Raw genomic sequence first — 144,179 nt, 5'->3', positions numbered from 1 at the left:
ATTAGATTTTTTTTAAAATGCTAACATAAGCCAAAGGTAGTTCGTTGGTTCCAGCTGTTTCTAGACCTTTTTAATCTTATTACACACCTGTTGCATTAGACAGCAGCAGCTGGTAATATCAATAATTACTGATTTATCCCTGCAGAAATGGTCAGTCTGCATCTAACAACCAATATGTACCGCACTTCAGACAAGTGAGCTATGAAAGTTATAGATTAGATGCTATAGTTTTATAAGCCCAGTTAGGTTGTGAATTTTCTAAAGAAACTATGAAACCATTGTTCTACGTTACTGAAAGGTTACTGTGAAATGTTGCGCTTAGTACTGTACAAGAACTGAGGCAAACACTCTGAATGAATAAATCTAACATATTTAGCAAAGTACTTGTTGGAAGTTGCTGAAGTACTTTTCTAATTACTAAATCATCATATTATATTATCACAGAGGGAATGAAATGGCGTCTTTGTTCACAGGAAAGTAACAGCAGCTGCAGAGCAGCAGCTGAAGAAACTGTGGCATACAACTAGCATCTATGTTTATCCAACGCTTCATGAGTATTGTGAAAAACTAGCCTCCCACTTCCCAGATCCGCTAAAGGTAAGATATTGAGTTTTTCATTGAATTAGCTGTCATCATGGGCTGAGGCTGTCATTAAACAGTGTGCTGGTCTGTTCCTTGTCCAGGTGATATATCTGACAAACAGCGGCTCGGAATCCAATGACCTGGCAATTTTGATGGCTCGTCTCCACACAGGCAACAACGATATAATTACTTTAAGGTCTAAATTTTTCCTTTTTTCTATGACTAACAAAGGCATCCTACTCGCCTCCTGATGAAAGAAAAATGTAAATTCTGTAGAAATGTTTGATTTTTGGCAGCTTTGGTAACTAAACTTCATAGGCATTGTTTACTACGAAGCAGGGTCAACATACCCAGAATAATCAGCCTAATCAGTCTCATGAAGGTGGTTATTGACCCAGGGTTTCGCATGAAGGGGGTGGTGTTGCAGCAAATGACCAATCACAAACAGGGATGGGTCTACTGACAGTGTAGCAGCTCATTTTACAAAGGAAGATAAAACTGACATGATTGGAAATATTAAAGAGGTTAAACATGTAATACAAACTAAAGTCAACACAACAGCTGCAGAAAGTGAGCAGAAGTGTGATTGGCTATACTAGAAAGTAGTGTAGTATTATAAATGCTGTATGAATGTGTTTTATGCTCTTCTGCATATCTTGATTGCAATAAGTGTTTATCTGAGTTACTGACCTCTGGCATCAACGATGCATTTTCACCCAGAGAACTGCCGCTCACTGCTTATTTTCTTTTTTCTTCTGCAGAGTTGATCAGCAGTTTCTGAAATATTTAAACCAGCCCATCTGGCACCAACAACCACGCCATGTTAAAAGTGACGTTTCCTTATGATTCTGATGCTCAGATATAACTTAAACAAGTCAGGCTGTCTGCATGCTTATCAAACTGACCAGGGAGGTGCCCTGTTTCAAGGATCTTTAAGACTTAAAAAATAATTTTAAATTGTTTGCAACCAACAGAAAATTGCAGGAATAAGACTGCATCGGAGCTGCCATATTTCTCACAGGTGCTCACAAGGAAACAACAAAGGCTTAAGACAATTATAAAAACCTTTTTGTAGCCATACAGAGCGGTCGAAGGCAACCTTCAGCAATGCTGCCGCTATTTTCCAGAGAACTGTCAGTAGGCAGTACTTGTTACTTTATACTTGTTGATCTAGTTAGACGTGCAATATAAATTGTCATGATGCCACACCTTTGTAACATTGAAATTGCTCATGTTGAAGCGGCTTTGCTAATCCTATAATCTTGTTTCGTACTACCGGCCTCAGGTTTTTGTTTGTTTTATTGTTTTACAGTTTTTACTATTCTCCTTTTTTATGCTATTAATTCATGTTATTTTATCTGTTTGGAGGCACTGAAAAGACAAGCACAGAGTTAAAGTAAATCATAAAAAACAACGTTGAGGATTGCGGTATTGTTGCTAGTAATGTGTATTTTTGCCTTCTAGAGGGTCATATCATGGTGGCAGTCCACAGACCATTGGCCTCACTTCCAATGCAGCATATAAATACCCTGTTGCCAGTGGTTTTGACTCCACAAATGTAGGTACTGCAAGAAGACAGCAAAAAAAAACAAAAAAAAACTTTGTTGTATCTGAAAACTGGAAGATTTCCCATTCAGTGCATAAAGACACATATAAACAAGTTAAATTAAACAAATTAAAGAAAAAACTGCAATAAAACACTGGCATTAATTTGTTGAAAATCTTTTCAACTTTTAATCGAACATTACTCACAAAAAGATATTACCTCATATGCAAATCTCCTTGTTGTTCAGTTGGGTTGAGTAGTCAGTGAGTCAAAAAATTTTAATTTTTAACTCTAAGCAAACTTTTCAGTGATCCCTGGTGCCCTATGATAGTTAATAATTGGCTTAAAGTGACACATTTAAGGTCAAAATGTATTGAAGGTGTGTGTCACTGAATATGTTTGCATTATTTAAACTAATTCATTTGCACATTTTATATCTACTTAATTAAATATAATTCTGAAATGGGCTGAAGGTGGCCGATGCTTTCGCAGCAGTAAAGTTTGGTGATGCTTTATTTGTGCTGTTAAACTGAAATAAGCAGACCTGATTTCTGTCCAATGAACAGACCATGTGTCCCGATGTGTTCAGAGGGCCTTGGGGAGGAAGCCACTGTAGAGACTCCCCCGTTCAGACCATCAGAGAGTGCACTTGTGCCCAAGGTACACACACATGTGCACTTGTGGCTCAGCGCTAATTCACCCGTTCTGTTCTAATAAACAGAATAAAAGAGGGAGATGTTTTTAATTTTTTATAATAGTCTGTCTGTATCCAGGTGACAAAAAAGGAGATCTCTTTGTTTGGGGGGGGCGGGGGGGGGGGGGGGGTCCTTTGTTTTGCATAGATCATTATTGATTGACACATGCATCTAAACAAAATTATATACTTTCATTTTTGTAATTTTCTGTTTCCCTTTTGAGTTGTGATTCAAAAACATGCACTTCTTTCAAAATACAGAGTAGGGCAGATTACTTATAACCCCGAAAACAAGGCAGCTGTTCAGTATTTACTTCTTTTAATGTTTTACCACTTTCAGGAATGTTAATAATAACCTGTCTCTACTAGACCACTTGAAAATGGTACCATTGTCAGCACAATTTCATGGATTTCTGCACAAACCAAACATCTGTCGCTGCAAAATAATATCTGAATCAGCCAACCATCTAAACTGACAAGAAAGTTTTTTTTGTGTTGTTCCCCCTCCACAGGTCACTGCATGGCAAATGAACAGTACATTGCACAACTCAAAGAGACATTTGCTACAAGTGTCCCAAACAGAATAGCTGCTTTCTTTGGAGAGCCGATTCAGGTACTTTATTCAATTGTAGGGTTAGGGTTTCTTTAAATATTTCCTTTTTTCTTTTGGGGTTAAACACGTTGTTACGCTGAATGGATTGTGATTTAATTTAGAATAGGCCTTTGTTAATATACTGTCTATGTTTGTTGTTTTACCTTGTTCAGAGTGGTCGCTGTGTTTGTGTTAATTAAGATGTGACAGTGGGATGTGCACGTGTGTGTTTATACAGGGAGTGGGAGGAGCTGTGCAGTATCCTAAAAACTACCTTAAGGACGCTTACAAACTTGTTAGAGAGCGAGGAGGAATCTGCGTTGCTGACGAGGTTAAGTGCAAATGTTAAATAGGTTTTCTAATTAAATTTTTTTTAGCTACATTGTTTTGTTTGGGTCAGTTTTTTGTTTGTTTTTTAAATTCTTAAAAAAAATCTTTAAGCCTGCCACAGCATATTAGAAAGTGGAGATTAAGCACATCAGTACATGTGCTGCTACACGTGTTGAATCTGCTGTGTTATTTCCATTTAAATAAAGTGCTTTATGGTAAAGCATTGTTATAAAATATTCCTAAATGCATTAAAAAATAAGAAAGTAACTGCCAATCACTCATAAGCTACCAAGTCAGTGGGCATAAACACTATGTTTGCACATCTGTGCCTTAACCACACATACTAGTTTTACACACAAATGCAGGAGTAGGTGGATTTATTCTAATAAACTTTGTTTAGAAAAACCTGTTCTCATAGGAAAACTTTTCAGTATTCTTGTTTCAATACAACAACCACACAAAACAGAAAAGCCCAAAAATCCCCCAAATTTTATACACGATATTGAGCCCTGGATTTTTTTTCTTCAGTCTTGAAGAAATTCAGTGAAGAGGTGGGCGTTATTGTTTCAGTTTCTTCAGTTGTAAAATTCTCCTGCTTTTTCACTATTGCGGTGCATTTCTGTCTCCAAAAACAACAAATTATTTTGTGTGTGCACTTAGTTTGTACGTACTCTAAGACCATTTCTATGCACATCTTACGATAATGTAGCATGTGTATGTACATATGTCAGTATGTACCTTATCTCCTCCCTGACAGGTGAGCCAGTCTGACTGAAACTGTGTAAGAACATTGCCACACTTGCATCAATTATTAACATCCAGATGTTTTAAAAAAAAGATTTATCATAAATTCCAATTCTTCACCCCCCTGTGACTGTAATGTTTCACAGGTCATGTTCAGAGTATGTCACTCGTCTATAATTTAACAGTCACCAAAATGTATGTCTGTGGCAGTATTTTGTTCGAGTCACCACTGAATATGGAAGGAAGACAAAAGTGCTGCAGGCTAGGATTAGTGAATGAGACTCAGCGTTTGAAGGGAAATGTTTTATTATCTTGATTAAATTACAGATTCCTACAACACCCCCAATAGGTATTAAATTCTTATGGACAATTAAGGTTTTTTGGTTGTTTTTTTTTTTTTGCTTCCTTTACTGTAGTACTCCAAAAAGGGGGGAAATAAATAAATAAATAAATCACTTAATCATCAGTTTTTCACCTGGCAGGTCCAGACTGGATTTGGACGAACAGGAAGCCACTTTTGGGGTTTCCAAGGCCACGATGTTATTCCTGATATGGTTACAATGGCAAAGGGCATTGGCAATGGATTCCCAATGGGAGCTGTTGTTACCACACCAGGTGAGAATATACTCTAGTGTTTGTAGATCTGCTTCTATACTCAAGAAACATAAACAAATACATTTAATTACATTATACATTATTTTCACTGGCAAAATGTAACTGGCCGTGGTGAGACAGCATCTGTCTCTTTCTGCCAGGTGGTGATGGAGCTTTTTGAATGTGAAGACTCAACAATTTAACATGTATTTATAGTTTATCAAAAAAAACCAAAAAAACAAGGACACCATGAAAACGTATTTTTTTATTTATTAATTATTTTATACTTTTCAAGCAACAAGCAGACCATATTTTCTTTTTTCTTTTTTTACTGAAATTGTGAGTGAATGAAATAATCGGCTCTCCAGTTGTGACTCACCACTTCAGCCAAGCTCTCAGCAAGAAATTGGGAAAGGAGACAAGGAGGAAAAAGTAGTTCCACATTGAATACCTAAGACATAGATTGATTTGAAGAAAAGCTTCTAGTACTTGTTCCATTAGAACAACGCTGCTGAAGCCCTGAGAGACTTGTAACGTTGTATTAATAATGCTGTGAGCCTCAATGTGAGCCTCTCTTTGTTTATCATATAGTAGCTGTATGACTGATGTGCTACCTTGAAAAGTACCATCAGACTCCCATTTTTATCCATTTTGGATTGTTAGTGTTAAACAATACTAAAAGACCTAGCATCAAGTTGATAAAGAGTTCAACATGAATTCATTTTTATATAAAATACTTTTGATAACACAAAAGTATTTTATATATCTTATATTTTGAGATGTAATTTGAACGGAGCAGTCGCTGGAGGTTTGAATTTGTTTTTTCATTTTTTGTTGTTTTGGTTTGTTTTTTTTTTTGGTTTGTTTTTTTTAGAAATTGCAGCCTCCTTTGCCAAGGGGCTTCACTTCAACACCTTTGGGGGAAATCCTTTGGCTTGTGCTGTGGCTTCATCGGTGCTTGATGTAGGAATTCTTTAACCTTTTCTAAATGAAGCCTGTTCAAGATAACAGTGACAGCAGCGACACTGAAATACAGAAAAAAACCCCTGCATTTTTCCTTAACAGACAATCAGAGAGGACGACACCCAGCAGAACAGCCTTCGTGTGGGCACCTATCTGATGACAGAGCTCGCGAAACTCAGAGACAAGTATGAGATCATCGGTGATGTCCGTGGAAAAGGCCTGCAGATCGGTGTGGAAATGGTCCGAGACAAGGTGCTGTGATCCTTGTGCTCATATGTTTATACAATACATATTTGCATTGTGCCTCCCTGGGGGCGTTGGCCAGCATTGCCCCAGTTAACTGTTTTCTGCAGCATGTGTGCCATTTTTAAATTCCGAAACATGTATACAGACATTCGTATACACACCTGGCGTAAGGTTTGGTCTTGTGATCGCAGAGTCTGAATGTTATTTTGGTCATTTTATTAATCCTGATTGCAAATCGGAGAAAAAGCCCAGTTAATACATAATTTCAAAACAAAACAAAAAACATGTATTTAAACAGCCATAATTCTGTACACACCTTGTGCTTGTTAGAGGACTCCTTTGACCTATAAAATCGTGTGTTTCTGAAGAAACATATCCTGCGCCGTTCTCACGTGCTCCTAAAAATCAGGCTTTTGTTTTAGAAAAGAAAATAGATTGAATATCCTATCCACAGGTTTCTGTAAGAGCGTACGTAGGCTGCCATGACAGACCACTTCTTCCGTTGTCCGGTTTTATACTTCCGGTTTCTCAAAGCGAGACCCCGTGTTCAGTCGTTGCTAACAACAAAATCAGTTACTTTGTGCGGTAATAAGTGGCTTTACCTGTTCGAAGATGAGCTCGGGTTCAACGTGTGCTGTCGTCGGCTGCCACAATAATTCAAGAAAACTGAAAAACGCATTAGAAACATTTTGCCTTGAGCATCAACAACTTAGAAAGGCCTGTCCGTGCCCACCGCCCTACGCACTGCACTCTATGCCACGGAAGGAGGATCGGAAACTAACGTGGCTGGCAGCTTTAAAACTCAAACACCCTCCAAAGAGAGTTTATGTTTGCTCCTTTCATTTTATCGATAAAAAGCCCACAGAGCTACACTCCGACCCGGAGCTTTATCTGGGCTATGACCGACCCCCACCGAAGAAAAGAAGAAAGCTCACTCGGACCACTTTGAGTGTGACAGCTTCCAGTAATACGAACAAAAACACAGTAGCCTTTGACCAGTCCAGTGTTTCTGTTTCAGTGATTTAAACATTGTGATATCCAGATAAGTGATATACCTTCCACAGAATAGCAGCCGCATGACTACATGATCTCCCTAATCCGGCGATACAGGAACAGCCGACTGTCTCCACTACTCCACTTTCTCTTAGCATTGCCCATGCTAAGTGTTTCGCTTGATTAATACTCTGGCTCGGCTCTACAGCTGCTTTAAGAAAAATAAAGTCGCCTTGTTTGTTGAGCAGTACTTTATCAATTTTGTTGCTGTGCAGGTAATTATACGCCTCGCTGCTCTTGTAATTACGTAATTCCTCGCCATCAACTCCTTCGGAAAATACAAGGTAATTAATAATAATTAATAATTAATTAATTAATAATGTCGATGCCATAGTTTCATGTCATCTACCCACTCCGTGAGAAGTGACGGGTGAGGCACTGCAACTGAACTGTCCTCGCTGCTTTTTAAAACAGCTCTACTGTGTATCCACCTTCGATGTGTTGCCATTTAATCCAGGTAAAAGAAACTGCAGTGAGAGAAATCTTTATCAACAGTGAAGGTGTAACCCCGCAACTGTCAACAACAGCGCAAGCGGAAGTAAAAAACCGACTTCCGCTATGAATCGGGGTAATGGCGCGAAATCAGAAATACTGTGGATAATATCCTATGATACACATTTATAAAATACAGTAATAGTATTGTTTTACTTACCATTTATGAAGGCCATGTTAAAAAGCTCATACATATTACTACTGACATTCCCACCTGTTTTACTCAGATGTCATTCTAAATCACACTCTTGCAAATCTCTGAACACAAAGTGCATCATTTAGCACACTTTCTTTCACCTGTAGGAACACTGGCCTTCAAAATGCAACACACTGATTTAGAAATTGGTCCAACTCTTTCTGCACGTTTGCAAACTCAACTGGAAGAACAATTTAATCATGTGTCAGAGTATAAAAGAGGCTTTGAGTCATTTCTTCAAGTGTTAGGCAAGAAGCTGAAACAGGAAGAACAAAGAGGAAGAGTGAAAGGGAGTCTATGAGGAAGTTTTTTTGGTCAGTTCAGCTAAACACGTATTGCAGTAATACACATATATTTCTTACCCTTTGGGATCTGTGTAGGGTTTCTCATTGTACTTGCAATACATGGTGAAATTAGTAAATTTGCTCAACATATACATTAAATAGGTCCTTTTTTTTATTATTCTTTTTTTTTTTTGGATATAGGTGCTCAAAATCATTTGAATACGTAGCATGACCTCACCAAACCAAAACATACATGAGCACTTTTGATGATACTGTTTTATATTTATCACATCAGTGTTTGGATGATGGTCTGTGAGAAGACATCAGGTAATATCTGTGTGTATTGTTTTTGTGGAAGGAACCCGTCCTGAGAAGAGAGGACATGTTTTGTTTTTTTGAGTGCTGTTTTTATTTCGCAAGAGATGTGTGGGGTTTTGACAAAAGCAGCAAACTCTTTGTTTGCGTTTGGAGTTTTGAGAAACCGAGTCACAGTTTCTGGAATGAACCACACAAATAAACATTAGGAGAAAAAGTGTAATGAGAAATGAAGTGGGTGAACTTTTCATTCTGAATCAGAAGATCCCAAATATAAAAACATAGTCAGTGAAATTTTTATTTATTTAATTATTTTTTGCTGCCATCTTTATTCATTTATTTACTTTTTATCTGTGTACCAACCATCTAGTTAAATGTTTTTTCTTTTGCAACATGGCTGCAGGTTGTGAACCATATTTAGTCACTCAGAGTGTGTGTCTTCTCAACATACATAATTCAAGGTTAAACAAATGAATTCAAATCCATTCACTCACTCCATTTGAAAGCTGAAAAGAATTCCTGTCTGTATGCTCTTTCAGAAGGTTTGTCATAGACATTTGTGTCCTTACTTTGGTACATGTTGTCATGAGCTGTTGTGTGAAGCAGGCCGGGTTAGGACCCAGATGTAGGACTCAGAAACTGGACTAAACTTAAAGGCAGCTTTATTTTTAGACTTACGAGAAACAGAATACAGGAAACTTAATTATTCAGAGACTAGGACCCTGAATAGGAAATACTGGACATGTAGAGGGGAGATTGCCATCAGAAACTAAAGAAAACTGAAGACTTAATTACACACATGAGGTAAGGGCAGAGTGGAAACGTGGTGAACAGAATCCACTAACAATCCAAGGGAAGCAATGCGGAACATCACACACACAAGATGAAGGACTATTAAAGAAAAACAGGAAACAACATGAGACAGAGACCCAAACTTAAGACATACAAACTTGACACAGGGAAACGGTAAAGAAATGCAGAGACAAGACTGAATGGGGATACAAGACTCCCTTGACACAACAGGTAGACCATACAACCACAGAGACAGACAGACACATGTTAAATTTATTTCAACATTCTTGTCTTATACCATATACTGTGATTATTAGACCACCCTACACTGTTCCAAAAAATAGTACTGTCTTTCTAGAATATCATGAAATTTACATAAGTAGACTGTGATTTTACATGTCAAAGGTAAAATAACATAACATCACTGTAAATATAGTAAAACACAATTTACTTGTTTTTTAAATATATTTTTTGTACATATGCATATATAGATTGTAAAAATACATTCACAAATGTATCATGATCTCACAAATATCTGTCCGTTATTTGAAAGATCGAACTGTTGAATTCAAATGTAATGCTATGGAAAAGTATATAACATGATTCCTATAAGCTTGTGTTACATCACATAAGTATTATTATCGTTGCTATTTAGGGCGATCGTGGCTCAAGAGTTGGCAGTTCGCCTTGTGATCAGAAGGTTGCCGGTTCGAGCCCCGGCTCGGACACTCTCGCTATTGTGTCCGTGGTCCAGACTCTTCACCTGGTGCGATATGGCAGCCTCGCCTCTGTCAGTCTGTCCCAGGGCATGCAATCCATTATTATTTAAACCAACTGCTAACTGTATATTTATACATTTACGTATTATGATTCATATTGCCACATTCATTGACCTTGTTTATAGGTAATTTCATTGTTACGTTAAAATGTTCCTAATTTAATGTCTAAAAGCACTTGGAAAAGGCAGAATCCCATGTGAAATTAGCGCAACAAACTCTATTTTCATTACTGAAAATGACTGTATTTTCATGAGAAAGTTATTTTCTGTTATTTTACGCTAGTATTTTGGCGCCCCAGCTGCCGGAATATTAACGTTTTTTTAACATTAGTATTTTTCCTATTTATAGATGATTTCATTGTTTAATCACATTAACATGTTCCTAATTTAATGTCTAAAAGCATTTGGAAAAGGCAAAATCCCATGTAAAATTAGCACAACAAACTGTATTGTCATTACTGGAAAAAACGTATTTTTATGAGGAAGTTATTTTCTGTTATTTTACGGTAGTATTTTGGCGCCCCAGCTGCCGGAATATTACCGTTTATTTAAGATGTTTTTTGTAACAGTGTAGAAACAAGGAAATACAAATATTTTACAAATCTGTCACACAAAACTTGCTTAAAACTAAAAATTATATTAGTTATTCAACAAACAACTACATAGTCCTTACTTACGTATAATAACCAAAAGACTTAATGCCCCCTTAGGCATTGAACAGCTTGCATTCTTGCTAGCTTGGTGCACTTTGACAGGCTCTTTTGATATTGACTTTCAGATCATTTCTAACTAGCCCGAGAGACCTGCTGTAAATGAAACTTTTGTAGAGTCTATCTTTGAGTCCATTGTAGGCCTTGATTTGGCCACTCCATCAGTTCGAGTACTTCCTTTTTCTTGTTTCTTGGTCAAAGAGTCTTTGCACAGCTTTGAAGGATGTTTGGGATCATTTTTTGTTGGTATATAAACCCACAACCAGTCGGTTTCAGTCCAGAAGGGATTCTGGGATGTTGAGATAGACCTTGTTTATGATTCACTAATGTCAGTGTTCCTGGGTGGTTCACCCAGTGTTCTCAGTTTGTTCATGTTCAGTTTATTTTGTCACACGTTCTCATTTCCTGTTTTGCTGTTCCAGTTACTTCCATGTGTCATTAGTCAGATTAAGCTCAGCTGTTCACTCACCGGTCCCTAATCACTAATCATTCAGCCTGTGTATTTAAGTTCAGTGTCTTGTGATGTTGTGGTTGCTGTGTGTGCTTTCAGCTCAGTCAGCCATTCAGTCATTCAGCCAGTCTGTTCACGAATCACCAGTCCTCACCTACCTGCAACTTTTTGGTGTTGACCAAAAAGTCCAAACTTGGATTTCTGTGTCTAGACTTCCTTCGTCCAGTCATTTGCAGTACAGTGTTCATGCTTCCTGGCAATTCTGAGGTGTTCTGAGATGTTTGCAAGTCTGAATAAGGTCTTCTAAACAGCTATTCTTCCCTTTAAGCCTTATTCATTGAGTCCTTTGCTTGTGGTCACACTGGAGTGCCTCTCAGACTCTGATTTAGAAGCTCATCTCTGTCTGAAGATCAGCAGTGGTCTTCTTTCTATCTCTAGTAATTCAAACCTTGAGGTGTCTGACATCTGCTTCAGTCAGCTTTTGTTTTCTGATTTTGTTTTCTGCCTCCAAAGCACACTTGACCGCTCTGTGAGAACACTTTATGTCTTGCCCTACTTGTCTCAAAGACCATGCAGCATCACGGAGTGATTTCATACAGACGCTTTCCTTTTCAGCGAGTTCTCAGCAGTTTACCATTTTGGCACACTGGCAGTCAGAAATTAATCAAGCATAACATCCGACCACTAAAAACTACTTTTTTGCTCAGGAATCCAAGTAAATAACTGTAATTTGGCATCTTAATCAAAAAATAATTATTTTCTTGATTATTTTTTCTCTTTTTTTTAATAAAGCTGTAAAATTGAAAATTGGTGGATTAAAAACATTTATTATATGTTAACATTAAAAATATCATTTTGGTTAAAGCGCTTGCACATACTGGTGGATTAACTTTTACAGAAATGTTAAAAAAAAGATTTTTGGTAAGTACTAATGCTCTTAATATAGGACAGATGTGACATAAACTTTACACTGGGTGGTACACATACATATACTATTTTTTTACGTGTAATGTTTATTGTTTAAGATTACGGATTAGGGATATAAAGAATAAAGAACAATTTGTCCTTATTTTAAAGAATAAATAATGTTACGTATGACGTATACTGTCACACACCACATCTCATAGAATTTATCAGTGATGCACCATGTGCATCAGGCAAATATTTATTTCTCCTTCTATGTTTAAAGTGACTCAGGACTAGCCATTTGGTAAAATTATCCTGGTAATTAAGCTGGATAAATTACTGTGCTTACCAAAACATCCACCCACATCCGTTTTGTCTATTATGTGTAGGCCAGCCGAGATCCGCTACCCCCTGAGGCAATGGCTGAGATTTTTGAGGATGTCAAGGACATGGGAGTCCTGATTGGGAAAGGAGCAATATATGGACAGGTAATTTCACCCACTCTCTAACCTTCTGTATACTCATGTATGTGCTAGACTGCAGTGTGGCACCAATACATGCTGTGTCTGCAGCACAAACCTAATCGTTTTCTAAAATTCAAGCACACTTGTCATTTTGCTTACTTTCCTTTTTCTTTTTTACCTTGGATCTAAAACAGACATCTGAGCAGTAGCTCACTTTGATAATACATTAAATTACAGAAAATGTTGGTTTTGGAATTCTTCATTTCTCTGTCTGTAATTGTGCCTCCAGCTCTCCTCATCATGCTTTACTGAGACATTGTGATGTCAACACTGCTATTTAGTTCTTCTATTTATGGCTTTAGAAAACAACATGCTGCAGGTATTTTTGTGGTAGCAGAAAACTGATTATTTTCGTAAAGGAGAAAAAATCATGATGTTTTAATAGTCCAGAATCCTACAGGACTCACTTCTTAACTTGATGTTAACTGAAAAAGAGAAATTGCTGTGTATAAGCCGTTTGGTTCACCTAAAATGTATTTTTATATCTAAGTATTTTTTTCTTTTCTGTATGCCCCCCACCCCCCAAATGATGGATAATTCAATACAACGGTGTCTACTGTTCCAAACCTATAACATTATTATGGATGAGTGATAAAGTCTTGTGTTTTCCTGTTAACAGTCTAAATCACTGATGCTACATAATCTCTGTTGTTCTGCTTTTATCACTCTTTAAGACCTTCCGCATCAAACCCCCCATGTGCATCACAAAGGAAGATGTTGATTTCTTCATGGCAGTCTTTGACAAGTCTGTCCACAACTACATGGAAAGAAGATGAAAGCCTGGAAAAGGTCAGACGGATTGCTCCGTGTTAAAGAGACCCTGGTCAGCCAGAGGTGACCTTTTTTCAATATGAGTAGTAAAAGTCTCAGTATTAATCTTAATAACCTCATTATCTCTGTTTTTACCTTTGTATAGTGATTAAGAAGATGACATTTTCTAATTATGTTTAATGATTTTGTTATAACAAAGACTTAAACGGCCTCACTGATAAAATTGATAACTAACTTTTAGTTCATTTTGCTCTTTTAGATCTGATAACTGTGTATGATCATTTATAAAGCGATGCTTTGCTTATTACTTATGATACCACAATAATAATGAAAGCTAGAAACCAAAACCAAATCTGGTTATTCAGCAAGTTATACTTAATCATCTTACTAGGCATGTAGATGTTTACTTCTGACAGTGGATTTATTATCTTGTTATCAGTGTAAATAAATGGATAAAATCCTATTTCCACAGACCAATAAAACGTGATTTTCTGGAAACACTGACATAGTGTCCAGCTGTTTTCATTGCAAGCATACAAGTGAAATAACTGTTACTGTTCACTGAATCACTGTGAGGAGCATTACGATTCCATGTAACCCTGCTGCACTCTGCAAACTGGAATACTGCTGTACTTTCAAAATCTTATTCTACTGTGACGCACTCATGTTTACATAACACTGTTTCAGTCTTACTGACCACTCAAAGTGCTTTAGACCATACATTCATATAGTGCTTTCAAGGAATTTATACATTTCATACTTAAAACACTTTATCTACCTCACATCCTGAGCCAATTTAGAGTCACCAATTAAACCAACATGCATGTCCTTGGACTGTGAGAGGAAGCTAGAGTATGCAAAGGAACCTCACACAGGAGGCCAGGGACCGGCAAGACAACAGTGCTTATTAATATATATAGCGTCCTCTCTGCAGTCAGTTGTGGCTTAAAACTGTTGTGTTACAGAGGAGACAATATGCTGCAACTTCATGCCGTAACAGAAAGTGATCACAGTCCCTAAAGCCATGCTTCTGTGTGCACCAAAGCTGATATGAAAATGACTGAGGCATCTAATGCTTGGAAATATACAGAAAAAGAAAAGGAACATTAAAAAGCAAGGCAAATGTTACCGTGATTACCGAGCAATGACATCCAGGGAAACAAAAAGAAACATGAGACTGTGAGGTTCATGGACTGAGTGCCTGCAGTTTATCGGTTTATGTGTGTGTTTTTATTACATGAGTGGCAAGTTATTGTTAAGTGTAATTCTCTCTTCTATTGTTTTAATACTGGCCTGGGGAACAAATTTTGTTCTTCTTTTTAACATGTTAAATGTCTGTCTGTCTGGATTGTACACCGTACTGCAGGAGATAAAAAAGCAACTACAACCGAATTTTTGAATGTTTTAAAAAACATTTCTGTCCATCCTGGCCTAAATGCTTTGAATAGACAACCTACAGGGTACTAATGCTGCAATAAGTCCAACTGAGTCTTCTGAAATCTCACCTCCACATACTGTGATCAACCTTTACACACGGCTATAATTTATCCTTGAATGCAATGTGGGGTGAGAACCTCTTAGCTGAGTATTAGGGTTCACATATGGAAGAGCTGTGACTTTCAAAATGTAAAATAAAAACTTATTAATTAGGAGAATATTAAAGTAGAGGAAAATAATAATAATGGATTGGATTTATATAGCGCTTTTCAAGGCACCCAAAGCGCTTTACAATTCCACTATTCATTCACTCTCACATTCACACACTGGTGAAGGCAAGCTACAGTTGTAGCCACAGCTGCCCCGGGGCAGACTGACAGAAGCGAGGCTGCCATATTGCGCCATCGGCCCCTCTGGCCAACACCAGTAGGCGGTAGGGTAAAGTGTCTTGCCCAAGGACACAACGACCAGGACAGAGACACAATGACCAGGACAGAGAGCCCAGGGATCGAACCGGCGACCTTCCGGTTATGCGCTTCCCAACCCCCTGAGCCACGGTTGCCCCTCGACCTGAACAGAAAGTGATCCTGAACAGCAGGATTTAGAAAAAATAAAAGCAAAACAAACCCTTACAGTCCCAGTTGCCTAAGAGCATCTTCTGTACTGGCAAGAACCAGTACCAACCTACTATCTCAAATGGTTAACAGTGGTTATCCATTTGAGACGCTGCGGGACACTACATCTTAGAAAAAGCTCAAAGCTGCAGGTTGGCGTAAAACGGTGAAGGGAGAAGAGCTGCTGTGTGTGTGTTTGCTCAACATGTATAAAGTGGTCTCATGCATAAGTGGCCAGTGTGCAGCTTTAACAGGACAGTCCAGCTGTTTAACCAGTTTGGCCAGATTTCGCCTGGGAAGTGGTAAGTTACCATGGAGATGAGCCAAGGACAAAAGAAATGTTTGTCATGATGATCCATTAGATAGCCTTTATGTAACCAGGAGCACACTTGACTTTTTCCTACTTAAACTTCTCTGCTTGTTGGTTCATGATTTATTAAAAGTACTTTCAGGGCTACGTGATCTGTGTAAAATTGCTGTTAATGCAAGCTGCAGGACAAACACAATATATGTGTATTACTCCTAAAACAGATATAAAATCAAGACTACTGTGTTGGGAAGGTTACTTTTAAAATGTATTGCACTACAGATTACAGAATACATGCCCCCAAAATGTATTTTGTAACGTATTTCGTTACGTTACTCAATGAGAGTAATGTATTCTGAATACTTTGGATTACCTATTATATTATCATGCTTTTTACAACTACATGAATGTACTATTGCTGTGTGAATTATTACTTTTACTGAAGCTTACTTGCCATACCAACACCAACTAGATTTTTAAATCTGAATATATTTGCAGCGATCTCGTATAGGAAACTGTTTCACGCGTATATAAAACAGGTCCGCGGCTCCGAACCATAGTAAAGGGACCTCTGGCTAACACGTCAGGCTCCGTGTCGGGCTCGTAGCTTTACTTTGTTGTCTGGGTCAACTTTGCTAGCGAGAGACAGACAGAGGCGTTGAAAGGCTGCTCCAACGAAACTTATTGTTTGGGAGGAAAACAGGAACATGGTGTACAGTCGAGTCTTAATAGCTTACTTACAACTGGGCTCGTCAGGCACTCTTCTTGGCTGCAGTGGTTATTATTATATTTACATGCTTCCAGCTCCCGTTTCTGCTCGGTGACAACTCGTACTTTTCCTTTTTCTCCCTCCCTCGCTCACAGACACATAACGGGTATGGCAGTCCATTCTCGCTGCAGCACGGACTACACTGCCCATGAGGCTACATTCTTTAGGGCGATGCCTGTAACACTCTGCCTATTGCCTTCATATTAAATCATTTTTGTGAATAATTTTTTAAAATATTTCTTCACATCATTATGCGGGCCGCAAGTAGGGGTGACATGGGCCGCGAGATTGACACCCAGGCATTAGAGCCTCTTAATGCGCGTTTTGTTTGGGGCGTGGAAACCAAAAATAGAGAGGACATAGCCAAACATATGAAACAGGAAAAGACCCTTTATTTCAACAAAGTAACTGTATTCTGAATACCACCTTTTTAAACGGTAACTGTAACGGAATACAGTTACTCATATTTTGTATTTTAAATACATAACGGCGGTACATGTATTCCGTTACTCCCCAACACTGCAGGTGGGAAAAAGTTCCAAATGTATAGCACAGATCATCCGAGGTGTTAAAGTGTTTGTTTTTTTATCTGTACATAAACTCTGCTGGTCTTTGCTCAAATAAGATTTTTTACAGTGAAATCTGCCAAATGTGTCAGGCACATTTCACATTTCATTTCATTTGGATTCAAGAGTGAGCTGCTAAGTATTTGGTGGTCAAGGGCAGAGGTCACTGTGATCTCACAAACCATGATTTCATTAGAATCTCATTAATCTCATTAGAAGCTACTTTCAGCTGCTCCGTCATTCATACTTGCTTTGTTCAGATTTGTTTTAGACTAGAACTACAACTCCCAGAGGGATTTGTGTCTGCAAATCAATCAAAGTTGTGATCTTTTGCTTGTTAGTGGAAATATGTGAAACGCTTCACTACGGACCCGCCACAAAAACAGCTTATAAGATAAGAAGGGATAAACTGATGGCATTTTTATTTCCAAAATGATCAAATGTAGGAAAAGAATAGGAGGGTGTGACCATATCTTATATTTGCTCTGTTACTGAATTGATGGCACTAATCATTGGTCCCCATCTTCAGTCTGTATATACAGTAGATATCCTGCTAGCATCAGCTTCAATATGCCTTTAAATGAGTCTGAGTAAAAGCAGGAATTCTAGTTAGCTCGTATAACGTGTGCCAGTCCAGTTATTAAATGTTCTTGTCTTTGAAAAACAGAAAGGATATGCTTCCTCTGTTACACAATGTGAAGTTAATGTGGTAAAGCACTAACCAGGTTTTAACCTGATTAACTATTAACTAAAACATACAGAAAATCAGGAAAACAACAAAGGTCACGGAGCACATTTTAGACCTGCATTATTCTGAAGATCTTAAGGGCACTGTTTTCCGTTTTCTGAATTGCTTTTTCAGAAATCGAATGACAATTCACCATAAAATGAAGATCTGAAAGGATTGCCAGACTACAATGAAGGGGCCAAGAATACAATTGCTATAAGACACTCAAAAAGGCTTTCCTCAATTGTCACAGAAATGCCACGGTAAAAGTTTGATTGGTTCACAGAGTGCTTCAGAAACCCAAAAGCTTATGCTCTTCACTTTTCTTCATGCATTTTGATGTTTCTTTTTTCTTTTTTAACAGGAGCAGCACGTCAGAAATCAGCCATCAAATATTGTACGGTAGACATCCCAGAGATGCCCCCGTGCAGTTTCAAACCAGAGGAATACAAGGTAGGAAGTGATGGCACATTCATGTTCTTCTGCAAGCCCTCTCACAAATAAAAGAAAGTCATCAAATATAAAAAGAAACATACGAATCCCCAAAGACCAGGGCCAGAGCCAATCTCAGGTTTTCCTGAAATTCAGATACATTTTTCTATGAGGTAAGCTGATCTTTCCCAGATGATCTCTGAGATGGTTCACAGTGGAGCAGCAGATTAGAAATTTACTTTGGGCCTAACAAATTTAGTGCTTTGTTAGCCAAACAAAGAAAGTTGGTGTAATAATGTAAGAACTGCACTGATTTGGTCTTTCCTCGTCTCAGTGAAGATTCTACTTATGGCTTTCTCATTCAGCAGCAGCTGTCTAAACAAGTGTTCAGAGAAGTCTGTACATACCGTACTAAATCATGCCATGGCAAGTCCTAAAATTCCTTATCGTTTCTTAGGGTGAAAGTGGGAGGATTTGCCTCACTGGAAGCTATTTAAGGTTTGGCCCAAGTCCATGACCTAGTAAGACCTAAATATATGGTCTTCATCTTTCCCTCCTGCCTGGCAGCTTCAGCTTCATGACCAGTATTTCCCCTATTCCTTTTTTGCACATGTCCAAACCATCTCAGCCTTTCCTCTCTAACTTTAAACTTTAAACTGCCCTCTGATGTACTCATTTCCCATCCATCCTGGTCGCTCTCAATAAAAATCTTAGCATCTTCAACTCTGTCATCTCCACCTGTTATTGCTGTGTTTCTGCTGGTGCCACAGACTTTAACCCACACATCAGAACAGGTCTTACTACCATCTGGTGAATCTTACTGATATTAAATTATTATTGCTAGAGCGCCTAGGAGCTGACGATACAGTCCCTTGAGAAATCAGCACTGCTTCCTGCCTGGTGTCTTGAACAGGAAAAAATATATATTACATCAATTCAATTCAGTTTTATTCATTTATTTTTAAAGGTGCTTTCTATTGTAAGGTAGACCCTACAATAATACATACAGAGACAAACCCAACAAACATATGACCCCCTATGAGCAAGCACTTTACGACTTTTTGTTTTGTTTTGTTTTGTTGTTTTTCCATAACTTGTGTATCTGCAAATATACACATTCTGTATTTTTCATATGAAAGAAACTATACTGTGGTGGGGCTTGCTAATTTCTTGTTTTGATTTATGTATGTTATGTTTTGTTTTACTTCATATGTTTCATATGTTTCATATGTTGTTTGTTTAATTTAAGACAAAAAAAAATTAAATGAATGAGAGGTAAAACTTGAGGGGGTAGGGACAAATAAGTAAATACTTCAGCCTACTCCTTTTCAAACAAATAATGGAATGATATTTTGTAATGATTGTGAAGGCACATGTTTGAAATGTTTGAAATAAAAATGAACTGAACTGAACTGAACATTGAGAAGGAAAAACTCAGGAAGAAACTTCCGGGAGAACCAGGCTCAGGGAGGGGCGGCCATCTGCCGCGACCGGTTGGGGTGAGAGAAGAAAGACAGGATAGTAGCATAGTCGCATACACCTTTTACAATGTAAGAAAGAGAGGATTCAGGGTCACCTGGTCCAGCCCTAACTATATACTTTACCAAAAAGGAAAATTTTAAGCCTAATCTTAAAAATAGAGATAGTGTCTGTCTCCCAAATCCAAACTGGAAGCTGGTTCCACAGAAGAGGGGGCTGAAAACTAAAGGCTCTCCCTCCCATTCTACTTTTAAGTACTCTAGGAACAACAAGGAAGCCTATAATGTGAGAGCGAAGTGCTCTAATAGGGTGATATGGTACTATAAGGTCATTAAGATAAGATGGGGCCTGATTATTTAAGACCTTGTATGTGAGGAGCAGGATTTTGAATTCAATTCTGGGTTTAACAGGAAGCCAATGAAGGGAAGAGTTACATTAAATCACTTTACATTTTATATGTATAGTATTCTTGTGATACAAGACACAGAGGATGCTTTTCTATTTGGTTCAACTGAATCTCACTGCTGACAGTGTCCGACTGGCCTTGTTCTTTTATACGTATCTGAAATAAGTCTGAAGTGGTTTTACTGAAAATACCAATGCTGTGCTGGACATTATTTAGATAAGCAAGAGATCTGTACTTCTGACTGACACAAGTATCAACTCTTTTGATCAGTTGTGAGATTTACCTGAGAGACACATCAACAGTAGTGAAGTAGCCATAGGAACAATAGCACTCCTCTGGGGCTGGTGGTGTTGAATCCATGCCACAGAGAATGAAGACTTTTCTGAAGACAAAAGATAATTTTATGCCAGCAACAATACTTGAAAAAAGTTGCATTGCTTCTGTTTTCAACAACTCTGTGTGCATTTTGGAATCAACGACACTAATTGTGATTTTCTGATTCTTACCTGACATAGGGTTTTGGATCCTCATAGTTCAGCAATAATGGTTCCTTCGCAAATGTGCAAGTCACCAGTGGGACTCCAATTCCAATCACTGATACTGCTTCTTGTATGGTGCGATGAATGATGGTCCGACACTGTTTTGGCCTTTGTGTCCTTGAGTTGCAAACAGAATTAAAAATTCTGGCCATGCGATAGTTTTCCACTTTGTCTGACTCCATCCATAATGTACCTTTCTGGATATTATAGAGGATTTTGTCAATAACCCAAATCTAATTGTAATGTTACATACGAGTACTTACTAAACAGTTAAAGTATCTGCCCCAAGCCGGCTGATTATTAGTGCACCAAAGTCAATGTTTAAATCTTTGAATGATTCTTTGGCTTCACTAGTTTTGGGATCAAGTTCACCCCCGAGCTGCTGCCATTGTCTAGGATATTACATGTTACATACAAGGATAGTAAAGTGTCAAGGCACCCTGGACCTTATTGCACCCTTACTCAGAATCATAAGGCAGACCACACCCATCTTTGAATTTTCCATTTTTACTACACACATGTAAAGTTTTGCAACTGTTATCTCACATGGTCGTGACGCTTTTGCGTTAATAAACTCTGTCCAATGTCTTCCAATAACAACCGCCAAAGTATGTAAAACCAGCTTTATAGACAAAGAAATCAGGAAGTCCTTCTTTTATGCTTTAAATGTACTACTGTGCTAACACTAATAAAAAAGTTACGACCTTCCCACTCTGTAACATCTCTTCTGCGTATTTTTAGGGTATGTCCAAAGAGCAGATGATGGAGATCCGCAAGCAGAACTGCAACCCCATGACCACGAAGATAACTTACTTAAAGAAGCCCGTGTTCATCCACCAGGGCTACATGCAGTGGCTGTGGGATGTGGATGGGAAGCAATATTTGGATTTATTTACCGGTGTGGCGACCGTCAGTGTGGGCCACTGCCACCCGTAAGGCCGTTCTTCTTCACCGTGTATGGTTTTTGTTCTGATTTCAGTTGTTTATACAAAATTGGCTCATTCAGTTCTTTCCACTTTGACCTTTGTTTGCATAGAAAAGTGACAACTGCGATACAGAAGCAGCTGAAGAAACTGTGGCATACTACTAACATCTACATCCATCCTGAACTGCATGAGTATTGTGACAAACTGGCCCCCTACTTACCTGATCCTCTTAAGGTGCTCTGCTACAGTCCATGAATCTAATTAGTATGAAGGCTGTTGTTAAAATGTGTCCTCTCTGGTTTCTCATCCAGGTGATTTATCTGACCAACAGCGGCTCGGAAGCCAATGAGCTTGCGATGCTGATGGCTCGCCTCCACACTGGCAACTTTGATATAATCACCTTCAGGTAAACGTCTCATTGTAACCAAGCTTAATTTGTCTATAATCATGATGGATCTTATATATATATATGTATATATATATATATATATATATATATATATATATATATATATATATATACATATATATATATATATATATATATATATATATATATATACACATATATATATATTAGGGGTGCAACGATACACAAAATTCACGGTTCGGTTCGGTTCGATACTTTGGTGTCACGGTTCGATATTTTTTCGATACAAAAAAAATGTTCATGCCTTTTTAATTTGTCATTTATTAAAATTATAAATATATATTTTAACTCAAAAGTACAGTTTTTAAATTTAACCCTAACCCTTGTGCGTGTTTTTTATTTTGACAGCGAATGCGCACCTGCGGACCACTTATGTGCACCCCTGGTTATTTAGCTCGTCATATTGCAGCCACAGAAATTCTTTTGTCCATGAAACCATAAAGCTGCACTTTCTTTTTGCCTTATAGTCTGATTTGTCATAACTTTTCCGTTTTGTGGTAAGCTTTTCTTTGGCTGTCACTTCTTCACCCTGACCTGTCTTATTTGGCTCAGCAGAACTAAAATATAAATCCTGCTGCTTTTACACGCGCACTCACATAAGCTCAGCGATTCTCTGCGCGATCAACCTCTCACATGTTTAAGCTTGCTGCGGGAGATTTCACTTGTCATGTTTGCATATAAGCTAACGATTAATAAGACGATGTCAGAGGAATTGGTGCGCAAATTATCATCACTCACAGATCAGTGCTGTCGCTCTCTATACACAGTTCGCACAATTGCAAAGTAAAAGCAAAAAAACAAGCACAAATTCAAACGCGATTTCAATATGTCACATATTGACAGTGGCTCACCGATGCCAATGACATAATTACCCAGCTACATTTCTGAAAGAATGCAAAAGCATTGACATATATTTTTCCTTCCTACAATAGCCCAACGGGCAGGGAAGAGATAGATTTTGGTAGCCCGACTGAAAAAATCGCTAGCTCCGGGACGTCGGGCTAGCGATATTGCAAGCCCTGTATCTGATTGAGGAATCATGCATCTTTGGAAAAGAGAGTTTATTACAGAGAAATGTCTCTTTCCAAAATAAAAGCTATACTATCCGCTTCTTCTGGGCTATATTCTCAGCAGCATAAGGAGAATCATGTGCTAACAGCTGTCTAAATGACTCGGCTAAAGTTAGTAGCATGCTTGTTGTTTTTGTCTTTGCACTAGGATGATGTCGGCGTAAATGTGCAGTCATATTCGTTGTGTTCCCACTAGTGCTTTCAGGTTAATCTCGTTGAAATGACCTTAACACCACAACACGGTAAATCTCCGTTAACGAGCTACCGCCGATCGCCCCGTGCATGGGGCTAGACGGCCAACACGTTAACGAGCTAACTGCGCTAACACACTAGTTCCCACCCATGTAATTGAGCATTGCATGGCACATCCAACATACTGTTTTACTTTAGTCCATGACTCGCTTACCTTCAGGGTCATACGTCACATGAAAACCAAAATAATTCCAAACGCCAGATCTGAATGAGGGTGGGGGAGGTGCCCTGCGCTCTTCCTTCTGACGATGCTGTCTGTGTGGAGCGCTCAGTGGATCTGCGCTCGACAGTGCAGCCTAGGCGGAGTAGTCGAACGCAGATTCACTGAGCGCTCAACACAGACAGCATCGTCAGAAGGAAAGTTGATAAAATAAATTACAAATGTTGTATTGTTCGATACATATGCGTACCGAACTGATAGCACTGTATCGAACGGTTCAATATCGATACGAATATCGTTGCACCCCTAATATATATATATATATATATATATATATATATATATATATATATATATATATATATATATATATATATATATATAGATAGATCTATATATATCTATATCTATATATATATCTCTCTCTATATATCTATATCTATATATATCTATATCTATCTCTATATATCTATAGATATATAGAGATATATATATAGAGATATATATATAGATATAGATATAGATATCTATCTATCTATATATATATATATATATATATATATATATATATATATATATATATATATATATATATAGATATATATATATATATAGATATATCTATATCTATATCTATATAGATATAGATATATATAGATATATATAGATATATAGATAGATAGATAGAAGGCAGGAGAATAAACCAGCTGTTCTCCACAGAACCAGCAAAGGTGTACTCTCAGTGGCAAGGGAACAATAAGAGAACAGCACCACCAAGGCTGGAGACGGAGCAATACTGGAAGAGCATATGGGAGAAGGATGCAACCCATAACGGCAATGCTCAGTGGCTAGAGGATCTGAGGGCAGACCACAGCGACCTCCCTGAACAGGGTCCAGTAACCATCACAGTGGCAGATATCCAAGAAAGGGTCTCCAGTATGAAGAGTTGGACAGCACCAGGGCCCGACATGGTTCACGCCTACTGGCTGAAGAAGCTGACTGCACTCCACGAGCGTCTGGCAGCACAAATGAACCAGCTGCTAGTTAACGAAAGACACCCGGAATGGCTAACTGAAGGCCGGACGGTCCTGATCCCCAAGGACCCCAAGAAGGGACCGGTCCCCTACAACTACCGACCAATAACCTGCCTCAGTACTACATGGAAGCTCCTGTCAGGCATCATATCGGCTAAGATGAACAGGCACATGGGTCAATACATGAGCGGGACACAGAAAGGAATTGGCAAGAATACCAGAGGTGCAAAACACCAGCTACTGGTAGACAGAACAATCAGCCGAGACTGCAAGACCAGACTGACCAACCTGTGCACTGCCTGGATTGATTACAAGAAGGCCTATGACTCAATGCCCCACAGCTGGATACTGGAATGCCTAGAATTGTACAAGATCAATGGGACCCTAAGAGCCTTCATCAGGAACTCAATGGGGATGTGGCGTACAACACTAGAGGCCAACTCCAAGCCCATAGCACAAGTTACCATCAAGTGCGGGATCTACCAAGGAGATGCTCTGTCCCCACTGCTGTTCTGCATAGGCCTGAACCCCCTCAGTGAGATCATTAACAAGACTGGCTACAGATACCGACTACGGAACGGAGCAGTTGTCAGCCACCTCCTGTACATGGATGACATCAAGCTGTATGCCAAGAGTGAACGAGACATCGATTCACTGATCCACACTACCAGGCTATACAGCAATGACATTGGAATGTCGTTCGGACTGGAGAAGTGTAGTCGGATGGTAACAAAGAGAGGGAAGGTAGTCAGAACTGAGGGGATTGAACTACCAGAAGGCAACATTGCAGACATAGAGGACAGTTACAAGTACCTGGGGATCCCGCAGGCAAATGGGAACCATGAAGAGGCCGCTAGAAAGGCTGCAACCACCAAGTACCTGCAGAGGGTCAGGCAAGTCCTGAGGAGTCAGCTGAATGGTAAGAACAAGATCCGGGCCATCAACACATACGCCCTGCCCGTGATCAGGTACCCTGCTGGGGTAATAAGCTGGCCAAAGGAGGAGATAGAAGCCACTGACATAAAGACAAGAAAGCTCCTGACCATGCATGGAGGGTTTCACCCCAAGTCCAGCACCCTGAGGCTGTACGCTAAGCGGAAGGAAGGGGGCCGGGGACTGGTGAGTGTCAGCACCACAGTCCAGGATGAGACAAGGAACATCCAAGAATACATTGGGAAGATGGCCCCAACTGACCGAGTGCTCAGTGAATACCTCAGGCAGCAGAAACCCAAGAAAGAGGAGGGAGACGAGGAACCATCATGGAAGGACAGGCCCCTGCACGGTATGTACCACCGGCAGATAGAGGAGGTGGCTGATATCCAGAAATCCTACCAGTGGCTGGACAAAGCTGGACTGAAAGACAGCACAGAGGCACTAATCATGGCAGCACAAGAACAAGCTCTGAGCACAAGATCCATAGAGGCTGGGGTCTATCACACCAGGCAAGACCCCAGGTGCAGGCTGTGTAAAGATGCCCCAGAGACAATCCAGCACATAACAGCAGGGTGCAAGATGCTAGCAGGCAAGGCATACATGGAACGCCATAACCAAGTGGCCGGCATAGTGTACAGGAACATCTGTGCCGAGTATAACCTGGAAGTCCCGAGGTCAAAATGGGAGATGCCCCCAAGGGTGGTGGAGAATGACCGAGCTAAGATCCTGTGGGACTTCCAGATACAGACGGACAAAATGGTGGTGGCTAACCAACCGGACATAGTGGTGGTAGACAAACAGAAGAAGACGGCCGTAGTGATCGATGTAGCGGTTCCCAATGACAGCAATATCAGGAAGAAGGAACACGAGAAGCTGGAGAAATACCAAGGGCTCAGAGAAGAGCTCGAGAGGATGTGGAGGGTGAAGGTAACGGTGGTCCCCGTGGTAATCGGAGCACTAGGTGCGGTGACTCCCAAGATAGGCGAGTGGCTCCAGCAGATCCCGGGAATAACATCGGAGATCTCTGTCCAGAAGAGCGCAGTCCTGGGAACAGCTAAGATACTGCGCAGGACCCTCAAGCTCCCAGGCCTCTGGTAGAGGACCCGAGCTTGAAGGATAAACCGCCCGCAGGGGCGTGCTGGGTGTTTTTTAGAGATATAGATATAGATATCTATCTATCTATATATATATATATATATATATATATATATATATATATATAGAGATATATATATATATATAGATATATCTATATCTATATCTATATATCTATATATATATAGATATAGATATATATAGATATATATAGATATATAGATAGATATAGATATAGATAGATAGAAATCTGTCCCGCCTTTCTAGTTTTACATTTAGCTGCACAGCATAAACATACTAGAGGCTGTGCCATTGGCCATTCATCCATATCCTCCTGAGAACCAGCCTATTCATTTATGTCATCTGTAATGGTCTATATCTTTTGACTTATTTGAGCTGTCCTACCCCTAAGTCCTTGTCTGGGTGGCCTCTTTTAGCTCCAGAGAGAAAGGAAATCACAAAAAAAGTTCAATGGGGAGATTCTTTTTTGCTTGGTTCTCAGGAGGATATAAGCAGGAGAAGCAATATTATGCTAATGTTTAATGTTGAGTGGATGGGCCTCAGTTGATGAACATTGGTTGACTGTTGGAATTTGCATTATATTATGTTCATGAGACAAGACAATATTTTTCTTTGTCCTTCATCACGGAGTTGGCTTTGCTTTTTATCACATTACCCTTTTTCAAGGTTAGCATTGATATACTCTAATATGAAGCCACACAAAGATGTAGATGTGCATTCAAATTCATCCCCTTTGCCACAGGAAATATAACTGATTAATTGTCATTATGTTCATTCATTACGTCCCCTTTTAATTTTATTTGAATACATTACGGGAAAATTCACATTTTTAATCTTGTCGTGACTTTATTAGAAAAGCAGATTATTCAAGTGTAGCTTTTTAAATGTAATAAACTGTGGAACTGTGGATAGTATTATACTGCTAGCAGCCCCCTGTGAAACTGGAGGAGAAAAATAGTTAGTAAGAAGCAGCATTAAAGGAAAGGGTGCAAAAGAGCAGCATTAACCACAGTCTTGGTAATTATAGACAAAATGTAGAACTAGGTGATGAACTTGTTGTATGTCAAGCCTCTGTATATAACCACTCACACTAGGATGGATAGGATGAAGACAAGTGTAGTAAAAGAGACCGAATCCTAGTGTAGCACCATTTTGATCATCACTGTGTATGAAGGGTACAGGAACACAGAGTAATAAATAACGGGAAAAGTAGGCGCTGAATGAGCAACTTTGAAAAAGTATATATGTAAGAGATCGAGAGACTGCCCTTCAAATCTGCAGGAGGCTTTTGCGCTGTACTTATTCCACCTTGTAAATCGGATAATAAAGAAGCTGTTGAAATGAAAAAGTCTGTCTTAAGTTGCGTATTTTCACCAGGTCAGAATCAAAGGATCAGGAGCGGCAACTGATCCTCGACAAAACCCATTAACAGTCGAAAAGAAGAACAAAAAGAGAGGATGGAAGGAAGGATGGATCGATGGATCCAGTCTAAATGGGAGGGGGTGGGGGGTGCTCACTAGTCGCAGACATCTCAAACACAGCTCCCAAAGCCCCACCCAACACTGAGCTAGCTTTTTTTAACCCTCTTATACAGCTTCTTACAGTTTTTATAAGTGATGTTGTTACCCCAACAAAAACCGGCAAAGCTGCCAACACTGCCAAACAACTGCATGATAAAACAAGTGCAGCATTTTATTACACTCAATAAAGAATTAGTGTTTGCAGAGAAAGAGTCCATGCTGCCCTTTTTTATTGAGGGCATCAGAGTTGATAGATCAATCCAGTTTGTCATCAAGTTGCACACCAAGATATTTGTATGACCACGCCACTTTGATGTCCGGCCGGCCGGCCGTCCATGTCCTACCGCTTATTCGATTTTGTGTCACAATGGCAGCAGTCTAACCATATACACCCAGACTTCTCTAACAGCTCATCCAAGAGATGTAATCTCTCCAGCGAGTCCTAGGTCTCCCCCCAGGGCCTTGTCCCGGTAGGACATATCCGAAACACCTCAACTGGCTTCTTATGATGTGGAGCTCTACTCCAATGACCAAACAATGACCAAGAGGGCGAGGAAGCCGGTTCCATCCGTTTAAAGAAATATTAGTTTCTTTAAATTTTCCATGGCCATTGCGTACCTATGACCTCATTACTTCACTTCCCAGAGCTTGTAACCATAGGTGACGGTAGGACTATAAACTGACCAGTAAATTGACTGCTCCGCTTTTACGCTCAATTCTCTCGTCAAGTTTTGATTGTATTCATGATGCGGCAGTTCTCCTTAATCCAGTTACAGAAGGCACTGACCAGGTTCCTGTATTCTTCCACCTGTACGTTCCTAATACATCCCACAATTGCTGTGTCCTCGGAATATTTTTGCATGTGGCTTATGTTAGACTTATAGTTCATGTCCACAGTGTATACTGTGAAGAAGAACAAATAAATGCTGGTGCGTGGCACCCTCAGGAAAAGCTGTGTTTACATGTATGCCACCATAGTGGTTCATTACAACCTTTCTCAGTATGTTTCCTGAATTCTCAAAAACCGATGCGGATGTGCCGTCTAGCGGTAAGGGTTTGTTGTTGGTGCGGGTACTACTTGAGCAGGCATTGCAAATAATCTTATGGGCAGCATTCCAGGTTTTATGATGTTATCTTTGTTCTGTGTTAACCATTAACTGTCAGACTGACCCAGCTGACTTGGTTTCTGCCCAATAAACAGACCATGTGCCCTGATGTGTTTAGAGGTCCTTGGGGAGGAAGCTACTGCAGGGACTCCCCTGTGCAGTCCATCAGACAGTGTAGCTGTGCTCAAGGTACACACACACACCCCTGGCTTATCACACATCAATTATCTTTATTGTCGCTCTCATAAACAGGAACATTCATCTCCATGGTCTGCACTAATAATAGCTTGCATGTGCGTGAATTGTGTGCTTACAATCGTGATGTTTATAACACTAAAAGGATGTAAAGGATGAATGGTTGTGGTCAAAAGTTAACATCTGCTGACTTAAAAAAAACAAAAGAATTGGGTGCATAAGTCAGAATGTATTTATATATTTAACTTCTGGTGCAAACCCAGTTACTTTGTTCTCTAAGCAGGCCTGAAATATGACAGAAACCACTCAGTTGAGAAAAGAGCTTCAAGCATTACTCCTAGTAGGATTTCAAATGGGGAAGAGTTAAAGTTCCCTTGAAGTTGCACCTCAGTTTGGAAGCCATCATTGAGCATTTAATCTAAATTTTAATCTAAATTTGTTGGTAACGTTGATGTTAGGGCTTTGGAAAGGCCATTCCAGAAAATTCAATTGTGTCGAAGCTTCGACATGAAGTTGAAGAATTTGGGAGTAGTCCTCCTTCATCATTATTCCAACCACTTTATGTAATTTACCTGTACCTCTAACACCAAAACAACCCCAGAGCATGATGCTACCACCACCATGCTTGACAGCTGGTATACAGTTCTTAGGTTTGAGAGCCTCCCCTTTACTCTTCAAATATTACCTTATTGTTGCCAAATAGTTTTTGGCAACAATAAGGCATTTGGCTTGCCAAGTTCAACTGCAAATTTCAGGTGTTGATATATTCAGGTGAAGGTGTTGATTGTGGAGCAGGGGATTGTTTTCTCCTCCGTCCATAGTGATGCACAACTCACGTCATTGTGGACAGTGATGCTGGTGTTCCAGCTGTTTCCAGTTCATAGCAGGCTTTCTGGTTCCTGTGTTGGTCTTGAACATCCTAACCGATTTCCTCAAATCTGGGGATTTTTCCAGACCTCGTTAAAGGGGACGCACTTTCAAATTGCATCTACTTGCTTAAAATCTGCAGATGTTTAGAAATAGCTCCACAATACCTCCCCAAATTGTGTAAAGCTCTTAGATCTTGACTGAGTTCCTTGGACTTTCCTATTGTTCTGAGTACTGGTCAATCCAGTAAGTGCTGTCAAACAAATCCTTTTTACTACCAGCTGTAGTCAATCATGATCCCTAACAGGACCTTAACAGACCTTGGCCTTGTCAAGTTGAAAGACGTTTTTTAAACCCATTATTTATTATGCATTCTGTGCAATCATTCCACCCTGGAAAAGAAGAATTACCCAAAATCACCATGTCATTTATGGCCTTGATAAGTGTGAATTTTGGTTAAATTGTTTGTTTTGCCAGGTAAATTTAGACCTTTAATAAGAGTGGTCAGAGAAAGAAAGGTCAGCGAAAGAAGTGTTTATGCCCCTGCAGTTCAAACTGCTAATCATTCACTTGTTGTAATGGTTAATCATTCTGAGGAAATTTGTAAGCCTGAGTTTCACCTAGAGTGTACCCGCAAATTCAGCGTGCTAACACACCTGCATGAGAAATGATTCTGTCTGAAACATGAAGAAAAGGCAAGTTCTTGTGGTGCAATAAACACTTTTTGAAAACATATAGACATTTGTATACTGTTACTTTTAGAAAACTGTTGTCTCTGGTCCCACAGGTGCTTGCATAGCAAATAAACATTACATTGAACAGTTAGAAGAGACATTTGCTACCAGCGTTCCAAGTCAAATTGCAGCTTTCTTTGGAGAGCCTATTCAGGTACTATATTCTTTTTATCCATGGCTATGGCTGGATTTATTTTTGACTCCGTGTGATAGTAACGGACAAACAACATTCATTTTACTAAATATATTTGTTATGCTACCACTCAGGGTTTTTTCTGCATGACTGCTTCTATTTTTGTTATTTTTTTGAATATGTTAGCAAAGGAATATAAGCGTGTTTGGTGTGTACAGGGCATGGGAGGAGCTGTACAGTACCCGAAAAACTATCTCAAGGAAGCTTACAAACTTGTAAGACAGAGAGGAGGAATCTGCATTGCTGATGAGGTCAGACACCACGAAGGTGTTATGTTTTTCTCAAAGACGAAATAAAGCAAAAACCAAACAGTATTGCAAGGCTAAGCCAATGCAGTAATTATAAAAGCGAGCTAAACGCAATTCAATGGAATTTATTTTAGAAACTCTTGGTTTCTTTGAGTAAACTGTGGATAACTAATGTATTATGTAATTATATAATCCAATTGTGTATTATAATAATCTAATTATTAGTGAGCGATATATAGAATTTTAATATAAAAGGCATTTGCACATTACAGGTCTAGACTGGATTTGGCCGAACGGGAAGCCACTTTTGGGGTTTCCAAGGTCATGATGTCATTCCTGACATGGTTACAATGGCAAAGGGTATTGGCAATGGATTCCCAGTGGGAGCTGTTGTTACCACACCAGGTGAGATTACCCCAAAGTGCTTCACACTACATTCAGTCATCCACCCAGTCACACACAAATTCACACACAGGTGATGGCAAGCTACATTATAGGCACAGCCACCCTGGGGCGCACTGACAGAGGCGAGGCTGCCGGACACTGGCACCACCGGGCCCTCTGACCACCACCTGTAGGCAACGGGTGAAGTGTCTTGCCCAAGGACACAATGACCAAGACTGTCCAAGCCGGGGCTCGAACCGGCAACCTTCCGATTACAAGACGAACTGCCAACTCTTGAGCCACGATCGCTCTTAACCTCTTTTTTATGTATTTTTTTCGCTGCCCTAATTAAATTTATGTGATCCCAGCAATTTTCAATTTCAAATGCAAACACAGACTTTTTTTCCTCAGAACGTCATGCAAAATCCATTGACATAAAGCATAAACGATATAAGAGCAAACACTGACTCACGTGGTAATTACCAATACAGCGCTAGCCTTGAAAATGTATGTTTATTTCTGTGAGTGGGTGTGTAATAATAGGCTGCTGTGCGTTCATGGTAGAAACAGCTTTCACGTACTGGTCAACTTTTAGATGCACGATTTATGCTCTTAAAGACCCCACTGTCCAAAAATTAACATGAAACCCCTTGATACTTACACAAATCATTTGCAATGCATGTATTCTGAGACATTTGTATTCTGAGGCTGAAGTTTTGATTACAAGCAGCAGAGCGGAGGTGTGAGCTTGTTTATTCATGTGTGTGCGTGTGTGTTTTTTTCCAGAAATTGCTGCTTCCTTTGTGAAAGCCTCCCACTTCAACACATTCGGAGGAAATCCCTTGGCGTGTGCCGTTGCTTCATCAGTTCTCGATGTAAGAACCGATCTTCTTATTTCCATAGACGTGTTTGAGAAGTTCTTAATAAAACAGTCAGGCAAGTTTATAACTTGTCCTTTTGCCCAGTGAATGAAGATAGATTACATGTTTAGTTTTTTTTCCCTGCTACTACGCACACCTCTGTAAATCACGCACGAGTGGGGAAGTATAGTGATTTATACATCTTTTTTTATTTGTTTCTACCTTTGCTAACAAAGCAGATAAAGCTTATCACACAACACAGTGAACCAGATAAAAGCTGCAGCACATTATACATCATAAAATATACTGCTGAGTACCATTTTATATGCGGTGCCATTTTTACTTTTAAGAAACACAATGTTTGCTTCGGCAGTGGAGAGTTGACGAGGGGACTAACAACTAAAGAAAATATTAATCTGGTAGTACAAATATATTTTTGAGCAACTTGGAAGTAGCTTAAAAACATTTATGTTTGCAAACTGATTTGAGTGGTTAACATTTTTCTTTGTACAAATCTACCAATCATATATTTTCCAGATGGGACTGCATAGTGGATCAAAATTTGATCCACTTTTCTGTGTTTACAATTCCATCAGTTTTGACAACACCACTGATTCAAATGCAGCCCCAAACCATTACAGAGCCTCCACCGTGCTTTACAGATGACTGTAGACTCTCTGTTACGCACTGTTTTATCTCCTTCATACATAGTGACAATAATTAGACCCAAAAATTTCCCATTTGGATTCATCGCAGACAGCTACCCGTCCACTGGGACCATTTCTGATGATGCTTTGGTAAACAGCAGATGATGAACTGAAAGGCCATATCCATCTCCCAGGTTTTGTCAGATACTGTTCATCATATTTTTTAGGCCAGCCACTTTTTCTTTTGTCCTTCACTTCTTCAGGTTCCTCATTTTTGGTGAATACACTGCACACCTTACTGAGATATGCCAAGGTTTAACCTAATAGCTATTTAGAACCGTACAGTTTCTGCAGATTTGTCGTGATGCAAATCTGCTTCAGCACATCCCAAAGGTTCTTTAATGAGCTGAGGACTGTGGAGGCCATTTGAGTACAGTGAACTCATTGTCATGTTAAAGAAACCAGCTTTAGGGGATCTGAGCTTTACGACACAGAGTGTTGTCCAATCCAACAGACGATGGGCAAGCTGTGGTCCTACTGTCAGTAAAAATTGTGGGGCTTGTTGCTTTTCTGAAGTGGTTTAATAGCTGGTCATTTCCCCTCCTTATTAAAAGTATTTGACTATATGATTAAAGATGCCAAAGACTCCAGATCACATTTCTCCAGGTGTAAGCTGATTAAAAAGCAAAAAAGGGGCAATTTTTCCAAACCTTGAGAAGGAATCCTTTCACATTTTCCACCACGTAGCTGTAGCATGATGTAGAGCGTGGCATGGCCACAGATTTGGGTTTTTTTCAGTGTATTTGTTTTTGAAAATAAACAACAAGCACTGACTGAAATTTTTTTTTCCTAACATGCAAAACTGAACTGAATGTTGTTACCTTGTTAAGTTCAAATGATTGTACTGCATTATTTTCCTTTTTAGCAACTCGAATGGGGAAAAAATGAAGTAGAACAAAATGCTGCACATTTTATGTGGAATTCATTTCTTTTCAGACTATTAGCAGAGAAGATTAGCCAAACTATTCCTTCCCAAAACCCACACTGAATAAAAATCAGTCTGACTCTTCAGTTTACATATTTGGTTATGTCCAAAGGCTGATTTAACATTTCTGTCATGTTGCCTGTAAGTAAAAACTCTAAAGTCCAAAAACGTTGGGATACTGTGTAAAAACAGAAAGACTGAAAGACAGAAAAGATGCACATTTTATTCAAAATGAAACGCATCAAATGCTTAAACATTTTACTACTACCTCAAATAAATCTTATCTTACTTTGATTTTGATGGCAGCAGCGGTTCTCAGAAAGTTGGTATGTGGTGGTTGTGGGAACGAAAGGCTGGAAAAGTAACTGTTTCTGTGAACTACTGGGAATAAAATAATAACAATACTGTTTTTAACTTACATTTTTCATTTTCTGAATGAGGTTTGTGCACGCTGATCCTATTCATATGCACCACTTTTCGTGATGTATTGTTAAACAGGAGGAAATGTGGAAGTCAAAAATGCCATTTAATACTTTAACTAAGCTTTCTGACTGAGGAAACATTAACATATTAGACCACAGAAGACATGGCGCTTGCTTTAAGGTGCTATAGAAGTAGATGAGTAATATTAGTAATACAAGATAGCACATCCTTGTGTCCTTTCATATCTTCTTTTTGAACCACAGGGCAGCAGAGAGCCGCTGCCTCCTGAAGCAATGAGTGAGATCCTTGAGGACATCAAGGACATGGGAGTCCTGATAGGCAAAGGAGGAGTGTACGGACAGGTAGGCGGAGTCACCATGAGCTGACCTATCCTTGTGTCAGTTTAGTCATGTGGTGGAAAAAGAAAAAAAGTTTACATGACTCCATGCGAAAAACAAAATCACCCTTACCGCTACTAATCAGATTCACTTTATTTACTGATCAGTGTTAAGTGTAAACTTGTCTATAAAAGCAGAGGATTCGTCAGGCTGGCGTGGAACATTCAGCCACAATGCCACAATCTTCCCAAGAGCAATACTCGACGACACTACAAAGAAACCAAAGTTACAGACGGTGCAGGCTTCAGTCAGCATGTTGAAGTTCATGGCAGTACAATTACAAAAAGCCTGTAGGGTTGCCAGGAGAAAGAACATGACAGCACCGATTAGGTTTGCAGCAATGCATCTAAAAATCACAAGGCATCTCCTTGGGAGATTTCGCCAAAGTGGAGGCGTTTGGCCACAATACACAGCATACAAGTACAAACCAATCTAACCAACTGTCCAGCACAGTGGTGGAGGGGTGATGATTTGAGCTCGTTTTCCAGCCACAGGACCGTCTCGCAGTCACCAAGTCGCCCTTGAACTCATCTCTATACCAGACCAGAGCATTTCAGAGTCAAATGTGAGGTCATCTGTCTGGAAGCTAAAGCCTGGCCCAAATTGGCTTATGATACTCAAGGTGCTGAAAACACACAGTCAAAGTCCAGGTCACAACCTCACTAAAACACTGATGAGAACTTGAGCTGTACAAACCACAATGAACTGAAAAAGGTAAAGACGAGTGGGTCAAAATCCCTCCACAACTATGTGAGAGTCATCAGAGAGTTATTGCTGAAAAGATTGTTTTACAAGAAACAGAATCATGGGGTGTTCTTAGTTTAAGAACCCAATACAGAGTTAGGAAATATGAGTGTAAAAATCAGCTATAAAACTATAAATATGGGACAAAAAATAACTAAATCATGATGGAGAATCTCTGTTTTGCCCTTGAGGAAGTTCACTCATCTAAACTCGTCAAACCAGCACAAGTCTTTGTTCTTCAAGAAGTGATTTGACTTACTAGACTTCACAAAAGAATGGTGGTGCACCAGCTTCTGCTTTTCTGTGCCCCGCCCTTCAGAATGTGCTTTAAAGCAGTTATTAGCAAGGATTTTTCGGTCAAACTTAGGTTTGTTTTCTTTAAAAAATTCAACAAGCGAAAGATTCAAGGCTAAAACTTTGAACAGTCTGTGCGACGACACACTCAGTCTTGAACAGGACTATCAAAAAACATGGTGTTACAATCTCCCTGCCTGCAAACTCTGAGACATACATTACAACAAAAAGTCTCTGCGGTGCAAACCACAGACTGAGCTTCCAAAAACTTTGCTGTGCATCAAAGGAAATTATTTAACTTTTTGTAATTAACCATTTACAATGACCCTACACATTTTAAAATGAATAGGAGGGAAAAAATTGCATCAGCGTCTCCAAGGCTAAAAAACCAAATGCACTACACTAATCTCCGGGTTGAAGCCAAAAAGATAACGTCTAAGCTAACGGCTGGCCTCAAAACAGCAATAACAGAGAAACCCAATAAGCTTCCACTAATGAACAAAACACTTTACAAAACAAGTCCCACAAGTTTGCCACTCCTAACCTCCAAGAGCACTCAAAAAACAAAAAAAACAAAACGGCACTAACTCAGCATGCACACCCTTCTCAGAATCCAGTGGCTGAACAGCATTTAGCTCTTGCTGCTGGAGGTAAATCTGAAGTTCCACAAATGATCTGAATGCCTTCATCTGTGGCAATCAGGTGTGAGAAACCTGAGAGAGAAAGGGAGGGAGAGCACAGCTGTCTTCCAGAAAGAGGCCAAAAGATCAGTGAATGTAGATTGTAAGTCATTGTATTCTGTTATTTATTCATTTATTTGACAGCACCCCAACCTTTTTGGAAGTTTTTTGGTGGTCTAACCTAATTACTGTGCTTGACAGCAAGTCTCTTATTCACTTTCTTATAAATTGAAGCTTTTAAAAAAATAATAAAAATGTTAATAGTAATATTAATAGCAGAAAAAGAGTACCCAGTTCATCAAAAACTTTATTTCACCTCCATCTCTGATCAAATGTCATTGTTGAAGAGAAAGTTTTATTTCATACAGCACGTCCCCGGCAGAGTGCTTTGACTGGCTGCGGAAAATACTGTAGGCGTTTTATGTTACTCATTATGAAAAACACTGGATGAAAAACATTATATGGTGCACATTTTTTGAAAACTCCATTCAGTCGGGAATCAAAATGTCACTGCCACAATTGCTAACCTTGTATTGTTCTAGGGGAAAAAGCCAGAGCGTAACTTTTTAGATTTATTCGCAGATCAACAATGAATCAATGTGAAAGCCTCTTTACAATTTGTTTCGATGCTTAAAGCTTTTCAACTGCCTTGTCCTTGAGTTTAAAAGGCATCCTTTTGTGTAAAAGTAATTTTTTCTTTTCAATTAATGCACAGCTATTCATGCGTGATACAGTGAAGATAACAGGGACCTCATTTTAAACTTTTTCACCTATTACAAGCGATTGTTCAACAGAAAGAGGGGGGGTCTCGATTTAAAAGCAAATGCCTTTCCCGGCTTAGATATTAATTTATGCGCCCGCTCTGCCTTCAGGATAAGAAAAGAAAAATAGATTATTTCGCTCCATGAGCTCCACTCTCACCTTCTTTTTTCCTTTCTCTCACCACTTTAGACCTTCCGCATACAACCCCCCATGTGCATCACGAGGGAGGATGTAGATTTCTTCCTGGCGGTGTTTAATAAAGCAATCTCGGGCTACACGGACAGAAAATGAGCAGGTCAATGCCGAGGAGTGAACTGGAATGGAAAACCATTCAGCAAGGGACTTCTCCTTTAAAAAAAAAAACAATTAAAAATGTATTGTCTGAATGTTTCAAATTATATAAAAATGGCTCCACTGAAATCAGTCTTTTATAGTCACTGATTTTTACTGTTTCTCTAACTTCGATGTCATTTTGCTCACTTCAGATTGAATGAATAAACATTTTTGTGATCAGCCTGTAAAAATATTTGAGATGAACCGACCACAGAATTACAGTTTCATTTTGTTTTTGTCTTCCCGATAAAACTGCAAACATACGATGAAATGAATGCATGATTTTTATTCTTTTTTTTAGACACATCCAACAAGCTGTTCGCTGTTACACACGATTCCCAGAGGCATTAATGGAAGCAAGAAGCACTCCGAGAGTGCAAACTCCACCATGAGCAGTATTTACTTATAAGAGAATAGTGTTGTATTTCATGTATATACTCATTTCATTATCTAAAACATACTGTAAGAAGTTTATATGGCAGTAAAAATCAGATACGGGCAACATGACAGATGTTTACATTGATTACAGAGACATTATGTAGCAGTAGGTCATGGATAATAGGTATTACCTCATTCCTTTTTCTCTTTCTGATGCTTTCTTTAAAGATCTAACACCTTTTAGGGTCAGCTTGAACGAAAGGCAGATGTGGGATTGTGAAATGTTAAAGTGAGGTCAGAGGTCAAATGTGACATGTTTGGTTGGAGCCTATAATGTGATATTTATGATCCCCATGTGCCAGAATCATTTCTGAAATGGTGCCGATAGAAACAGAAGCAGTTTCATTTGTAGCATAGTTTTAATGGTTAAAACAAAAATATTTTTAAACGTTTGACCCTGAAGAAGAGGTAAGAGGTCCAATGTAACATATTTAGAATCCCCATATATCATTGCCTGATCACTGATCAGGCCTAAGATTCTGACCGCTGAGACGTGAAGTCGATAACACCGATTATCTCCTCATTGTGGCACCTGTTTGCAGATGAGCTATACCAGGGAGCAGATGAACATTTTGTCCTCAAAGATGAAGCATGAACAATGGGCAAGTATCAAGATTTGAGCAGGTTTGACAGGGGCCAAATTGTGATGGCGACTGGGTCAGACCATTTCTGCACTGATCAGTATTGATCAAAAGTGGTCCAAGGTAGAAACAGTGATGAACCAATGACAGGGTCACAGGTGGCCCAGCTCACTGATGCATGCAGGGAACAAAGATTCCACAGATGGGTTAACATAGCACAAACTGCCAAAAAAGTTCATGTTGGTTCTGACAGATACAAGTGCATCATAGTTTGCTGTGTATGGGACTGCATATGTGCAGACTGGTCATGTGCCCATCTGACCTCTGTCCATCATCAAAAGCACCAACAATGGACACAGAAACATAAGAACTGGACCATGGAGTGATGGAGGTAGTGGCCTGAACTGATGATCTTCTACATCATGGATCATGGGCGATCGTGGCTCAAGAGTTTGGAGTTTGCCTTGTAATCGGAAGGTTGCCAGTTCGAGCCCTAGTCGTTGTGTCCTTGGGCAAGACACTTCACCCGTTGCCTACTGGGGGTGGTCAGAGGGCCTGGTGGCGCCAGTGTCCGGCAGCCTCGCCTCTGTCAGTGCGCCCCAGGGTGGCTGTGGCTACAATGTAGCTTGCCATCACCAGTGTGTGACTGTGTGTGTGAATGGGTGCATGACTGGATGTGTAAAGCGCTTTGGGGTCCTTAGGGACTAGTAAAAGCGCTATACAAATACAGGCCATTTACCATCACATGTATGACCAGGGCCCTATTTCAGAAAGCCGGTTTAGTGCAAACTCTGAGTAAGTATACCCTGAGTTAACGAAAACTCTGGGTTTTCGGTTTCACAAAGCGAGTTTAGATTAATTCTGAGTGAGTTACTATGACGACACACTCCGTGAAGCTAACCTGCCCCCTAGCAGGTTTACTTCAACTAACCCTGACCTTCTCCGCCTCTTTGTCGGAAACCTGACTGTAGGAAGTGTCAGACATGGCGTGCTCCTTCCTTGAAGAGCCAGTAGATGTTGAAGCCCAAATTCTCCGCAGAGCTCTCCGCCGGGAGAGAGTGATTAGAGCGCGTTTGGACATTTTATCATTTCCTGATGATTTCCTGTGTGAACGTTACCGTTTTTCAGCACAATCTATAATTCATTTGAATAACATCCTCAGGCCTAATATTGCTCATGTGACACATCGCGGACATCCTCTCAGTTCTGTACATATTATTTGTATTGCACTTCGGTTTTTTGCAAACGGGAGCTTTCTGTATAATATTGGTGACGCTGAGCACGTTTCCAAGGCTACCGTCTGTCGGGCAGTCAGGAATGTTACAGTTGCACTGAAACGTCTCCTGTACTCGTTTGTGGTGTTCCCCGGTCATAGACCCACAAGATTTATCAAAGAGGGATGCCACAAAATTGCAGGTAGCAGGATGAACAAAACTTAATTCATGATGTGGTGATATTTGAACTACTACTTACATTTTACATTTATTTTCAGGGTTCCCAGGCGTGATTGGCTGTATAGATGGCACTCACATTCCAATCATTGCTCCTTCAGTAAATGAAGGAGACTATGTGAACAGGAAGTCTTTCCACAGCATTAATGTACAGGTACATGGTTCCCTGTAGCATTTCAAACTAACAAATTATTTCATTATAGTAATGGATGCTAATTTGTGTTCTCTGCACTGTGAAGATCATATGTGATGCTGCCAACATTATCACAAATGTGGAAGCCAACTGCTCAGCCTCTGTGAGTGGTGGTGGTGGAGGACCCCCACCTGTTTTTCGGGCCTCCGCTTTTTTTCTGTTGGCTATAACGGGTCACATTTGATCATACAGAGTAAGCAAATATGTACTTGTAATGTGCTCAGATAATTTCAATAAGTGCTTACAGAGGGGAAATTAATGTAGCCTCTAACTGCAATTGATTTACATGGGACAAACAGACCAAGCACTATGGCTCATAATACAATTACACCTTACCTGTTTGGACTATATTTTTATATTTCATTTTTACTTGCTGCCAGGAACGTTTGGGGCCTGTTGGGTTGCACCTGCGCTCACATCACATCACAAAATAAAATGTATGAAATAAAAAATAAAATAAAATATAATAAAATAACGTGATAAATGGGTGGAAATCCCTAGATCAGTGTTTAAATTAACACTCATGCATTGACTCTGTCGGCTTTGTTTTGCCATGCATGCTCCCTGTCTTTTGCAGCTGAGGCTGTGTTACTTTTTTTCCGCGGAATTTGCATGTTATCGGCATATACTGCCATCAGAATTTCGGCCTCAAGCGCTGTAAAATACATTGACCGCGCCTTCTTTCCCTCCGTCTCCATGGTGACTCGCTTGATCTGTGCTCCACTAATCAGGGCTTTATGTATCCTCGTGCGCGCGCTTAACTTGGGGTTAAAGCAACTCCGCGTTGACTGAACTAATTGTTATCAGCCTTTCTGAAACCGAATATTCCGAGTTGGACAGTTCGGGGTTACTCAACCCTGAGTATCGTTTTTCACTCTGAGTTTTCTAAACCGGCTTCCTGAAATAGGGCCCAGGTATGTGCATTAGCATCATCATCATCATCATTTTGCCCTTGAAGGAGGATTTAGAGGTCAAATGCACCATGATATTTTAAATGGTGTATATGGTATTTTCTGTGTTTAACATTTATAAGACTCATTATTTTTGAGTTAGAAGGCTTTTTGTCAAAAGTTAGCCTTGAAGACCTTGGTGGATGTAAGACCAATTTTAACAGACACACTAACAAAAACATAACCACCTTGGTCGAGGTAATGATTTCAGGGTGGTATACCAATCTGAAGCATCATCTTTATTAGTAATACCACTATAGACAAACAAGGACAGAGGTTTCCTGGAGATGTACAGATTTAATATGGGAGATAGAAGTATCACATACACATCAAAAACTCTTTCTCTCAACTGGTTTCAGTATGAAGACTGTCATAAGTTATGAAAGGCTGCTCGGAAAGTTTTATTCATTCCATTCTGGACGATTCACTTTTTGACACAACTGTATTACTGAACATTATAGTGTAATTAAAAAAACAAAAAACAAAGCTACGAGTCAGCCAGTGCTGTCCACTTTAGACCCCTTTAGAGGTTTGTTTGTTTTGTTTTTTAAGCCTTTAAGTGTCCCTGCTGAGTGAAGCTCTTTCAAGTTCAAAAGTCCAGGTCAGGATGTGTTATCTGTTTTTCTTCTTGTCTTTCTTGCTCTTGCTCATGGAGCTCTGAGGAGTATTTCCGGAGAGGGCTGTAGCGTGGCCGCTGGACTTCAGATGGTCAAACAGCTTGTTTCTTGTGGAGAACTCGTTATTGCAAGTGACACAACGGAGGTTCACTTCCTTCTGGAGGTGGAAATGGAGATAAGTGATGAAAGTGACGATTGTTTTCTAACAACAAGTGCTGCATTTGAACTAATGAGACAGGGTGAAGCATGTCTCGCCACAGTTCTCACATAATAATTAGGATTTAATTAACAATATTGTACAAAAGTCTTGAGCCACATTTTATTTCTTTAAATTAGGAAATAATGCAAACATACAAGGAAATAAAGCATATAAGTAAAAAAAGTCTTCAGTGAAGAGTAGCTGAATCAACTCAAGGTTCAGATGCATCAGATCATCTCTTTGCTGAATTTTTAAGATAGGCGATACGGTGCTACTACTTTGATCTTCCACTAGCCCTGTTTCCTAAAAAGCTTTTAAGAACATAGTCCAATCCATGCTGAGATATGAGATATTTCCAGCTCTTTGGGGAATCACTTTGTTTCCAAAAATCCAGGGGTCTTTTTGCCTGTCAAGCTGTCATCTGTTTTTTGTAGATTGCAACATCTTTAGACACTGTTGCAAAAGTGCCTAAGGACGCCGTTTAAAATAGATTCTTTGCCAATTTATCTCTGCAGTGTCAATCCAACACTGCTTTATTGCGTGAGTTAGGGCTGAACGATATATCGCATTTGCGATAATATCGCGACATGATCAAGTGCAATTTTCTAACCGCAAAGGCTGCGATTATACTGCGATTATAAGGCTGTCCAAATTACTACCATATCCCAGAATTCATAGCGCGGCCCAGCCAAACTCCAGTTTCCAGCAATGGCGGCCGCTACTAAGTTTTAAAATTACTCATACTAATCTTTCTGGGTCACAAAATAAACTTTTAACATATTTTCAGGCGAGAAAGTAGTTGTGTAAACATCAAATATCTGCTCGGTTTATCAAGATATCCCATATTTGCAAAAGTGCTTCGACGTTTTCAGAGGCGTCTGCTACCCACCAGCTCGACAGCTAGCCGGGAGCTCGAGGATTACTGATGCGGCCGAGAACGGCACAACTCCCGGCACATCATTTTCAGATCACCGCGGAGTTTCGCTGCTCGGGTTAAACGTAATATATAAGTCACTTAGACAACCTAAAAATGTTATTGTTGGGCTTTTTTCAGTGTTTTGTTTGTTCGTGAGTAAATCGGTTTGGCTGAGATTAAAGTTATTAGATTAGATAAAATAAAACTTTATTAATCCCCCGGGTGGGTTCCTCCTTGGTTTTCACACAGCTGACTAAACGTCAAACAGAAAACTTATTAAACAGAAGTATGAGACAGTCGAGAATTTACACCAGTGTCTGGTTATATTTTAGATAGCAAGAAGCAGACGGCCGAGTTTATTAAACTCCACCGAGACAGCGGTGACGCTAATCAGAAGGCTAGACCGTCCAATTTCACGCCTTTAAACTTTAAAGGCGTGTTTGTGTGTGTGTTTATACAATTGCTATTATGTTTGCACTTTATGTGTAATGTTACTGACTGCAGAGATCAGTAAGATGTGTGTATTTTTTATTTATTAGTTTTATTTATTTAATATTATTTTTTAATTGAATGACTGTCTAGTAGTTCACAGATGTCGAAAAACTGAGTGTGGTAAAGCCACTGATTTTTTTTTATGTATATTTCTGCAATCTGCACATTGTACTGACTTTCATTTTAATGTTTACACCAGGGTTCCTTGTCAGCACTTTATGCTCAGATGTTTGTAAGCTAAAAATAAACTATTGTGTATGTTCAAATATACTGTTGTGATTGAAGAAGTTAAATAAAAATGTCAGTCATCAATTCATGCATCACCTCATGTCATCATAACAGAGGTCTGTCTTCCAGGAAAGAACAGTTTAAAATTAATGTAATATAGTATTGGCCATACTATATGATGTATTGCTTGTCTTTGTTTAATAATACAGAAGACAAAGACCTTAAAAAATAATCGCATATCGCATCGCAATCGCAATATTGGGGCAAAAAAATCGCAATTAGATTATTTTCCATAATCGTTCAGCCCTAGCGTGAGTTAGGTGCATACTTTCTTTTTTTGTTGGAATGGTTCATATTTTTCTAGAACATTAACAAACAAAAAAAATGTCTGAAGGTTCAGGTTCAAGGACTGGACTGAAAATGAGTGAAAAAATGTCTAAAGAAAAACTCTGAAAGACCTTCAGAAAATCTGTCTCCTTGAAAGCAAAGTATAAAGAAATGTGGGGCGGCTCAAGACTTTTACACAGTACAAGAAATATTTTTAAATAATCATCTGAATTCTGGATTTTACAAACCTCAGGAAACTGTTCTCCTGTGTGCTGCTTGACGTTCTTTGGTTTGTCTTTTCCTCCTCCCTTCTTTCCCTTCGTCTTCCCAGTGCTGCAGAGGTAACATTCACATCAAGGATACATTTAAAAAAATAATAAAAAATGTTATTACGCTGCACAATTTCACCTAGGAATTGGTTGGTTCCCTCCTCTATCGCACCAAGTTGAGCCCCACACATCCTCAATACAAATGACAGAGATTATTATTATATTATTTTTTTCTCTCCATTTCTTTTCACCCATTTCTTTAACCCAGAATGAAAGAACAAACACTAACTGTCACATTGCTACAACATGCACATTATTGTAAAGGAAAGTACTCTTGAAGGAACACAACTCAATTCATTGTTCTGTTCATTTTGTCCATCATTCGGAAAGATTTTGGGCCATGGTGACATGCTGTCCGGGCTGGGCTATATCATACCGTTCACGGTAATACCGGTAATGTTGGGCAATGATAGGAAAATGAAACCTATCGTGCCTTTGTTTACATACGCGCATGGCGGAAAAAGTATGACGGCGGCGACGCAGAATGAGAACAGCGAAAGTGGATCGTTGAATGAAACGGATGAACCAGAAGTGGTTTGTAAAAATGCTGCAACTTCAGTGTGGAACTGGTTTAGCTTTCGTCCGTCAGATACACAACAAAACACTATTTTTGGTAGCGCATGCTAGCGGGCCGTCGTTATTACCGTGTTTTTTGGAAAATACGGCACACTTAAAATCAATCCTTTGATTTTCTGACAATCGACAGTGCCCCTTATAATCCCGTGTGTCTTATGTATGAATTCTGGTTGTGTTTACTGACCTCGAAACGATTTTATGTACACGGCGCTCGAAAATCTGTCAAATGTTTCAGTACGACTTTGCTAAGCTACGAAGCCGCACCGCTTGATGGATTGTCGGAGCATTACTGCAGGCACCTCGCGGAGTGATACGTACTGTGCTTCAACATAATATTACCGTATTGTGTGTGTATAACCCCTTTTTAAGTTTTGTGGATATTATACATGGTTATGCTGAGGATATGTCGGCCAATTTCCACTGGAAATGCCTTTTTGGTTAAACTGTCAGCAAGGAATTTGCATTTGCACTGTTACATTTGTTATATAACTTTAATGCACATAAAAAACAGCTGCTTGTATAAGTGAAAATACATTGATGGGGTTTTTTTGCACTAATAAAGTTGAGGAGTTGTAAAGTATTTTGTCTAGTGTAAATTATACCGTCAGTTATATCATTATCGCAAATTTTCAAATGTATATCGTGATAAATATTTTGGGTCATGCTGTCCCCTCACTTTTAATAGACTTAACAGGTACTCGTGGCAGCTTTCAAACTAACTCAGAGTTCCTTGCTTCGTTAACTATTACACCACCTATCTCACTCACTCAAACACACACATATCAAATAAAGTGCTCAGGATAAAGTTTAAGGACAGTCTTGTAAGTATAAAAGCACTATAGGAATCTGACTCAAGAACCTCGGGAACAGGAACAACACCGCAGAGTTAACGAGCCATTTAGAAACAATCTGCAGCTAATCAAAAATTTGACATAAACATTAACAAGAGATTGTGCATGTAAGACTGAGAGCTCATATATTCAGGCATGTAGATATATATATGTGTTAAACGGGTATTAATTTTACACCCTGCCAGGCCAAAAAAGTGAGAGCCTTACTCTGGGTGATTACTGCAGTGATTAATGTTTCGGCTGGTAGCAGGTCATTTAACAGCTTTAGCAGCTTCTTAATTCTTGCTGGACCAAGTTGTTCAAGATCCCCATGTTTTATGATCTGGCCGTTGCTGTGGCGATGGCTTGGGGAAATAAGGGAGCGGCCAAGAAGTAAAAACAACTCAGAAGATTGTTGAAACAACTCAAATTGAATTAAGAGCTGCCTGTGCGATATCAAAACCTGGAAGGGTAGTGCTAAAAGTGAGAGCATTTTCACTCCTACAATATGAAGTTTACTCAAGGGACAGGGACTGAACAGCTGTGTAACCTTAAGAAAACCATTTATCAGTGAGGCTAAAGGACACAAAAGGCTTCAGTTTGCCAGGGAGGATTAACACTGGACTCAATGGAAAAAAGTCATGTGGTCCAAGTCTAGATTTACCCTTTGTCAGATTGATTGGTGCATTAGAGTAAGGGGGCTACATAAGTAACTGACATAAGAGGGCTGACGCTGTTGCTGACATTCACGCTTATATTTGTTCTTATGCATTATGTGTTAATTAGCGTGTGGTTTTGCCAGCAGATCAAAAAAAATAAAATTCTGAGAATTTTTTTCCACTCTTTGTTGTCGTCAGTTGTTTTTCTGGGACAAAAACAAAACAAGTAGCCGGACATGCACAGGAGGAATGAGTAGTTGTTGGCTGTGTTGACTCAACGTGTAGTTCCAAGGTCACATCATCTAACTACGTCAGGTTAAGGGTGCAGATTTCCCACTGGAGCATAAACCCCCAGAGGCGGATGAAGTGATGCACCCATCATGCCTAGCGTCTTGCTTCAGTTGGTCGGGTCTAGCTTCAGCAGTGAGGTCAGCTGACTACCTTAATAAACTGAATGACCACATTTTTTCCCACCATTACATTTTTCCTTTCCCTGATGGCACAGCTATACTACAAGATGGGAACGCCAGGATTAATCTGGCACATGAAACATGTCCAGATCTCACAGAGAATCTTTGGGATGTGCTAGAACCGACTTTACGCAGCAATCCGAATTTCCCGTTAATACAAGCTTTTGGTGAAAAAAATACACAAACAACAAAAATGAACAGCCATGCAGTGTATACCATCTTAGCTCAGGTTCTCAGCATGCTTCAACTTCAGCAAGACAGAAAAAAGAGAGAGACAGAGAGAGAGACAGAGAGAGAGACAGAGAGAGAGACAGAGAGAGAGAGAAAACAACAAAACAAAAGCAACACTTGACCAGAAGACAGACCTAGAGACAGATAAGAAACCGAACTGACCTCTTGACCTCTGTGGGAGGTAGATCATCCTGCTTCTCAGGCTCCGTGGGGTCGTCTGCTGACTTCTTGGAGGCATCTTCCTCACAGGTGGTCAGTGCTGGTTCTTCCTCGTCTTCCTCCCCTGGAGCACTTTGCTATGGCATTGGAAAGAGAGGGCAGAAGTCTTCAGAAAGATTCAATTCACAAAACCAGGCAAGAACAACACAAGCGATGATGGTGATGATGGTACGCACTGGGGCCGCTTTCTGCTGTTTTCTTTTCCGCTTCTGTTTTTTGGACAGCCTACAGGAGTAGAAAGAGAGCTCAATAAAAACAACTCAACCTTTTTAATACGATGCATCACCAAGAAGTTAAACAATTAGTATGCTATTAAATGGACTAAATGGGAGCCAAGCGCCACTAAATGGATTGTTTTCACTTATTTGTGCATTCATATTTGTATTACCTCTCCTTTGCATTTTCTCCACACTGCCTGATTTTTACATTTCCTAATGGATTTCTGATTACATTATGCTTGCCAATCAGGGTAGCAGAACAGTAAAAATCAAGTTTTGAGAAGGAAAAAAGACATAAAAAAATACAAAATTAAATATATACTTTTGCCTTGGCTTTTCCTCTTCCTCCTCTTCCCCCTCATTTTCATTCTCACTTCCCTCCAGATGCAAACCAAGTGCATCGTCTTCCTCCTCCAGCTGTTGCCTTAGCAAAGCCACCATCTCCCGATGCTTTTTAGACTTCTCGTGGTTTTTCATGCTGTGAAGAGGTGGTGAAGAAAGGGGGAGAAAAAATATAAAAAGCGTGATGCACACAGATAACAGTGATGACGCTGTTCAAACTCACCTGAGATATATATAAAACAAAGAAAAGTTGCAACCTTTTTGAGTGCAGTGCTGAAAAGGTAACGTTTCACACTCACGCTTTATCTGACTTGAAGGATTTGTCGCACGCTGGGCAGTACAGATCATCGTAATCGTCAATCGTCAGCTCGTCTCCATCCGGCTGCTCGGCCTCTGTGATTGAACATTTACATGCATTTAGTGTAGAGAGACAGCCAGCAAACAGGAGGCTTTACTGTACACAAGCTTTAAATCCTTAAAGTTGGATTAATGCTGCATTCCTTTTACCCTGAAAGTCGAGGAACCAGAGCTGACCATGTTCCAGTTATAGCCCTAGTCATAGCCAGAAAAACAGGCAGAGTTTTTTCTGTTTGATTTTTTTTTTTTTTTAAACCATTCTCCTATCAAAGTAGACCCTCTCAGTCATCACTGACAGCAGCTTTCTTCATCTTGGATTATAAAAGTCAGGGATTTTTGAGTGGGAACTTGGGATTTCGGACTTCCCATTTAATATGAACCACAGCATTAATGTTGATATAATATCAGCACCAATTGTATTTATTAGCACATTTATTTAAACTCAATATGCTTAAGACAAAAATCTAAAAACATACAAACCTGCAAGAGTTTAAGATGAAAACACAAAAAGTAAAATACAAAAAACACACACACATAATGTGTGTAAGTTATTAACAGCAAGCCTGTGATAATAAAAGTGGTTCCGTCTGTTTCTGAGTGTATGCACAGATTTGATTGACCTCAGGTTTGCAGGCAGCTTATTCCAAAGAACAGGACAAGACTCAGACAGTGTTCAGTTCCTGCTGTTCATGCCAGAAAACTGAGGAAAGTTGTGACTGGATATGCTTATTATCAGAGATTTTATAAAAGGAGGAGATCTAGCACACAAAGGCTCCTGAACTTGATCCTACATGGGATGGTGGTTGTCCCACTTTGCTCACAGACAGCCAATCGGCCACTGAATCAGCTGCCTGTGGTGGCAAAAAGTATTCAATGCATCAACAGTTTTCTAAGTAAATACATTTCTAAAGGTGCTATTGACATGAAATTTTCACCATATGTTAGTAACAACCCATCCAATTCACACATGCAAATAATTGGAGGTTTGATTCAAGTTTTTTGTAATAATGAGAAAAGACACAGGGAAGAAAGGAAGGAGCAATAAGGTGTGGAAAGTCATAACAGAAGCTGAAATCTATCAGCAATTACAAAGCAATCTTGCCACTTAGTGCAAATTATTATCAGCTGTTCAGTCCCAACTGATGGCTTATAAAAAAGATGTCTCATTACCAAGGTAATGAAACAAGAAACATCTCATGATGCGTAAAACCAGTGAGCTCTCACAAAACATACTGATAGCAGTATGTTTTGAAGGTTCCAGTGGGCACTGTTGGGGTTATAATCCAGAGGTGGAAAGAACACAATTTCATCATGAACCGACCATGGACAGATGTTCCCCGCAAGATGGACCAGGCTTAGAAGAGTTGTCCAAGAGCCAAGCACCACAAATACTGGGAGAGTACAGTCTGGTCAGATGAGACCAACATTGAACCCTTTGGATGCCATAACACACCATGTTTGGAAGTCAAAAGGCCCTGCATATCACCCCAAAAACACCATACCAACAGTGTAGTTTGGAGGTGGGAACATCACAGTGTGGGGCTGTTTTTCAGCATGTGGCACTGGAACGCTTCATCTAATTGAAGAACGGATGAATGAAAAAAATGTACCGGGACATTCTTGATAATAATCTGCTGCCATCTAGCAGGATGATGAAGATGAAACGAGGGTCGACGTTTCAGCGAGACAATAATCCCAAACACACAGCCAAGGAGACTCAACTGGTTTCAGAGAAAGAAAATAAAGCGGCTAGAATGGCCCAGCCAACCACCTGACCTGAATCCAATTTAAAAATCTATGGAAAGAGCTAAAGCTCAGAATTTATAGACGGGGCTCACGGAGCCTTCAGGATTTTAAAGATGTTTGTGTGGAAGAATGGGCCAAAGTCAATGCATGCGACTAGTTTCTCCATGCAGGAGGCATCTTGAAGGCTGCTAATATTCAGATGCTTGTCATATGCTCAACTATTGGAATATCTGTTCAGGACTCGACAGTAAACGATCAAAGCCAGCAATGAGCACAACCGAAAAACTCACAATTGGCAATTTAAAAATCTGATATTCTGATATAACAGTCGATTTTTTTTCCCTGTCAGCCACACCAAACATCTGTAATTATTTATTTACTCTTTTATGCTCTACTGGGCTCGGGTCAACTGATTCTTGTGTTTGTGGCATTCCAATTGCGTGCCTAAAAACAGGGAAGTTTCAGAGTGGCCTCTAGTGGACAAACTGTGCAATATCAACACAATCATAACATGGTTAATATCTAATATCAGCTGATAATATCGGCCTGCCAATAAATTGGTTGGGCTCAACTGAACATGCAACAGCTGCATGCAGACAGTGTCACACCAATAAAAATGAACACATCACAGCCATTAATCATAAATCAGAAACAAACAAGACACAGTTTAAGGCTACGGCCGCTGCGACTGAGTGACCCCGGCACTCATGATCACAGATGATCAGCCTCGCCGGCATTCGGTGAACTCTCTACTTCCGTTTTATGCAGCCGCAGCGGAAGGTGCACCGACTCCCGCTGAATTCACCACCAGCTGCGCCGCTGTTTCAATGCACGATTAGCCTTCAGGGTCGGCCGTAATACAAACATTATTCCAAGCGATACAATGTCGTCAGATAATGCAAAGGTCCTCATAAAAAATTCGCTCTATGACCTTTCGAGGCCATGCGCTGATCTACAGCCCAGCCTTGGATTTCTCTAACTCATAAAAAAAAAAAAAAAAAGATGTATTGCATGTCACTGAACTGCACTAACTTTAATGACATTGGCTACAGTAACTGTTTACATTCCTACAATTATTTACTTTTTGATACAAGCAGCTTTGAGAAGACCATTCATTATTGTACTACTTGCCATATATCATTTAAAATATAAAAAACATAAAGCAAACAAGGAAATGCTTCCAGTATGTTGCAAAATCCGTGACTGTTTTCTCAGACATGGACTCGATATATGCTCGTGTCTCAGATGTAAAAAAAAACCAACAAGAACAATAATAAAAAACTTCTTTTTTTCAGTATCTGCATCCAGCATCAGTTCATCCAACACTGCATTTACTGAAAACTTTACGCCCACACGACCAACACAGCTTTTTCCCTGCAGACTGCGCCTCAACCTTCATAGTTAAGGTAGCTGTGTTACATCACTTAGAACTCCTAGTCAAGTGCAGTTATGGGAGTAGCATGTCCAGTTCATCTGTATATGGATGTGTCCGTCTCTGATGTGCTGTTGAAGGTTGGAAAGTTAGAAAGCCTATAAACAGATGGGATAAATCCAGGTTTTAATTGGTCTACTGTTTACCAGTAAATGTGTCATCACTGTTTACATATTTGAGGGACCGCATGTTGTGTAGCTATGGAGCTGACCTTCTGAGGGCCCCTTTATAGCTGCCGTTCAGCACGACAAAGTTGATGTCAAATTGACGTCATGTCTGCTGTCGCAAGCCGCAGTTTCTGCCGGTCGTGAACCTCTCGATTTTTGAAACCTAGCGTGTTGCGCCCTTGCCGCTGAGTTGCAGGCATGAGTGCGTGATTGTGTCGGTTTGTAATGATTTATCAGTGCAGAAGGTCAGAGACTGACACATTATACAGAAGTTGCTATAGTTCTAAAAGATCAGACTTAACTGCTCCCACACCAGAGCTGACACGAAGGTGTTGTCTGAGTAACGACACCTATCGTTCAGCAGAATACTGCAGCGATGAGCATTAATACTTGTTGCTGTGTGGTGACGTTACCGACGGCGTATGACATATAATGGGGACACAAGTGTGACATGAGAGAAGGTAACCCTTACCTCCGCCTTCTTCGCTGTTCTTCTCCAGCTCCTCTTCCTCACTTTCAGATGCATCTCCAAACTCTTTTCCGTACTGAGCTTCTATCTGCTGCAGCTCCTTCTCGAGTTCAGACATGGCCGCCCAGCTCTGCTCCTTATACTCCTCTGCCAGTCTTGGATGGACATACAGAGCAGTGTCAGGAAGAAATTTTAAAAACAAAAACTCAAATCTGTCCCCAGCTACTCATCTTTTACTCACTTGGCCTGTTTGAGCTTCTGCTGCCGTCTCAGCTCCTCCACTTTCTTAATCTTCTCGGCATTCTGCTCCTCCACCAGTTTCCTGTGGGCCTGCACGCGGCGGTCGCGCTTACGCACAAAGGCCACCAGCTGTCGCACCAGATCGTTGCGCTCCTTTCGAGCTTTTTCTCGAGTCTTTTTGTTCTCCTTCTCCATGGCCCTCTTCTCCCAGCGGTTGGAGGCCTGCCTCGTATCGTACTCCTCCTTCCAAGCAAAGTTTTTGCGAGTGCAGAAGCTTTGCCAGTAGCCATAAAACACATGCACTACCTGCGATGCAAACACAGAGAAAGCAAGACTTGAAGAGCAGAACACAGATCTTTGTTTGTTTTACGCACGGGAAGTAGAAGCTAAAGGAAAACAAAAAAAAAAACTGCTTTCTGTTTGAAACAGCTGCTGACGTGTGTTTTAAAGCCTTACGGTATCGTAATCACTCTGCGAGTCCCCGAAGGGAGGAAACTCCTCTTCCTCTTCCTCATCTTCCACCTTGCTGTGTTCCATCTCCTCCTTAACAATGGACTCAAAAAGATTCCTGTAAACGGTGTAAAAGCCCTAGGGAGAAAGGAAACAGTAAAAGAAAAAATCTGAGAGACACAAAGAATTTTCTTTCCCACAGTCCCTCAGGGCAGCGCTGCCAGAACGATCAGCGAATGCTGATGCAGTAGCTGGGTTCAGGGTCAAGGCAGGGGCATGCTGTGTAGGCTGAGATGGTACAGCAATATACTTCAGAGTCTACCCTGACCCTCTAGTTCATTGTCATAGCACAAATATTCCACTAGGGGTCAGTCTCGCTCATCAGACACCTTCAACAGCCATTAATGAGCGGTCCACTGAAGCACATTGAAGATGGGAAGATAAAGGATCTCAGATAAATCTCCATCATTAAAATTTACAGCTGTGATCTTTGATTCTAACAAACGACAATCAGCTGATACCACGATCGACCAAAAAACGAATTTGTAGTCTTCAAGTAGGATCTACTTTGATAGTGAACCCCAACTTGATTTGGACCAAGCACACATCAGTTTCATTTTAGACAACAGCGTAACCTCCAAGACTGCACATACAGCTGCATTCAGCTCCAGTGGTTCTTTGTCAAATATATATTTTGGAAATTGAGACAAAAAATATATAAATAAAAAGCCTTGGTAGAAATTTTAATGCTTGCTTTACCTTGGTTTCTTTTATTAATTCACTTTACTACTCTCTCCACACTTTGGCTACGTCCACGCTAGCCTGGATGAATTTGAAAACTGTGTTTTTGTCTGAAAACGCTGCGCGACCACACATCGTTTTCGGTCGTTTTCACAGAGTTGTGCGTCCACATTGAAACGGCCGAAAACGCTTACGTTCCAGTACTGCATATACGTGAAACGCAAGACGATTCAACCTACCTCATTCCTGTCTACCGTTTATTTACTTGCCGGCTCTTTGAAACGTCGCAGCAAAATGCTGAGGAAAAGCCCCGAGTTTTTTCAATGGACTAACAATGAGGTGGAGTTGTTGCTGTGAGTAACACAAAAGTACAAAGTTGCAAAAACGAAGACAATTAAAGAATTTGAAGAAAAGCTGTTATCTCAGGTGTGAGTGGTGCCACAGCTCCAGAGTTGAGTTTCTCTTCCAAATGGCCCCAAACAACTTATGTGGGATTTGTTTTGAGTTCCAGGGCATTTTTATTACAGCCATGGTTATCGCACATCCTATCGAGTTTATCTCACATGGTTTACGCTCCTGGTAAGCCTCACAAACTTAAGCCTTGAATATACTTTCAATATCCACGAGTCTGCAACGGTCTGCTTGGGTAAGAGTGACGTGATGTTTGTTGAGCGGTAAACACTAGGGTCCACATGGACTCCAGTAGACGCCATGTCTGCGGTAGAGTATAATGACAGCTTTAAAACAATTTCTTTTCACGCCCACCAACAGATGCAGCACAGAGAAAAAAAATTACATCATGTTGGCCGGTAGTGTTTTTTGCCTTATTGAATTTCCTACTTTTTTCAATACGCATTTTTATATTTCTGGTCAAAAAAACTAAATTGTGTTAAATAATCTGATGGCTTGAGGCAACACCACCCTTTGCACACGCGATCAAACCCACATATACCTTCTCGTCATCTCCGTAGCCTGAGTAACATGTGACCGTGAAGTACTGCAGCAGGTCAATGCTGTCGTCTTCATAATCCCCACTGAGCCCTCCTTTCAGCAAAGCCTCCCTGTGATTGTCATACCTGTAACACAGGAACAGCCAGAAGCACCAATACAATTTATCAAGTCTGCACAAACCAGTACAGCTCAGACTATGAGCAAGGCTCTGGAATCTGAGGGTCGCATTATTCGGACTGCCGTGTTTGTACGAACCAAGCTCTCTCCTGTGGGTCACTCAGGACGTCATAAGCTGCCTGAATCAACTTGAACTGCTCTGCTGCTTCCTCTGCATTGTCCAAGTTTTTATCTGAAAGTTTCAGAAGGAAAAAAAACAAAACACTTTGTATTAGAGGGACTCCCTTGCCTAAAAGACTTATTGATAACCCCATGAAGCAGCAAATCATGATGGTTACATGTTGGTGCAAGAAACAAATAAAGAGATGAGAAATCCGACAAACACAACACAGTCTATAGCAGTGAATTCCTGCAGTGATGTCAGAAAAACACTCACAGCGATGTCACAGTTCTGAACTGACATCTTTTCCTGTTGTAAATGTTGTGATAACTATTTAAATGCTGTCCCTGACCCAACAGCCTAACTAAACAGGACTACAAATAAACTGAAAAGGGCAAACCCTTTAAGTATTCAAAAATTAGATTCTACGATAACTCAACATTAAATCCACTCCCACAATGCTAAATGTTATACACGTATATCTTAGAAGATGCTAACGTCTCAGTACCATTATTATACTGACAGGTTACTACCACTCACCAGGATGCCACTTCAAGGCCAATTTACGATAAGCTTTCTTCAAATCATCGTCTCCCGCGTCACGTTTCACACCCAACACTTCATAGTGACACTTCATTTTTAAGAGCAATCAAATAAACAGAATCAATGATCACGTTGTCCCAGGTGAGGTTAACGGTAGCATTCGACTAGCGACCGGCTAGCACACCCGCTGTATCTCTGAAAAAGTCAGACTTATTTAGCGGTAGCGACAGTAGTGTGATGTTAGCCCTTACATGTTTACTGTTTCTGTCACTTACAAACACCTTCTATATCTGAAGTTACTTTTAAACGCGTCTTGACACCGTAATACACACCACTGTGTGCGGGACTGTCTGAGCTGAAGCCGCTAAATCTCGCGAGATTTCTTCTTTGCTTCTTTCAAATACCAGTAAATTCAAAGGTGTGGCTGATCTTTGTTGCCCTCTATAGTTCAAACTTGATCTGTGATTTTTTTTTTTCCAGACTCAGAAGTTGTTAATTAATGTTAAAAATAAATACAATAAATAAAATTAAAATTAAAATCCGACTTCTGGTGAAAAATACGTGAAGCATTCAAATCAAGTCCTTTCCGTTCATCACATTAGCAAATGCTGCAGGTTAGATTAGCCTTTCAGCATATGTTTTAATCCCCCCCCCCCCCCAATTTTCCCTTGGGGGTTGCCAGTTTTGCTGCTCTCTCTTCACAAACTGGAAGCACATCACTTTAACTTTCCGTGGTTACAGATCAGAAGGTATCACTACACTTCCTCTCATGCATTTATCCATCAGTTAACTAATTTCCTTTTAATCAGTCTGTATCAAAAACTTCATTTGAAACAAAGTGTCTTTTTTGTGTGTGCATCCTTACATTTGGTTTCAATTTCCTTAATATCCTGTGCATGCGCCCTGATTTTCTGTCTTTTAACAAAACCCCAAACTTAAAATCTGTGGTAGTTTCAAGTTCCATTTTCAAAGTTTGACTCTTTAACTTTACATTTACATTCTAGTTCAATTATTAGTGTCAAATCATAACAAATGCTATCTCACAGTGCTTTGCATTGCAGGTTCAAGACATTTAAACTTCCCTTCAGTAGAAAGAAGCCATCTGGAAGACAAAAAGCAGTGTTAATGGCGTGTACCAGTGACACACAAATGCCTGGAGAGTAAAAGAAAAGAGAGGCGATGTCTACCCACCTTTGTACTTTTAACACTTGTACTTCTTAACCCTGAGGAACCAATGGGGTCAGATCCGACCCCATTGGTTTACTAGGGAAACGATGGGGTCAAATTTGACCCCATGGGTTCTCCAGGGTTAAATTATCTCCTGGATTTTACAAAAAGGCAATAAAGGGAAGCTAATACGAGAGAAATACATGTGTTTTACTGTCACAGTCAATCTTTCACTACTCGTTCCTCCACATCCCTGTCTTCACGAGCTCATGGCGCCCTCTAGTGCTAACAAGAAAGCTTGATGCTTGTTGAAATAACTACTAAAGACCTAAATTTAGTATGTACCTCGCTGAAAACAAAGGTAATTTACAAGACACCCAAACTGCCACACCTCTGTGTTTTATTCTTTTATAATCAATCATTCACTCACCCACCGTGCTCCACCTTAGTCATTGTGAGCACATGAAAACCTACTTAGAACTAAACTTGAGTCATGTTACAATAAAAAATTAAAGAGGACCTTACGTATTTTAAATCTGCCTTCATCTCGTGTTTATGGAGGTCAAAGATGAAAAATAAAACCTATATATAATGTTCAAAAACAAGTAAAACAGCGGCTTGTGTCAGCGGGTTTTGGATTTAGTCCATGGTTACATAAATCTCTGTTTGGGACAATGCAGTAATAATTGCAGAGGTCTTTTTATTTTTATTTTTTTTCCTAATCTACTTTGTTCTGATTAATGCCTTTTGTGTATGTTTCTCCACACGCAACCCTTTGCGTGTCTGCAGTATTGTTTCCACCAACAGGAAGGAGCAGGTAATTATAAGCAGATTAGGAAGTGGTAACAATGACTTGAATGCTATTCTTCTTCATATAGGAAAACATCCCACTGGGTATTGTCATCATCAGTGCCCAGAAAAGAAAAGACATCAGGGCTCATGATGACATTAATAAGGGAATAATAAAAGGAAAGAAAAAAGACCTATGGGTGCATGGCTGCAAGGGTTAGGATATATGTTGTGTGACAGCAGAGATGAAGATGAGGACTTTGTGTGGTGCAGGCAGCCTGGAAACCGTGGCAGCAACATAAGCGTCTTGTCATACTGTATTTCAAAAATAACCAGCCGTTATCAGCATCCTGTACCCTAACATTGGTGATCAGGATAAGCGGTCACACATAGCTGGTTACCAACTCACTTGGTCAACTGAGCAAGTTCTGGGGGAAATGATTATTCAATCCCTTGCAGAATTAGTTTGCTCGTTTACAAAGAAATGTCTCTAAAGAAACAGTCTCTAATCTTCACGGTAGTTTTAATGGAGAGACACAAAAGATAAAACCAGAAAATATAAAACACACACACACACACACACATTACATAAAAGGTATGTACCTGTACTTTTACAGTATTTGGTGAGGAAGAAACACTTTTTGGCTAGTAAAGCGGTAAGACGTTTCTTATAGTTGGTCACCAGGTTGGCAACCAGATCAGGAGGAATTTTGGCCCTTCTCTCTAAATCCTTGTGGTTTCTTGGCTGCCACTTGGCAACTGGAAGCTTCAGCTCCTTCCACAGATGTTCAATAGGAAAATTGGACCTTTGGTGTGGTGAAGCTGTCTTGTACTTAGCAGAAAAGGAGTCCGAAAGCATGACGTTTTCACCTCCATGCTTGACTGTGGGAATAGTGTTCGGGTTGGGTTGATGCCATGCATGATTTTTAGTTTCTTTTGACCACAGTACTTTCTCCCAAGTCTTCTCTGCTTCATTTAGATGTTCACTGGCAACTAGATGGGCTTTAACATTTGCCTTATCGAGCACGGGGACCTTGGTGGTGCTGCAAGACGTCAATGCACTGCAGCATAGTGTGTTATCAAAGGTCTTCTTAGTGATGGTGGTCCCAACTGCCTTCAGAGCCTCCTGTATAGTTTTAGACTGATCTACTACTTTCCTCATGATTATCTTCATCCTATGAGGGAAGAACTTTCATGGAGTACTAGACCGAGGGTGACCAATGATTATTTTATATTTCTTCCATTTCCAAATATTTGCAACAATTTTCCCTTTCTCTCTAAGCTTCTTGCTGATGGTTTAGAGCTCAGTCAAGCCTTGTGCAGGCCTCCAATCTGTCCCTTACATCCTTTGGCAGCTCTTTGGTTTTGCCCATGGTGGTGGAGAGATGCTTTTTTCTGGATTATAAATTGATATTATCCCTCTTTCATTTAAAAATGAAACTAGCAAAACATGAGAAAAATGAGAGAATCTTCATTTCTTTGGCAATGAGCAAACTTACAATTTCAGCAGGGGATCACATTTCCCCACTGTAGGTGTGAGCACGTTCACATGCAAGGGGTGATTTGGCAATCACACTGATTATTACATTAACAGAGAATCAAAATAACACAGCTACTAAATCGGCGACATGAGAGAAAAAAAACTGTACTGTTTTGTGTTAAAAGTGCTAGTAAGTAAGTAAAATTTATTTATATAGCGCTTTTCACAGATAAAAATCACAAAGTGCTTTACAACACAGGAAATGGGAACATAAAAACAATATAACAGTAAATAAAGTGTATTGCTGTATGAATTTGTGAGTGCTTTCAGTGTTTTGGACAGTAAGACGGGAAAAGAGCTACATATTGGTAAAGTGTAGCTGACTTCAAGGCAGGAAGAAAAGCTGGGAAAAATGCCAATTGTGCGAGTTAACAAATTTATCATTATCACAACTTTATCATTTAGGAATTGTGACATTGATCAAGAGTTCAGTCGGTGGAGAGTTCATACCTGTTCATCTCTAATCTGGCGTTGTGCCAGAAAGTGTTTTTTACATGTAAGATGTTTGCTTGTATTGGTAATGCATAATGGACCTTCCATGTGTACGGACATGTGCAGGTATATATGTCTGTATATGTATACATATGTATATTTAGTGTGTACATGTGTGTGTGTACATGTCTATAAATAGGAATAGTAGTGGTACAATAGCTATATCAAGCTATATAGTTTATGTCTTCCATATTTCCAATTATATCCATAATCACATACTGTGTATGCTACCACTGTATATAGTGCATTATCTTACTTTTTTTCATTGATTGTACTTATTTGTATTTTTGTATTTCCTTCTGATATCTGTACCTGAGCTGAGGTGATGCAAAAATTTCCCCGTTGTGGGATCAATAAAGTCTTATCTTATCTTATCTTATCTTATCTTATCTTAAACAGACAGAAGGACTCTGGCCAAAATAACATCTCTGATGAACAGAGTCTCCCATCCCATGCATGTAAATGTTGCTGAACTGCAGAGCTCCGTCAGAGACAGACTGCTGCATCCTAGATGCATGAAGGAGCGTTTCCGCAGGTCCTTCCTCCCTGCAGCTGTCAGACTGTACAATCAAAACGTTCCCAACAAACACAGATGTTTACATCAGTGCTGTAACTTGCACTATTTTATCAACCGATTCACACTACAACCTGGGTTTGCCTCTTATCTTTATTTAATTTTATTTAATTTAATAACGGTACAGTACTCTGTTTTTGGTAACCATTGCCTCTCATGTAAATATGTAAAAATTGTGTATGTTTCTGTTCTGTGTCTTGGGCACTGTTTGTTTGTATATGTGTCTTTCTTGCTGCTGTTACATCCAAATTTCCCCTTGTGGGACAATTAAAGGATTATTCTCTTCTATTCTAGTCTATTTAAAAACATGACTTATTATTGTACCTACATTATAACCAATCAAGTCCTTTTTGGGCACCTGAAATATCTTTATAGAACTATAACGCTAATTTGTTGCCATTTCTGATACAGCCCCCTCAAAGACATTTTGAATGTCAACAAGACTCTTTAATGGTCATATAAAATTAACCTTACCAAAAACTAATTTCATTTTCTACCTTGTAGCAAGAATGTTGTTTGTGGCTCAAGATGACCTAATAGCGATCATAAGGGAAACATTTGGCACATGCTTCACATGTTATAGGCCAACAAGTCAATTACAGCAATTAAAATACGAGTTATCACTTTTTTGGCGAATACCAGAAAGAACTTTTTGGCAGACGATCACTTAAGGTTCAGAATGAGTTACCATGGCGATGTAACCCGGTAACTGATTGACCTTTTTAGTACAGGGAACCCAGGGTTCATCCTGGAGCTACTTAACAAATAGGCTGTGTCCAAATTCAAGGTCTGCACGCCAGTGTTGCCAACTCCTCAGTAAGGAAAATCACTATTGGTTGTCCTAAAAGTCGCTAGAAGTCGCCAAATGACGCCATCACCTAATTTGCATAATTGATCATGCTAATGTAATTGTAACCTACGTTGTTGGAGAGAGAAATAACATCGTGGAAGAGACATAAAGTGAGTAAAAACGTTCTAAATGCAGTTAGAATTTATTTGGAACTACAAATTAAATTTCTTTTAGCAATTATTGTTTTTTAATGTCACAATTCCAACCCTGCTCCTTTATCCGGGCCTGGACCGGCAAAAGTGACCCGAAATTGGCACTCTGGTGGAGTTACTTTGTGTGTGAGAGTGTGTGTTTATAAGTAGTTTTAAACCTTGTGATCCACAAAACAGCATAACAGTAAAAGAAGAATTGACTGCGTTACAGTCAGTGCGGGAGCAGCGACTTCGCTCATGCGCGATTCATTTGCCGTTTGGACGCACAGGTGTGAACGTCTCCTGCCCTGATAGCAGTTGGGGGAGGACTATCCTCCGCCTGGGAGCGCTTTGGCATATATATATATGTGTGTGTGTGTGTGTGTGTGTGTGTGTGTGTGTGTGTGTGTGTGTGTGTGTGTATCATAATAATCTGACAATACTATTATATAGGCCATATTATATTTACATTACCACAGTGAGATGATTTTAGTCTCATGAACAACATTAACTAATTGTTATTTACTAACTAATCTTACATGACTGTTCAGCACAGAAATGACGCCCAACAATCATGTTTTACAGTCCTGTGGTCTCAGCCTCAGATACTCAACTAATCAAAGTGATGTCATGACAAAAATGAATGACCAACAAAACATTTTTCTCCTTCATTTCTGTCAAACAATGCTGTATGTAACGTGTCTCGCGGTTAGTATCGTGGTTGCTAGGCAACCTGTACAGCGCGACGAAGCGTATACCGTCCCATTTCACAAGCCTCTCACTTCCGCACTTCTCGTACTTCTAGTACTTACCGTACGTAGTATGCGTAGTGCGCGTACTTCAAGCGTGCAGACCCTGAATTGGGACACAGCCATAGAATGGGTTAGGCAGGCAGGTGGAGGCAGGAATTGGCATCATGCCACTCCTGTCTCTATGGCAGGCAGGAGTTACATAAATGAACGAATAAATGAATAATTTTTTTCCAATGCCAGGGTTGAAAAAGGGGATCTTTCTTTCTTTCTTCTAGAGCTTCCATCCAAAAAAGACGTTGGGGTACCATCTCCAGGACACTAGAGGTCACTCTAACTTTTGTTTTATGTTATATATTTTTCTTCGGATAAGTTTTAGGAGACTTGCGTGTGCGTGCAAACATGTCGCCGTTCAAGAGAAAACGTGCCGGCCAGGATTCCGTTGATTTCAAGCCGAAAAAAGGAAAACTGGTACCAGATGAAGGCAAAGGCCTAGAGGAAGTGGGAAGAGAGAAGGAACATGAGATCACGGTGCCAGCACCGATCTCTCAGGTCAGAGTTATAGCGTGTTATTGTCCACTGAACTATTTTAGCTGGTGCGCCAACTTCAGTTTACCAACTACGCGCTACTTCACTTACTTATCTATAACCTACTCAGTGTGTAGCATCAGATAGAGGAATTCGTTATATCCTAACATTCCCAATCTGATATCGACACAGATATGAACCAAACTGCCTTCTTAAACGTACAGTCGGTATTTAAGGCTAATTAATAGTAAAAAGAAAGAATGTTGTGCTCAAAAATATGATAGTGTGTTATTACGTTCCTTTCAACAAATTGATGCGTTTTAATAAACGCATCGTTAACCCATTAAAAATACATAAATGGCTCGTGATTTTTTTTTGGCGGCGGCCATGTTCCCCCAGCTTATTTAAATACAGTGGCCGGGAAGGACATTTCCACCTACTCGCATTTTACATGTGAGGCTGAAGCTTGGCTACATGTGTAAAACACCAAAGGAAGAGAACTCGTAGAACTCGAACTATGAGGCTAATTTAAATTCGTGCCTTCGTCTTCAGACTCAAGACTTGAAGGATTATGCTTGTGTTTTATAGTTGTGGAGAAGGGGTCCCCTTCATCAAAGAAACAAAAATGCAAAGGAAAAGAGAGAAGCTCACCAGCATTTTAAGAAAACGTCATCCTCGTTATCCTCACCTCAAACCAGTGCTTTTGTACATGGAAACAACATGCTAATTTGTTCCTGATGTTGTTGCTGTTACTCATAGTCACTGGCTAAACAACAACAGCACTTGGCTATAAAGTAGACTCAGTGTCCCAAAAAGGTTTTGCTGTAATAAGCAGTTTGCTTACATCGGAGGGTTTATTCACAAAGCATCAAAACAGCAGCTTTTACCAACAGAAAGGTTCAGCATATCCTCAATAACTCACCTCAGTATGGAGGTCAAAGGTCACTGACCTGTACTACTTCCACAAAGTTTGACGGTCTCTTCCAGATTGAATAAATGTGGATCCCTCTTACCTAGAATTGACAGCTGAGGTAAACAATGGACCAACAGCCTTCCGCAGACAGGGAAAAACTCCCGGGCAGACCCATATCTGTTCTGAACCGTAGTAGAAGAACGCTGTTTCTTTGTTTTGTTGCATTTTAAGACTGAAATTGCAAACTGGTATTTGTTTTAGTTCAATGTTCTGAGCTAAACTGTTTTTAACAGGGCAAATGGACCAACAAGGAAAGAGTTCTGATTTTCTCCTCCAGAGGGATCAACTTCAGAACCAGACACCTGATGCAGGACCTGAGGACCATGATGCCTCATGCAAAGGCAGGTTAGTGTCATGTAGCACTGACCTACAGCATTGCTTCACATAAACACCTGTGTTATCTGTCTTACCTTACTAACCCACAAATCTTGTGCCTAGACACAAAAATGGACAGAAAGGATAAGCTGTTTGTCATAAATGAGGTAAGTTTGCTGTTTAACATCTTAGTTTACTCTTACATAACATATATAAAGCATCCAGGAGAATAAAGTCATTTGTTTGGCAGGTTTGTGAGATCAAAAACTGCAACAAGTGCCTCTATTTTGAGGCCAAGAAGAAGCAGGACCTCTACATGTGGTGAGAATTTCATTGGTATTACATCTCATGTACATCAGACTCATAGGAGAGCCAATCTGAACTAAGTTCAGTCATGTTCTTGTCCTGTAGGATTTCAAACAGCCCCCATGGCCCTTCTGCAAAGTTCCTAGTCCAGAACAGTAAGTTATTTCACCACTAAAGCCCTCAAATGCAGCAATCATTTGTTATACTTTGGGAAAAATAATTGCATTGCCCCTCCTCTTTGACAGTTCACACACTGGCCGAACTCAAACTGACAGGAAACTGCCTCAAAGGATCCAGGCCGCTGCTCTCGTTTGATCCTGTGAGTAGAACTGGGTCATAAAGCCGGGAGTAATAAATTAGACTTGCTGTTAGTTTATAATCAGTATGTCTTTATTCCGAATTTGTTGCACTATGAGTCTCATCAACACCACATCAGATATTTATGGTTTAGTGTAGTCAAGGAAATAGGGATGGGAATTGGTAAGAATTTAGCGATTCCAAGATCAATATCATTTATCGATTTGATTACTTATCGATTGTCATTGGGTCCGTTTTGAAAGTCACCACAGTTGCTAAGAAGCAATATAGAAATTACCTTCATGCAAATTAACTGCATGCTGTGGGTTAAATGTTTGAGCAGGTTACACAGAACATGTTAGACATATTACACAGAACACGTTACTTAATTACTCCCTGGAAAAATAATTCCTTACAGTACTCGTTACATTACTTTCATGTTCCTCTATAACTTAGCTGAAACACACTATTTAACAATATAAACCTGAGGCTACAACCCCACACACTAACACAAGTCCCTAATGAGAACACTAAGATCTTTCTCTTGGAGAATACAAAGCAGACCACACAAGTGCCGAAGTTGTGTTAGCAGCATAATGCAGTTTTTTCTGTCCAGTTTTCCACTTAACCATTTATCTCAGTCTTTTGTGCAATAAAAGTAAGTGTCCATATCCACGCTCCAGACTGCGTCGCCACTTTCCTCCTCGGACAGGTGAACCGTGCAGGAACCAATAAGAGCGATCGATAGAAAGGCAGAATAACAATTCCAAGGAATTGGACTTCTGGGAATCGGTTTTCTACATAAACTGGTTCTCAATTCCCATCCCTACAAATAGCGTCACAAAACTCTGCACAATGTCTTCGCTCTGATATAAAATTCTCGGCCTGTGATCTGAATAGTGAAAGTTTTTTTTGTGTTTAAGTTGAATTTAAGAAAAAACGCCTGAGCAAGAGCTGAAGTTTTTATTTTTACTCTTTATTTTCTTCAACAGAAATTCGATAAGGAGCCTCACTATGCTTTACTGAAAGAGCTCTTCATCCAGGTGCGTTTCCAGGACAGCGTGAATGTAAACTGATTGCAGTTTTTGACACTTTCAGTCTAAAGTCCGATTACATATCATGTTTTTACTGTAAGAACGGAGCAGATGTGATTTTTTTTTTTAAACATTTTTTTCTTGAAGAGTTGAACAAATTGTATTTTCTGACTGAACTCATTCATTTTTTCTGTTGTAGACCTTTTCCACCCCACGCTACCATCCTAAGAGTCAGCCTTTTGTGGACCATGTTTTCACCTTCACCATTGCAGACAACAGGATTTGGTTTCGAAACTACCAGGTACTCTTCTGCCATACTTTTCTAAATTTCATTTGATATTTTATCCCTGGCTTGAGCAGATTCCGAATGAAATATTTCTTATTTTCCTCTGGCTGTGTTCAGATCATTGAGGAAGATGGCTCTCTAGTGGAGATTGGGCCTCGCTTTGTTCTTAACCTCATGAAGATCTTTCAGGGGAGCTTTGGGGGGCCTACGCTCTATGAAAACCCAGACTTCCGTTCTCCTAACATGGTAAAAATCCATTGCACGATAGCTGAAGTTACAATTAATGTTCCTGATATACTAATGTTCTTACATCGAACATCTCTCTGTATGCTCCTGCAGCACCGGAGAGAGATGCGACTGGCAGCGGCAGCCAAAGTGCGAGAGAAGCAGATGGTAAAGGAGATGCAGAAAGGAAAGAAGACGTCTGCGAAGGAGGACCTGGAAAGTGACGTTACAGCGGATGTCTTCCTGACACCGGCTGAGGAAAAGCCCGCTGACATTCAGACGGAAGCGCCTGAGACGAAAGTGGTGAAGAAAAAACAAAAAGCTTTCAAAAGACAAAGGATGCAGATGGCACGCAGGTAACTGGATGGACTGCAATAAGCTGAGTGAATGCTGCTGCCATTATTCAGTAAAAATATGGGAATGTCACCACACAGTCAGGACTCAAGTACAGTATTAGAAACAGTCCTTGGGAAAATATGCATCATGTTTTGTTGCCCCAGTTTATGAACTCCTTTCTTCTTTTTCTAATAAACAAGTTTTTCTTGATGTAATGTTTATTGAGTTGGAGTAAAAACTCTTTTCTATGTCATAGAAATAAAATACCAACTTGATCTCTGTATCCTGTGATGTATACTCCATAAAAGGCTTTTGGAATAGTGTCAGCATAGACTTGGAGGAAGTGTGTCCACAGCTTAAGAGAAATCACACCTATTCAAAATAGGTAGAATAGGTGTTGTTTTAGATCACTGTCTAGTTGTTTTAGATCAGTGAGCTGGGTCTAATGTGTCCTGTTTTACAGGCTGTCAGCCATCTGGAAGCATATGTCAAAAGACGAGCTCTGATATGCAAATATAAAGAGAGCTGCATTTAACAAGTAGACTCAAATTCAGGAGTAACATTCACAAATTGTGAGACTTATGACTGAAAACAGCTGAGTCACCATAGTAATCAATAGAGTACTTGAACACACATCGAACATGCCTCTGTATACTCCTGCAGCACATCGAGCTCTGATTATGACGTGTGGCGTAATCATAGAGAGCATAAGAACATCTCTCAAATCTGGCAAATGATGAATCAGTTCATTTTCTGTTTACTCCACTGTGCCCATTACAAGTCCGGCATTTTCTCCATACCTGCCTCCTCTGGCAAACTGGACTCCGGTGTGTAGTTAAGGTGCTTATTACAAGTCAGATTTGAATCTGGTGTTCTCAGTTCTCTTCCACCTCCTCATCGGGACAGCAGTAATATTCTACGAAGCAGATCTGTCCGTCGTCGTTCCTGACCAGGTACTGCAGAGAGAGGAAGCCCCGGTTGTCTGTCCTGACGGAGACTTTACAGGACAAAGCCAAGGCTTTGGTGGACGGCTTCAGGAGGGACATCTTGTATCTGTTTGCAGACAGAATACAAACAAAGCATTACACGGGGATACGCTGAAACTATGCCTAAACTATTTCTCTTGCAGAGATTTTTAACATGATACGATAGAAAGACCAAGAAAACACTTAACACTGGATCCAGGAGTGCTGACTCATTAGTGTCAGCATATCCAGTTGCAGTTGTAAATGTCATTATTTTTCTGTGCTTTTTATTCAGTTACAAGTCAAATGTATCCAGTTAACAAGCTCTATTACATAAGTTATAACAAGTCTGCTTTTAAGGAGATGTAAAGGGGACGAAGAGTCACCGGGGAAATGATTATAATCCTAAACACCTGCATGCAGGTGCTGCAACGTCCTGTGGCCAGACCTCTGGTTAGGAGCCATGCTGGCAATTACAGTTTGCACACAAGTATACAACACAAGGTCAAACCATGGGAGTCTACTTGAGTGAAGTATTTCCAATTCCAGGAATTTCTAGAGCGCCTACAAGGTGAGTGTATACCTATCCGAGTTCATACTTAGGTTAAGGACATTGGCACTAGTTATTAGTGTGTGCACACAAGTGAGTGTCAATATTTTCAAAGCTTAGTTTGTTAATAATAAAAAATATTATCACTGCCCTTTGGTTATTATTATTTTCCCAAAACATAAGCCACAAAATGCTCAGAATTACAATCAAATAAAACAAACTAGATTTAAAGAAAATAAAATGCTAAACAACAGTTTAATACAAATATATTCCAGCATTTCTTATGTTTCATTAAAAATGACTTCTACCATTGCTGGAGGTCATCATTTACAGTCTAGTTTGTTGGCATTACCCGACTGATGCTGGAGAATCTGATCAACTTTGTTGTCCAAGGGTATATTTGACACAGTGACTGAACAGATATACTAATTTTATGACTCTCAAAGGAAAGATGTGTATATTTGGTTATAACTTTTTAATATTTGGATTTATTCATGTCAACATCTTCAACTTTTTCACATTATGATCAGAGTTACCTGCCTGGCAACCATGCGTGAACAGGCATGTAAAAGGGTCAAGACTGAAAATGAGAGTAAAGTCAGTCACAGACAGTCGTGACTGACTTTACAGCGAGATAAAGATCACACATTTTCTGCTATGTCATTCTCTACTGTGTATGACATTTGGTTTTAGTCGCTGTGTTGGTGCTTCCTGTCCTCCCAGTCCACCTATGGCTAGTTTGTGTTCTCTACAGTCTAAATAATCTGCGCATGTGTTCGTGTGCTAACCTGTTCGTTTGTGTCTCGGTGCACTTAAACAGCTCCATCATGTCCGAGTCTTTGGAGTAATCATAATGAGCATTTCCAGCATTCCCAAACGTTGACAACCTTAGAAAATCAACAAATCAAATAATAATAATATAAATGAAAGGTAAAAAGAGCAGCACTTTCAAAAATAATGCAGAGGGGGCAAAGTTAGACTGCAAACTACCTCAGCACGCTGATAATGAATGACAGGAAAAAGATCTATTTTGTTACAACAAATCCTTGAAGAAAGTCACTGTGCCTACCTTTAGCTTAGCTATACATTATATTTAGTGTTAGCTTCAATCAGATCGATACAATCCAGCATAAAACATGCCTCAACTTTACCGTTAAGAAGACTTAGTTTCCCAGAAGTGGATTATGTCTAATCCCAAATACTTTTCCCAGTGGATATCGTCAGTGATTTTTCTTTTAAGAGCTTTACACACCAGACTTATAAAAAGAATTAATTTGAAGATTTTGTGCGTTGAAAATGTTTTTCGGACTCCGATATTTTTCAATTTTCAGAACGAGAATAAAGAGATCTGCCAATCAAACCACTGCATTTGGTAGCAAAAGTCTACTTGTAGCTTAAAACACACACCGGTACTGAAAACTGGTGATGCAGCAAAAGTAAACAACACAATTTCAATACAGAAACACAATCAGTTCTACAAAATGACTTCTCTGCCCCCTCAGATGTGATCCTAACTCTGCCCACAAGAATTCAAACTACCCTAATGACATCTGGAAAGATGTACATACATAAGCGGTCGTGATTCAGCTTCAACTTCTGAATGAAACTGCAAAATTCTCCCTGTTGCTCTGAACCTAGAGTCTCTGTTTCTACCATTTCAGTGTTTACATATGTTGTATACTAAATTCTGAATTTCATCTGTCCCCCCCCCCCCCCCCCAATGCTCTTGGTGTGTAAAGGACTTTACAGTCATTTTAAACACAGTGATTTTTTTTTTAAGGTCAGCAACGTAATCATAAACCAGCACGACACTGTAGAAAAAGTACAGTAAGGACAGCACACCTGAAGTATGGTTGGCTGGGGGACATGGTAATCTGTAGCACTTCACTAGTCATGTCCAGTTCAGAGAAGGCTTCCTTCAAACTCTCTGACTGCAAGATCACCTACAAAAGAGCCAGGGATACATCAGTTGTTACTGAGTTGTGTTTCCTGTTTTTCTAACACCTGCAAATAGTGTTATGCCCGTTGGATTTGTAAAGTAAGGAAACCAGAGAAACTGTAATTTCTGAACTGATTCGTTTGCATTGGTTTATTGTTTCCCATCTGATTTTTTTGTATATTTAATATTCCAGTTTTAATAACAGAAAAAGTGAAATTAACCTTGTTCGTGACATTAGTGCTGCAGAACTCAAAGTCAATCGGTTCTTCTGGTTCTTGCGTGTTAATCTTGCACACGGTCACTACACCACCTTCCTCCAGGAACAACGTCAGAGGGTACCCATACCCCCTGTAGCACATCCGCAAGGCTGTTGATACACCTGCAGCATCACAAGAAACAGATAAAAAGCATGTTGAGTCCCATCTCAGGTGGGGTTTTTTTTTAAATTCGTTTATTTTTATGAATTTTACCTGGTGTTGTGGTTCCACCAAATATATTGAGGCAATCAAGGAGAACAGTGAGGTTGATCTGAAAAGCCACCAGATCTTCTCTTATGGTGAACTCTTGGAAGATCTCAGCCTGGGAGACATGAGTACAACTTCACTAAGGTATCAGTATTATAGGATTAAACACAAAGTAAACATACCTGCTCATTTAAGTATGTTCACTGACAAAATACAAGAGAAACACACCTGGATGAAGGCATTGGCCTGCAGACATTTCGAGTCCTCCACTGTGACCTTAAGGCCGTTGGTTGTAGCTGTGAAGATGGCGTGATCTTTGAAGGTGATTGCTTTCAGGATGTTGGAGAGATTGCGAGCATTGTCCAAATTCGCCACTAAAACGTACTGTTCGTCATCGCCTTGCGACTGAGTGGAGAGAGGCATTTTAGCGCTGAAAAAAGGCGCACAGATACCCGCTGTGAGGTCCCTGTAAAGGTAAACACATCGAATTAGCCGCTCCAATCATACATCACATGCGCATGAAGGTAAAACTTTGTTGAATGGCGTATCTTTTATATTCTAAATCGGACAGAATGTAAATGCGCCAAAGTGATTTGTGTCGATTCTACAACACACACACACACACACACACACACACACACACACACACACACACACACACACACACACACACACACACACACACACACAGAACTGTCACTTTGCTTTTACTGAAGTACTAAGCTTGTAAGCTTTTTTTTTTTTTACTGTGGCTCGCTTGGAGTTTAAAACGACGTAAAACACGAATTAACGGTAATATAATTTACATTTGTACTATCTAGATTCTCCTATACATTAATGTATTTAAAATATTCTCCCCAGAAAAACTGTAACTACCTTCGTGTCTCTTATAAAGCTGTTACGCAGCAGTTCTTGTGATTGTTTTTGAAGAAAGGCGCCCGGTGATGAACAACTTCCGCCTGTCGCTCTTCTTCTACGGAAGTTGGATTAAAGTACGTCTTACGTCAGCAACATTCCAGATATTTCGCCATAAAACATACTCTGCCCATCGGTAGTGCGTGACAACATCATTTTGTGATTGGGAGAGGTGAGAGTCTTTATTCTTTTTTCCTCGTGTAACAGTTCAAATCTTTTTATTTTCCTGTCTGAACTTTGGTGACAGTTTTTCATAACAAGCTACCGGGTGTGATATGACGCTAGCTTTAGCTCACTGTTTTATTTGAGCTTAGAGAGCATGAAACCAATAGTGTGTCAACTGTGTCAAGTTAAAAAATGATCGAAAAACAATTTACAGCACACAACAACAGAAATCACGAACAGAGTAATTTGTGTAGTCGTGTGAAAGAAAGCTTCCTTCCACCGTTAACTAAGGTAGCTCAGGTTAGCTTTGAAAACGTCAGTATGGCTGACAGGTCGCTCGGTGTGGAAGACCCAAGCTGCCAGAATAAATAAAACAAACAAAATAATAAACGTCTCAGTACCGTCATTTTTAACGTATATAGACCAGAAGAGTTTAAAATTAACGTAGGCAGTAATTGTTGTAAATATGCCATAAATTTCTTTTTTAAATTTGTGTAACCTATTTATAAAGCAAGATTCTGTTACTTTTCAAATTATGTACACATTTCTGTCATTTCAACCAATATGTTTTTTGCTTTATTTTCGTGTTTTAAAGTGCATGTTGGATTGTTTGATGTGGGGTTTTTGTTTTTGTTTTTGTCGTTTTTGTTTGTTTGTTTTTTAATTATTGTATAAATGTTAATAAATTCATGAAATGTTAGTAAATCATTCTACAGGAACCTTGTAGCAATATCTCAACAACCAACCATAAACTTACTATGTATTTTTTTTTTTTACAACTCACAATATTTTTTCTCTGTTGTAGGTTTTTCCATTTTTACCAGCTATGGTGTGCATTCCCTGTATTGTGATTCCTGTCCTCTTGTGGGTCTACAAGAGGTTCCTGGAGCCTTATCTCTATCCTTTTATTTCACCCATTATTAATATATTCTGGAGCAAAAAGGCAGTGCAGGAGACCAGTGCTAATGACCAAAAAGTTAGTGAAAAGAGTAATGGGACTTGCAAGGTAAGTAAATGGAAAATTTTTGTGATGTTTTCATTAAGAAACTTAAAAATAATTATGGAAATATTTCCCAGCTCTGGTATATAGAGCGAATATATCTAAAAATGATAGTAAAACTAATAGGAGCCACTCAAAGGGTCTCTGTGTTGTGTCATTTTTAACGTATAAGTTTCATAGTTATTTGATTTGAAGTTTTAAAAAAAAATTTCACTCATGTTTTTCAGCCTGAAAGCAACGGCGAGGCCACTGCTAATGGATCTACAATAGCAACGGATAAGAAGACAGACTGACGCCTCAAAATATATTCAATGCTTCAGAAACAATGTAAATATTTAATTCTTCTAGAGAAACTATAAATTAACTTATAAATCACCTTAGAATTAATTGGATTTTATAACCTTCCAATTGTTATTTGGAGCTTGTTTTTATTTTTGTCATCCATCTTGTTGATATATTTTCTGTTAATCATTAATTGATACAGCTGTTTATTGTATTGAAGGACATAGATTTTGTAAGTTAAACTTTAAGCATAAATAATGAATAAAATAAACAAGACCTCTTAAGTGCTTCTGCTGCTTTTTCTTCATTTTGAATAATGTGTTCTCTTCATATTTGAGTTGTTAAGAAAGCTGTTTTGTTCATATAACTTTGAAATAATTAAAATAAATATGAAAGAATGTTAGCAACTTGACACGAAAGTAGGTATAAACTAAAAATTTAGACCTGACATTTATGTGTACTGCCAGTAGTAACAGTGTTGCATGTACAGTGCAAGAATTACTCCAGACATAGAAGCAGCTGGGAAACGTTTGTCTTTGTCACACATTGCTCAAAAAGGAAAAATATAGTTAATAACATTTAATATCTTTATAGTATTGGAATATACCCTACACTGATCAGCCACATTTAAGCCAGTGAAGTGAATGCTATTATTGACTTGTTACTGTGTCTGCATATGTTCTGTTGTGTAACTTGGCTTCCCCTTATTCAAACACGTTCACCATGATGCTGACCGGGCTGCCAATTTTCCAAGATGCCTCAGGACACCCCATAATTCGAAATATATATGCTTAAAATCACTTAGCAATAGCCTAAAATAAAAGTTGTTTTTTTTTTTAAACATATAAACAACATGTACTGCCACTATTATTTTTTTTTAATCTTATGTTATTAATATATATTTTGCTGTTAGTTTACGAACAGCCGAAACAATGCGATAGCATGGGCATGCACTAGTTATTAAAAAAATGTAAAATAGAGAAGTTATAAAAATAGAGGGCAGCAGTTCTATAGCTTCCAACCAGACGAACACACGAAGAAGATGTAGTAAACGCCCATATGTCGTCATTACGCACAGGGTGGCTACGTGGAAAACATGGAGGAAAGGAGTATGTAGAGTAAACTTAACTGTCTGAATTACAAAACAATTTCAGACCCTTTCCTTTGTCATTCGTACTTAATAAATCAACTGGACTAAACTTCAGGTCACTTTAAAAGACAGTAGTCGCCCCTGAACGGTCCTGGGAATCGGCAGAGCCGCGGAGAGCTGAGAGAAGCGTTTATGACAGGTAAGCTGAGCGGTCAGCTGGCTGCTCTCTGTATATGCGTTATTAACCACTGGCTAAACCAAAGCACTCCTCAATGAGAAATTTATTAGCGCCTGTTTCATTCTTATGTGGGACTTTGAGTTTATATTGTTTACTGTGAAAACTGCTAAGCTGCAGGCTATTTCCTGCGCTTGAAATCAGTATGGTCAAGCTAACGTCGTGCAAGTAGATTTAAAAAAAATATTTAAATAGTGTCATTTAAAGTAAATGTTGAAATAATATAATGAATATGAAAACGTAATTTTAGCTCTTGCTGGAGAAAGAAAAATTGTCCTTTATGGTTTAGCACTGCAAATATTGTAAATACTGTACTCCACTTCACTTATGCTGACTACACCTGTGTGTCTAAGGTGTGTCGTTAGAAAAAAAACAAAAGCCATGTCCTGGTTCAGTGTGTGTCGTCCTGCTGTGATGCTGTGAACTTTGGCTTTCAAGGATGAGTTTGTGTTTGAGTTGGTGAGATCTGTTTTACAGGTTTTGTAATGCACGAACATGAAGAACCAGGAGTGTATATAGACTGGCTCTCACTCGTATATAGCACTCTTGCGCTTAAGCTCTGAGAGCACTTTATACAGCACGTGTCATCACAACTTTACACACAGACACACTCACACATATTCATACAAGCACATTTTATATGTCTAAGTGCTTTTAATAAAACATTTACACTCCAGTGAATGCAACTCTGGGTTCAGTGTCTTCCCCATGCAACCTGCAGTAGCCAGGGATCGAACCTATCCAATTGAACCACAGTCATCCCTGGCACCCCTGGTGCCCTTGTTTCTTAAAGCCCAAAGCGACAAGGATGGCCTCTGTCTATTCCTATTTAGATCTGAGTGTAGGAGATGTATAAATGTAAGCAGAAGCTCATTCATTCTCACATTAACCTTAATGAACTTGCTAACTCTGTAGTTAATTTGAAGCCCAGTTGTTTATTGTTTGTGCCTCCAAAGATTAAAGCATTTTCTTTGTCCCAGGTTTTGGCATATGCCTGGTGAAAAAGCAGTGAAGAGCAGCGAGTCTGGCTGAGCACAGCCAGCAAAGATGGGAGCCAACACCAGTCAGGTCAGTGACCTGTCCGATAATCCCAGCCTCAAGGCCCTGGTGGGCACAGAGTCCATATCGGAGAATGACCCTTTCTGGAACCAGCTCATCTCCTTCACCTTCATCAGTCCCACCAGCAGGTAAAAAGGAACACTGTGTTAAGGCACACACCTGAAATTCAATACACCTGTCAGCCATCACATTAAAACCGCAAACAGTCATTGCAGTGTTCTGCTTTGTCTCCAAGCATTTATGTTACTTTAAAAAGACCACTCACATTAACATTGTTGCAAACCAATTACACCCATCCATGGCAACTACAATCCCCGATGACATCCTACCCTACTAGCACATTAGTCCCATCAGACATATCTAGGATGTTCCATAGCCAGCCCAATAAACAATTGCCACACCTCGCAACACAATCGGGTGTGGGGAGGTGTCCACATAACTTTTACTTGGCATCACTCTGCTCGTTTCAATTACTTAATTAGTAATTTATTAGCTAAGTCAAATAATTGAGGCTATGACATCTAAACACCACTTTACTGTACTTTATAACTTTTATACACAATGTGACGCTTTAAATCACTCAGATGAAACCTTCACATATCAAAACCAACAAAACAAGCAGTAAGTCAGGAAGGCAAACAGAGTGGAGGAAAAATTCATATTGACATAAGTGAATTTTCCTGGGTTGCAGCCCTTAGATACCCTGATGTTTTTAATAATGGTTTGTTCCCTCCACCACAAGGGAACAAAGCCTTCTAGTTAGAAAGTCCTTTTAAGATTTACACCCGAGATTTAAGATTAAACTGTAAACCGGAGGTTTGCAGAGATCACCTGAGCAATGATCTAACAGGGCTGCTGATCTGCTTGGCTGTGATCAGACCAGTTAACCGTTAACGTTTAGTTCCTTTGTAAACAGCACTGAGAAGGAAAGGCACCTTGTTCTCGCTTTCAGGTGGACCATGACTGATTGACTGATGTTACATATTAATCTACTAATGTTGTGATGTTTTCCATTCATAAAATAAATATAGCTACAGTATCTACCAAGTAACAGAAACAAAAGGCACATGTAACATTTTGCATTCATACTTAGTGTTTGTCTAAAATAAGACTGAGAAATAGTGTTGTCTGTATTAAGGCAAAAAGTTGAGCCCTGTCCAAGTATACAGCAGTTTGCTGTATACTTGGACAGTGGGGGTCGGTCATGAGTAATCATCACTTCAAGTCGTCCGTTTGAACATTGAAATTTCTGGTGTTAGTTTCTTCCTGTGTGTATTTGCCCTTACACTCTAATTGCTGCTCAATAAGATAAACACAAATAGCTAAAATATCAGGTTGCTGCTATATTGAATCAAACTACTGAATGGCAATTTATAATAACTAGTGCTCTTGGAGTGCTGTGTCTGCTACAGAAGGACACACAGAGATTTCTTAACAAATTTTGTTGTATGACATTTTAAGAAACCTCATGTTCACCCTTTAATGATGAAAGTCATGTGAACCCATTGAGCACTTGCAGGTTCAGAAAGTGGAACATTGTTGCTTTTTCTAATGGCTTGGTTACATATGTAGCACTTTCATGCAGCGTTTTATGCGTGTCATTCTTCTCCAGTATTGCAACAGTGGGTTTGGCTGTCCCTAATGGCTCTACTTCTGTTATTTGTTCAAAGGCTTATAACCCTGTAGTTGTGTAAGGCACTTGGCCTTTAAACAAAAAGAAATAAATCTTTAATTATTTAAAACGCAAAAAGTCACATGGTGAGACGTGATCAAACAAGAGACCTTCAAACTGATTGTTTGTGGACACACATCTTTTTGCACAATTTCCTCTTGTTCTGAAAGTTGAATGATGGCCAGTGTCACTGTCTTTGTGCCATGATAAATAAGTAGTTGAAGCCAGCAGCTAGCTAAAATAGCACAGAAACAGGAAATGGTGTAAAGTAAAATTAGGTGTAGGTCAGGATAAGTGTTTGCTGTTGTCATGGTTACATTTAAGAGTAATAGTATGGGGTATTGTTAATGTAAAAGATGGTCAAGTCTGGCACCACACTTAATCAGGTTCCCACCAACTCTAAAGCTGCTCACAGGAATGGTTGTCAATACAGCAGAAGAACAGACAGATTTCTCAAAGTATTAGGAAGATAAACCACTAATGATTTAATTACTAATGATCTGAGAAAACTCTGCCTCTTCTTCTGTTCTTCACCTGTATTGACAACTGTTTATCTGAGTGAAATGGAAGCGCCTGCACGTTAAACTCAGCAGCTGCGCACACCAAAAAAGCCATCGTGCACACAAGAGTGTCTGCTTTGGACGTGCTGCTACATGCTGCTACAGTTTTACAGTCTCGTGAGTAACTCTCTGCTACTTACTATACTTTCACTGTCTGAAGGCAGAGCCGAAAGGAGGATGGGGGTCCTGGGGTCCTGTGACTGGTCACTTTGATGGACTCTTCAGTTTACTGGGTTACACTGAGTGACGGAACAATGTTTTAAACTTTGTTTTTCAAATTGTAAACAAATAAAGTTGTCAAATTAATCATCAACAGTCACTGTTTGCTGTGCAGCAGTGAAAATACAGACAACTGTCCCGGTAATGTTAAAGAAATATTTTAAACCAGAGAATTCTAAGGCAAGTTCTGAAGCCTCTGCACTGCTGTCCCATTAATCTGTTGTACAGTATTACATATCGTCTATGATTTAAAAAATTAAAAACAAAAATGTCATACAATGATCAGGAAAGGAATTTTGCATCAGAATCTGGCAATTGTAAGTTTGGCCAAAATACAAACATTTAAACCTGTCAACAAAAGGTTGTTCTGTCTGCAGCAAACAGGTGTAACTGCACATACGTGACTAGATGGGAGTGCTTCAAACATGGCCTGGAATTCTACAGTGTTTAAGTACAGAGGAGAAATGGCTCTTTAATATTGTTTTTGCTAGTCTCTTTATGAACTTTAGGATTTAAACAAACAAATATATAAACTTACCAAACAAAACTTAAAATGATTTCTAGAACATTGTGACAACAGAAAGCAGATGCTCAATCATCCAGGTAAGTAAATCCCAAAAAGTTGATTCTGTTCATCTGGACGTAGCGTTTTTAGTGGGAGAAACATTTGATCAGTGCTTTGATCAGTAGTTGTTGATCAATGGTCATGAGAATTTGCCTACTAATGATCAAGGAACTCACCTCCCAGCCCATTGTTCATTCATTGGTGCTGGTTTCAGGCATTATGCAAATGTACTGTTTATAAGATTGGGGAAACCTGCAGTCAGCTGAGACTGAAGAAGTCACTTGGATGAGTGACGGAACGTTTCTCCCACTGAAAACGCAACATCCAGATGAACAGAATCAACCTTTTGGGATACAACAGACATGACTAAAGTTAATCATGTGGTTAGCGGCACAGAGATAACCACAATGCATAAAAAAATTAGACACCTTGCACATAGCGGTTACAAGTATGCTGTGTAATATAGTTATAAGAGCCTTTAGATTTCCACAGCATCATAGCAACGACCTGAACTGTTTGTTAGACACTAGTTCAGACAAATGAGCTACCTACCAACAACAGCCTGTCACATCTTACTCTCCTATCCACCCCACAGACTGTCTGTTCAAAGAACCTGAAATATTATCTGGATGAACTATTACAGTGGAGCCCTGTAGCCAGATGTGTACAACTGGTAGCAACAATAAACTATTTTATATTTGTTCACATTTTATAAAACAATTTGATCTTCTTCTTAGAAATTATGTGTGCCTCTCGTTATGATGATTTTTTTTTTTTTTTAAATGATAGAAGCTATGTAAGATCGGGAAAGCGTTCTTATTTTTCATATTGTAAACAAATACAGTGTTTCTTTCGGTTCTACATCGTAACTCAGTTTAACACAGTAACCTGAAGTGTCCATCAAAGTGACCAATCACATTAGAGCCCCGTTCTCTGTAGGTTCTGCCTCCAAACAGGTACGTTTATTCGCGCTAGGAGGATTTCTCTCCAAGCACCGAGCTACTGTGAGAATGTAAAGCTGTAGCAGTGCATGGAGGTTTTCATTGGTAGTGACCTGGATGGACAGGGTTGGAGATGAGTATAACAGAGGGACAGCGCAGATTGAGCATTTTGTAAACAAAATCAGGGAGGGAAGTTAAGTTTTGTAGGTTTGGACATGTGCAGAGGACAGAGAGTGGACATCTTTGGCAAAGGATGCTGAATATAGAGCTGCTAGGCAGGAGGAAAAGAGGAAGATCACAGAGGAGGTTCATGGATGTGGAGAAGGACATGCAGAGGAGGGTGTTTGGTTTAGGTCAGATGGAAGCAGGATGATCCACTCTGGTGACCCCCAATGGGAGCATCCAAAAGAACAAGAAGATGAGCGACCAGTGCCTTTAACTAAACCATGATTTATAACTGAGTCATGCTCTGTATCTTTGCATGTTGTATGTATTATTCAGACATTTGTTTAACTTTGTTCTTTTTGTCCCTGTTGACTTGCATCTTATTGTTGTGTAGTACCTTGAGTTTCCAGCAGAGGGAAGGTTACTCAAGCAGTCAGCTCCTTCTGTCCATTTTAACCTGACTTGTTCTCTTCTGTTTTTTTTTTTGTTTCACAGTGGAGACTCTAAGTTACTGGAAGAAGCTGTCATACCCCTGGCCAAGATCCTCAGTATGTTAGCTACTACATAAATAATTTCACATAATACGTGTTTATGGAAGAATATGTCTGAGTAGTCCCAAAGAAAACTGACTTCTCAAGAGTTTGAATTTTAATCATAACATTTAAGTTACTGAATGCTAAATTATCATATTTTGAGGTTTCTGTAGTTTATGTAAAGCTTTTAATAATAAAGTTTTGTCCCCCCCCCCCCCCCCCCAAGTTGAAAACAATCCGAGAACGGGGAACTTTGGCGCTCTGGTGAGAATTTTCCTGGGAAGAACCAAAGAGCTGAAAATCTCTACAGAATGCCAAGAGTGAGTATGAGAACCTCAGAGGGGAAGTACTGACTGTCAGTGATGGATTCAGTGCAGGCCACTTATTGTTTGAGAGAGAGAGAGAGGAACGCTGAAGTAGTTGCACTTTCCCATGAGAAAAACTGCAGAGGTATAACTATCAACATACGTATGTGGCAATAATCAGCGCTCACAGCCAAAGCTCCATTTCCACAGAGACCGACTCTGCCCAAGTCACCAAATGTTTTGGGTGGGAACTCTTCCTTCTGTGCTGAGCAGCATTAGAAGTTGGAGTTATTGCTCCTCTTCTCTTTTTCTCACATTTCATAGCAGGTCTGTCCCACAAATCCACATTTTCTTGGTGTGACATAATTGGTGTGTGCAAATAGTTAATTGCAGAGACTGACATACACCTCAGTATTGGTCTTTAGTGGTTGTGAAACTTGGCTTGCAGTGGGTGGTTTCTTTCGTGTTTGTTTCTCAAACTTATGCAGTTTTGGGGAGTTACTAGGTACATGTAACGGAATAATTAAATGCAAAATATGTTTAGTTTATTCCTTTTAAAAAGGTTTTAAAAAGGGGATTAAGTATGTTGCTTCCTGTTAAGTTACACTTCTTTCTCAAAACCCAGAGCCTTAGGTTGGGCATAGAATCCCTCTTAAATGTGCCACATCACAGATGAAGGGAGACAAAGCAGCTAAAGTTCCTCTAGTTAATTTTCCTTTGTCAAAAAAGAGGTTTTCCCCTACTAGCAGAGCTTTCCAGATGTTGGGCAGACTGTTTTTTCCCCACTTAAGGATCTGCTCATGCTGTAAGGATTGCATTTACATATTTCTAGGGTTTGATAACGGTGTGATCTGGCTGCCTTCAGATGCCTTTGCACATTGTGTGTAGATAACTATCCAGGTAAACATGTCATTTTAATGTCAGCTGTAAATGGCATATCAGAGAAGTTATGGCCTAGTTTTGAGCATAATGCAAAAATTCTTCACCCCCAGCTTCTTTGTGGTCGTGTCACAGTGATAATACTTCAGTCAGAGCTACTTTGCATTTAAGTTTGGATACAATCAATGGATTTTTACCAGATGTTTCAGAATCAGCCCAGAAGTGTCACTGCGCTCCACAGATGTTAAAGTAGTGCCAGGTCTGTTCTTACAGAAGCCACTACAAGCTCTACAAGGCACCTGAGGAAAGCAGGAAGCGAAAGATTAGTTTTCAAAAATAAAAGCCCTCATACACATGAAACACTTTTAAAATGTTCAGTGTGTTTAAAGCTGTATAAAAGACAAAACTGTGTCAAAGACTGAGCTTCATCGACATTGCTGGAGTTAGAGTTAATCAAGAAACGCTTAGATTACGAGTTCGCAAAGTTTTTATGCCTATTTAGAGCTTATTTATCACTTTTACTAGTAGCAGATGAGCATAATATTCAGCCATACATACTTTTATTGTTACACCCATAGGCTGTGCAAAGACTTGCTATTGGCTCACTCTCAGTCATCTGAGAGCCCTGATTTTTAGCTGAAAAGCTGCCACTAGTAATTTTTTGTTAAATGAAATGCAAATCCATCTTTTAACCACCCAGAAGCATGCCCATGAGATGTCTTGGTTTTGTTTTTCTCTTCCACAGCCAGCTTTTTATCTGGCAGGCCCACAATGCACTGTTCATGATTCGCTGTCTGCTCAAGGTCTTCATCAGGGAGATGAGTGAAGCTGAGCTGCACCAGCAGTTCTCCTACCAGGAGAGGGCACCAGGATCCTGCGGAGGTGAGCTCCAGTATCTTTTTCACAGGCAGGGCCACAGACTACACAAAAGAGTCCGCTTGAAAAGATTTTGCTAAAAAAAAAAAAGGTGCTCTCTTAGAATCAGTAGCAATGTTGAAAATTTCTTGAGTTTTTTGCACTTGAGTGCACCTTACGCAAAACGTCACGTTATCTGTTAGGAAATCTTCAGCATTCTTTACGTTTTTGGTTTCCAAGTGAGTTCTTGGAAGTGAGTAACAGAGGTTATTTCCTAGTTTTAGATGTCTCATATAATAACTGTCAAATGTACGAGACTTCCTTTCATACTTAAGCCAATTCTGAATGTCTCTTAAATTGAATGAAGTTGAATTAATTGGTCTTTGCAAAATGGTTTATCCTTCCATCAGTTTCTTGCTGCTTATGTGAGTTCAGGACACACTTATATAATTAATTATGTCATTAGGAATTATCATGCTAAACTGCTGGAAAATATGATTTAACATTAAACAGTTTTAGACTTTGTTGTTCTACCGGTTTGTCATCATTTGTTCATCTTTTGCAATTATAATCATGACGAAAGTATGAAATGGATTCTGTGTGATATCCTTATTAAATAGTACTGTGTTATTTCCTCTGTTTAATGAACATGAAAACACAGAGCGACCTGTGGGAACTAAGGATTGGATTAGTGGCAGATTAGTCGAGCAGAGTTGCGACAACTAACCTGATACTGTCTTATATTCAGTGTTTTTCATATATTTACTTTATCAATCCCTTGTGGAGAAACAGGAAGTGAAGACCTTCTTGAGGAGCTGCTGTCCAACCTTGTTCACCTGATCGTTGAAGTGCCGCTGCTGTAAGTCTCTCCCGTCTTTTGCGTGAGGAAAAAGGTGAATTAAACACTCTAAAAAGGTCGGGCATGTCAGAGCTATTCTGAAACGGTGAGAAAGATGCTTACAGCCTAAATGTTTGAAAACATTGCCTGAGTGATTGGACTTGTAATAGTCCGTGATCACTTGTTTCCCCCTGTTAATATGAGTAGCATGTTAGTGACTTAGGAGCTAATGAAAAGCAGTTTGTATGTGTTGTTCTGTTTGCGTGCTGCGCTTGCTTATTCTTGTCTTGAGTCACTAACCAAGAGAAGATGAAATCCATTAAGGAACACGGCATACTGACATGCTGGAACTCTGATGTTGGCAACACGGCGATCCGAAAGAGCGAAAGTGTTGGTTGTTTGGGGGAAGAGAAAAAGCTTGGAATGAAAGTTTAGGAGCATTTCCAGGGAGTGGGAGTGGAGGGAACATAATGTTTGAAAAATTGTATCAGGCTTTAGTCCCGCTGGGCGGTGTGAACACAAACATCCTCTGTGTTTACTTATCAATAAGTGAATGATTTTTTAAAAAGTACACGCAATATGTTTAGAAAAGCAATCTCCTCGAGCTTTTCAAAATAAATTTGTCGAATCATGATTGACGTCTTCTTGTCACAGCATCTTCCACTTGTTCTGTGCGTCGTTCCGGATACCTTCTCTCACCGTCTGCCTCTATTTTCTCTGCACCTCTTCACCTTTCGCTCTCCTTTTCTTCTCTTGTCTCCAAACATCAAACTGTGGCTCCTGTGTAAATGCATTCAACATTCCAACATTATTCATTGTTCCAAGCTTAAAATCGCTCTCTGTTTTTCTTCCCTTCACCACTTTGTGGCTGTTAGCCCATTTCCCCTCTACGTGCTCCTGGCTTGGATGGGAAACCCACCATTCTTTTAGTTAGCTTCCCCCAAGTCCCAAGCAGACTCCTGTGCCTTTTTTGTGGCTTTGTCTCACGAGTACGAGAGTGGTTATTTTTCCATTCACAGGTATCCAACTAAAACAGTAGCTGATTGGTGACAAAGTACTTTGCAAAGCTAAAAAACAGCACGCAGTAATGGAATTAATTTCAAAACAGAAATTTAAGTAGCCCGTAAAACTGGCTTAAAGAGTGCAGTGTGCATGTGCAGACTTCACACAGAGCTTCTAAGTATGTACTGGATTCAAAAGACAATGTTTTGACATGACTGGGCCTTTATCATGCACAATGCACTGTTTCTATGCAAACTGTGAGAGCTGATCTGTCCGGGTGACATAGGCTCCAGCTCCCCTCAGCCCTGAATTGGATATTAGTAGTATGACAAATGTTTACTTAAATTAATTACAGAAATATTATGTAAGAGTAGGTCACGGATTGTAGGTTCTGATTTTTAAATGGCTGAACAGGAACAACCTGAGCTTCTTGTATAATATTACACTACAGTATATACACTGTAGTATACAGGGTGGGCCATTTATATGGATACACCATAATAACATGGGAGTGGTTGGTGATATTAAAGTCCTGTTTGTGGCACATTAGTATATGTGAGGGGGCAAACTCCTCAAGATGGGTGGTGACCATGGTGGCCATTTAGAAGTCGGCCATCTTGGATACAACTTTTGTTTTTTCAATAGGAAGAGGGCCATGTGACGTGCGTTCACCAGATATCAACACGATTTCGATCCGCTCCTCACGTGTTTACCTCTTCGACATGTCAATGGCTGTGAACAAAGAGAAACTTGTAAATAACTCATGAAAGAATAAAGTTACGCTGAAACTAAGCACACCATTGTTTTTCTTGTGACATTACCAATAAGTTCGATGTGTCACATGGTCCTCTTCCTATTGAAAAACCAAAAGTTGTATCCAAGATGGCCGACTTCTAAATGGCCACCATGGTCACCACCCATCTTGAGGAGTTTGCCCCCTCACATATACTAATGTGCCACAAACAGGACTTTAATATCACCAACCATTCACATGTTATTACGATGTATCCATATAAATGGCCCACCCTGTGTTTCTAACTAACTAAGCAGCTCATTTTCTTTCTTTTGCCAATACTTTCTTTAAAGATACAGCAAATCTTGGGGTCAACGTAAAATAAAGGCAGATGTGAAATGTAAACGTTTGATCAGAGGTCAAATGTGACGTGATATTTGGATGCAAACTGTAATGTGATATTTACAATCCCCATATACCAGTATCATTTCCCAAATGTTGCCAATACAAACAGACAATTTTAAAGATAAAGCTTCAAATGAAAAGTTGACCTTATTCGACCCTGATGAAAAGGTCAGAGGTACAATGTAATGTGATAGTTATAGGTTATCGATACAAACAATGGCAATAAGAAACATAGTTTTAGATGGCTCTATGTAGCATTATTATCACCTTCAGATCAATCTATTGATAGTGAAGGAGAGATCAGAGGTCAAATGTGACATGATAATCTTGATACAGCTATTTCTATATGTTGACAATATATGCCACACTAGTAAAATCATAGTTTCCAAGTTAAAAGTTTTGTCCGTTTTCAGCCAATAAACAATGGAGTTTATTGGCAGAAATCTAACAGACAAACTAAAAAAATCATTTTTCGTCACTGATTAATAGGAAGAAGGCTGAAAACTGAACTAAGGGCGCGTACATATGAACATCATTTTATAACTCCGTGACCTGTAGTGTGCTAAGAATTGGCATTTTAGCAAGGTAGGAAATGTACTGTAGAGTCTGGATTTTTTGATATAAATGGATAAACTGTTTACAAAAAAGATGTTTTTAGTCATAAAACGGGTCTGAAAAGAACCATCAAGGCATGATATGTAGTGCTGCCACCTTCAGCTAACTGCAGTGCTCTGTCATCCTTTTATGAAGAGATGTTGACATCAATGCAGCCAAGAGAGCATATCAATCTATTCTGTTTGAAAGCATGCATGAAATGCTTATAGATATTATTTTATGCAGATGTTTAGCTATAAAATTGAGTTTGTTTATTTACATGAACTCTTTGTGTTACATTGTTTTCTTTAGTGACATCACCTATAGCATCCTGTTTGAGGCAGTGACCGTGCTGCTGGTATTCTTCTCCTATCAGCTCTTCTACAAAGACATCCTCAGAGATGGAATTATATACCAGCACATCATGAAGGGACGATGGTGAGGAAACACACTCGCTCACACTCCACTGAAGACTACACTTAACTTGAAGTGCCCATATTAACAGAAAAGGTAGAAATGGAAGTGTTTTGTATGTGATTATGTGCTCACAAGCCACTTTATTAGTTATATCAAACTGGTCCCCCTTTTGGCTTGCTTGACCTGCTTGAATTCTTAGTGGCACAAATTAAATCTGGGTACCCTGTGGTCATAAAAGGATGGACATGGTCAGCAACAATCCTCAGGTAGTCGCAGTGTCTCTAGAAAATCTCCCCAACAGCATTGCACCATCAGTACCTTGAACTGATGATGCAAGGCAGGATGGATCCATCCTTTCATGGTGTTTATACCAAATTCTGACCCTACCATCTGAATGCTGCAAAGTTTTTCTTCTGTTATCCAACAATTTTGCGAAGTCCATGCAACATAACCTGACAGGAGTGACCCCCGGTGTGCTCTTCTGCTGCCCCACCTGCTTCAAGGTTCAGCAGGTTGCATGTTCAGAGATGCTCTTCCACAAAATGTTGCAATTTGAGTTACTGTTGCCTTCTTAAAGCAATTTGACCATTCCCCTTAAGGTAGGGGTGTCCAACTCCAAGCCCCAAGGGCCGGTTACCTGCAGGTTTGAGACAGCTGATTTAAAAGGCTAAATGACCTCCTCAACATGTCTTGAAGTTCTCCAGAGGCTGGTAATGAACTCATTATTTGATTCAGGTGTGTTGTTCCAGTGTGATAAAACCTGCAGGCACCGGCCCTTGAGGCCTGGAGTTGGACACCCTGCCTTAAGGCCTTTTGACCCTGTGAACTGCTGCCAACTGCATATTTGCTCTCTTTTTATACCATCTTCTGTAAACCCTTGAGATAGCAGGTTGATTTAAACATGCCTAAATGAGTTACTGTCACATCATTGGCTGGTTTCAGGACATAGTATATATGTCTGTCTTCCTCCCTTCACCTCTAGCCAGTGGCAGCAGATGACTGCCCCTCCCTGAGCTTGGTTCTGCCAGGGGTTTCTTCCTGTGAAAAGAGAGTTTTTCCTTCCCACTGTCACCTAGTGCTTGCATCTGTTTTTTGTTTTTTTTTCTCTCTAATATTGTAGAGTCGTTACCTCATTATAAAACATCCCTTGCGGTGACTGTGATTTGTGGCTATATGCAAATTAAATTGAATATTTTTAATTAATAAGCAGCTGAATAGGTATATCTATTAAAATAGTCACTGAGTGTATCTACATGACTGCGCAGTGCATGTGCAGAACGCCTACAAAGCAGCCAGTTTGGCAAACCTTAAAATAAACAATGAGCTGCTGCTTCAGTCTGCCATTTTTGTTCACTTGCTAGAGTGGCTTGTCTGACTCTAAAACGTCTAAGCAATGAGCAAAAACACCAAATGTTCTGTTGTTGGCTGCAGACCTGCACAAGTCTTCAGGCACATCTGAGAAAACGAGACTCGGTGATTTATTTTTGTTTTTGATGATAATTCCACAGAACAACAGGGTGTTTGCATGCAGCATGGCTAATATCGTTCCACTAGCATTGATGCTTGTCACTGTCCAGAGCTATGGGGAACTTATTGTATTGTATCATTGAAGCTTGAAGATCCTGTTTGGGCAGAGGAATAAATGGTTATAATACATGTAATTGTGACAGGGGAAAAATAGTTGCATTGAAATATTTATGCGGTGGTTAACGGCTTGACTTCTGCAGGATTCACAAGGTGTTAGCCAAGAGCCCTCAGGCTGCTGTGCCATACTATAAGTTGCAGTCCATAACTAATGTTTATGCCAAATCAGCTGATCAATAGATTGCATTTTTTGGGAGGGGAGCTAAAATGTCTGAACCTGTAAATAAATATAATAGGGTTTTTTGTATTTTTTATAAATACAGCCCCATAATATTTTTGTTTTTCAGTCAAATAATCTACTCACATAAAATTAACCTGTTGGTTGTCCTTGTCCCATTTAACTGATACCAAAAGAAGAAAACAAAACTAATTTAGCCAATCACAGCCACAGCAGTGTGAGAGCGAAACATTAGCCTGTTTATTATAATAAATGTTAATGCAAGCCTGTACATGGAAATGGTTTTCTTGAATGTTATTAAATTTAGATAACTGCTGTATTTTGATGCATTTTGTTTGAGTCCAATAGTTGCAGTTTAGACTAACACAACCAAAGCGAGCACTTTGGCTCAGTGGATTGAAGTGATGAAAGGTTTTCAAGTGACAAAACAGCTTTGAAGGCCATCTAATAAGATTTAGTGTTTCCAGAAAGTAAAGCACAAACAGTGATATTAGATCCACAAGAAATTACAGCTTACGTGTAAAGAAGGGAAAACTGACTAAGATTGATGCCCAACATAGACACGTGTAAATGGCGAGCGGGTTGTTAGACGTGGCTGTAGACACGCACCTGCATGCACATATGTGCGTTTTGCTTTCTGCTGCACTGTGAAGAATATGGCGTGATCAGCGACTAGGAAGGTGCTAAGGCTGACTTTGCAAAAGAGCTGATTTTTTTTCCTCTCTCTCTGGAGAAAATCCTCACAATCTGTTCCTATTCTGTTTCTAAAATTAGCATTTCTTGTCTTTAGCAGGTAAGGAACACTTTTAAACATGACCAAATAACCCCAGTGCTTTTATTCTCAGAACTTTTGCGGAAGGCTTCACTTATTATATATCTAATAAAGAAAACTAAAGTGCTAAAGATGAGAGTGATTGTCTCCGTGCCTCCTTATATTATTCAAAACCTTTATTGTTCAGCCCTTCAATTATTCACACATGATCTAATTTTAAAGAATTGAAATAAAGATAAGACCACAACTGTAGGGCTTTATTCTTTATGTGTGCTTTACTTTTAAGGCCTAATCTAAGCAGTGAATATAGAGACAAATGATGAACCCAGTACGAATGCAGCTACTACTCCATACTCTTTGTGATGCAAGAAAAAAGGGAGGATAAAGTCAAATAAAATAACAAGCCCAATTTCCTTTGACTTTTCATATGCGCTGAGGTATAAATGTGCATTTATGTCTCACATTGAGTCCGAATGTCCAGTTTTGTCTTTTTAAAACCGTTATCATCCCTTTTCCACAGCATGTGTTTAACCAGTCGACTGGTGAAGACCCTGCTCTACAACTTCATAAGGCAAGAGAAGTGTCCTCCTCCTTCAACCCACATTTTCGAACCAAAAGCTGAGGGCGGCTTGCTTTATGGTCTGGCGTCAGGGGTGGCAAGTACGAGCACACTCATCAACACACGATAAAAAAAGGGAAAGCTTAATTATTATTGTATTTACTAATCAGATTGCTACCCAGATAAGAAGGCAGATCCCACTTTTTGTGTGTTTATGTTTTTATTGAAATATCTTTATTTTTAATTCGTAGTCAAAGTGTGAATATTTAAACAGTTTACTTTGTACATTTCTGTAAAACTTTGGAACTTTGGTCATTTTCACACCTTTAGTTTGTTTACTTGTAGCTTTTCCCCGTGGTCTGATTTGTTTTCAGATGAATCAAAATGTGTCACTGAAAACTACGTGACAATGTTCAGTCTGCTCACTGGCCACATGTATCTGTGGTGGGGTGCTGTGTTCTGGACTATTGGAGAACTCAGAGAATTTATGTTCAGTTCACGGCTAGTTGCTAGCCTGCACAGACCTTTGCACATCTATGGTACCTTCCCACACTGAGAATACAAAGGATACGAGGCTATGAGAGGTTTTTTAGCTCTACTGTGTTCACACCTACACAAATGAACCCCACCAAGAGGGGAAAACTAATTACTTTGATTTAAACGGACACACTGCAGGTGTGAAAACGCCCTTAGATTACTGTATTATTGCATTAGGGGACTGTGGTGAGCTTTTCAGATGCAGTCACCTGTTTTTTCCTTCCAAATTGTTGCCTAAAATGAAGCAGCGATGTGTCTAGTCACATCCAAAGACTCATATTTTTCCCCGTCTCATATTGTTTCTCACACATACACACACTGCAAAAAAATTCAAATATAATAATTTCTCAATAACATGCCAAATTGAATTCACTGGCTGGTTGGGGTTTTCCTGTGTGAATTTAACTGGGTGCCTACTTTTCTGTCTCCATAACGACTCCTTGTGTTCCTCACCCATTTTTGTCTTTTGTTCTAGTGATGTTGCCACTAGCAACACATCAAAATCAAACTGTTGGATTAACACATCCACACGCCGTAAGATTTATACATTACAGTTATGTTGGGGTGTGGGGGATTTTATAAAATATAAACTGACCCGACGCATCTGAGAAATAAAAGTGAGAGCAACGCTGCTGAAATGAATGACAAAAAAATGAGCGGATTTTTGTTGTGTGCATTTTTAGCTGGTAATGTGCACTGTGTGTGCCTGTTTCAGTGTGAGAACAGGGCCGGGTTTCCCCCACGGATAAACGGTCTTTGTCGGTTGTTGGTGGCAGATTCCTATCAGTGAGCCATCACCATTCAAGCCAGCCTGTCTGTCTGTGGCCAGTGATCAGCTCGATGAGTTATGGTGCCCTGTCCTGTTCTGTAATCCTCTAGAGCCTGTCTGTCTGCAGCCGCCTCCCTTATACACACACACGCAGACCAACAAAGACACAAGCCCTCTTATGCTCAGAGCTCAGAAACAACACTTGTTTTCTTTCTCTGTCTCTGTGTCTCGTATGCATGGAGGCATTTGGCACTGACAGAATATACAAGTGGGTGTTATTCTGAAAACAGTAACTATCAGATGACTTTCTTGAACTTCGTTATACTAGCAAACGTTTGGCTAGTTAGGAGAATTAGACCAGTTTCACAACTGAAGGGCAGTTTGCCCCTCGTGGTTGGGATTGCTCAGCTTGCGAAAACGATTATATAAAGTCATCAGTCGAAAATAACTGATGATATTAAACTAGACTACAACTGTTGAGCCATGCAAAGCTATATTTATGCAAAATAGTGCTCTGAGTTGAATGATGGCATTTATGTTGAGCCGATTTCATTTTATCATCTCAGTCTACTGAACTAAGTAGCACAGAGGACAAAATACAGCTGAGGCAAAGAGCAGTATTATTCATCTGTATTAATGTGGCCGTGTACTAAAGGATGTCACAGAAAGATTTCATGGGTGAGAAGGATACACATGCTTTGTTCCTGTACTTGAGTAGAATCTTCGTCTATCTGCGCTTTACTGGAGCGTTTAGCTTTCTGACCACATTTTACTTTTATTTGTTACATCTGTACTTTCTACTCCTTGCATTTTTGAAACGTGCTCATTACTTTAGGTTTAAGACATTTGAGGAGAGTTATTGTTTCCTGTGAATGAGTGCGTTTCCAACAATAAACCAGTTGGAACCTAATAAAGGAAACAATAACACAATCTTATTGATGTATCCATCACTGAGGGTTATTGTAAAGGAAGAGATCACTCAGGGGGTTAAAGTGACTGCGAACGATCCAAAATGGCGTTTTTGGCGCAGATGTGTGTAAATTGTGGTAATGGTATTTCAGCAAATAGCTAGCACTACAAATGTGGAGAAACATTTTTGAAGTGGAAGGCAATATTTCTAATAGCTCAACAAATATCAGCAAACGCACAAACTGTTTCTGTGCAGTTTTTCCACACAGTGGGTATGCTATTCACAGTTGTTTTATTTCTTAAAGAAAGGAAAGAATGTGTGAGGAGTTCATTTAGAGATGTAACCCCTAAACACACACACAGTTTGGTCTGGACTAGTTATGACCAGTGTTGGTCAAGTTACTTGAAAAAAGTAATCAGTAACTAATTACTGATTACTTCCCCAAAAAAGTAATCCGTTACTTTACTGATTACTTATTTTCAAAAGTAATTAATTACTTAGTTAGTTAGTTACTTTTTAAAAACACGATTTACAACCTGAAGAGGTGATAAAGCGATAGATCTTTCAGCCCAATTCTACTTTTTCTGCATAATCCATCATACAAAATGTAATCAAATGGAAAAGTCTCTTTTTTTTAACTTGTTTTATCAGTTTTAATCTTTTAACTTTATGCATCAAGCAAAAATTTAATTATATGCAACATTCTCTGACTTGAATAAATTAGTTTAACATTTAAACCTATTTTCTGCACATTCCAGCACATAAAATAATATATTTTTTGTGTTTACACTCACTCTTTCAAATAGATGCAAGTAAAACACAGCAGAAAATAAATAAAGTCAAAGACTCAGCTGTCCTGTTGCTCTATTTTCACCTGTAAAGCAGGACTGCGGTAGGCGGAGGTTTACCCTGGTGCAGGTGTGCCGTGGTCAGTGGAAGAATCCGCGAGTTTCTCTGTGAATTTCCCATTACGTCATTTTGCACTCCGTGCTTGCTTGGAAGTTTAGGGTTTTTTTTCTGCTGTAAAAATAAGTTTTCTTCCCACGCACGATGGACGCTAATGTTTTTGTCACATTTTATGGAATCAAACTCAAAGTAAGGTCAGTACTTCCACGCTTTAAACGCTGCACGCTCATACTCTCTCCCACAATCGATATGTGATCCATTGTTGATCTGCACACAGCTGTTGTCACTAACTTATGTCACTGTCACTGTCATGAGACATTCTCGCAAAAAATCACGGTTTTAGTAACGCAGTAACGCAGCGTTCCTACGGGAAAGTAACGGTAATCTAATTACCGTTTTTGCAATAGTAATCCCTTACTTTACTCGTTACTTGAAAAAAGTAATCAGATTACAGTAACGCGTTATGACACTACCTGTTTTGTTTTTTTATACTTGCCATGCCTAAACACTTGAATCGTGGACAGATTTTTTCCAAGAACCAGACACTGACCTTGGCAAAGCAAAGCAGTTCTTGAGTTTCTTTGGCATTTTAATGTCTAAGGGGTAGGATGTCTGTCACACACTCTGCTGTCTCAGTCTGAGCAAGCGTCTGCAGGGGGGATTATCACCCAGACTGGCAACTCAGGAGCTTTTCCTCCCCTCCTCTTCACTCCCCTCCCTCTGCTTCCATAGGAATTCAATTGGTAATTAGCCTCCAGGTGCTGATAATCAAAGGCACTTGTTTAACTGATCAGCTGCAAGTGTGACCACCTCTATAAAAGGAAGAGATCTATCTGCTTGTTCATCTGGACCAAGGAGGAATGAATTCAGCAATGATCTAAGAGAAGCAATTGTCTTTGCCCTTCAATCAGGGAAGGGTTATAAAACTATTTCAGAATAACTGGATTTTTCACAAGTGGAAAACTGTTAAGACAGTTGCCAAACTTCCTAAGAGTGGATGTCCCAGCAAATGTACCCTGAGGTCAGACTGTGCAAGGGCAGAGAAATATTTAAAAAAAAAACAAAAAAAAAAACAACTACATCTCAGACTCTTCAGGACTTAGCAAGTTCATAACAGTCCAACTAGAAGAAGACTTCAGGACTGTCATAAGAACAGTCATATCAGCAGAGCTTAGGTTTGCAAAGTTGCATCTGAACAAACCACAAGACTTCTGTAACAAATTCCCCTGGACAGACAAATCAAAATGGAAATGTTTGGCTATAATGCACAGCACCATGTTTGGTCAAACATCCAGCATATCAACACAAACACCTCACACCAACTGTAAGGCACGGTGGTGGGGGCGTGATGATTTGGGCTTGTTTTGTACCTTGCAGGCATTGAGTCAACCATAAACTCCTCTGCGTACCAAACTATTCTAGATTCAAATGTGAAGCTATCTTTGAAGCTTGGCCCAAATTGGGTCATGCAACAATATAGCACAGCAGCAAAGCTACAGCAGAATGGCTGAAAAAGAAGACAGTAAACATGTTTCAGTGGCCCAGTCAAAGTCCAGACTTCAACCTGATTGAAGTGCTGTGGTGAGACCTTAAGATAGCTGTGCAAAAATGAATGCCCGCAGACCTCAACTGAACTGAAGTAGCACTGTAAAGAAGAGTGTCTCGAAACCCCCCACATTCATGTACGAGACTGATAAAGTCATACACTTTATCATACAAGTTATTGTTGCTAAAGGTGCTTCTACAAGCTACTGAATCATGGAGTGTACTTCTACTTCCACATTCCGTCTTCTGCATTTTTGGCTTTGTTTTTGTTAAATATGTAATGACACAAACAGCTTTCTGATTCTGCAGTTTGTTATCTGCAGTCTACATGATTAATATTGAGTTAGCAGCAGCCACACAGACACGCTATGTGTACGTGTATGTGACATTATTGGCATAGCGCACTTAACAGAAAATGATACATTTCTAGCTTGGACTGGAGACTGCTCTCATTTTGCTATTAGGAGTGGAGGATTTGTTGTGGCAGAACTTTGTATTATCATTATGACGGTTACAAAATCTGTGGAATGTTCTCATATGTCGGATATGTTTATGTTACCATGGTTTTGGATTGCATTTGGATAAATGCGCTTTGAGCATATTTTTTGTGAAGAAGTGTGTTTATTTATCGTCTGCACAACATGTTTCCCCACATGAATTTTTTTAAGATAATCATCAGAGGTTTGACATATCCACATGCGCGCATGTGTGTGTGCGTGCATGTGTTTGTATCAGTGTATCTGCGTGCTTGGCCAAAACATTGGGCTAAAGCCCTGAAGTCATATTTCATTCACTGTTATGCAAGTAAATAAGTAAGTAGCACACTGTGTCTGTCTCTGTTGACCAGTGTCTGTCTGCGCTGTGTTTTTAGCCGTAACTATGTGGAATCCTTTCCAACTCCAGCTCCCTTCTCTAGTGTCTCCACTGAGGTGTTTACATGTTCACGTTGCTCCTGAATTAGAAAAGCAAAAATTTCACTCGTTTCATAGAGATTTGAACTCTTGTATGTTTTTTTGTTTTTTTTAATAAGCCTGCTTCTATTGCTGGAATTACTGCAGCTGAAAAATGACAGTCGTCAGATGTTAAGGAGTACAAGCCAGCTTAATTAGGACTGAAATTTTTAAATATAACTATGTTCACTCCATTACTACAACCTGCATTATGAACTGCATCAGAAGAAATAAAGTGAGAGTCGAGGTCAATATCAATTCATCTAGGTGATCTGGACTTAGAGGGTTTTCAGCCCACCTAATGTTTTGATTTAAATACTCTGTGCGCCAGTATTCGCGTGTCTGATGGCAGTAGTCATTATGCAAGACTAAGGCCAAGTAAAGCAACAGCACCGCATGTTCTGTTGCAGAAACTTGCAGTGTGGTCTGGCTTTGAGTTTCTATAGACTGTGGGTGCACATTGTGAGGAGAAGTGCAGATAATGAAGAGGTTGTTTTGGTAACATGCTCATCCTGCAAGTAAAGTAAGGTTTTCTGGGGGCATGGTTTGCATGTAGCACCTTTCAGCACCCCCCAAGTCCTAAAGCCCAGATTCTCATTTCAGCGTAGTAGCCTCTGTGAGAGAGTGTGTGACCTTCTCTTTTCCTCACTTTCCCCTTCCTCCTCCTGGTGTCCTCCTCCTCCTCTTTTTCCACTGGGCAGCTGGCCAGGTCCTGAGCAGCCTAAGCAGGGTAGCATTATTGGGTTTATGTGGTGGGCAGGCAGACAGGCAGAGGGAACCAGGCCAGATGGCTAACAAACAGCACCCACTAAGGTAAAATAGAGCTGTGTGTGTGTGTGTGTGTGTGTGTGTGTGTGTGTGTGTGTGTGTGTGTGTGTGTGTGTGTGTGTGTGTGTGTGTGTGTGTGTGTGTGTGTGTGTGTGTGTGTGTGTGTGTGCGTGCGTGCGTCAGATATAGTGCAGGAAATGTGGCTGCCAGACCGGTCTCTCTGAAACTGCTGGGCTAGTCACTGTGGTGCCAGTGAAGAGATGTACGGGGCTCCGTCACAGCTTGGCCTTCTCTCGCTTGATCTTGTTTTCTCTCACACTCGCGTCTCTTTCTGGCCAGCAGAAATGAAAGCTTATCATGTGCGTGTGTGTGCGTGTTTGTGTGTAAGGGAGAGACAGAGTGACCAGTGCAAATTATGTAATTCATCTCTCGGGGTTATTTTTTTTTCTTGTTGTTGTCAAAGCACTTTGCTGATGTTCTTTCACCCACATATAAACAAGCTTCGTCCCCTCCTCTATGGAATTGGGTTCACATTCCTAAACACAAACGTTGGAGTAGCTCTTGGCTAGTCATTAGTGAACCAACATGTAAACATAAGGAGAAAAATAAGGGGGGGGAAACGTGTTTGAAAAGCTCCTTTTTCAGAATGCAAAGTCATTTAAGACAAATTAGTTTCAGGCTTCTTCAGTCAGAAACGTTCTTTTTGTCTTGGACGCTTTTGTTTCCCATCAGTCCAAACAGGATACATGAGAATGCCTCTTTAATTTTCTTCAGTTATTTTTTTTATAATATGATGGGATGCCGGCTTAAACAGGCGTCATATCAGGGCTCAGGGCAGCTAATTAACATGGCTCCATGTGTAACTTCAGCCAGACGTTTGTTACGCTCTTCCAGCCTTCGGCTCTAGATGGCAACAGATCTGCTTGGCTTGTTCTTGAGCTCACTAGTTGGATCATTGTGGGCTCACAACTGCACTCTAACACTTGGTTCACGCATTCTGTTTGGCTAGACGTGGAGGAGCCAGAGACTGTCATCTGTGTACCTTGCTGTTCATGTTTCTTGAGCTTTCTCTTGATGCTTGAAAACACCAGCACTTCGCTTGCTCTACAAGAAATTCTCTCATCTCTCTCTCATCACCCAACAAGAAAGAGGGGGGGACAAAAAAACCCTAACCCAGTAGTTCCACTTTCCGTTTGTGCTGTGGCGCCGTCTGTGTTGTTTCAAATTTCAGGTGCTGCAAACCATTGTGCGTGACTCCATTGTGCCTATTTGGCCTTGATTACATCAGTCTGGCTGTGAATACTTTTCTTTTTTCCCCACTGAAGTGTAAATCTGTTTTTAAGGCTGAAAAGGACTCAATTGTCAAATGATTTCTTTGATAAGATTTCCATGTACAAGCTAACTGCTCTTCCAACTGAATCTTACTTCAATTTTCTGTAGAAACAGAGGACTAAAGTTTTCAGTCCAGTCGATCCTCAAATATGATTCATGTTCTTACAATGAATGAAGTTGCTTTTAATTTCTCATGTTTACGTAGTTTCACAGTGACTTTCATTTCAAATACAAGTCGTGGTACACACACGTTTTCTTTTAGACTCCACAGGAAGCTGTAGGAACCCGCTGTACTCTAATCTGATCATCACTGAACAGCAGACACATACTGAATGGCAATATAGTATGCAAAGCAGCTCAATGTTCAGGTGACAGACACCAAAAGCAGATAATCTTACCAAAACACCAGTAATGTTTGCCATTAAACTTCCACATCAACTTAAAAAGATAACGAAGCATCTGGGGTTTGGATTGACTAGTTTCTGTCATTCAGCAAAGCGTTTGTTCATCTATACAAAGCGTCGACCAGCTAATGTCTCTTTTTTCGGGGCTAATCGAGGGCGCTCTGTGGGATTTGGTTCAGTGCTCTTGGAGGGCCGTTTAAACTCTCTGTTGCAGATCTTCCCCTAGCTTTCTCCACATAGAGTTTATGCTATAGACTGGTGTGAATGCAACTCCCTGAGCATGTTCTTTTGTACGTTTAAGCTTGGTTTTCTTGGTTTAAGCTTATGAGTGCTTCTGCCGTGTCTCATCCCCTCTGTGCGAGTACTCTTTGATCCTACTTCAGATGTTCCGTGAATTGAGTTGTATCTTTTCATCGACCTCTCTCTTGTCTGAAGCAACCTTTTCCATTGTTTCACACCATTTTTTGCAGTTATTCTATGTTGTCTAATGTACTGCAGGTCTTTATTAACTCAACTGTGTATGAAAGAAAATACTTTTTTATGCTGTTGTGATGAGTTCAGTTATCTTCTGTGTTCAAGCTAAAGATGCTTGACCTTTACTCTGAGCTCACTTCACTTGTGTTTGCCTTTTTTTTTTTTTGCCTTTTTTCTTTTTTTTTATGAACCAGCTTCAATTTATAGAAATTCATATTTAATATATAAAACCACTCGGCGAGTTACAACTAATCCAGATACTCTTTGTTGCCATTTATAGGAAGTATATCCATGCTTTCTCATATGACAGTATGGTTGGTTGTTTTTTTGTGTGTCTGTTTTTGTTTTTGTTTTTTTATTGGTTTTTATGCATTATGAGCAAAAACAACAACGTATTTATCTGTCTATCTGTACATAAGCTTTCTTGTACCTCTAATTGTGTCTCTAAATTCCACATTTCTTTTCTTACAGTTTTAAATAAAACTTAATAAAAGAGAAAAAACCCTTGGTGAAAAAGATTGTGTCTTGCTCTTTGCAGGCGGTCTGTGGAGTGTCTTCACATTGGGTGGAGCTGGCAGCAGAGCTGGGATAGACCAGGAACATGACCCTTTACCTTTGTCCAATCAGAGTCTTCTGTTACTGCTGGTATTAGCCAATCTGACAGATGGGCCTGAATGGCCCAACCCCTACCGCCAGGCTATTACTTGTTTCAGAAACACACAAGGTAATATGTACTAGATAAACAAGGCGTGTGTAACACAGCATGCGAAAATCAGATTAGACGAACATATCAAGAAAAAAACAGATTTCATTATTTATCTTTTTATTTTCTACGAATCTCTGATTTGAAGAAGTCAAACTGTGTCTGTTCTTTGAATTATCGTGGTTTAGTAGTGACGCACATAGATACTCCGTCAGTTGTAGTGCGTTCGTAAATGATTAAACTTCTTATTTAAGACCTCCATTAGGTTTCTAAGAAACATCAGCCACAGTCTCCATGGAGTTATCCCTCCGAGCTAAAGATGGATTTATGGAGTTGTAAAAAACAAGATAACATGATAAAAATGTGTATTTTACGTAGTAGCTGTATATGTTCTGTGTTATTGTCATGTTGTTATTGAGATTCATATCAGTACGAAAGCTGGATAAATATTAACTGGTAACTTACGGTGAAGGGGTGGCATTAAAAAGGTGTGCTTTTCTTCCCACTGCTCTTTTTCAATATGTAAACTGAATCAGAACAGAGTGATATTGGAGTGCATTATTTTGGTTGTTTTGTTTTTTTCCTAAATGCTTTTCTCTGTATTGCTTACATTCCCAAAGTCAAGAGTGCTACGGCCCACTTCAAATCCTTAAAAATCTTAAACCTTCACTCTAAAGGGATGTATTTCCTTATTTCATTAAAAATTTTACTACTAACACAGGTTAGTTGTTGTAAATTGCTGACAATTGGCAAAGTGTTAAGTCCAATGTGTTACCCACCTGCCACTGGGACACAAACTTCAGTACAAGAGGTGTACATTTAGGTCAGAGTGAAAGTAATATCACAGACTAGCCGCCTCCTCTTAATAGTTTTTATATAAATATATAACTGCACATACTTACAAACAGAATTTTGGTTTTTACTGTTTTCGGTCTGCCTCTTTTTCTGCGCTGTCACACATAATGTTTATGATGTTCCAAAACATATTTGGGACAGTTGTTTGTTTGAGTTATGTGAAAGAAGGCAGTGAATACTAATCCTGATAATATTTACCATTGTCCATGCAGACACATCATCGCTGCCTGTAGAGCAACCTCACACTTTCCAGATCAATTTCAACAGTCTGTACACTGCTCTGTGTGAGCAGCAGCGCTCCGACCAGGCCACGTTACTGCTGTACACCCTGCTTCACCAGAACACCAACATGAGGACGTACGTGCTGTCGAGAACTGACATGGACAATCTGGTGGGTCGGATTGAAGTGAATCTGAATCTGACATTTTGGAAACAAATAACACACTTGCTTAATAAAACACATCATGCAGTCCTTCCACACACACATTCAGTACGGCCGTGAAGTTTCGTCATTCAGGACCGATGCCGTGGCTCGGTGAACAGGCGAGATTAGTGCGGGGATTGCTGTTGATTTTCTGCGTGGGACCGTGCCAGCTGTTCCTTATAAGATAATAAATTCAAAGAAATTTAGTGACTGGAAATCAATCTTTGGCATCTCAGATCAATTTACAAATGATTTAACATGGAAGTAGTATAACTTTTTTTTTGCCTTGTTAGCTAAGACGAGGAACAAACCACAACAGAAGAACTCTATGAGGTTGTTTCCAAGACTTGTTTGGAAATCCTCATAAATTTAATCTTCAGTCACATTTTGAAACTCGTTCAGAAGTAGGGAGGCTACTATTGAGGCTAGGCTCTTTGCTCAACAATGAAGCAATGCTGCGTGACAGTGTAATGAGCTAACAGTGCTACTGCGTATGTTTATTACTAACTGCTAACTTGTTCGCCTCTGGCACTATTAGTAAATTGGGTTAAATAGAATAATGTGAATAACCCCTTTTTGGAATGTGTATACATTATGTTTTATGGTAATTTTGAGCTGTTTAATGGCTTCTTTTCCAAGACTGTTTGGATTTTTGCCCAGTTTTGTATGTGTGGTTTGTCTCTGGTTAGATGATCCATGAAGAATAAGAAGTGTCACTAGAGTTGTTTTTCAGAGCTGTGGCTCACACCTCATCTGTTGGCCAGCTCAAAAGTAAAATGACTTAGTGCCGCCGTAGTCTTGAACATGTCCTTCTTATACAGCCATGGCATGAGAAATCCACACAAAGTCAGAAGCCTTGCAGATGTCAACCCCGAATACATGTTTGACTCCTTTTCTTTTCCCGCTGTTTGTCTCAGGTGTTGCCCATACTCGAGATCCTTTACCACGTAGAGGAAAGAAATTCTCATCACGTCTACATGGCCCTTATCATTCTCCTCATCCTGACAGAGGACGATGCTTTCAACCGGTCCATCCATGAGGTGGTAGGTAGACGCACTTTACGTCTCAGCTGTTAACCGTCTCTCTTGGTGGTAATAGTCAATGATTCCTGACGTTTTTCACCTGGTTCGTCTAACTTCTGTCCCTCTCCATCTCACAGATATTAAAGAACGTCACATGGTACACAGAGAGATCGCTAACAGAGATTTCTCTCGGCAGTTTGCTCATCCTGGTGGTGATTCGCACCATCCAGTTCAACATGACCCGGACAAGGGTAAAATTAACACACGGTGATGAAGACGTTTGTACATTTGTGAAAGAGGCATATGTTACAGTCCTGTGCAAAAGACTTTTTTTTTTTTTTTGAAAAAAAAAAAATTCAATTAATTTTTTTTTTTTTAAATGAGACCCCTGTTCATCGAAGCAAATGAGAGAAAGAGCACAAGGATGTGACATTAATGAGGTGTTATACCGTATACTTTGTATTTCAGATTGTTTCCCTTTGTGAAAATTGTCATGCAAAATGTTTCTCAGTCTAAATGTACTTTCCCTTTCTCTTGATGTCACATTTTACATAGTTGTGCATTCAGAGCTTAGCACATTATTCTCAGTCCCTGAAATGATTATTTGGTGCAGTTTCAATAGCTGACCTTACACTAATTTTTCATCTAATTCCCCAGTGCTGGGGGGGATACAAGGAATCAGAGATCATAATGTCTTTACCCAAAATTAGGCTGTGGTTTACTGAAATATGTATTGCATCATTTTTTCTTACTGTCTGTCATTGCAAATTCAGTCCTAACACAGACCTGATGTTCAGTGCATTCCCAGCTCAGATGATGTAGTGGGCAATAGTTTTCTAGTATTGGTATGTCATCCCAAATGCTGCTTCATATTAAATTTAAAAAAACCAGGCAGTCGTTTTCTATAAGAAGTTTAATCATTTGTTAATATTGTGAAATATATTTTGCCCTAATAAGACTTTATAAGACAGATATTATAGATACATTTTACTGAAACACACACGCTGCCAATTCAGTAAAATCATGCCTGACATACCAAAAGGTAGCTAACACCCAAAGAACAGCTTTGGCTGTGAAAAAGCCAAAGCTGAAGGGCAAACCTTCAAGAAGCCTGAAGAGCTATAAATGAAGACTAGTTAACAAAATTACAAGAAAACTTGCCTGAGGGGGTTCAGGATAAGGTTAATAAGAATAACAAATATTGACTTACAAGCTAATACAAATGTTTTACATAATGTTTTTCCATGTATTCTTGCACATATTGCAGTAAATCGCTGCACTTATTTCCCATTTTCCTGGCAAAACATGAAGCAGTCGGGGTGGGTTTAGACTTTTTCACAGTACTTATTATGTATTTTAACACACATGGCATTTGGCATGATTGGAGTGTTTGAGTTAAAAGCAATTTTCAGTTTGATCTTTATGCCAGTATTGTCTGCTTGCTTGTGTGTGCGTCTTCTCCAGGATAAATACCTGCACACCAACTGTCTCGCTGCACTCGCCAACATGTCAGCACAGTTTCGATGTCTCCACCAGTACGCTGCCCAGCGGATCATAAGGTAAGCAATTAACTAAGGTGTACAAATAATAAAGCAAGTGGGGCATGACAGATGATGAGATGTCTGTAGAATACTTGTATGAGATGATTGAAAAGCAGAAAAAAAGCACGTTCGCACAACACTCAGTAGATTTTTTTTGCAGATTCATGTTGAGGCAGCACATAATATTTGTCATTATAGTAACTTGACAGTAGTTGCAGCAAAAGAGGCTAAAAAAAATAGATTATTTAGTGAGTGGTAAGATTGTGCAAATGACATCGTTATGTAAGAAGGGGGAAATTAAGGGGAAAGTGTTTGGCCCATGTGGAGACAGAAGAAGAGGATGGGGTCCAAACCACACACACAGATACAGATATCAAGTCATTCTTGTCTGTTAACTGCAGACAACAGGAAGGGAATGTTTCCTTCCCTTAAGACGTGCACAGACTCACGCACACTCAAGGATCGTCTTATCTCCCTGCCTGTGTCTCTATCCATATCTGTGACTTTGGTGTTTTGAGTCAGAGAGGAACAGCGTCTCTGTGTTTCTACGTGTCTGTCCAGAAGTGATGTAGAAGAACCGACTCCATGTCTGATGATAATGATAATGGTGATGACTGCGATGGCTCGGGCTGGGCTAAACTGGCTGGCTGCTAGATAAAGGGAATTTCCTGCCAGGAATTTCCTAATGTCAGAGTGGCAGCGCTGAACTCTGCTCCATAATTGACTCTTTGAGAGAATCGCGGCTGGTGCTGTTTATTTTAAGGCGGCAGTGGGTTGATTTGCCCTAACCACAACCCCCACACATCTTTCCTTACTAATTTAACGTTTTCCCTGCTCTCCATCAATATTTCCTTTCTGCCAAATTGTTCCTCTATCCCTGCTCGTGTGTCGGCAGACTCAACAAATGCAATTTAGGTCACTGTAATGCTGCAGGTAATGAGCATCTTCAATCTGCCAGTTGTTTTATAATATTAATCAATTCATTGTTTCGTTTATTAAAAAAATGTACACATGAGATTTAATATTCACAAATAAGAAGCTGGAATTGTGTCTAAATAAACCAGTACAGCTAAATTTGTTGTCATTTTAAAAGCGATCCACGCTCATTTTATTCATATTTTAAATTTGGGGGAAAGGTTTTACTTTTGTCTCTGGTGTGAAAGGTTTGTGGATTGTTATGCAACAAGGTGTGTGCCAGAATGTAACAGAATTTTACAGCACATTGTGTTCTGCCTTCTGGTTGGCTGTAGACCATTGTCAGTCAATCTCGTGCCGAGTCTTCTGTACAGTACAGAATGCGTTCAGCTTGTCAAATTTACATAAGTCTTCCATTGCTAGCCGAAAACATTTTGCACCTTCAAAGGCAACCGCGGGTGCCTTTGCTTTCATTATATGATACTGGACTTATTTTTCTATGAAGGTTTAAACGTGTGGAAAAGTGTGTTCGAGCCTGTCGGAGAAAAGTGTATAAAGTGTGTAGTGAGGGATTTTACGGCCATAAAACATCTATAATAACTGTAAAAAATAAAGTTGGCTACTTTGTGGATTTCACCTATCGCGGGTTATTTTTGGAACGTAACTATCGTGATAAACAAGGCACCACTGTATACCAAATGAGCATCATGTTGTATGAAATAAACAAGTGACTGAGACCATAAAGGCATGAGGAAAATGTTTACTGTGTTTATTTTGAAACCATATGAGCTGATTTTAATAAAGCCCTAAAATAAAATGGTGAAACTATAAATGAGCGTTCCTACATTTCAATTTTAGATTTAGAAAAGAATCCAAGCCTCCAGATGGGTATTTAAAATGAACGCTGTGTCATATATACAAATGTTTAAGCACAATCGAGCACAGTGTGTGTCCATAACGAAACCTCTGCAGTGCTGGGAACAGGACGTCTTTAGGTCTTTAGTGTGTCTGTCATTACTTCGGCCTCATAACTGATTTGGGGATCATGCCAGTACTGTTGAAATCTTTTGTGTCACTGATGAGACAGGCCAGCTTGTGACAGTGTGTTATTGTGGGCACCGTCCCAGGTGGAGCTCACTCGGTGGTCTCTCGTTTAAAATGTGGTGGGAAACGAGCGTAGATAGTACAAGAGGTCCTTGAGTAGTTGTGGCTAATAGAGGCTTTGACTTTAGGTCTGAAGATGATAAGTAGACCTCCGTGTAGCTGCTCACATAGCTCTATTTCACCAATTATCCCGGATAATGAGTGCTAGGGGATTTAGAGTGTGAGTGTGCATGTGTGCGCTGTGCTGTGCTGTGCTGACAGGTGGGTAGTTGTAGCTCCAAGGGCTTATCAGAGCTCTGTTTGTGCCTCTTTAGCTTGTTGATGTCATTGATTTTAATTTATTCAGATTTTTTTTAAAATCTTCTTGATTAACACACAAATTAAAGATTTAGCACCCCTGAGCACCCACAGAGGAGATTACAAAGTTGTAATTACAAGATAAGGTCACTAATACTTTTTTATTTTTTTATTTTTATTTTTTTTAACTTTTTATTTTCACAAATAGTACATAATTACATAACATAATACAGTGTACAATTCAAAACCAAAAAATAAACAAACAGACAAACACACATAAAACAAACAACAAACTGATAACTAAACACAAAAAAACCCAAAAAAAACCAAAAACAAAAAAACAGCTCAGTTCCATTACAGTTTAAACACTCAAGAGAATCCTTGTAACATAATATTAGAAACATCAGGTTCCACATAGTTCAAGTATGGTTCCCACACCTTAAAGAATTGATCTGTTTTTGAATGCAGTATACATGTAAGATATTCCAGTGGCACTAAATCCAACACTACTCTTTGCCAACCTTTAATAGTTGGTACTTTTTCATAAATCCATTGGAGTAGTATATTCTTCCTTGCCGCATAGGTGAGAACACAGTACAATCTCCTATTATTCTTGGATATTAATTGCCGGCTGGGGAGGCCCAGTATGAGAGACAGAGGGTCCATCTCCAATTCACAACCAAAACTAATACTTTTAATAACACTGATAATCAGCAGGATGCCTCTTAAAAAATGCATTTTAGAATATTGTCTCTTTTCAGCTATGAATGAGTTTACTCTTGCATGAGCAGAGCAGTAATGGTTACTCTCTGTGGGTCTGTGCATGCATTGACCCAAACTGTTACTACACCCCAGGTGCAGTCAAGCAGACTGATGTTTGTCTGTGTCGTGCCATCATGCGGTCCCATAACAGCAGCGGTTTAGACAAACGCATAAAATAAGAGGCAGACATGTCAGGCTAAAAGGGGGACGACCATTTCCATGTAGAGATGTACACAAATAAAATGTCGCATTTAGAAAAGAAAACATGAGTTGTGGTTAAATGAATCTCCTGGTAGTTCCCTGATTATAGTGTGATGAAATATGAAATAATATTCATTCATTTTAAAAGACTTCATTTACAAATCAAGCAGGTCTGCTTTTAAATTAATAAACTGTTCTGAATAGAAGTTTCTGTTCTTAGCAGAGGTAATGAAAGGTCATTGTTAAGTATAAAATGCCACTTGAGTTGTTTTGTTATTCATCTGTCACAGGCACACTCATTCCTTTTCCGTGTCTCTGTGTCTCCCCTGCAGTTTGTTTGCTTTGCTTTCCAAAAAGCACAACAAGGTTTTGGAGCAGGCAACACAGTCTCTGAGAGGCAGACAAGGAGAGAGCGCAGCGTTGCCAGACTATGTGAGTAAAACTTACAAACACAAACAGTCAGTCCCAGTCTGCACTAAGTTTAATCATATTTGCCAAATTATGTCTCTGCTTGGACTGTGAATAGTAATTAGATGTGGGCATCCGTGGCAGTTTAGCTGAGTTGATCGGTTTGCGTTTAAAGCAGCATATTTGCATCCTTTAGTTTTAAAAAACAGCTGATTTTTATTTTGTTTTTTTCAAGTCAATGATAAATAAGTCTTTCCAAAGGACGCAAGTTATCTATTTTTTAAAGAAATTTAGAAAATAGGCAATCACCGGTTGCTATGTAACTGTGTGTAGTCCTTAACTGGTTGGTGAGGGGATGCCGGTGGAAGTTGCTAAGTGAAACTGGTTGTAAAGAGTTATGCAGTGCTGCAGCAGTAAAGAACATGTCAACGTGTCTGCAAACGCTTGGCGACTGCTTGCTAAGTGGTAGTGAAACTGTGAAAAGTGTGACACAAAATGGGGACTGTTCATCTTCAAAGTAAAACTTGAATTTATTGAAACGTGGAACCAGGAACCAGGCAGAGAGCTTTTACTGCAGTGGTGAATATTCTCCTTAGACTGAGGGCTTAGCATGGATGCGCTAAACATCCATAAATTACTCCTGATGCCCATAAAACCAAAGGATGGCATTTCTTTTACTCTATGGTTGTTCCGCGCATTAAAGGAACACAATAATAATATGTTAATTATTTCTTGGTTATTGCCCAAGCTGGCTGTTTTAGCCTGCAGAGATGAGTGGTCCTCATTTTCTCATTTAAATCTTGGCAAGAAAGCAAATAAGTGTTAACAAATGGACTGTTATGTTCTGATCAGTCCGATTAATCATCAAAATGACTCCACTGACCGTTTGATCTTAACATTCAATAATGGTGAAAAATGAGCATTATCATAGCCTTTGAGTTTTAATAATTACGTTTTAAATGAATACAAACAAGAGCATTGGCTACTTCTACACTTGAGTTGGTTTTATTTGATGTATTTCTGTGTTCCAGATTTTATTTTTTTATTTTAATTTTTTTTGTCTAATTCCACCTGATGTTTTTGAGGCGTTGAACATTTATAAAACAACGTAGACACGACTGGTTAAAAATAAAGAATGATTTGGCATAATCCAGCACCATAAAGCAACTTTACAGTTTCTGTGGAACAAAGCGAAAAGAAAGGCAGTAACTAGCTAGCTAGTTATTTTGCACATTATTCTTTTGACAGAAAAACAACAAAACAGACAGTTTAAAAAAATTAAATACGGTATTGACTGACAGCAAATTTGTCTTTTTAAATATGTTGATATGACAGTCACACCTGACAAGAGCATTTTGTTGGCTATTGACAAACATATGTCGTCTGTATTTGCACGTAGACGCCGCTGCCCTCGGGTATGTTTGTCTGCCTTTTGGTCTGGCTGTCTCATTAGATTTGCTTGGTCCTAGATAAGCGTGCGTATGCAAACACATTTGTGTGTGTGTGTGTGTGTGTGTTTGTTAGTGCGAGTTTGGACAAGGTCCCCATAAATACCCTAAGGTGTTGAGGAAACATGAGCGTATGTGAGTGCTTCTTCAACCGTGTAGTGACTGTCTGATGAGGCCCCTTTACAAGCAGACATCTACAGTATGTAACACACATGTATAAAGCATAATTATCCACCCTTGTTTGGATGCCTCCTTCCTTCAGGGTCTATTGTAATGCTCTTTTTTTATTTACAAACATGCATAAGTGGACATTTTATATGACTGAAAATCAAATGGAGAAATAAAGAGATCGGTTTGCCACGATTGCATTTTCTTAAAAAAAGAAAAAAATTGTGAGTACAGCGGTTATGAGAAAATGGCCTTAAAGTTAATATAATAGAAGCGAAAAATTCAAAAAAGTCAAAGACATGCTCATGCATGGGAGTACGAGGTCAAAAAATAAGGTCATCTACACAACAGCACTCTTTTGATAGAGACTCACTTTAGTGCTCAAGGGTACATGGCAGATTTTCAGCTCGATTATTTCATGGGAATTTTGAATGAGTGTTTTCCTTGAAGTGTCTGACACATTCTCTGGGTCATAGACTTTAAAGACAGAACTGGTCAGCTTTTCTGATATTGTCGTTATCCTTGAGCTTAGACTATACTAACTGGCTGTGGCATTGGTTCCCATGTCTACTATCCACGTCTCCGTGTCCACACAGTGTGCTGTAACGAAAGGGAACATGTTGTATATTTGGACACACACACATATATATACACACTCGAGGTGAGACATAAGTCGAGTGAAATTTTGTCTTGAGCACAAGCTCGAACAAAACTACACAATTAGCCTTCCCCTTGTTTTGAGTGGTGAATATCTTAGTCATAGGTGTTTTTGAGCAGTGGAGGAGATTTGTTGGAAAGAAGGGCTTTCCAGCCTGCTGTTGTCTTACATCTCTCTTTCACCTTCAAGTAGCACAGGTGAAATTGAAAAGCAGATGTTTGACAATGTGTTTTCAGAAATTAAAGCAACTTTAGTAGCGTCTGTTTATTTATTTCTTCACATATTGCCATGTAACTTTGGATATGTGCCACACTGAGTATTGTCTACTTATCAGACGGAAGCTCCATGGGCTGTCTTTTGACAAACATATGCCAAGTAATAGTGTATGGCTTACCATGTTCTTATTTTCAGACTCCTTGGCTTGTTGTTTCCCTCCAAAATGTTGGCATTTGTGAGTAAGATTTAAAGTGTTGGATTGAGTGTGCTATTGGGTCTTTTATTACCAAGCAAAAGGAAGGACATTCCCAACAGTCTATTCTCGTGCCTGTCGGTAAATGCTAGTATGCTAAACTAAAATGTTTAACATGGTCTGCATCATGCCAGCTTAGCTTGTTTACATGCTGAAGGTGGCATTTAGCTTAAAGCACTGTTGTACAGCCGTATAGAGCAGAAACAGAATAATGAGGGGTCTCTGAAATGTAAATATACCTTTAGGCTCTGCACTGCTAGAGCTTTTTTTTTATTGTTAATTCTCTTTGATTTGAGGTTGGCATAGATGGGGAGTTTAAAATGTAGACCCGATGAGCAGCAGTTTGCTGCTTGTTAGCAACTTGTTAATAAAATCTCAGAAAGTAGTCGCTGTAAGTAGCTGATTTTTGTCAGAGCAACACCTAAGCATCCCTAAGATACTCATTATGCCCAGGTTTAGGCTTCACATTGGTTTATGCAGAAAATAATATATGAAACTGACACAAAGCTGCTCTGAGGCCTTAAATTGTATATGAACAAGTATAAAGTATAGCCATTTTTTCTTTTAATAGTTTTAATGTTAAGTTGAAATTCCTTCCTAATTTTCCATGTCTGGCCACTTAACGTGACCTTACACGCCAGCTAAAGCCCGTCATTGGTTTTGAGAGATGTGACATCTGAAGGAAGGGCTGCTGTCTCATTATGCCGGCTCCTTTGTTTCCTCCATCGCCGGCTCTCATCTGCTCCTGCGGTAGTAGCGGATGTGGCGGCGTAATTGAAAGCAGCCTGCCCTGGTGTTACTCACAAACCCTCGCCTTAACTTGGGGAGGTGTGGAGGCTGAGGTAGCTGTAAGGAGAGACAGAGGAGAGGAGAGAGCTGACGAGGGGAGGAGAGGGCCCTGGGGTGGGTTAAAGCGTGTTTTTGTGACAGGCATCTGGAAACAATGCAATTTGGCCGAGCCTGGCTGTGGAGAGAGAACTAATGTTTGTTTAATGTGGGATCGTCCTGGACGTATAATCGCTCTCTTTACGAGGGAGAGACCGAGAGGCGGATATGAAAACGTTGTCAAACTGCCCTAAGCTGAGAGTTAAAGCTGGGTGCAGTCTGCTTCTGTGTTAATGTCTCATCTTTCCCTCCGTCTCCTCTTCTGTACCCCCCTTCTCCCTGTAGATGTCTGCCTCTTGGTTGCTGTCTCTCTCTCTCTGGTATATACACACACAGAACATGCCCCCTGTCCCTGAATGTGTTTGCGCGGCTGCGTCTGGTTAGTATCAGGGAAGACAGAGCGAGGGGTTGGGGCCCTTGAGCCCCCACCCCCACCCCCGGGGGGAACATCCAGAGGCTCCCAGACCAAGAAGGGCATCTCTCGTGGGATCCTATGGTTACCTCTGAGTCTGCATTTTTATTCTTATTTTCCTGTCTCATCCACTGAGATATGCCGAGGACATGCAGTTTGCGGTTGTACATGCAAACAAACATAAAAAGATGGAAGTATGTGTTGCATTGTTTGTCACTGTTTATGCTCCCAGCCAGTAATGGTAATGTTACTTCTCTGCCTCTTAGTCTGTTTACTGTTGTACATTTCTGGGAAAAGACTACAAGCGCACACACACACACACACACACACACACACACACACACACACACACACACACACACACACACACACACACACACTTACATGCGCACAGACACTGCCAGGAGCATGGTGGACCACCCTGTCTATGTGTTTATGTGTCCTGGTTGAGTCACATTCTGTGATCTCTTTTTAATAGCTGGAGTAGACACATGCATTAGCTTTGTAGCACCATTCCTCTTGTTTAAGAGGAAAGCAGAGCCCGGGGATATATCAACAGATAATAAACATTATGCCTTCTGTTTATTATCAGGGCTTTCAGGAATGTGCGGATTTGTTAGGAAGCTACAAAATGATTTTTTTTTGTGCAAAGTCCAGAATCATTCAGTGATGCAAGCTGTTAACTAGAAATTGTGCTTCTGAAGCGAGCTATTATACAGTCTGCGATGTTTATGTGAGTGAGTAGTTGTAATCAGTCAAGCAGCATTAATGTTTGTGCTGACAGTTATTGTTTAGTTTATTTGAAGTGGCCTCACTGCACATTTTCTTTTTTTATTCGCTTGTTTACGATGTTCTACTGCGTTAAGTGTGTTGTAGGTTGTTTGATGATTCAAACATAGTTCACGTGTAGATGGAAAAAGATTTGTAGCCCGAATGTAAACAAAGGGATGAAAATGTGTAGTTTCATATTTTAGGGTGTTACTTTAGTCAATTAGTATTCATAAACATTAATATTAAAATTGAATTAACACACAATAAAAGTTACAAGCTTATATACAATACTGTTCAAACGTCACCCCTCATTTCTTTATATTGTAGCCGGGCTGTCATCATTTTTAAAGTGTTAATGAGCAATAGTTCAGCTCTGAAAACTGAAAATCTGCAGCATCATTCATCCAAATTTCAGCTTTTTGCTTCAAATCATTTTTAGTATGTGTGGAGGAGGTAAAACAGGAAGTGTCTACAAATTAGAAGAAAGCTTGTCTAAAAGAGTTCAGGCTGTGTTGAAGATTAAAGACGGTCATAGGAGCTTATTTATACTGACTTTTAAGCTTGTTAGAATTGCACAAACTCAGTTTTTTTCTTTTAAACTGTATTTCCATGTGTGTGTACATGTTTGAAAAAATCACTGTACTTATTTCTCTTTTTCCCAGCAAAACATAAAGAAATGAAAGGGTGGTTCAAGACTTTTGCACAGTATTGTTGCACACAAAAAAGACAATTCATGAACCATTTATTACACTAGTTCAGGCATGCTGCTATCAGCAAAGGTTGACCCCAAAGGATTATTTATAAACTGGTAATAAGATGATGAGGTCACAGAGGACTCTCACGTTATAAATTGTTGCACCAGGGAGAAGACTGAGAAAGTGAGACCTCTTCACATCCTAGCAACCTTAAACCACACAGCACACTCGAGCTTAAAGTTGACCAGATGAGACGGGTTAAACATAGATTATTGTTTCTTACTTTCAATTCAGAATCCCAGCTCAGTGACGACTCCAATCCAGACCACTTAATCACTTTGGCTAATGTGACGGGAAAACTTGATATTTTTTAAACTGTATTTTTATAGGTTTTACAGCTTTTCTTGCTGATAAAGACCTCCCCACCGCCCCATGTTATGAAATGCATTCTGCTGTTTATAAGGCTTTATTCAGACAGGTGTTATAGTTCGATTAAAACAAGAAAAGGCCTTTTTTTTTTTTTTTAATTTAACCAGGAAGATCACCATTGAGATTAAAAACCTATTTTACAAGAGAGACCTGGCCAAGATGGGCAGCAGCAAGTGTCTCACAGTTACAAAAATTACTCAATTAAAACCAGGTAGCAAAAATAAATGAAAACTATCAAATAAAATAAAATAAAATAAAATAAAATTCAGCAGTTCATCACAAGGTTGTTTGTCACCATATGTGTAAGTCACACATACAAACAAAGATCTGAGCACTCTTCTATAAATCCAGAACAGATTATAACAGATTATTTCAATCTAACAACAACTAAGTAAACTATCAGTACTATTTGCTGATCTTTTATAGGCCAATTAATCAAGTGTACATTCCTGGAAAGTTATGAAAGATAGAATAAATATATGTTGCTCATTTTCGAGAGGACTTCCTCATGCGAATCTTTAAGTTCCAAATCTGTTACTCGGATGGACTTCTTAAAATCATCTTAGCATGAGCTGGGTTGTGTCATAGTTTAAGGAAATATAAACGTAGGACACCAGCATATTTTTTTTTTAACTGAACTCCAATTAAGAGTTTGCCTATAGGAGACCAAGATAAATGAGATCTTTTAGAGTGGTGGTCTTTAACTGCTCCAAATGAACTCAACTTCAGGCTCCAGGCTGAGTAGCTAAGCCTCTAGTGAAATTGAACATAGAATAAACTAATCACATGTAACAAGTAACCTCTTAACCTCTCTGCCATGCAATAAGTAGCTCATTATCTTCTCTTCTCTGTCTCATAAATCTGTTTCCTTGCATTCCTCTCATTAAGGTGCTTTCCTGCTGAGAGGTGAGAGTTAGCTTACACACTGACTCCACAATTTGGTCTCTGATCTTTCAAGAGTTACCCCTCCCTCACCCCCTCACCTGCCCAGTAACAACGGTGTTAGGCCCAGTTATTAGTTTACTATTATTCTGTTAGCCCGTCTCTCCATATATGTGCCATCCTCTTCTCTTTTGTCATCTATCACTGCCTCTTTCAGCTGCTATTCTCAGGCAGTAGGACTGCCACCCCTGCAGGCAGCAGGTGCTCTGGGGTCCTAATGATCGGCTGCTTCCAAATGGTAATTAGGGCAGCCCTGCTGCATCGTGGTCCTTTCGCGATCGAGGCACAGCAAAACAGAGCACAGCTCGTAGCAGATCAATTAGCACTGCCTACCTATCTCCCAGAGTGCTGTTGCAGCAGTTGGCGTCATCTTTTTTTTATCATTATCACTCACGTCATGACCCACATGACCCACAGTACTGCCTTCATTCCCCACCCAAGCCGCCCCGCTGTTAGCGCTAGCCAAGTCTCAGAAAAGTAGTGTGCCTATTTAATCAGGATAAGGTATATGGACGCCAATACACGGGATCCTGCCGTCACACACGAGACGGTGATGCAGAGAGCATCCAGCATAATCACATTGTGTTGATGCTGCTGTTTTTCTTTAGGGTCCAACTTTGTCGCCACACACACACTTTTTTCTCTTTTTCTCTGTGTGCATCCAACAAAGGATGTTTTGTGGTTATGTGAAGCTATGGGGTAATGAGAAGCTGACCTGAGCACAATGCTCTTCAAAATGGTGTGATTATGACATGGCTGTGGTACCATAATGCGGGTCAGACAATGACCTATTTAAGAAAAAAAAAAAAAAAAAAAAAGCTCCCAAAAGACAAGGGCAGGCTGCTGCTGCTGCTCAGCCAGTCTGACCCTCTCTGTCTGTCCACGTGGCTTTTTTTCCAACTCTTCATCCTTTTCCTCCACTGTGCTTTATTCAACCTGTAGGTGTGGCTTTTCACTCTTTCTGTTTGTATCCTCATGCCCTTGTCTTCATCAGTGCTCTTTCTTAATATGTCTGGTTTGTCTGCCCTGCAACAGCCTACAGTGAGCAGCAGGGCCGGCCAGGGAATCACTAAGCTATTGGTTTAATGATGCCAGCTCCTACTTTACAGGGATTTTCATGTCTATGTCTCTAAACACCCTGTCCGCACTCACAAACGCTCGCTTAAAAACATGTGTGGGTATGATAGAAAGGACGGGCTCTGGCTTTCTAGTAGAGCTGGGCGATATGAGATTTTTTCATATCACGATATGTTTTTTTCATTTCAGGCGATAACGATATCTATCACGATATAAGCCAAATAACTATATTTGTAAGATTTAAATGTGCCGTTGCTCACAAGTAAAATGTGAAATAATCAGCAGCTTGTTTTTATTTAAATATTTATTTCCCATAATAAGTTCAACAGGGTAGATGTACTTAAGGAACATGAGACTTTTTCAGATAGATAAAGGCAAATATTGCAAACTACACAAAAGGCAGCCGCTAAAGCGTTTAAGTTTCAAAATAGAACAAACGAAACAGACTAAATTGTCAATTCCACTTAGAAACAAAATATAAATTCTAAAAATAAATCTTAGTTTGTTTTACAGAAGAACAGACAAAACTGACTAACTTTTGTCAATATCAAATAAACTGAGAACTAAAAGGAAATTCTCAATCTCTCCTTGTTGTATAGCTTAGCTTTTCAAACAGTTTTAACAGTTACTTTAGTCTGACAAAAGCCGAATGACGAATTAGCGCTTCCAGTCAGAGACTGAGGCTACGTCCACACGTACACGGGTATTTTTGAAAACGGAGATTTTCCGTTTTCGTTTTAAAAATAATCCCGTCCACACATAAAGGCAGAAATGAAGGAAAACGCTGCTATGAACATGCCAAAGCAGCAGGTGGCGCTAGATTCCTAACCGTGCAGAAATGTTGGCCAATCAGAAGTCTAGAAGCCTTGGTGGGAAAAAGTAAACAAAGCTGGGGCATAGAAGCAGAACCGAGTCGTATGTGTGGACGGACAGTAACTGTGTGTATGTGTAAGCATTTAAACACTGCAGAGAGTAGAATTAACAGTAACAGTATTGTAGAAATTCATTTCACCGAAACAATAACGTGACGCATGCACCAGTTTATTGTATTTCCAGACTTGCTTTCAGCACAATTTACAGTGCACGCTACTCTGTTTTTTGTCAGACTTGAAATAGCTGAAATACCTTCACACTACGGAACTTCTATGGTTCTTCCGTTCGACAATCTCTCCGGCGTTGGAACCATCATCTGTTTTCTCTTCGGTCACGCTCGGTTGATTTTTCTAGTTGGCACATTCATTTCCTCCATTACGCGCTGGCTCCATTACCCGCTGGCTGCTTCCCAAACAAACACACGTGCGGCTTGGCACTTGTGCTGTAACAAGTCACGCCACGTGACGCTGCGGCTGTGATTGGTTCGGCTCTGCGCTACTTAATTTGGATTGGCTGACCTTTTTTTTTTTTTTTTTTTTTTTTTTTTAAAGAGGACAAGAGCGGCGAGGTCTATCGCGATAGCTTAATTTCTCTATCGAGTAAAAGTTATACCGCGATACATATCGTTATCGTTCTATCGCCCAGCTCTACTTTCTAGTCACTGCTTGCATCTACAAACTGTCAGTTGTCAGACACAGCAGAGGTCACCACGCCTGCAGATGCGACACATTTACACTCGGTATGTTTAAGAATTAACAGCAGAATTGCACAGAGTTGGGGAAGGGTGAAGGGTGCATATAAACGCTTTGCTTTCCAATAGGGTTTCTGTGAATGGTGATGCAAGTAAAACAGGACGGGATCATTGAGGCTAATGATATGACTCACCTATGTTTTCCTGGGTGGAGAGAAGACGAGAAATAGCGGCATGAGTGGCTGTGACCAAACGACAAGGCACAAGGTTGGAAAACGATGTATGACTAAGAGAGAATAAGGCAAAAAGAGGAGGGAGAGGTAGGAAGAATATGCTGTCAAACAAACACATGTCAAGTGTTTTTTGGGGGGTTTTTGTTTGTTTTTTCTGGCTGAGGATGCAGTTTGAAGAGAAAAAAAGTGCAAAAGGACAGAGTGGGAAGTGGAAGAGGAGTCGCCGCCAAGATATTTAAATCCTGTCTGGGTTTCAACCAGACCGTGGACCTCTTAATCTCATCCACTTGACAAACATACACACAAGGCCAGGCAGACGTCTAGCTAGCCTATTTTCATGTGACCTGAATTCCCCAGTGTGGCATTTTTTCCCTGCCAGACTAATCTCATTAAGCTTGGTGCAGAGCTGGAGAACAAACACACCAGGCATCCTTCACTCCTACTCTGCCTCCCTCTCCTGCTTTTGTCTCCTCTTCGTCACGTCCGTTTTCTCCATCAGCTAGCCCCCCTACCCCCCATACTCTCTTATCATCTATGCTACCATTTTTGTTGCTGTCCTCCTCCTCCTGCCTCCACATCCTCCTACTCAGTTTTCTCTCTTATCTGTCCCTGCTTTCTGTCTAATTATGGCCTGCCACTGCGGAAAAGAGTGGAGCAAGTATAGCTAGGCAGTGGAGTCGAGCTCAGAGAGCCACCTCTGCTTCCAGACGCACAATCAATCCTCATTAGAGCTGGCTCTCCTGCCTTCCTATTGCCTCTCCACGTCTGCCGGTTAAAGCTCAACACCTTCAACCATCATGCTTGTGGAAATCAGTGCAGCAATGTTATTGGATGTGTGTCGAAATAACTAGAGTTTCGTTACCAGTTGCATTGATGGTGTTCACAAAATCTGAATGCATTGTTTTCGATAAAGATCATAAATCTAGAACTGTTCAATCCTTCTTCATCATTTTGCTGGGCTTGAGTGGCTTCTGTCAGAGAGCTACACAGGTCAGCAAAGCTGTTGGAGAATAGGATGGCTTACAAGGTTTACAGTCTTTATTTGACAGCAAAGTGTAGAGCGCAGACAGGAAAGCAGGGAGAAGGAGCGGGTGGCGGGGGGATGACATGCAGGAAGTGGTCTGGAGTGGACTCAAATCTAGGCTACCCCTGCTGCAGCCTTTGGGTCACGTCCGAGCCTTCTTTTTCCTTGGTTCTCTTCCAGTCAAATCGATGCACATTGCTTTGAGCAACCCGTTTCCATGCCTGCGACCCCACCTGTGATAGTCGGCCACATCACTGGACAAGAATGCCTTTCAGTGCTGGACTTCAGCATTTCCGACACTTCTGACACAGATTCCAGCATCGCCGTTCACTGTGAAGCTTGTTTGTAACACCTCTGTAACCTGCAGCAGCTGGATTTGCCTGGTTTAAAAAATACATTTGGTAGAAAAGTAATCACACCGTAAACAAAAAATAATAAGATACATCATTCTGAATTAATTTTAAAGGGTTGCCCTAGTAATTACATTTTCAGCAGCGCAACCAATAATCTGTAACCCATTATATTTCTAAAGTAACCTTTTTCAGTGCACAAAAGAACACAGCTATTTACTGTTATCTTAATCCCCCGGCTTTTTTTCAGGGACTGATTATGTGCATTAAAAAAAAAGCATCACAGCAAGCAAAGTTATTTATAAGATAAGAACTTCTCTCAAAGCAGGGCACCGAAGATGGAATATAAAATGCTACCACATGCAGTTCTGTTACAGATGATTTGCCCAGATTGGAGGTAGACTCGGTGGCCAATCAGCTCGCAGCAGGAGTCTCACCATGTTGCTGTTTCGAATCAGATATTGCAAATTCTTGGTCAAAACAGGTCATCAGCAGAACAGTGATGCAAATGAATCACTAAGCATAAGTGTGCTGTGGCGAATATAAAAGCTCACGTTGTGCCCGGCTCAAGAATGAGACCTTGTGAAATATAAATAAATCTTTTTTTTCTTTTTCTTTATCAGAAAGCTTTGCCATCTCTGCTGCCTATTCTAATGAACGTTACAGGAATTTTACTTCAAGCTGAAATGTGGCAGCGTGCAAACCCAGAGGAAGTTTCTAATGAGTAACTGTCTAAGGCGAGGCTTCCTGTAAAGCAAAGACAATGATTAAAGGTTTTCAGACCGACAGGCTGAACTGGTCAGTTAAATGTTTGGAAAAGTGACGTTAAATATGTTTTTGTCATAGCATTCATATATTTATGCACCATTGCCGACAGAGGTACATGTGAGAACACAAACGTGTGCTGCTTTAACCCAACAGATTCCTTCTTAAAGGCTGGATGGTGTTGGGTTTTGGTGATATGCTGCATACTTTACCTACAATACGCAGCATTTCCTAATAGTACAAACGTGACTGAAACTGCCTATTTCCTGCTACTGTATGTGCTACATGTGAGAAAGGACAGCTGTGGAAAATATCCTAATGCAGGTCGCCCAAAATTGCCCAAAGTTCACGTATGAAAACCACTTAAAATGACGCATTTCACACGAGACATTTTGACAGTTGTGAATAGTAAGGACTGTATTCAGCATAACTGCCTGCGTTTCACTGTCACTGTCATAGTTTCTACATCCACATAAAGGACTGAGGTCATATTATCAGCATTATATCATTAATTACATTTTTGCTGTGGCACAACTAAAACAAGACGGGCAAACTTTAGCTGAGTAAACATTAGGGCTGGGTATCGTCACTGATTTCTAGAATCGATTCAATTCCGATTCACAAGGTCCCGAATCGATTCGATCCACGATTCGATTTAATTCGATTCGATTCAATTTAAATCTGGGAAATTTTGACAGTCAGAAATATAATTCAGATCAGTACATTTACATATTTTTGTATCTATAAAAAGGAAGCTGACACTCGCAAGACTTTATCCAAGCTGTGAGCATCACAGCAGAGGCCTTTGTGTCAAAGTAGCTGAAGATAAAACACAGAAAAACATGTAGGTGATTTTCCTGGCCTGGGATTTTATAAAAAATATTCTGCAGTACATCAAAAACGAAAGAAAACCATTAATTAATGAACATTACCTCTGACGTTACAGCGGTTTTATTAGAGACACAGCTAAGCATTTTGCATTTTGAATAATTTTAAAAAGTTTAAATTTGTTCAATATTGAACAGCAGAAATGAGGTTTTCTTTTCGGAAGAATGTAAAAGGGAAAAAAACAGCGGCCGACAGCGCTGTAAGCAACAGTAGACTTGTGCGTAACAAGCAAGCGAATAATGAAGAAAGGGAAACTGTTCGAGAGAGAGAGAGAAAGAGAGAGGGAGAGGGAGAGAGGGAGAGAGAGAGAGCTGCGCATCGCAATGGAAGCAAAACAGTAAAAGAGTGAATTCATGACGATGTTTATGTGAAGCGTTTGGATCTTCTTTTGCTGCTGGTTCGGTCAATATTGTTTGGAGAGAGATCAAACTAACAGCCTTAGAATCAGCGCATAAAGGGCGTGAACACAAAGCGCGGACCCGGATCAGCGAGCTGTCGGCTTTCACTTTCAGCCCCGACTGTGAGAAAGGCGACATCTAACTGATTCTGATCCGCGGGTCACGCCCTGTGTTTAAGTCTATGTGCAGAATCCCTGTACCTGCTCTCATTTACTGTTTGGTGGTTCTTGAAATTTTGTGAGATGTCACCAGAGATTCTGGCATTTCGGACAAAATAAATTTATATTAAAAAATCGATTCAGGATTTTAATGAATCGATTTTACGTTATCCAAGCCAGAATCGATTTTAATCGATGAATCGATTATAAAAACCCACCCCTAGTAAACATCTTGTGATAAATGCACACTACTGAGCATTATTACACACTGAATTCATAAACACTTTGGTATAAGGCACACCTCTTTCTCCTCTCACCCATCTGCTGGTTTTTGCAGACATATCTTGGTTTGGGTAGTTTTTACTAGGCACTGGGAGATCTTTTCATTGAAATTTTATGTCATGTTATTCTTACATATAGTAATAGTAATTATAATACTTTTTATATATTCAGACAACACTGCAAAATGAAGAATGTTCAAAATGGAGCACACATATTTATTCATATCTGCTTGGAGGCATGCAAGGATCTTTAAAGATCCAGGATCTGAACTAAAACCTGTCAGATAATCTACGTCGCGTGTTACAGTTGTGGTCAGACTACCGATGGACTGATTTCATTAGAAGTCCATTGCATTAAGCTAAGCTGCTTTGGATGTCCCTGACTCCTGCATTCTCTTAGTTTGCATTTTGTTGTTCTAGCTGCTTCTTCTGAGCTGCTTACACAGGCGGCTCTTTGACTCTGTTTGGCCTAACATAGATGCTGTATACTGTATATGTTAAAAAAAAGAAGTCGCTGAGCAGATTTTTAGAATTTCTTTTTAAGCAGTAAATTTAAGTATTTGTAAAGCAGAGACCATATTTTTGTCTTTTTGGGAGTGAAGAGAAACTGATACTCGTGGTTAGTAGTGCTTGGTTTAATTGAGATGAGTCACGGTGCTATTGAGTTATATTTTTCTGGTTTCTCATTTATGGAGCTTATCTTGCAATATCATCAAACGTAGACGGTAGATTTTGTAACGCTCTGCCCACAGCTGTCACACCATGGGAAATCAGTCATGAACTCTGTTGACCAAAGTTTTTATCTCTCTGTAGATTATTCATTTTCCCACGCTCTCTACTGTTTTCTTGTTGTGCGCCACCATTGAACACGCCAAAAAGACGTTATCTCATCACGGTGGCGTCTGTCTGTCTCTCTTGTAGACGGATTGTTGTGAATGAAGTAACTAAAGAACAATAAACCAGATTTCTTAAAGCATGCCTTTTTCCATTAAAAGCAGGTTGTGTGATGAAACCAAACTCCTCTAGCTGCATAGATTTCCGTTAATGATGAAAGCCATTTTCAATATCATTAAAGGCTACAAGTAGGCGCATGTTTTACGAGTTACCACCACGCAGATTAAGGTCCAAGGTTTCTGTAGCATAAAAACGCTGATAAGGTAAATGAAACCGAACTTTAAAGGTTGACAGGTGCAGACATCTTTATCATCATTTAAAAACATCAGCGACACTGAAAACCTTTCTCACTATGTAGAAAGGATTCTCCTACTGACTGCTTTAATTGCAAGTTATTAAAAAGATTGTTCATCTAATTAATAACTGAAGCTATTGAAAGTAAAAAGAGTGGCCGAGTGCTTCACACTACTCGCGCTAAGTACAAAATTAAGGACTTTTTCATTTGTACACTTAATTATGAACATTTTGAATGCAGGGATAATAAAATATAATTTTTTTTTATTTACTTTTATGGTTGGATGTTAAGATTAATACCACTGTCATACGTATGTGATCACTGTGACGCTTTAGTCAGCAGCTAGCTCTCCTAGCTTATCTAGATTATCATAAAGGCTGAAAACACGGAGGCGGTAGTTGGACCGTCTCCAAAGCCAACAAAATATTTCTGTTGCACCCGCATCTCTCAAGCTCACAGATTGTGTCTCTTGTTTAATCTGCACAAAAACAAAAATGTAAAAATAACAGATTGCCTTTGTAAAGGGGGTTATTTGTCGAACTGTTTCTTTGGAAGGACAAAAATAGCGTTTCACCGCTCTTGAGCAAAAGGAGCTACTAAAATTGAACATCATATTGCTGCAGTCACAGTAATAGTGGGAACAACCACAATTAAATCAACTATAAGTCAAAGAACCTGGAATCTTATTGGCTTTGAAACTGTTGCTTCAAAGATGGGGACCAGGTCTGCAACCACTTGCAGTCAGCTGCCATAAAACTGCAATAAAATGCAGTCACGAAATGGGGATGATATGTGGACAAGTTGACAATTACATGCTGTCAGTTTATGATAATGCACTGGTTAATGCTGTTTACATGCGCAGAAATGCAAATTAAACAGAATTGACAACCTACATTGAGAATCCAGTCAGAAGCTGGTAGATCTGAAACAAGAGTTCTTTCTCAAATGGTGACGTATGTGCTGCACGATGCTAATTTAACAACAAAATAAGAGAGTTTAGCTTTTACTTAGGAATATGACGGGAACCTGCTGACAACCGGTAAAATCAAGTCCACAATTATAAAAAGACGTGTCCCAGACTAGTTACACTCATTGTGGGAGACCGACTCAGACTGATTGCAACACGTTAGCGAATTGGCTCCGTTAGTAAATTAAATAACAGTCATTTTGCAAACCTTTGTCAATCTGTCTGAGAATCCGACCGGCATTGTTTGGAGACTGGAGGTCGAGGGTGCAACATGCTCGATCTCCGAGCGACCATTTGGCCGCCACAGCTAGTTGGAGTCACACAGTGAGAGAAGAAAGATCCTTTTCCTAGCTGGGAGGAGGTCGTCTGAACCTTCATAGATATTACATGTTATCAATCTTGTCTTCACCAAAGCGCAACTGTGCATATTTTTCTAAAATGTCAAACTTGTTTTTGATGCTGCTTTGGGATTTCAGTTCATTTCTCCAACAATCTCTTGTGTTGATGTTCACATCGGGAAATCCTTATTTATGAACTTTTTGGGTTTATGTGTTGAGAAGCCTACTTAGTTTGAAACAACGCTGAAAACAACGCCATCATGTCAGGCGCTTTAAAACTCTTTATCTTTTTGTCCGTCCTTCTTATAGTCTTTGACTGTCACGTGTCACTGAGTTGCCGTCTTTGCCACACAAGGAAACACAGGCCAACACGACCTGATATCTGGTTTAAAAGATCACCCTTCTGTCACTTGCTAAGACCTTGGCTGACATTCATGCTTTACTTTTTTGTCCTTCCTCTGATCCCTGCTGCCATTTCTGCCATCTGTCTGTTACCCCCTGCTGATCGTTCTATCAGAAAACAATCATTTAAAAACAATATAATAAGTGGAACCAGTCTAGTGGGAAACCAATTAACCTTTACATCCTCCCTCTCCCTCCAGGCCCAGGACCTGAGTGTGATTGAGGAAGTCATCCGCATGATGCTGGAAATCATCAACTCTTGCCTGTGCAACTCTCTACACCACAACCCTAACCTGGTGTACGCACTGCTCTACAAGAGGGAGCTCTTTGAGCAGTTCAGGACGCACCCGTCCTTCCAGGACATCATGCAGAACCTCGACACGGTCAGCCTGTTTGAGGGTTGTTGTTTGGTTTTTTTAAACTAGGAATCGCACAAAGCATCACAAGTGAATTAAGAGAAGCCTGACAGTTTTTTCTGCAGTGTCCTCTTTGTCTGCTCAGAAATGTTGAAAAAGCCGGGCCAGAAGATTGCAGTCAGGCAATAAAGAATGAAAGACTTAAGTAGTATGATTGAATTAATCAGTCCACTGGTGTCAAGTATCTGCACATTACATCTCAAACATTCAATGAGTATGCGTGGTGTATAAGTAAGAAGGGACGCGAGAAATCTGTCATTCACAGTCACGTAGAGAAGGGAAAGGAAGCTTTGGTGGGTATGAGTGTGTGTGTGCAGAGGATGGGGGTTGCTGCATACATTGCCACAGGCTTTTACAGTTATCCATAAGTATGAGGGAGGCATGCCTAGGTAGAATCCCTCGGTTAAGTCAGTTTCCCCGAGGCTATTCAGGATGCGAGGCGGCTTTTTTGCTCTTCTAAAATAAGCCCATATGGGGGAGGCCTTCTGAGTTAATGAAGAGATTAGTATTAGATAGATGTAGACACACATAGTGCATGAACTCTGGTGTGCTTGAAATCTTTAAAACAGCCCACACTGAGAAACAAAACTGCCTGTAGAAGCATTTTTTAATGTTGCTCTGACAAAAAAAGAGCTTTAAAAGGAATTTGTAATAGTTCTTTTTTTTTGTAATTAAGGAACACCAAACATTTCTTCAGGGGAAAAACTTAGAAGAGCAGTGGAAACACAAAAAATACTTTCTTAGATTTCTTCTTTGAGGTTAAACCCAGAAAGCATTGAATAATTTTTAATTCCAGTGAACTACATATTTAAAATGAAAAGTTTTTGACATTTTCTAAGTTTTTTTCCGCTGACAATAAGCAGAATTCACCCAGCTTTGCAAATCATCTCGATTTATGATCAGCTGCAACTCTTTAAACATCTCATTGTAATGGCACCAGTCAAGCCAGTCCAGTCCAAAATTAAATCTACTCATTCTTCCAATTATAGCCACTTTTTGTCTGTCTTCTAACAGGCTTAAGTGTAATTTGATAAACATACACTATCATAAATACAATGATTATTTTAATGCTTGAAGCCTGAGGTTTGGAACACGTGGATATGTGCCAAATGCTGGGTGGTCCACGGCTGCATCTTTACTGCAGCCATCTTTAGTTGCTGCTTGTTTGTAAGTCTCTCTGCCTTTTAGCCCTCGATCAATGAAACTTAGGTTTAGGTCAGCTGACTGACTCATCCATCGAAAGGACGATTGCAGTTTATTCGAAGTGTCGCGCTAACGTGGCACTCTGAACTGAGAAGGTGCCCGGGGCATCTGCGCACAATGTCCGCTCCAGTTTGAGGCAAAGTCACAGACGTGCAGATCTATGTTTACAGTTAAAAGCTTTAAGGAGACCCGTGCATGTATTGGCAACCTTTACCTGGGGTGAAATGGCACCAAAAGAGCATTATGGAAAGCGTGTGTGATGATCTGGACCATGATGCGCTGCAAGAGGTTGAGCCCTGGCATGTGGAATGTACACCTACTGCATACTTTAACACGTTGCACACTACATACACCTTTTCAGAAAAGTAAGCAAAAGTATCCCCTGGTGGCAGTAACCCATTTCAGCAGGCTAACGCACCCCTGCCCCACCGCAGTGCTTGTTTAAGATTTAAAGAATACAACAACAGACTTCAAGGTACTAACTCTGTCTCCAAATTCCCCAGTTCTCGATCTGACTGAGCATATCTGGGATGTGCTAGAAAAACAAGTCTGATCCACGTAGGCCCCACCTTGCAACTTACAAGACTTAAAGGATCTGCTGCTCATGTCACGGTAGCTGATACTGCAGATCCGAGTTGTTTTTTCTGGTCCTACATAATATTTGGTAGGTGCCTTAATGTGGCTGGTTTATCTGAATAGTGTGTGCTGTGCTGTATCCTTATAAAGAAGTATTTACAGAAGCGAGTTACTGTTGCTAGGAAACATGGCAGCCCATGCACGTGTTTAAATGGCCGTTTATGGAAGCGGCAATATTTTGCCTTAAATGAAACCGAGCTGTCGACGTACTGTAGGTTCAGCACAGATTCCTCTAACGTCATGTTCAAACCACCTTTGGAACACTGACCAGTGTTGTTGTTGTTTACACAGCTGAGGTCTCTCAGGCCTACGCGTGTAGCATGATGCCATTTTGTTCCTAGATCTTCATATTGCACCCGGTGTCATCATATCGGGTGTGGCTGCTGAAATATTAATGTGACAGCTCCAAACAGGGATTAGAAGAGTTGGAGAGGGTCGTGATGGAGCTGGGACTTGACATTAAAGCTCAATGAGAACAAGGTCCCGTGTGTGTATTAGGAAACACAGACAAGAGTGAATATTGATTTTTTATTTATTTATTTTTTGCTAATGCTACCAGCTGATTTATACTTACAAGTAGAACAAAATGGAACAAAGATATCAATAACTGCATTAACACAAAACCTGACGAGAAATATTTTAAAATAACCATTTATTTTTGAGGAGATAATCAACAAGAGTTAAATTTCATCAGCGAGTTATATTTTCTTCTATTTTATTGGATAAAAAGTGGATTTTGCTTTGGACACTGCCTGCTTTATCACATATGTTTTGTTAAGACACTTAACAATGACCATTCAAACAAAAGAGACATCTTAATTTTGTGTCTACGCTTGAAGACAACTTGGCAAAGAACCTTTTTTTTTATTATATCTTTAGACAATCTGTTACTAGCAGCCTGTCACAATTCCCCCACATTTCCTTAGTTAAATCTACAAAAAATGCCTGATATAGCGTAGTTTCACAAGCATAAAATAACAGTTTTTGCACCAACATATTGATTTTCAAGCTTGTAAGAATTATACAAACTGTGCTTTTGTCTTATATACTATATTCCCATGTATGTTTGCACATTTCAATAAATAACTGCACCTATTTCCCATTTTCCTGGCAAAACATGAAAAACTGAGGACACTGTATTGGTGGTAATTTGTATTTAAATTCTGTGTTTACCCCTAAATACTCCAACTGTATTCAGTCCAATTAAATTTTATTTCTATAGCACCAAATTACAACAACGGTCACCTCAAAGCACTTTAAGGCAAGCTAAAAGACCCTATGGCAAGTTTGTGATTGGCTGTTTCCTCCTGTTTGACCTTTAGGTTATTGGTTTCTTCAGTCAGCGTCTGGAGCAGGCTGGAAGTGACCTGTCTGTTGAGAGAGTTCAGGAGGTCATCATGAAAGGAGCCCAGGCACTGCCAAAAGACAGACTGAAGGTAATTCACTCACACAGACACACAGGCAGCGGGGCGACAGACAAAGTGGAAGAGCGTGGAAAGCAGGAGTCATAAAATGTGGGCTTTGCTAAAAGGTTAAAAAAGAGAAGAAGAAGAAGTGGTAAATTTCTATGCATGTGAAGAGAGTCCAGTTGAACAATTGAGATGTTTGGGATTGGGATATGGACTCGGGCAATGGAATGATGGAAGGAGGCCTTTGGGAGTGGACACAAAAGGCCAAAGCCCAGTTCTCATTAGCATTAATGCCCATCTTCGTTCCATTTCTGCTTACCTGCTACATGTGAACATGTAATGACATTTCAAGGAGATGGGATGGGGGGACGGCTAACGGCACTTTGTCATGGGTACATCAGATTGGGGGGAGGGGACGAAGGAGACATAAATCTGCCACCATGCCTCGTTACCCAACACTCCTGGCGGGTTCTCTAACCCTTTCCCTTTCCAATGCTCCTCCATTAATCAGTAAGGAAATATGTAACCAGCGGTCTCCACAGCAGCTCGGAAGCTCTTAATTGCATGTTTTATCATGTGTTTCATGTTCCATATACTTGACTGTTGGCTGCAAGCCATTTGTCTGTGGAAGAGGGATGGTGCGCGGCCATGAGTCCATGTTCTCTCTCTCTGCCGTGCTCACAGCGAGCTCATCAGAGCACTAATGTAGCGACCATGAATTCACAGAATTACCCACCGAGCCATGTGGATAACCCTCATGTCCTTCAGCGAGAGTGCTGTACCTGTGGCACAAGTCAATGTGGGTCATGAGTGTGTGTGTGTGTGTCATCTCCTGCATTTGTGTATGTCTGCTGATGACCATCTGACTAAATGGCAGTCTACGTTTTTGTGCAAAAGTGTTTTTGAGTCTCACGCTGACTCCACATCAGAGTGCTTTCCAGCTCCACAGGGTGATGTGAAGTGAAAAGTATATCTGGGCAATTTGTCTTCCGGGAAAAGTCCCTACCATTTGATGGCACCATCTCTCAAACAAACAGCTGTCTCTCCACCTCTCGCCTCCCGTCATCCTATGAGCTCATTCAGCTTCCCCCCAATGTAAAAATCTATAGGTTAGATTAATGTTGTGTGGAATCGTCGATACGTCGGCAATTACTCCGATGAAGCAGTATCGGTGTCTCAATCAGTTGTGGCTCCACGGAGAGCGCCGACATGAATGAAATGTTCGGGAAAAGCGATTGTTCCTCGCTCTTTCTAAAAAAAAAAAAAAAATTTTGTGGAGTTTTTTTTTTTTTTTTTTTTTTTTTTTTTTTGGTGGAGTTTTTCTTGCCCTCGGGTCATGTGAACATTGCATGTAAATGAGTGCATCAATTTTTAAATCTTAAAGTTGCACCCATATCTACACTAACAACCAAAATCAGAACATTTTGTTAACACTTGCTGAAAGCTGAAAGCACCACTGTGGTGTTGCAGTGCAGCTGGGGAAGGATATCTATAAAACTTCATTCCCAAACTGTATTCTATGGTTCTTCTTGCACACTGATAAAATCATCAGTAAGGTGACATTCTTTTCAGATATCGTCTTTTTTTGTGGTTATTTATTTTTCAGCTCAGTTATGCAGTCGCAGTGAGAATTCAGCCATTTATGTTGACAGGAGGCGAGTTAACAAGCATAAAACAGAGGCTTAGGTGGAGATGATACTTCCCATGTCTGTGGGTCTGCTAGTGTCCGCTTGGATCCCACCAAAATCAATTTTATCATCAGATGGTTTGCACGCGGTGAGTGCAGACGAATGTATCAGCTAGCCATGCACCCAGACAGCTGTCTTCAAGCAGACCTCCAAGAAGTGTTTGGCATAACAGGACTGACTACTACCCCATCGGGTCTCCAGCTGTCCTCCACTGAAATAACTGATGCTTAAGACACAATTTACTGTTATTGCATGCAAATGTTTGGACATTTTTAGTTGCAAAATGATCTTTAAAATTACGTTTTTAGATTATTTTTTTTTAAATAAAAAAAAAAAAATCCACATTTAGTGTTAATCTGTATCAGCCTGTACGTGGCGCCAATATAATAACTTCAAAATTGGTTGGTTGGGAACTGCAGACACTTGTCAGGTAAACCACTGACATAAAGATAGCATGGACACTAGTTAATCTATTGAAATAGAAACATATAAGTGAGGATGCAGATTTTTAACGGGGCAAAATGTAGACATGCAAATTAGGCGCTAACTGAAAGAAAGGATTGAAGGTGGTAAGTACCCCTTGGATGACCCTCAACACTCAGCTGCCTGCCTCTCATTCTTTGTGTGTGTGTTGTTTCAGGGTGTGTGAGGCTGAGTGGTGCTTATAGGCAGTGCCTGCGGAATGTGTTGTTTAGCCTCTCCTGCTGAAATCTGCCTCTTTGAGCAGCGATAGCCTACAGACTCTCTGGCTTCTCAGGAAGAGACGGAGGGGGAGGGGGGTTACCAGCTGTTAGTCAGTCAGTACCTGGGGCTTAAGAGGCCTGATGGCAGCCATTACTACTTTCCCACACACTGACAACACAGTTTCTATACATTTCTATGTAGAAATCCTCTTTCAGATGTGTGCAGTAAATTCAGAAAGCCCATGCCTAACTTGTGTAATACAGTCCGCCTTCAGAGCTCAAACTTAGGGCAATCGGGACTTTGCAAAGCGTTAATAGTATTAAGCAATTTTCACAAATGCATTGCAGCCCTGAACTTTTGTAGTGCTCACCGAATGAAGCGCAGTGTGATAAACGTCCACCGCTCTCTAGGTCGGAGATTGGCTGCTCTTTTAGTCTGCGAGCTCTCTGGTACAGATATTTTTCCAGTGCATTCACTGCTAGTGAGTCGCCGTCATGCGTCCCGGCTTCTTCTCACCCTGTCCAGGAGGCTCCTTCGCTTAAAGCCTGCAAAGTATTTCCAGTAATGCACGCATGTCTGAGGTGGATTGGATAGCTGTGGAAAATCTACTGACCCAGTTTCACCGAAAATGTCCGAAATTCATGTATGAAAACAGCTCAACACTGTCGAAAGAAAGGTCACCCTGACGATTTCTTAAATATACCAGTTCTCTCCTGTCAGATCTCAATACTTGAACATGATTTGAGCAAATGTAGAAAAAAAATCATCAAGATCTGTAGGTTGAGCTATTGTTTATTTATTGATTGATTATTGATTCTGGCTTTTTGCCATATTTGATCATCTGTAATAACTGTCTTATACAGTTTGAGCATTTAGAGTAAGACTTAGGAGTAGGGGTGGGTTTTTATAATCGATTTATCGATTAAAATCGATTCTGGCTTGGGTAACGTAAAATCGATTCATTAAAATCCTGAATCGATTTTTTAATATTAATTTATTTTGCCCGAAATGCCAGAATCTCTGGTGAAACCTCACAAAATTTCAACAACCACCAAACAGCTAAGACAGTAAATGAGAGCAGGTACACGGCTTCTGCACAAAGACGTAAACACACAGCGCGGATCAGAATCAGTGAGATGTCGCCTTTCTCAGCTGACGGTCGGGGCTGAAAGCCGACGGCTCGCTGATTCTGATCCGCGCTGTGTGTTTACGCCCTTTTTGCGCTGATCATATGGCTGTTAGTTTTATCTCTCTCCAAACAATATTGACCGAACCAGCAGCAAAAGAAGATCCAAACTGCGCTTCACATAAACATCGTCATGAATTCCCTCTGACTTTTGCTGACTTTTCAGTATAAAAATCACACTTCATGCACAGCTCTCTCTCTCTCTCTTTTCTGCATTATTCGCTTGCTTGTTACGCACCAGTCTACCGTTGTTTACAGGCTGTCGGCCGACGTTTTTTTTTCCCTTTTACTTACTTCCGAAAAGTAAACCTAATTTCTGCCGTTCAATATTGAACAAATGTAAACTTTTTAAAATTAAGCAAAATGCAAAACGCTTAGCCGTGTCTCTAATAAAACCGCTGTAACTTCAGAGGTAATGTTCATGTGTTGATTAATGGTTTTCTTTCGTTTTTGATGTACTGCAGATTATTTTTATAAAATCCCAGGCCAGGAAAAATCACCTTCATGTTTTTCTGTGTTTTATCTTCAGCTACTTTGACACAAAGGCCTCTGCTGTGATGCTCACACCTTTGATAAAGTCTTGCGTGTGTCAGCTTCCTTTTAATAGATACAAAAATATGTAAATGGTACTGATCTGAATTATAATATTTCTGACTGTCAAAATTTCCCAGATTCAAATCGAATCGAATCGAATTAAATCGAATCGTGGATCGAATCGATTCGGGACCTTGTGAATCGGAATTGAATCGATTCTAGAAATCAGTGACGATACCCAGCCCTACTTAGGAGTCTATCTGGTGTCACCTCGGATATCTTTCCCTGTCAAGAAAATTATGATGTTGCCAAAAAGAAAAATTTAATCAGCAGAAGGATATTTACTACATCAGTTTACCCTTCATTTTATCTGAAACATACAAAAGAATCATATCCTTTTAGTTTATTTTCAGCTGTCACTATGGGACATTGCCCATAAATATTACTAGCTAAAGCTTTCAGACAGTTGTGGTGATCGCAGTATATTAATATTTTTCTGTGAGAAAGTCACAGAGGCATAAAGTGATGTGAGATTGAAATAAGTACTTTGACTTTTAACTCAAACGTACTATTTGAGACAAACGAGAGTTAAATTCCACCACTGATCGTTTTTTAAAAATGTATATAAAGTTTATATCATAATAAAATATTGATATAATGTAACCTGTTTATATTTGGACGATCAAAATGCAAGCTAGTCTCATGAGCTATGTTAGCAAACTAGTGTGCTTGCTAAAGTTAACATTACTAAAGGTGTTCTTCCAGATACATCACACACCCATGAAACGAACTAAACTTTCCCAAAGGACGGCTCTAAAAAGCAGAATGTGAATATAAAACCCACGACTTTTGTCAAGGATTTGTAAAGCGTTTCGAAACCTGACTTTTCAGTGTTTGTGCGTGTACCTGCATGTAAATGTGTGTGTTTGTGTGTATCAAGTTCTTATTTGCTCCCTCGCCGCATTCTTCTGTGTCTGGCCGCCGAGCGCTGTCAGCGAAAGCACAGTGGAGGAAAGGGAACACAGCGTCCTAAGTAAAGATATGAGGCCAGCCAGCCAGTCTGTGTTCAGGGGCGAGGGCCTGACCCGCCAGGACCCATAACTAACTGATATGAGCCCGGGCCAAGTGGGCCCCAGCCAGCAGTCAGACTGAGAACAAAACAGAGAAGGGGAGGGGAGGGGAAGTCAGCAGAGAGACAGAGGAGATATGTACTGGGACAGTATGAACAGAATAAGGGACAGAGATAATATTAGTTACTGGATGTGGCAGTCTGGAGATGCTCTGATTTTATTTTTATGTTATTTTTTCCCCAGAATTCACTCAAGCCTGAAAGCAACATTTTTGCTGTGAGGCACTTGCCATTGCCTTGCAATATGCAAGGCAATTACCCTGGTGGGGCTCTCGAACATAGATGTAAGAAGAAGAAGGCGGCCGTTGGGATTCTGGGTCATTTTTCCCTCTTCTGGCTTTGTGAAATTTAGGGAAATTGGTCATGTGAGCGTGCGGGACTTTAAGTTCCCACGGTGTCGAAATTAAACTATAGGAGTGTAAGGATGCTTTTTATAGATGCCTGCATGCTAAAAACTGTAATTCTAGCCTATTGCTAGGTGGTTACTAGGCAAGATGGGATGTCATGTCTGATATGATATAGATAAGTGCTTTCAGGGGCCTAAGACGTACCTGTGTGCCAAGTTTTGTTGCTCAACTCCTGATTGCGTAGGAGGAGTTGGCAGCCGAAGAAACAAACAAACACACAGGTGGAGATTTGTGTGTTATAGTAAGACATATTTAGGGCTTTGTTTGTGCCAGATTCATGTCGAGTTATTGCGATTGTCCACCAGAGATATCACTGTAAAACAGCAACTTCTCCTCTGTAAGTGTTTATTATTGAGCTTGGGACAAACTCTAATCTAAGCTAGATGGCTAACTATAATTTTAGATTTAAAGTACAAGCACGAGTCTGGTATTGATCCTCGCATCCATATCAAGAAACACAGATTGGATGCCGAGCTATTCCTATAATTACAGAGGAATTCCTTTGCATCAGTGGCACCCATTTTTGAAGTAGTGATAATGTTAGCGTGTCAATACTAAAAGCACGCCAGAGATTTGTAAAGATCTAATTATAATATGATTGGTGATGTTTCTGCGTTTCCCATGAATAATAATTTAGATTCTTTCAATGAGGCCATGAAAATGATAAATTATGGGTTTAATACTGAAGTGAAGCCACTCATATCTGTATTTATACAGATATAAAGCATGCAAATCCGTATAGTAATGCTAGAGTAAATACCATTTGTGTGCTTGTGCTTTAGCTCTGAGTTTCTTTACCTTTTTCTTTAAACTGTGACTGCTGTGTTCAGGGCTCATGATGGAGAACTACTTATATTCAGAGTGTTTAAGCAAGCGTTTACCAAAGTAGCCTCAGTGTCTTATGTGTGTCTGGTTTCTATGAAAAAAGGCGCTTATGCCGTATTTTGCTCATATAGAGGATTCGTTTTAGAGGTGTTAACATTGATTGCGCATGTACACATAATGCTTTACGAGTAAGAATAGGTTAATGCTGATGCTGTAACATGTGTTGTTTCAAACCTATGTTGACATAGCTGTGTCTGCTGGTTTATGCTTTGATTAACCTAATTGCCTAATAGCACAACTGGTTGTGCTTCATATGTTTTCATATATCACGGTGGTTGCTGCAGGGTATTAATCTGCTCGGCTGCCGTCTGTTCATGCTTGTAAACACGACACTGCTGAAGAAAACTATTTTCAATCAAAATGAAAAATTAAAGGCTGTATTTCTTCCTCTAAGCTTACAAGTAAAGGCCTGAATGTGTGGAGCAACTGTCACCAACAAGGTCATGTGAACGCCGGATGAGTCGTTATGCTACGAGGGAGTCACCTACACACCCATGCCACTCAGATAATACAGTTCCTGCATTGTGTCTGGCCATCCACAATGGGAGTGGTGTGTGTGTGTACAGTTTAGCCTCAGTAACCTGGCATATGGCCTGTGACCCCACAGCCCCTCGGTCTGTGTCATTGTGATACCGATAGTGAGGCCTTGAATGGAGCCAATCAGGATTGAAAAGACTGGACTCAGACCATCAAATAAAGGCTCACAGCATCTGTCTTTCACCACAGACTGATTACTGGCCGCGTGTGTGCACATACATGCATGTGCAGACAGGAGGATATAATGAGGTACCATTATGTATTATTGATGTGCTTCCCCGGCTGCCTACCTGCTGTCAGGTGGGCTGGCTCATGCATGCTTTGGTCTGGTCTGGTCTGGTCTGGTCTGGTTGGTGGGCTTCCAGAAGGTTTGGAAAAAGCTGGTGTTCAAGATGATAACTGATTACACAAAACATTCAATTTGTCAGATATCGATCTGTTAATTTGTGACTTTTAAATTCTTAAAATTCGTTTTCATTGAAAGGTTGAAAGGTTCAGTTTTACTTTTTATTATGGTGAGAGGTTAAAAAGGGCACCAATTAAAAATGGTAAATGGCCTGCATTTATATAGCGCTTTACTCAGTCCCTAAGGACCCCAAAGTGCTTTACACTACATTCAGTCATTCACCCATTCACACACACATTCACACACTGGCAATGGCAAGCTACGTTGTAGCCACAGCTGCCCTGGGGTGCACTGATGATATGATATAAAAATAGATGATATGAAACTAAACAGAGCTGCAATTGAATTTTATTTTTGTGCTATTTCTAAAGACAGCATGTCAGCCCAAAGTGGAGAAGTTCCCCCAAGTGCAGATAATGTTTCCTCTTTATAGGAAAAATAAAAAGAAGACTTTTCCTGACCAAACCAGGAACGCTTGCAAAACTTCTTCCCACTTCACAAACTGCTGCGGAGTGTCAAGGTTTCAAAGAGGTCTTCCTCATATTTCACGGTACTAACAGTGATTTGAGTAGCACAGCTTTTCTGCTTCATGTGAAAGTAATTCATTCATTCAACAGCCAGCTCCAAAAAAAAGGACTTTATTTCAGTGAGCTGTGTTTGGCAATCCACAGAAGAAAAAAAACAACAAATACCACGTTATTGTAGCGCAGCTCTAATACGCTGCTTCAGGTCTTGTTTTTTTTAAAGCATAAACTGCATATAAAAGATAGATGTAGCCACCGTGACCCCACCTGTTGGTTTATGAAGCAATTCAGCTCAGCGTCTTCGGTTTTTTTTGGAGACAAAAGTGACCATATTTGGACAAGAGTGAGATCAGTTAGCAAGCTACATTCACCAACACAGTTAACTTTTAATTAGTGCTAATAATAGAGCTAGCTATTTCCAAAAATATTTATTTCTTACCAGGCTCTGAACATGTTTACTTACTGGGAATTTATAGGGATAATGTTGCGCCATGTGGTTTAAGAGGTAGAGCAGGTCATCTGCTAATTGGAATTTTGGTGACCTGGCTTCTCCAGTCTGCATGTCAAAGAAGCCTTTTACAAGATACTGAAGTCTGAGTTGCTCCCAATGCATTCTTCAGATTGTGAATGTTAGATTAGATGTAGAAACAAGTATTTGCATGAATGCATGGGTGAATGTGACAAACTATAAACTACATACATGTATTATAAAGCATCTGAATGCTGCAATAGAGTATAAAGGCACTATATAAGAACCCCCCTCGTGAAAAACAGAGCAGCTGAAAGTAGCTTTTAACATGAGAATGTAAAGTGAGCGTCCACTGACCACTGGAGGAACTGCAGTTTCAGCGTCGAGTTCATACTGCGTAAAAACTACCGATCTGATAAGTTAAAATATCTTCTTTGAAAAGACTCTGTGCGGAAACATTTCTGCATCAGCATTTTCTTTTTTATGACTTGCTCATCCTACTTTTCTCTCGCCCGGTGTTTTCTGTGAATAGAAATTCCCAGAGCTCAAGTTCAAGTATGTGGAGGAGGACCAGCCAGAGGACTTCTTCATCCCCTACGTGTGGTCGCTGGTCTTCAACTCTGGAGTCGGCCTCCACTGGAGCCCACACGGGATCGAGCTGTTCAGCATGGACTCCGGCTGAAGGACACGTTGCAGCAGATTGCGCGTCTCCATCTCCGTTCAGTACAGAAAAAGGAACTGACGGCACGTGGGTGTGGGTGGGTGGGTGGGTGTGTGTGTGTGTGTGTGTGTGTGTTCTGGGTAGGTGTGTATGCATTACCCTTTATAGTATGTTCACGCTGCTTTGAAAGTGCCTCAACCTTGTAGAGGATGGTGTTTCTTTTTCATGCAGCACAACCTCGTTCTCCCAATAGGTCACTTAAAACATGCAGACACGTGTTACACTGCTCTGATGAACATCCATTTACTTCTGCACTGAATACTAAAAACCTGCTGTGACTCAACACCTGCCACTCATCTTCAAATGTCCTATTATTGTTGATTTTACACGCGATTATCTCATAAACTGTTTTTCTTTTCTTTTGGCGTACATTGTTCTCAGTGTACAACAGCTTTTGACACATTTGCGCTTTTGAATTGAAGAAATGAAGAGAGAGAAAACTCTGTTGTCATCATCAGTATGCAGGAGTTACAGTGTTGCCGGCTGTTTAATATCCCTCCCCACCCCCCACGTTCAAGTACAGCTTAATTAAATTTCAGTCCCCGGATGATATAAGCACTCTGCATCACTCTTTAATTCGTCTGATTTCGTTGTTGCTTGCAGCTCATTTATTCCATACCCTGTTTTTGTCATTAGCATTTTTTTCCTGATGCTAACCCAAGGCAAATACTTAAACCGGGGACGGCCATTAAACCTCCTGTCCTGTTGTGCATAATTACCGTTGTCTCCTTAACCGGTTACATTATTTCATGTTTAAGTAGGGACTTATTGTTATTTATTTTCATGTATATTGTTTTTATATATATTCACCATCCCAAAATGTAAAGTGCAGTAGTGCTGAAATGACTACTATTACCGAAAGAGAAAAGCAATGGTACTATACTTTGATTATTCCCAGACGGGAAAACTGGCTTTATATATAAATGCATATAATATGATGACAGCTGTCCTTTTTGTGGCAATGTTTACCTTGAAAATAGAAGTTTAAATAAAAATATGAAATCAAACCAGCCTGAGTGTCACGCTGTTATTTAGCAGTGAAATACTGCAGCATTCATGTGACGTTTATCACGTTTGTCTTAATTGTTTTAAGGTTATGCAACTTTGGACTGAAAGCCTTGTTTATGACTCTGTCAGCCTGACAAATGTAAAGTGTTTATCGACCACAAGCTGAGCAGCCTGTCTTGATTTTTATCGAGTGGATTGAAATGTCCTCCGGCCTTGCCCAGTTGCACAATGCTTTATGGCTCAGTTGCATTGGGATAAAAATATGACAGCAACCATCCAAACAATCCTGGTTTGATTTGGGCTGATTCCAATCGCTCTCAGACAGATTAGCGAAGGTTTGCAAATAATTGATGAACGTTGATGACACATTAGCCAATCAGTCTGCAATCAAACAATCTGAGTCGGTCTGCATCAGTAAGTGTGCAACGGGGAGCTTCGCTTAATTGGTTGGCCTCTGGTTGTATTCAGCGAATTGTCATATCATCACAAACAGAACGCGTGCGATTGCCGGCTTCACCCTATTCCGATCGAACACTGCTCTCATAACACCTGCGAAACCACTATAATGGTATTTCTGCACTTCAGTGTTAAATTAAAATTACTTTTTCAGAACACACACATCTTCAGTGACTGACTCGGGGCGGGTGGGACAAATCCCACCCCCCCCCCAAAAAAAACAGATGAATAGGAGAAAATGTCAGACTGAAGATGGAAACGAAGTCTGAGGAGGTGTAATTTCTTTTGATATCAGAGTGACCTTTTAAGCATTGTAGAAAGAAGGATTAGAAAAAGATGTGTGAAGCCTGTGTGCGCAAGATTTAGATTTCTTTTTCTAAGACCTCTTAGATTTCTCTTGATACCCAGTGGCTGGCCTTTTCTCTCAGTTATATTGACCTAAGTTATTAAAATATTTACCAAGGTTGCTGCTTCATACCTTCAATGATAAATATATATCTGTGTGTGTGTGTGTGTGTGTTTAGCCTTGGATTTCATTGCTGCTTGCCCGGCACATTTCAGCCACAGTCTTCTCTTGCATCTTTGCGGCACAAAAGAAAGATCATCCTGAAGACTGGACTGTTACACTATGAGCAGACTTTACCGTGTGTCTTATTTTCGCCTGTTTTTATCATCGCTGCTAAAGCAGCAGAAACAGAGGCGGAAAACCACGTCGGGAGTCAGGCGAGGGGGGGGGGGGTGCAAAAGTTTACGGCACAATGGCACCCACTGTGTCGCTGGAGCTCCCACTTCCCAAGAGAATTTCATGCCTTTCGTCTCTATTGTATTGGTTTTCATGCCTGAAATTCTCTTGTTCTCAGGGACAATATAATGGATGCAATTCGATGTAAAGAATGGCTCATTTTCAGGACGGGTTCATTGGTAGGTTACAATGAAACTGCACGCTCAAGGAGACTGAAGCCCTCTCCCTCTGCACTGACTCTCACCTGCCTCCAGCTCTATTATCTCTGTGCCAGATGGTTGAGCGGAGGTTTTTTTACAAAGTGACATGGCTCCCCTTGTTCCTTTATGGCGCAGGGGTCACCTTACCCTCGGATCCCATTTCAGGTGACAGCAGGAAGATGGATGGAGCCAGGGATTTGGGGATGTATAGTTTTGTTGTTGTTGTTGTTGTTGTTTGTGTGTGTGCATCTTTTTTTTTTCTCCCCAGATGTTGGTACTTTTCCTCAAGGTTTAGGTGAGATCATGTTGACTACCCAGTGGAGTGTGCTTCTAGAACCATCGGTTATCACCAAACCACAGTTTACACCAGTGAGATACATTGTCACAATAACGTCGCTGGCTCACTCTTCGCTCTCGTTGACACGTAAAAATAAACCACCAAAGCTTGGTTGGAATTAAAGCATTGCATCTGTGGGCCGGCCCACAAGTGGAAAATATCAGTGAGATATAAAGATGAGACAGGCGTATTATCATGATCTTGATGTCTGCATCAGTTAACCTCGTTTTTGTGAGCACGGAAGGTTTGGAGGAAGTCAACAAGCCCTGACCAGCTGGCCTTGAGAAACTTCTCTTAGTTTTTTTCCTTTAATCATACCTTACACTGAAAGTGTTTTCTGTTTTTCATCTTATAAATTACATGACTTAATTTGTACAAGTCACCAGTCATCAGTCTATTTATGCAAAGTCATAAAGTAAGTAACGCTGTTCCCAAGACACTTTCCAGACAGTGTTGCGTGGTGTATCAAAATCTCATGGTGCTTTTTATGTGTCGATAAGTCATAATACAGCTTTGATGAGATCCTAACATCACCAGCGGAAATGCAACCCCAAACTGTGATATAGTACCTCCACTGTGTTTTACAGATGGCTGCAGACGCATACTTCTCTCGAGACAACCTTAATACATACTGATGACGACATGACCCAAAAATTTCAAACTCTGATTCATCACTTCATCAGACCTGTTGGCACTGATTTTCAGTCCAGTTCTTGTGTAGTTTGGGCTACCTCAGCCTTTTCTACCTTTTCCCCCCCTTCCTTAAGAATGGCTCCTTGACTGGCAGCCTCCTACTGAGACCACTTCTGATGAGACTTTAGCAAATATTAGATGGCTCAACTGACGGGGCAGATCCATCTCTCAGTCCTGTGTCAGATCCCTTGAATAGGACATGAAATTTTAATCTTGCTGTATTTCTTTTTTTTTTTTTTTTTTTTTACCATTTTTTTAAGGAAATCGCCTTCAGATTCTGTTTATCTGATGTATATGTTTTTTTTAGGACTCCCACTTCTTCTTTAATCCTCAATTAGTTCTGTTTTTTTTAATATATTTTTTAAGATTGCCAAATTTTCTATAATAGATATTTGCAAATCACCTTGTTGGTGCAAAAATATTATTTTATGCCTGGCAAACTGTGTTAATAAAGTGCATAACGATGTTATGCACGATGTGTAGACATAAAACTGATTCACCGCTTTACTTTTGTGTCTTTTTGTTTGTTTAAATGATTCATATGTCATTGTTAACAGTCTGTCAAATTCAAGGACTAAACTGAAAATAGGTGATAAAGCAGCAAATGTCCAAAGCAAAACTCAGAAAGACCTGCAGAAAGTCCGGAGAACTATTAGTCAAGTCTTTTAAGAGAACATAGAGGAAAACACAAGTCACTGAAAATTCAGTTGGTTAAAAGGAGTCTGGCTCATCAGACACAAACTATAAAGAAATGAGGGGTAGCTCAAGGCTTTTGTGCAGTCTTGTTTTTGTGATTGCAGGATGAAGAACAATAACTGGAGGTGACGATGATAAAGAACTATAGAAGAAATAGAATTTAATAAGCTCTATATATTGAACATTTAGTGTATGTAATGCCACAACATTCTCTATAAACCTCTGTGATCCCTTCAGGAATGATTGTAATCATTTTAGTTATTCTGTTTTATCAAATTTTATCATTAGCTCTGGTTTTTTTAGCCGCTTCTGTTAGCATGTTAACGTTAGCCTGGAGAGCATGCTAACGTTCTGCCTACTCAAGGAAACTGTAACATTTTTCTTTTCTAGCATTTCTATATGAATACCGTCTTCTTTTTTTTCTAAAGTTAAAACTGTGGTTGGACCATGTCCTTCGTGAAAAGCTGACATTTCTTTGCAGAGTTGTCTTTCTGATACAAAACATTAGCACCTCACTAGATTTCAGTAGCTATAGCAGATGATGTATGCAGATTTAAGGCCATATTTTCCATGAAGCACAATGGGGAAATCAATGTTCAGCAGTGGTAGCCCACTACCAGCACACTAGCAGCTTTGGACAGCTCGTCTACCTGCAGTGAGCGTCTGTTGTCAGATGGCCCATGTGATAGTATATGTGACATAACCCGGTCTGTGGCCTACTCAAATTTGCGCTGCTGTTGGTCCATTAACCAGCTGCGAAAGCCACTCTCTGTATCTTTCATGCTGTATTCTTGGGTCTTTAATGTTTTGGGGGGTTTTTTGTGCTTGGCTCCACTGTTGCTCTCTTCTCATTAGTGTGCCAGTCTGCATTCAGCCAACTCACAGCATCATACACATCAAGCAACGTGCAGTTGGGATTCTGCATGGGAACATTTTCATTGGTTGAAAGCCCCTTTCTATTGTAGGTAAATACCTCTGCAAGCAGGCACAAATGCGGTGCTATGAATTAAGCATAAGTGGGCGATACCATGTAGCTTCTGTGAAAGACTCATCCCCCACAAACAGTTCGTCCATAAACATCACGCAATTACTTCAAGGGACAAAAAACACTGACTGGCATCAGTATCACAATTGAGCCAGGGCACTCTTCCATGTAGGACAGTTAAATGCATGGAGTTTCATGCCAGTGGCCTTTAAAGAGAACTAGGTCACTGAGGCCTCCAGCTTTAACATGACAAAGATGTAATCCCTTAACCCAAACCAGACTAAAGAAATCTGAAAGTATATGCTCTCTGTGAGAGGTTTATCAAACAACACCTTACAAATTAGTTCATCTCATACTGAAAAGACCAAAGCCCGTTGGACAAGAGAAAATGCTTCCTAAATGAAAACGTGAATCTTATATAACATCTATAATAACTCTTTGAGATTCAGTGCACTTTGCACGTGTAATTGGGTGTAAAATAACATTGTTGCATCTCAATGTGTCAGGCTCACTTTGATCCAACTTAAAAGTCTGGATTGATTAAAAGTTATTGATATTGAATTGAGGGGTTTCTTTGTGTTGACTGACCACTGGCTGCAGGGCACGAGCTACATACTGAGCAACTTTCAGCTAAAGATGAAGTTCTGAACTTTCACGCCAGTCCTCAGGTTTTACCCAACATTAACTTAACAGACTGATATAACAATGCATCAAGGTGAATTAGTGCTGTGCGATACTGCACACCACCAATTTTGGTATTTATCCCATACCAAGTAAATACAGGGCCAGAATTACCAATACCAATACCGATACCAATACTTTTAACCTATAAAGTTAGCTTATGTAGGGGAGAGCAGCGTCTCATGATTTTTGAGATTTTCAAACTGAATTTTTTTGTGGATCAAGAATTAAAAATGTGCCTGTACCTAAAGCTCTTTGTCAACTTCTGTTGTTTAAATGTGCTACAGGCTATAAATCTACTAGACCTGGCAGGTGACACAAAAAGATTAAGTTTTTTCATTTCCAAAAGGATAAGAATTTATTTAACACTATTCAGTGGGTTACATACTGAATTTTGAGGATAGAAAATATTGATCCTATTGTGCTAGTATCGATCCGATACCGATACCAGCGCTGGTATCGATATTAGCAATATTTGGATTGCTCTAGAAGTAATACTTTTAATCATTTTAGCCAAAACTGAAGATCACAACCTTTATGAAGGTAAAATTTATCGCCAGGCTGTTGCATTAGACTGTTTGACATTTTTACCGCAGGAGAGTAACTCACTCATTGAACATTCAGTTGGCTAAAAGGAGTCTGGGGCAGGTTGGTAGGTCTGTAGCTAACATTAGCATTCTGGGATAAAATGTGGGTCATACCGCATGTCTGAGGACAAGACTGAAGCTTTCTCTCATTCATTATAGAGCAAACCCCACTGGACATGCTGATAATGGTACATTTTTTCTCAACACACGATGAATAAGTTTTTTTCCTCCTTTTTTTATGCTTTTTCACAGCATGATTTTTTTTTTTTTTTTTTTTAAAGAGGCTGCGTCATTTACAAGTGTGGGTGTTTTCAATCCTTCCTGTTGTGACATCGGATGTGCAAGTTGTGAATTTTTTAAGTTTTCTCTTATCTATTTAATTAAAGTTGCCTTATTTCTATCATTCTTATCTCACCAGCGACTGGCTGCCTGCCTGCATGCAGTCTTCACCCTATTCTTAACATTCTCATTCACACATAATAAGCCTGTTTAATTGCATATGTGTGACCCCCACTCGTCTGAAACCAGTCACTGTGTCAATAAATTATAGTGAAGGCTAGGGCTGCTGTCTAGAATATTAATCATCCCTCTTGCTGTGTAATGCTGTTTTAGCCGACTGCACGCCCTCATTTGAATCACCTCTGCAGGGTCACTTGATTGAGCTTAACGAGGCTGTTAAAGCAACAGCTCAGCAGCTTTTAGAAATACATTTATTCACTTTTTGTTGAGACTTAGATGAGCAAGACTGCTGTATATATGCCTTATGAATACATAAGGCTAAAGCTAGAAGCTAGCTCAGCACAAAGACTGTGAAGGGGGGGCATGAAACTAACCCTGCTGTAGCCTTAGGATGTGAGAACATTAGCACCACACTCCAGTTGTCAACCAGAAAGCACTTCCAGCTCCATTTTTGCTCTTGGACTCTGCTGGAGTAGCTTTTGCCCAGTTCAGAATAATAATTCATTTTATACTGGATGCTGGTACAGCCCCCTGGGTCATCTACGTTCTGAAATGAGCAGTTTTAATTCCTTTCTCTTTAAGCCAGCTTTCTCCTGATTGGCTGCCCCCTGCAAACAAAGGGTTTGAACACCAGGTGGATGGGACTGCTGCGCTAAAAGCTAGAGCTGTAATGATGAGATAAAATATCAGGGATATGAGCTCTTATCGGAATTGGTTTTAACAAATGACCTCATTTTTTAAAACTTTGCCATGCACCATTTGAACAGTGTGACAGAAAGTCAGAATGGAGAAGAAATGTGTTTTCAGTGTCTTTGAACGTGGCATTGTTGTTGGTGCCAGACAGGCTGGTCTGAGTATTTCAGAAACTGATGATCTACTGGGAATTTCATTGGAAATTTCAAGAGAAAATAACAAATGAGCAACAGGATAATGGGCAAACTAATTAAACTCATAGGAAGGCAACAGTGACTCAAATAAGCAGAAGTATGCATAAGTTATGCAGAAGAGTATCTCTGGAATCACAAAGCTTCGAATTTTGAAGCAGATGGGTTAGAGCAGCAGAAGACCACACCGGCTGCCACTCCTGTAGGCCAAGAACAGGAAACTGAGCCTACAGTTCACATGGAGTCACTGTACAAATCACCTTACACTGGTTTGTTGAACAAGTCAGCGAGTTCACTGTACTCAGATGGCCTCCACAAACACCAAATCTCAATCCAATAGAGCAGCTTTGGGATGTGGTTTCACATCGTGGATGTGCAGCCAACAAGTCTGTAGCAACTGTGTGATGCTATCATATCAGTATAAACCAAACTCCTAGAGGAATATTGCCAGCATCTTGTTGAATCTGTTGTACGAAGAATAAAAACAGTTCTGAAAGCAAAAAGGAGTCCAAAGTGGTTCTATCAGTATGTACAGAGTCCAGTGAGTGCATGTCGTTTTAATGGCTGTACTGTCATACTGTCAAAATCCAATAAAAAAGACCTTGACCTGCTAGTTGGGTGGGGGTGGGGGGGTAGGTTCCACAAATATAGTGTTCGCAACACCAAATTACAGGACTCCACCAAGCATGTAAATACACCATCAGTATTTACTTCAGTTATTGTCATGTCAGGTGTGGTTTAAAAATACATGAAAACGTTATCACGCAGGGAGGGAAAAAATATTAATGAATCCTTGTCCTGCACCTTATTGCAGACAGACTGAATCCAGACTGAAATGGAAACTGGTTAGATAAAATTGGCTACTTCCTGGAGTCTGGGGAATAGTCAGTAACACACACAAAAGGAAGGGCAGGGAGAAGTGGAGAGGGAGAGAGGGGGAGAGGGGAGGGAACAACGTGCGTCTGCAGCGACTTCCACAATACCTCTGACAGACCCTTTCCCCTGACTGATTGCTTCCAGACTTCTTTAACAACAAAAAAAGAGGCGCAGTCCCCTGTGTTGTTTGGGCTGTTGAGTCTCCTCCTGCTCGGCGCCAGTGGGTGATCCTGGGACAATGCGGGTAGCCCGACCCCCATCCATCGACCACAATGCACACCTCTGCCCCCCCCCAGCCCCGCACATCTCTGCAATCATCATTATCAGACACCCCTCCCATCTGCCCCCGGGAGCACCCCTGTCACCTCCTCTGGACTTGTCTCTGTGGAGGTAAACACATTAAGCCATGTAGGTGACACACACACACACATACATGCATATTATTCATGCGCACATTGCAAAGGGTTTGGTACATGCTAGGAGATCCTATCTGAGGGCCTCGGACACTTTGGGTTCAAAGTGCGAATCATTTATTTATT

At 39.9% G+C, this 144,179-nt stretch overlaps 6 protein-coding genes and 1 pseudogene across 12 annotated transcripts in view; 5 read left to right on the top strand and 2 right to left on the bottom strand.

The window, feature by feature from the left end:
• The window catches only part of LOC101477079 (alanine--glyoxylate aminotransferase 2, mitochondrial), a 17,321-nt gene extending 3,254 nt beyond the window's left edge, over positions 1-14,067 (top strand). For all 3 annotated transcript variants that reach the window (XM_076886584.1, XM_076886583.1, XM_004549642.5), the window contains 11 exons: positions 474-597; positions 684-778; positions 2,047-2,140; positions 2,695-2,788; positions 3,335-3,435; positions 3,653-3,745; positions 4,971-5,103; positions 5,957-6,045; positions 6,148-6,297; positions 12,658-12,756; positions 13,467-14,067. In XM_076886584.1, the coding sequence (XP_076742699.1) occupies positions 474-597; positions 684-778; positions 2,047-2,140; positions 2,695-2,788; positions 3,335-3,435; positions 3,653-3,745; positions 4,971-5,103; positions 5,957-6,045; positions 6,148-6,297; positions 12,658-12,756; positions 13,467-13,568 (1,174 nt within the window). In that variant the 3' untranslated portion in view covers positions 13,569-14,067. The remainder of the gene's footprint in view (positions 1-473; positions 598-683; positions 779-2,046; positions 2,141-2,694; positions 2,789-3,334; positions 3,436-3,652; positions 3,746-4,970; positions 5,104-5,956; positions 6,046-6,147; positions 6,298-12,657; positions 12,757-13,466) is intronic.
• A 1,636-nt stretch (positions 14,068-15,703) lies between these two features.
• LOC101477168 (alanine--glyoxylate aminotransferase 2, mitochondrial-like) lies at positions 15,704-38,313 on the top strand (annotated as a pseudogene). Its single transcript, XR_013099519.1, has 11 exons — positions 15,704-15,916; positions 18,348-18,436; positions 21,581-21,771; positions 21,876-21,999; positions 22,077-22,171; positions 29,482-29,575; positions 31,534-31,626; positions 31,896-32,028; positions 32,794-32,882; positions 35,186-35,284; positions 37,990-38,313. The product of XR_013099519.1 is annotated as an alanine--glyoxylate aminotransferase 2, mitochondrial-like (transcript).
• A 3,626-nt stretch (positions 38,314-41,939) lies between these two features.
• On the bottom strand, positions 41,940-56,176 carry dnajc21 (DnaJ heat shock protein family (Hsp40) member C21). Of its 2 annotated transcripts, XM_076886581.1 has the most exons (13): positions 56,048-56,176; positions 55,770-55,967; positions 55,208-55,301; positions 54,954-55,077; positions 53,267-53,398; positions 52,812-53,116; positions 52,574-52,725; positions 48,699-48,792; positions 48,380-48,535; positions 48,016-48,064; positions 47,783-47,916; positions 44,774-44,858; positions 41,940-42,520 (listed from the first exon to the last, which is right to left on the bottom strand). In XM_076886581.1, exons 2-13 carry the CDS (start codon positions 55,864-55,866, stop codon positions 42,359-42,361), a joined length of 1,584 nt encoding a protein of 527 aa, XP_076742696.1. In that variant the 5' UTR covers positions 55,867-55,967; positions 56,048-56,176; the 3' UTR covers positions 41,940-42,358. The 2 variants fall into 2 exon arrangements, with proteins under 2 accessions (XP_076742696.1, XP_004549698.3); XM_004549641.5 differs by having other exon boundaries at positions 55,770-56,163.
• A 6,024-nt stretch (positions 56,177-62,200) lies between these two features.
• bxdc2 (brix domain containing 2) lies at positions 62,201-66,639 on the top strand. Its single transcript, XM_004549637.6, has 10 exons — positions 62,201-62,616; positions 63,799-63,910; positions 64,004-64,047; positions 64,131-64,201; positions 64,292-64,341; positions 64,432-64,505; positions 65,476-65,526; positions 65,717-65,818; positions 65,921-66,049; positions 66,143-66,639. Exons 1-10 carry the CDS (start codon positions 62,467-62,469, stop codon positions 66,386-66,388), a joined length of 1,029 nt encoding a protein of 342 aa, XP_004549694.2. The 5' UTR covers positions 62,201-62,466; the 3' UTR covers positions 66,389-66,639.
• Positions 64,555-71,278, bottom strand: rad1 (RAD1 homolog (S. pombe)). The gene is made up of 7 exons (XM_004549638.6): positions 71,159-71,278; positions 70,511-70,748; positions 70,289-70,397; positions 70,040-70,197; positions 69,722-69,822; positions 68,668-68,766; positions 64,555-67,417 (listed from the first exon to the last, which is right to left on the bottom strand). Exons 2-7 carry the CDS (start codon positions 70,703-70,705, stop codon positions 67,240-67,242), a joined length of 840 nt encoding a protein of 279 aa, XP_004549695.1. The 5' UTR covers positions 70,706-70,748; positions 71,159-71,278; the 3' UTR covers positions 64,555-67,239.
• Positions 71,233-72,931, top strand: c21h18orf32 (chromosome 21 C18orf32 homolog). Its single transcript, XM_004549640.4, has 3 exons — positions 71,233-71,369; positions 72,168-72,368; positions 72,590-72,931. The coding sequence occupies exons 2-3, from the start codon at positions 72,189-72,191 to the stop codon at positions 72,653-72,655; spliced, it is 246 nt and encodes an 81-aa protein (XP_004549697.1). The 5' UTR covers positions 71,233-71,369; positions 72,168-72,188; the 3' UTR covers positions 72,656-72,931.
• Positions 72,932-73,708: 777 nt separating this feature from the next.
• dym (dymeclin) lies at positions 73,709-136,041 on the top strand. Of its 3 annotated transcripts, none has more exons than XM_076886580.1 (17): positions 73,709-73,933; positions 74,950-75,156; positions 79,646-79,698; positions 79,910-80,003; positions 81,613-81,739; positions 82,517-82,581; positions 85,607-85,732; positions 88,826-88,965; positions 97,998-98,183; positions 99,230-99,408; positions 100,359-100,484; positions 100,601-100,714; positions 101,928-102,022; positions 105,616-105,715; positions 122,403-122,585; positions 125,780-125,893; positions 134,848-136,041. In XM_076886580.1, exons 2-17 carry the CDS (start codon positions 75,017-75,019, stop codon positions 134,995-134,997), a joined length of 1,992 nt encoding a protein of 663 aa, XP_076742695.1. In that variant the 5' UTR covers positions 73,709-73,933; positions 74,950-75,016; the 3' UTR covers positions 134,998-136,041. The 3 variants fall into 3 exon arrangements, with proteins under 3 accessions (XP_076742695.1, XP_076742692.1, XP_012774284.1); XM_076886577.1 differs by having other exon boundaries at positions 81,613-81,749; positions 82,509-82,581; XM_012918830.4 differs by having other exon boundaries at positions 73,710-73,933; positions 81,613-81,749; positions 82,515-82,581.
• Positions 136,042-144,179: the final 8,138 nt, after the last annotated feature.

Source organism: Maylandia zebra, linkage group LG7 (assembly GCF_041146795.1).
Source record: "Maylandia zebra isolate NMK-2024a linkage group LG7, Mzebra_GT3a, whole genome shotgun sequence".
In the NCBI taxonomy this organism is placed as follows: Eukaryota; Metazoa; Chordata; class Actinopteri; order Cichliformes; family Cichlidae; genus Maylandia; species Maylandia zebra.
The sequence above is the reverse complement of the archived record's forward strand: the minus strand, read 5'-3'. Positions and strand labels throughout refer to the sequence as shown.

Excerpts from the sequence above, each read along its gene's own strand:
- dnajc21 (XM_076886581.1), bottom strand. The coding sequence starts at position 55,866 with ATGAAGTGTCACTATGAAGTGTTGGGTGTGAAACGTGACGCGGGAGAC. Across the intron at positions 47,917-48,015 it reads AACAGCAGAAAGCGGCCCCA|CAAAGTGCTCCAGGGGAGGA; the intron begins GTGCGTACCATC and ends CCAATGCCATAG. Across the intron at positions 42,521-44,773 it reads CAGGAGAACAGTTTCCTGAG|AAGGAAGTGAACCTCCGTTG; the intron begins GTTTGTAAAATC and ends TTCCACCTCCAG.
- bxdc2 (XM_004549637.6), top strand. The coding sequence starts at position 62,467 with ATGTCGCCGTTCAAGAGAAAACGTGCCGGCCAGGATTCCGTTGATTTC. Across the intron at positions 63,911-64,003 it reads GATGCCTCATGCAAAGGCAG|ACACAAAAATGGACAGAAAG; the intron begins GTTAGTGTCATG and ends TCTTGTGCCTAG. Across the intron at positions 66,050-66,142 it reads ACTTCCGTTCTCCTAACATG|CACCGGAGAGAGATGCGACT; the intron begins GTAAAAATCCAT and ends ATGCTCCTGCAG.
- rad1 (XM_004549638.6), bottom strand. The coding sequence starts at position 70,705 with ATGCCTCTCTCCACTCAGTCGCAAGGCGATGACGAACAGTACGTTTTA. Across the intron at positions 69,823-70,039 it reads GCACTAATGTCACGAACAAG|GTGATCTTGCAGTCAGAGAG; the intron begins GTTAATTTCACT and ends GCTCTTTTGTAG. Across the intron at positions 67,418-68,667 it reads ACCGAGACACAAACGAACAG|ATACAAGATGTCCCTCCTGA; the intron begins GTTAGCACACGA and ends GTCTGCAAACAG.
- c21h18orf32 (XM_004549640.4), top strand. The coding sequence starts at position 72,189 with ATGGTGTGCATTCCCTGTATTGTGATTCCTGTCCTCTTGTGGGTCTAC. Across the intron at positions 72,369-72,589 it reads AGAGTAATGGGACTTGCAAG|CCTGAAAGCAACGGCGAGGC; the intron begins GTAAGTAAATGG and ends CATGTTTTTCAG.
- dym (XM_076886577.1), top strand. The coding sequence starts at position 75,017 with ATGGGAGCCAACACCAGTCAGGTCAGTGACCTGTCCGATAATCCCAGC. Across the intron at positions 75,157-79,645 it reads TTCATCAGTCCCACCAGCAG|TGGAGACTCTAAGTTACTGG; the intron begins GTAAAAAGGAAC and ends TTTGTTTCACAG. Across the intron at positions 100,485-100,600 it reads ACCGGTCCATCCATGAGGTG|ATATTAAAGAACGTCACATG; the intron begins GTAGGTAGACGC and ends TCCATCTCACAG.